This window comes from Lates calcarifer, linkage group LG12 (assembly GCF_001640805.2).
Source record: "Lates calcarifer isolate ASB-BC8 linkage group LG12, TLL_Latcal_v3, whole genome shotgun sequence".
Taxonomy (NCBI): domain Eukaryota; kingdom Metazoa; phylum Chordata; class Actinopteri; family Centropomidae; genus Lates; species Lates calcarifer.
The window spans coordinates 12,893,507-13,035,737 of record NC_066844.1 but is presented as its reverse complement, the minus strand read 5'-3'; the positions used below and the strand labels follow the sequence as shown (position 1 = coordinate 13,035,737).

Here is a 142,231-nt window from a genome sequence, read left to right as displayed (position 1 = left end):
AATATGCACATTAGTACTCACAAGTGGGCAGTAATACAAAGAGCAGAGATATTCTTTTATTTAAAAGTGTACTACTCATCCATAATCCAGCGTAATACATATTAGTAGGTGACAAAAAAAAATAGACCCTGAGCTTTTATTCCACATATAAAACTTATAAGCCTACTCAATTGTACAATTTGTGTTAAATATCCAAGGTCTTATTCCAGATCATGAACTAAAATGTGAGCAGCTTCCACTTTGCTAGAACAAAACGGATGCATGATAGATAAAGATGATGTCTGTTGTAACCTTTACATGATTACAGCACACATTACAAATTAGAGCTTGTTAACCTCTATAAGCCACATTTCTGCAAATTGTCCTTTTTCTAAATGCCATTTAGTCACAGTGTGTATGATGTGCATTGTGCAAGCTTTGAATGGAAACACTGTATGTTTATGTATTTAAGTTCAGTTAGGGAAGCACGAAGGCTCCACAAGCTTTGTGTTCAAGCACAAAGCTCTTAAAGAGATGTGATCTGACCTTATGGCTCAGGATTGATCTGCGGTGAAAGGATTTTTATAGTGATCTCAAATTTGACTGAGTCAGGCCTCACCACAGTCTGTATCATATTTTCAAAATGACATTGCTGTACTTCTTCACATTAATACATATTCTGTTGCTGCTTTATTTCATTATTTCAACATTATATTGACTGGCTGATATTTAAAGCTTGTGAGTGGCTCAGCCATCAGCATACGCCAAGATGGGACTCAATCACAGATTTCAGGGAGATATCAGGTTTGTCTTCAATCTTTTTCCTTCTCAATTCACCAATAATGTCGTCAATCTGTCTGTCTCAAGATGTCCCCTTCTCTGCAGTTTCTATTTGATACTCAGCTCCCAAAAGATGGAGTTAAATTAGCATGGATGATTCCTTGAATTTATTGAAATATTCTTTTAACCCTGCCAGAGTTCATTCATACTGTATCTGGTTTTGACAAACCCAAAGCGAGATTAAATATTCATGTGCAATATAAAGCCAGAAATACACTGTACCACTAGAGTATGTACGTGGGATGATGCTGCTCCTTTGCATCACACTGAGGCAGGTCTTCGAAGTATTTTATAACCATGCCAGGGGAATGTAGTACAACAATAATTCAAATGTGTTGGCCAGTAATTATTGCCTCTGCTCTCTCTCAGGGATCTGGGGATTTCACTCGTGAACTTCCTCTCACCAGGCTTTGGAGCACCAGCCCTTGTGTGTCTTGAAAGACAAGTGAGCAGAAAGCTGAATGTCAGTTTAATTGGTGTGTTTTGCAGTTCCCGTTGCACGCTCCTCGCCAGCTGCAAATTAGTTCCAGGGTGCAACTCAAGGACAAAGGGCTTGACACATTGATATGTGCACACAACCATGATCAGTTACTGTGTGAGCAACATCTGAAGAACCCTGAATGCTGCTGTGGAAGAGAACGGCTGTCTGATGATACACTGTTGGGATAATACACTTTTAATGATCCTGAGATACATGGTTTTGCATTTCATTGTGGGCCCTGTTGTACAGTATGTACACTCATGTACATTACGGAGTCTCTTTTGGCCTTTGTTTTAGTAATAATAGATAGTAATGATGCTAATGATGTTTGCATCAATAGTATATCATCAGACCCAGGCCAAAGGCATCATGGGAAGCTGATATTGCTCCAGAGCAATATCCCTGCTTCAGTGTAGCATGTACTAGTCTCATACCTCAGTCTCTTTGTTCACTGCAGTGCAGTGCAATGATGTAGGTGCACTTTCACGCTCCAGATTTTGCCTTTGACAGCCATAGCTGGAATACCTGGTTCAAACATTGATGTGTAGCATCAGGTCTCCAGGAGCCCCCATCTTTGTCTATTCTCTTTGTGTTTCATGGACCTGTGAAACACAGCAAGGTGGAAGAGGCTGCCAGACAGGGAGAGACTGTGAAACCAAGAGCGCACAACCTCTGGAAATATGAGAAATATCTTGTCCAACTGTGTTGAACTGGGTCTGATAACATATATTATACATTATACATTATACATATCTGTGATTATGCTACATAAAATGTCCCAGAAAAGCAATAAAATCCAAGCTAAGGTCAGTTCATCAATGTAGTGCCCCAGTATTGGCCATTGATTCAACACCTGATGGAGCGTTATCTTTCTATAATGAAGGTTTTTTCAACTACTGGAGACAGCTCTTGGCAAGTAAAGAAATTTTATGCAGAACATTTCTTGTAGACTGCTAATGTTGGCTATATAGCAATAGCAAAAACGTACATCTATCTTCTTCAAAGGAAGATCTTTAAAAGTCCTGTTATATAACATGGCAGGTTCCTACTTTAGATGGAAATGAGAATGATTGCGATGGTGTTTCTGGCCTGAAACTAAATCAATGATATATATATATATATATATATATATATACTATCAGTGACAACTTTCATATTACAGTTATTTCATTCATTGTCCATCCATCCATCCATCATCTATACCCCTTATCCTAGGGCCGTGGGTAAGAGGTAAGAGGTAGGGTACACACTGGATAGATATACAGCGATGATCCACAACATTAAAACCACTGATGGGTGAAGTTAATAACATTAATTATCTTGTTACAATACAATGTACTACTGGGAAACCTTGGGATGTGACATTCATCTGGATGTTACTTTGACACATACCACCCACCTCAACATTGTTGTAGACCAAGCACACACCCCTATGGCAACAGCACTCCCCAATGGCAGGGGCCTCCCTCAGCAGGACAGTGCCCCCACCACACCACAAAAACTGCTAAGAAATGTCTCAAGGAACATGACGAAGAGCCCAAGGTGTTGGCCTGGCCTCCAAACCCCTCAGATCTGGGGGGTCAGATCCATGGAAGCTCCACCCAACAATCCCACTGGATCTGCCAATGTCCTGGTGCCAGACACCACAGGACACCCCCAGAGATCCCATGTCCATGCCCCAAAGGGTCAGAGCTGTTTTGGCAATGAAATGGCATGAAAGGACTTATGCAATATTAGGCAGGGCCCACAGATACTGGATCTGGGTATATAGTATACCTATGAAAAAAGAGACAGACAAACAACCATTCACACTCACATTCATACCTACAGGCAATGTTTTGTTGGACATAACATAGTTGTTCATATTATTATACCAACTGGAGTTCATTGCTCTTATACACCTCTACATCACTGTTAGGATGTGGAGCTGTTTATGCAGAGGTGAGGAGGCTGAGGAGAACAGTTTGCGGTAACTGCCACACTGCCTCTGCATGTCGCCCTGCTCTGATAATTGCGCCTTGCATCGCAATCACTTTGGCCCCACATCCCATCCGCAAGTGACACAGGTTGTTTTTCAAGCTGCTTCTTGGGACAGAGCAGGGCTGCAAATAGTGTAATGTTTCTCTCTCTAGGGAGCGCTGAAGCATTGTTGTATTCACTCTTGCAATCTGGGAGCATCACAACACAATTTTTCACTCTGAAAAAAAAAAAGAATGTCTGGCTCTCGTTGTTTTACAGTACTTTTATCCCGCAACAGGTTATTCACTGGTGATGTGTCTTCTCCCAGGTAAAGCTGCATTAATTTGTTATGCTGCAGTTAAACTGAGGCTATGAGGTAGGCATGGCTGATCCCAACCCATTTTATTGAAGTCTGAAATAAATAAGTACCCAAGTGCTGTTTTCACCATCCTGTCTGCTGCTCTGGATATACCTTGCTCCATCGCAGCATTTAGGGGGGGTATTGAAATGTTATTGCTCTGTCAGTATTATCTCACATTACCTGAGCTGCCGGATGTCACCAGTTGTGCAGAGTCTCAACCCAGTTCTAAGCAAGTGGAGTCGGGCCAGTGCTGTACAGTGCAGTTCCTAATGTCTATTTTGTTCAGTCACATTCACTTTTCTTTGAGGCTTGTCTCAATCTGCACTGCATCACTGGCGAAGATACTGCCACATTACCTACTTTAAATACATTCTGACATATTAAATAAAAGTCTACAAGTCAAAATCAGGGGATGTCTTGACAGGGAAATCTGAAGTGAAAATTTCATTGATAGACACAAATGCTTACATAGCTTTAAAGCTGCAAATTTTTTTCCAAGGAACATTTTAAAACTAACATTGGAAATTAAAGACACCAGTATGGCATAAGTTCTCTGACTATGAGCTCCAGCCTGCAGGCTGTGGGAGGATAATTAATGTCAAAACAGTGCAGTGGTACAAACAGACTTTGGCTCTGCTCTCGGCCTGACATGGCTACAACGCACCACCAGGCTTCAGAGCCCTTCCAGTGTTTCAGTGGAGACACATTCCAGCAGACTGCACTGCAACAAGCAGCCTCTGACTAGACCTCTAATGAGGTTGGGGACTGTCAACAGCCATCCTCGGTGCTTCTCCAGCCAGCCAGGGTGCTTGCTCCCTATCCATTGCCCTTCTCCCTCTGGGCCTGCCACACACTTTACACTGGCTGCACCGATTAATCAAATAAGGCCTTATGCTGCTCACTTTTGCATTTTTTCTAAAGACTGTAGCCCTTGAGAAGTGGTCTTGACGGTTGTAATAATTGGGAACTCTGCTGGGCTTGTTAGCAAGGCTGAAGTATGGTGGCGAATGTGATTCCATGCTGTAATTAAATATTTGCAGTAGCAGCAGTGTTTGTCCACGTGCAGATTATGGACACACGTTATTATATCAAGACACATTTTTTTACAAGTCTGACTGAGCCGTCTGTCACGACAGACCACATGCTGGAGGTCATAGGTGTGCGTATGCTAAGCACTCAGAGCCAAGCAACTGCATTTTTATTAAATTCCAGTATATTTGTTCCAGGATAAAGAGAGGCCCCAGAAGTTCATACTGCATGCTTAAGGAGTGGTTTGAATTCAAAACATATCTCTATAATAACCACCATTATGTAGCTATCTTTTGACAGAGAATGATCCATTTAGACTAAAGTGAAAAGCTTTCATGTTTTCTGTGAGGATTATCCACTGTGTAAAAGCACACTTTCTTCTGTCTCAGCCCTATAACACAAATTGATCAGCAACTAATTAAAAATTTCTAATGTTTTGAAGAATGTGGTTACAGCACAACAGCTACTTTAGCTGCCAGTCAGTACTGACTAGAGATTTTCCGAATTACCTTCCAGCCAACAAACTGCTCAATTCAGTTGTTCCAAACATAGAGGCGCTTTCACTCTCACATTGCTCTAGCTAGAATACTGTTCTAGCTAGAATACTGCACATGCCTACTTTGAGGATTCAGCCCAGTTCACGAAAAGTTTCTTATTTGTTTTTGTTTTTTTTAAACACCTGGTGTTTTTCCAAGGAGGGTTCCACTGGGACCATGAAATAATATTTTTCAATGTATCCCGCAGTAGAAACAGTGGTTTATCTTAATAAGCATCACCAACAGCATTTCAAACTGCACCAACAGAAAATCCAATGAGAAACACATGACTGAGCATCACAGTTGAAGTGCAAAGCAATATAGCTGCATAAAAGCAGCTCACCAAATATGCCACAAATTAACATGTCTCATGTAATAAATGGGGGTCTTACTGTTCTCCCCTTTGAGTGTATGCAATACATATAGCATACACAGTAAGGCATTCACTTGTTCCTATTTGGTCATGCTTGAATCTGTATGGAAGATCTAGAATGCCAAAACAAAAAGAAAATGAAAAATATGTTAAAACAACAATCATTTTGCTTTTAGTCATTAATAACTGAATGAACTGTTTTATCTTAATTGTGATATGAATTTTCCATGTCGCATTAAAATCAATTAACAATACAGTAAACAAAGTGAAGTGATTACTATACTTCAGATTTGTCCAGCAGAGGGCAAGGTTATAGGGAGCTTTTTCTTTGTTTCACTGGAGGCACGGTGTCAGAATGAAAAAAAATTGACCATTCAATCACTGCTTGGGGGTGGAACCATGGATGGGGTTTGGGGTGGCTGACACAAACTGATGGCAACCAACACAAGCTTCAAGACAGATATCAGATTAAACTGTAAAGCAAATAGCTGTAAAGTTTTTCCTTCATCAGCTTCAAAATTGAAATGTTGCTTATATTGTATATTAGTGCATGAATGACAGTAATCCTAGACTGTAATATACTGGTGTCAATTAAGCAACTAATCATCTCAGCTCTATATATAGAGAGAGAGAGAGAGAGAGTTAATCTACACACCAGTACAGGATACATGTTTCCACTCTTGTAATTTCTAAATGGAAGATGGTGGAATATAATATAAAATAACAATATTATAGGCACTTTTTTTACGTAATATTTACTGCTCTTCACTGTCAACTGATTTTTGCTTGAAATCAAATACAACACAATTGCATTTCCTTCTGTTGGTCATGAATGAATAACAGAAGGAAATGCAACCATGCGGCAAGAAACGGGACAGAAACAAAAATATGCAATGTGAATATTTTGAATATACACAGTGGAAAAATGTAATATGCTGTGGGAATTATCGTGGAATGTTTTTATTTATTGTGACACATTTTTTCAGAGCCACCTTTCAAGCGTACAGGCAGTGAGTGTTTCCATCCTCCTCTATATTCACTGCTGCTTAGATAGTGAGCGTCACTGACAATTATTTATAACGGTTTAGTGTGAAACATTTCATTGGTTTAAAACAATTCAATACTTACACATACACAAATAACTAAACTTGTTATAATCCACTGCTGCTGTTGCTTGGGTTAGAATGGCTTTTTATACAAAATACCAGTAAGTGTAAGTATCAACACTGAAAAATACAGTGTCAATAAATCCTCAAGAAAGTGCTGGATGGTTCATGAACACAGTGAGAGAGTGAGGACAGCACTGTCTGCTGGTCTGTTAAAACCACTTTGGCAACAAGGGGTGTAAAGAGCAACACAGTCTCTAGGGCTGATACTGGGGCTAGTGTTTTTCTTAAGTTTGAAGAGGCACAAACACAAATAGAGAAAAAAGAGCAACAGATCTGCAAGAGCAACCATTACAAACAATACAGTTTCTATCATGTATATTCTGAACAAGCACAAAATGGTTTATACAGGATTTACCACAATAACATGAAACTGTTTAAGTCATCATTTCATAAAAGGCATATACGCTTTAAATGTTTACCAATGTTGTTTGGTAAATTTTATTGTAAAAAAAGCTGTCTGTGTCTTGGCTGATAACCTGCATGCTCCAGTCAGCATCAGTCAAAGTGGTCAATATGTGCAGAGGCGTGAATTGGCATGTTTGGTCTCTCCCCACAGAGTGACGGATGCCAAATTGGGGGGCTGGCAGCAGATGGTGTGGGGTGTGAGATTAGACTGGCATTGACACATGGCAGGAGGCTATGCTGGTGTGAAGTTGCTGTGGGTGAGCGTGGAGTTCAGAGATCTCCTCCATGGGAATTAGCACCAGTGCTGAGGAGGAATGGATTTACATACGTGTCTGTATCGCCAGCTCGGCTTCAGACAGTGTTTTTACCAGCACCTCGGGGGAAGAATGTTAAATGCAACATTTTTTTTTCTCTCTTAAAAGAAACCAAACAGTCAGCACACAGTACTGTATGCTTTTTATGCTCCATTTCTCCCTCTGGACTGAACTGTGTGCCAGAAGTTTATATATAACAGGATGAATTACTAAGTAATCACTGACCGGCCCTACTTTGCATATGGCTGCGCTGGGAAAAACAGACTTCTTTATGTTATTGCTACCATAAAGTAGGATGATACTGCTGCTGGAGTTCATTAATAACAATCCCAGCACATAACTCTTATGAAATATGATGCATTTTATAAATACAGGAGCACATTGCAACAACTGTATTTTTACTGGGGCAATTAAGGACAAGAACCTTGCTCAAGGGCATGAATACGAGTGGCTCTTTGGATTCATCTCCCTGGTGTTAAATCACTAGGCTATTGACCCTGTGTAATGCCTCCTGCTGACACAGTAGAAAAGGGACTTTAATTATATATTCAAGTGAAAATGGTGGGGGAAATAATGGGATACCCCAGTGGCAAGGGGAGCTCAAAGTCAAGAGGAGCTTGAAAAGACTATTGAATTAAAAAACATACCTTTTTTTTTATGCTGAGAGTCCCCTCTATCCCTCTGTGGGCAGGTGTTCATAAATTATTATGCTTGATCATTTCCAGGCATTGGACCAGACAGACACAAAGTGATATAATTTTATATCAGGACATCTGGATGTTAAAAAAGAACTGCACAAACAGCCATTTCAACACTGTGAGTGCACATGAAAATAAATGGATGGGATTGAGGATGCTAGATTTACTCGAGGACTGGTTTCACCTGTGCAAGAACAAATACAGCCAGAAGGAGGGCGACTGAGACAACAAAAATGAAAGACATGTTTTTTTGCTTAGAAAAAGTAATTCTTGATTGTACCAACAGAGGGAAGCAGAGCACAACATTTACAAGCAGACACTTGGCTGGGGAAAAAGAGACTGCATTCTAAAATCTTTGATAGTTTCAGTGGATCTTAGTCCATGAATCAATTTATGGTAGTCAGTGACCACTGAAGAGACATCTGAGGTTATCTTTGCTCTACAAATCCCCTTCAAATTCACATTATCTTTTAAGGATTAAAATGATGTTTGACAAAATACCCCACTAAACATTAATCCTTTAGCACATGACTGATCTTAGCAGTGATCCAAGGTCACAGCTGTGACTGACACAAATTATTAGCACAGGGCAAATGTAAATCTACTTATCAAAGCTGGCCACTTGTTTGGACACCCTATCAACCATTCAATACATCAGAGCACATGTCAAAGTAGAAAAGAACAGAAAAGATTTAACAAGAGCAAGGGGAAGTCTTTTTCTCTGTTTGGAAGATGGCTCACAGCTCATAGCTTGTTGTCAGTCTTATTTATTTCTCCTTTTTCAAACACCTGTCTTTGTTTGATAATGACATCTTGGCCAGTGACACTTTTCATGTCTCTTTTCATGACTGTGTTTACTTTCAGTAAACATCTAATTTAGCCTGTTAGCTCCTCTCAGTTAGAACCAAACAACACCAAAGTAACTCTGAAGTCTCAAACAGCTAATGTTAGCTGCTGCTTTAAGTACACAATACACAGCATGGATGTCTGCAGTTAGTTGCACAGCTATTTTCATTCAGTTGAGTAGGCTTCATCTTTTAGGTCCAACATCCAGTTGTTGAGAGACATCAATGGTACGCAGACATGGTAACTAAAACCTTCCCTTTATTTAACTTAACAGCTAATAGGTGGTCAGCATCAATGCCGAGAAATAAGAACTGTGATGAAAACACTTTAACACAAATGGGAAGACTGTTTTCATCCTCTTTGCAGATACATTTTGCAAACCTGTCAGGTACCTGCAAAGCTCTCACATCTGAACCAGCCTCTTACCTGCAATTATCCCTAAAACAGTTCTGGACTCCTGACCTGGCCTGGATTGTTGACCAGCAGCTACTAAAATATGCTCTGAGCTGCATACATATATATATATATATATAATGCTTAAACATTGTTGCTCTAGAGCTAACTGCTAAATCTGGCTGAAGGATGAGGGGCAGATTGAATGACAAAATAACATTACAAAATAATGAGTTTCGTTTTGGTCATTTCTTACGTTAATTCACAAAATTGTTTTGTCTATATTTTACACAGTTTACACAGATATTTCATTATCACTTTATTTGTGCCCTTCGATGCTCAATACACTGAATCTTCACATTCAGAAAACTTGTACTTTTAGTCTGATAAACACATGTAGGCAACCTACATGTGTTTATCACGTGCTATTAATTAATTATTTAAAATTAATAAGCTTTCATTGGGGAAAAATTGTCTGCAGCCTGCATTACAATAGAGGGATTCTAACTATCAAGTTTTGCAATAAATATTCATCATGTGTACTGAAGTGGGAAATAAGTAGACACACAGTCAGGGGCTGGTATTCTATATGGAGAGGGGGAAGAGGTTTTGTGGAGGGGGGACTTCATCAGAGCTTCATGTGAACACAAAGAGGCGAGACAGAAACTCGATTACTGGGAAATGGAAGTCTCCTGTCGTGTGACAGTGACAGTGGGGGGGGGGGCAGTGACTCCAAGATGATACCATCAAAGTCCTCCTTTATTTTGCTTGATGAGGAAGAGATGCTGCATCCCGAGAGCTGCCCGAGGGCACACTGATGTCATCTGCCTGTCAGACACAATGTCAGGAAGCCTCGCTGCTGCTGGGAGCCACCCGTAAATGAATGAATGAATGGAATCTGCTGGTGGATTCATCAGGTCCTACAATGAAATTGGCCAAGGCGCTGATAATGGACAGAGACTGCATTAGCATTTTTCCAGATACTTGTAACCTGATATGTGCTATGATATATCCTGTGTTGATGATAAGCTCTGCACCGCCTTTGGTGAATCCATATCCCTTTTCATTAGTGCTGCTGTGATGTTGTTTGGAATTCACGTAGCAATATTGGGAGTTGCTCTTCGGTGCATCTGGGGGTTGGTTCATTGGTGGTGTTGCTCGCTGCTCATGCTCCACCCTTGATCCACAGAGACACAATAGAGCTACTAGACAGAAAAGCAAGAAACTTCTTCAGAGTATTTTCAGAGGCTCATGCAAATCATGCCAGGCTAAGGGTGTGGGTATAAGTGTGTGTGTCTGTGTGTCTGTGTGTGTCTTTTGAGGACTTTGTTGCAGAGACAGATTTATTAGCAGGGCCTTTTGTGACCGTCCCCAGCCTCCAGCACCTTTGGCTCCAGCACAGGCAGTGGAGACAAACACATGTGGTCTATCCAGATTATACCTCATTTGAGATCTACAATAGCTGCATTAGGGCATTTAAATGGAGCTCTGAGTCGTCAACCTTCACACTGGTGACAGGTCACAGATGCACCGATTGTTAACTGACCGCTGCTCATTGAAGCAAACCGCAGGATAAGACATCCATGAATGCTTATGAGAGCAATTTTCCCTGATAAAAATAAATCACAACCTCAACCACTCACCGCTACCAGACAACAGTTTAATGAGATTCAGTCAGATTGCTAATTGACTTCCTGAATTCCACGTAGCCTATATCTCCATGGCAACTAAACCAGCCATCTCTTTTTATACAGATTGGAAAGGAGAAAAGTTTTTTAAAGCTTCCATTCACTCTGGTCTCTTTTTGTCTCAGAATAATACATTGATGATTACAGTTTAACTCTGTCCTCATCCAAAACTATTAAAAGCTAATGTTATTAGAGGAATAATGAGGTTTAATCAATGCAACACACGATTATAACAGATTATATCTGCTAGGATCATGAGTGATAATGACTGAGATGTACAAAGCAGGACTGTGAAAAGAAGAGGCTGTGAGGTAAGGCCATTAAAAGAGAGATTGTAGTGGAAGGAGAGGGAGGAGGAACAGGGCTTGTCTGAGTGTCTGGCTCCCCGCTGACACCAACATGGCCCTCTCTGTTCTCTGTCAAAGTGACATGAAGCAGTCCTGAATCACTGCTGCTGGCCTCCTGGCGACGCCTCTGTGAATCCCTCTCCCCTCACTGACACACTGACCCCGCATACATCAGATCATGTGTCCACATCAGACGGGAAACAAGATCCAGTATGTCTCATCCTGCTAGACCTACACAGGAAATAAGCTTCATAGGAACATGTAAATTTGACAAGAACAAGCTGCAGACACCAGCTCCTCCAAACAAACTCTTGATTTGGTTTTGGTTTTGCTGATTTAGGCTGTTTATAACATAGACCTCATTTCCTCTGCTCATGCTAGATGTTACCATCAATGTGAACTTGTCTTTTGAAAAATGCATATTATATTTCATGCAGATATTCAGTTGAAAACTTCTCATCCCTGGTGTCTAGACACCATGTGGAGTCATGAGAGAAGCAGCTGGGGTTGTGGGAGACTTGACAGACTTGTATTTATATTTTCTATATTAAAGGGTCCTCTAGCAATTTAGCATTGCATTCTCATATTGTTGGTGAATAATAGTCATGGTAACAGAGGTAAAGATATGATGATTTTTGGGACTAAATTGGACTAAAACTGAATAGAAATTAACAGTTTCAAAACATAAACAGCAGAATGGACAGATTAAATAATTAAGAGAGAGCTCCCTCCATTCTCTTAAAATACAAAACATGTTATATGTTTAAATTCACATGAGAACACTTTAACTGCTGGTGTCACGGTTAAGAAAAGGCGGAGAAACACTGATATAATATCTTCTAATTACTAAAATAATTTTGCCACAGGCTGAAAATGTCACTTGTCACACTTTAAAATGTCATGACAGCACAGTGATCATTATGTCATGTGCAATATCTGATGCAAATGTCTGAACCTCATGCTGACAGCTGTTTGTGATTAAAGATGGAGGAAGGTGGCAATACTTGAGCAAATATTAAGTGCATCATGCCAACACATTTGGTATTTACTTTTTTTTTTTTTTTACTATCTTAACAGATAATGAGAGATTGTGTGAATTTTCACTCTGACTAATGCTCCAGATATTAAAGGGAAAGTGTGAAGACACCGAAACAAATGTGAAGGATTATTTCTATCGATTTCCATTGTTTCTTTTTAATTAGCCCCAGGGCTTAAATCTTGATTAGATGGAGTTGTGGATCTAAAGTTATTGATTAGTTGGTAGACACCTTTAAAGCCACTCTGCTGGCTATTACCAATCCCCCCTGCTCCCATGTGGGCAACGTTTGCCCCTGCTACCAAACATGTAGTCGCCCCCCTCTGATGGCTCCTGAAGACATTTAATTGAAACAGACAAAATAACACCCCTGTTATCCCGTGGGCCCAATTCTATTACCTTCTTATGCACCTCCCCTGAGAGCTGTGTGCAGCCGCAAACCAAGTGTAACACCAGTGCATCATTCACACCTTCAAATCTCATCTTGGACTGATCATACAGCCCGTAGGGCCAGCCAGAGCAATAATAAAGCCACTGTATGACATCTTCCTTATCAGAAAGCAGATGATGTTGTTTATCCGCAGCATCCATTCACGCAATAATGAATTATTATACAAACATCTCTGTGTGCAAATGAGAGCTCCCGCTTGTGTTCCTGGAGATCTGATATGGTCGTGCCTGTCAACCTATCTGCCAGAGTACAAGCGGAAAGGCAATTATTTGCATGATCACACAGTCATTGTGTTGCATCCAACCACAGAGAAATTTAATTATCTAATGGTAAATTCTTTCACAGGGGAAGAGTGGTGACTGTGGTGCATGTTTTCTTGCTGTAGTTGTTCATGTCTTTCACCGGTCAGCTGCATTTTCAAGTCTAGTGTATGACAATAAGGTGCTCCACATGTGAAAGTACAGGCTGGTCACTCAGCTCCTTGTTTGGTGGTTAAATGTTTGGTGCACAGCTGTGACGTGCACAGCTTCTCCTGTGCTGATTTGGCTTTGATTTTCAACAATAAAGGATGATAAAACTCATAGAAGATTAAAAATATGGGTTCTGCATTGCCTTCAATTGTTTCATCCCAGTGGTGGCACAATGCTAAGCTGCAACAGACAGCCCCTCTCACGCACACTCGTAAAAACCACACATGCTCGCATCTGATGATAACACTCCATCTTTATCAAGTGGTTCACCAGTTATATTACTATACGAAGAGAGGGAAAGCTTATTCCCCATTTCCTCTTTTGTTAAATGATTGACGGCCGTTTGGCACCAGTCTCCCACCTCAACTCAAATTTCATAGCTGCAATATTTGGATTGCTATGGAAACAGCTCTCATAATGTGAGCCCCCCCCCCCCCCCTTCTACTTTCATCCAGACACCACGGAATCTCCCAGCCTTTATTGGGTGAGAGGATGCTCCTTGTCGCTCTCATAAAGAGCAAATGATTCCACGAAGGCATATGATGAAGCTCTACGAGCAGAGCGATGTGTCCTCTGGGGAGAGCGCCTACGCACAGAGCAATCTGCCAGAGGAAACCGCCCTCTCCCTCTCACCAACCTGCTGCTGATATTAATTACGAATTGACAGCTACGACTGTGCCTCCAGCGCTTCCTGTGTGATGCTGGGAGGGGCTAAGAGGAGCTACGGGGAAGCTACAGATGTTGCTCGCACATTCTTATGGTAGACATTGGGCGAGGCTCTTACTTTATTCTGATCTCTTTGCTGCAGGTGTGCTGGTAAAAGCAGAGCCACTGGAAGACTGAGCAGAAAGCCTTCATGCAATAAATCACAGCTGCCCTCAGTGATCATGCAGCATGTGCTCAGCCAAAAATTCCTCTGTGCTGACTCCCATCATGTATCCCTGCAATACAGCCTACAGCACGCTGTAAATAAAAAATTTTGCCATGAAAGTTACAGTCTCTCTATTTTCTTTAGTGAAAATGAAGCTTCATTGGCTGTTTAAGACATATGCTTCATGTATGTCATGATTTTTTCATTATGTGTGTTTCCATTACACTTTGGATGTCTTTTGTTTTTATTACATACATACAACAACCTCAGCCCAGAATAATAACTTTTTTTGTCATATTCCACCTAAAAAGAGGCGGGTGGAAATGTAGCTTGTGATGACAAAACTTTGGGCAGCTGTGCAAAATCACTACACCCAGCTGTTGTCTACCAAGAAATGGTGCCACATTTCAGTACCAGTACAAGTAGAAACTTTTAAAGAACAAACACAATACAACTTTTGCTGTGTAGGTGTTATTAGGCTATTTTTTTGTGTGTTTGAAATGAGCCATGTTAGCCGATTCTCCCTGCTTCCAGTCTTTAAGTTAAGCTAGGCTAACTCTGCCCTGACTTCAGCTGTGTATTTCTCCAATGCTGAGCTACTCCTTTAGCTACTTGTTTTGACTTTTCGTATTATTAAAAGCACAGGTGCTACTAAGGACATTAACAATGACTCTGTTCTATTTAAGTATCCCAGTAAGTCATGACAGCATGTACAATACCAGGACCCTGAAACTGAAGCAGCAAAATGGAATTCATCCATCCATCTGTCTATTATCTATACCACTTATCCTTTTGAGGGCTGGAGCCAGTCCCAGCTGACATTAGGCAAAAGGTGGGAGACACCCTGGACAGGTTGCTAGTCTATCACAGAACTTACATATATAGATAAACAACCATTCACACTCATATTCACACAACAGGCAATTTAAGAGTCACCAGTTAACCTAACCAGCAAATTACCTGGAGGAAACGCATGCAGGGAGAACATGCAAACTCCACACAGAAAAGCCCCAGGCAAAACAGAGTTATTTTTATCTTACTTCTCCATATACTTTTCCAATAGTCATTAATTACTTTTTGTAGAAATTTTACCCAAGAAATTCAGAAACTTTAGTACCTAATTAACCTTTTAAAACCTTATTTACACGCAACTTGTTTTTGTATACTCATGTCAATGACCGAATAACATTTGCTGCATGTTCTAATCACTGCAGTATGCACAGTGTTTTAGTATTTGTGGACCAGCAGCTGTTGGTGAACGACTTGAAGCTCCGAGCACATACATTTGATAACACACTCTTGCAGAAGGAGATTTTCTTTCCAGTGGCTTCAGAGCTGACAAGCAGCACTTTAATCCACTCTGACAGCTTATTGTTTGTTTACATCTGTGGTTTGTGAGTTTCAGCCAGTTCCTCTGTTTTCATTTTTATGAAGAAAGCTGCAAATTTATTTTCTGTATGGAATTAGTCAGGCTAACAGAGCAGCTCATCTAATGTCATAACGATTTGCCTATTCATAAATATTTCAGATGTGGGATCTTGTGCAATGTTTACTGTGTATTTTCCTCTTTGCACGGAGAAACTGCTTGAGCAATGGCTTAAAAAGTGCCTGTGTGGTCCTGTATTACATATAATGAAGCCACCAACTAAGCTACAAGAGGCTGGGGGAGGAGCAGCTAGAGGAGCTGGTGATTTTCATCAGTGGACCACCACTGCTACACAAGGTTCAATACCCTTCCCTCCTCTATGATAAAAAAAAAAAAAAGCAAAATGATATGGCAAATGCAGTTCAACTTATTGGATCATCACCATCGTATTTACCTCAAATAAATATCAACAACAAGGATAAAAGCATATAAACGTAATGTACATGTTAAATCCTTTGAAATGGCCATTAGATAAATAAAACACTGTGCGGTATTGTTATGGGCTTTTGGCAACACAATCCATCTTAATTTTTGATGAAAGCCTATGGGCTGACTGGTATAGAGTGGCAAACAGCACACAGCCTGCATATTTACTTCCAGCTCATTTATTCTCATTATGCAGCCCTGCAGACGTCAATGAGGGGATTTCTGCCCCACAGTGATATTCCATGATACAGAAGGAGAGAGAGAGAAGTAGAGAGAGAGTGAGAGAGAGATGGGGGAGCTCATCAGGAAAAACAAGGCGGAAGCAAGGCAAATGGGGGGGTGGGGGGGGGTTGAATTCATTCATGCTCTGCCCGTGAACTTTGACACCTTTGACAGAGGTACCCTCTGTTTCCAGACTCTACGTTGACGGCACCACCTCATTCTTTTCCCCTCACTCAGTCTCCGTTGGAAATTTCACATTGGCTGTCACATAATGAGGGCCTGCCCCGTCTAGCTAGGGAGGTGCCATGATTTCATATCTTGAGATTTTCTTCCCTGCAGTTATTATGGTTTTTATGGCCAACAACATGTCACCTGAGAAATGATGCAGTTTGAACATATTTTACTTCTAAAGGAAGGAAAAAATCTGTGAGGTATTTGCTGGGTATTTTGTAACATACTCTATAACAAAGTGCAGGCATCCAACCCTGCACTTGGATGCATAAAGATTATATGCATAGACTGAAGATTGATTGCCATAATGGAAATAATTATTTTGCATGTACATTGTGTAATGGGATTTTTTCCCCTAAACAATATCACATACACTCACTAAGAAGTATTTATTTTTTCTTTTTATGTATCTTGCATTATAGTATAGGAGTATTTGACCACTTGTAGCACTATGGGGCAGTGTTTTATCTGTGGTTCCCAGTTTTGTATATATATCATTCTCCTACATATGCACAACGCCAAGCATGTGCAGGTTGGTATGCAAAACATATTTTGCCAATGGTTTCACACTATTCCACTGATCTGTAGGTGGTGGTAATGCTCCCCAAACTGCAGCAATGCACCACCAAAAGCAGGGAAGTAGAAGACTGCTAGCTTGTAAATGTGGATGTAAACAATGCAGGGTTCAAACTTTTGAGAAAAACATCTGTTTTTTTGAGGAAGGTAATACATTCATTCATTCGTCAGAACCTCAAAGATACACTGGATGTGAGCACAAACTTTGTTTGCCACATGGCACCTTTACGTTTGGAAAAAAAAAATCTGTTTATATCTTATTACTTATTGAGGTGTTAACACTTCCAAACCTCAGCTAATGAGACTATTTAGGACTATGTGTTTCAATCAGATTAGATTCAAAGTGACCACACAGCCCACCAACAGTCATTGGGAATCTATGTCAAAATTCCCAGTTCCTGATTGGTTGGGAAAAGGTGTTTTCTAGCACCAATCTCCATCCACTTTAAACTTGTGTGCACTCACAAAGATGGAAGAACAAAAATATAGAAATCTTTCATATGAAATAACCAAGAGTAACTTTGACAGAAAATTGCATGTTTATGTCATAATATGAAGCTCACTGAGAGAATTTTTAGGATGGTATATCATCTGTAAAATAGCAACAAAGTGAATCAGTTTACATATAATTCCAGCTTTTAACCTGGGCCTCTGCAAGGTCAGCTGAGAACTGGGCCTTAAGCTATACTTCATCACATTTACCACCTATAGATGAGCCAGTTCCTGCAGAAAAAAGGAAGCAGATGTCCCACCAAATTTAATTGGGTTTGATAAGAGCACTCACTGTAACACGGAGCACCTCACAAAGGTATCTTGTTACATTTATTGCTCAGTCAAGCCATTGTGTAATCCATTCAGTGTGATTATGATACCCTAAATCAGGTTATTTGGGCTCAAGTCAATCTGTTCATTTCCCCTCTTTGTGTAACAGAGAGGTCTTAGTCTTTCCTCTGTGGTGCCAGTTGGCTGAAGATGAATCCACTTTGGAAAAAGCCAGGGAGACAACCTGATTCAGAACTCTGTATTGTGTGACTTTATTACCTGTAGACCCAGTGTGACCCCTGCATGTTCAGGTGGCCTTCAAATGTGAACCATTTACCCTTGGGAGAGCACCTTCTCCTCTTGTAGTCAAAAAAAACTAATAGAAAAAAAAACTACAGACAAGTCAAGTCAATTTTATTTATATAGCACCAATTCACAACAGAAGTTATCTCGAGGTGCTGTACATATAGAGCAGGTCTAGACTGTACTCTTTATCTTATAAAATTCACAGAGAGAGACCCAACAGATCCCACCATGAGCAAGCACTAGGCAATTGTGGCAAGGAAAAACTTCCTTTTAAGAGGCAGAAACCTTGAGCAGAACTGGACTCAGGGTGGGCGGCCATCTGCTTTGACCGGTTGGGTTTAGCCAGAGAGAGGGGGGTGGGTGGATGGGGTAAGAGGATGACAACATTGCAAATATACAGACTAAGTCAAAATATAAATAGTAATTATTATTATTATTATTATTATTATTATTATTATAGCTAAAGGAATAATAATGACAGTGAAACATTAATAGCAACGCTTCAGAGGCAGAACCCTGCAGTAAGTGACAGCAGAAGAACCTGCTATTAATTGTAACAAAAGGAGGAGATGGGTGAAAGGAGGAGATGGGTGGGAGAGGCTGGACAAAATCTCTGGTGGAGATCCCTTGTGTACATTTGTTGTTATCTTTGAGTCATAACACCTGCAGTCTCTTTTATTAAATACAAACAACATTTATAACCTTAGTTAAGTCACTTTTGTATGAAACAAACAGATGTGTATCACAGACTGCAGTGAAATTCAAAATTACCTGGTGAGTCAGAAATGACAAAGTGAGCTTCTGAACATTACTGGCATTGGTGAGAGGCCCTTCCCACTTTGTCATTTCCAGGTTGGAAATCTACTCTATTTCTGTCTGTGGGCCTGAGGTTATTGGATAAATTGATTTCTGGACGACCTTTGTTGCCCGCTCCTCTGATGCAAAGAGTTCTTAATGATCTTGTGCTGTCAGAGGTGCTGAAATCACAGATCCCTACAGAGACCATTAGTCCACAACACATGGGCTGGCATTATGATGAAATGAGGGAGTGTTGATATACAGCAGGTTGACACAACAATATGAACACCTGTTAATGCAATGCAATCCTATACAACAGCCATGCAGTCAATGCTGCATTAGAGAAGCTTCAAATATTGAGTTTTGTAGAGATCTCAGAGGGGTCTTTTTTAAACTTTCTGGTGTCATAATAATGGAAAAATTTGTGGATTACATTGTGAGGCATTTTAAACCTATTTTAACAATGCAATCTAGCAACTAGCTATGGTCACAAATAGATCAAAAGATTAGTACACGGTTGAGGTCAATATTGTTGATTAAACATCATTTAATATTTATTAGTTCTTGGCAAAGTATTATTAATATTTTTTTAAAGGCTTATGGGCTACAGTATATGTTATTGTCATATTCTTATTTACACTTAGGCCACTGTTAATATTTACTAAATTTCCTTAATTTCCTTTGTTCAACTCTTAAACAACAAAAATCAATAGATTCTTATTAAAATGGAAAGGTGACCCTGAGACATGTTTTATGACATTTAAAAGCACTCTGTGTTGAATAATCACATATAGCTGGTTTGTTGTTTCAATTAAAAAGAATTCTCAAATATTGGTATTGGTATCAGCCTCCAGTATCCACTAGGCCAAGACTAAATCAAAAGCTCTGTCACATCTTTAAATTCGTATTTTTGTTGAGACCCTGTCTTTATAGCTTAATGACATCATAAAAAAAAATAGTGCTGTAGCTGTAGTCAAAGCCAAGTTTGAAAAAAAGGACTTGGAACTGGCTGAGGGAACACAGTGAGCAAAATGAATGAGAATTTGTCCCCCTTCTGTTATAACTACATGATTCATGTGCCCTTGAGCAAGGCATTTCACAGCTAACTATGAGTCATGCTTTGCTTTTTTTTTTTTTTTAAATAATTGAAACTAAAATATAACGTAGGGATAAATAATGTAAAAAGTAATTAAACCCAAGACCAATAAATAAATGAACAAATAACTACAGGCTCCAACTGGTATTTTACGCAGTATTAGGTAGCCTGACGCACCGTCGTCTAGAAGTATCTCAAGCTCACAACTCAGAATGGAAAAAAACACTTGCATATCACGTCAATAATCGACTGGACCTAGAGTAAATTTAAATGTTTTTTCTTCTCATCCATATTTTAACATCCTCAGCAGTGGAGTTTACTGCTCCCTTCCCCTTCTCCTCCTCCCATAAAAACCCGCTAACTCTAAAGCTTGGGAATAATGTCGCTGTCACTGTTTTGGGGGCTGGGGAGCGCTTTAACCCGGTCACTACGTAGGGAAGTTGCAGCACGGTTTTTCTACGTTGCCATGGGATTTTGTAAAACCTATTGACTGCGATAGGGTCCCTTTTTTTCTTTGAGTCTGTCTTTGTGGAGGAGGAGGAGGAAGAAACCGCTATTACTTTTTCTTACAGAAGCGGGAGGGGCGTTGGGTGGTGGGGGGGCCGTTAGTAGCATCCAAGGGAGGAGGAGAGGAGAGGAGGTACTCTGGTTCAGACCAACCGCGAAACAGAGCAGCGTCAAACCTCCCTCTCTGCCCCTCTTCCTCCAGCGGTGGAGAAAATTCAACTTTCTGAACGGCTGCCACGACATGAGTTGCACCTGAAGGTGAGTTTCCACAATTTCTGTCTTTTCATAACGCCCGAGAAATTCTTTTTAACACATTACACATCACATTTTCTCCCTGTCAAGTGTTGTTAGTTGTTCCACTTGTTACCAATTTTAGCTAGCTTTGAGTGCGGGGCTCACAGTTGGCACTATAATATGAGCAGGCACCTGCACGGGCTGTATGCTACTCTTCATGGCAGATGGTTAAAAATTTGAATTGAGAAACGGGGTGAAACAAGGTGTAGAGACGTTCAGTCACGACAGGTGTTGTAATACCTTCAGGTTTTTTTTTTTTCATGAGTGGAATAATAAGTAGACTTTCAGTGGGGGAGATGAACCAGTCCAGGGCTAAGCTAGCTTAATCACGTTTACCCACCTGCACAGGCAGAATGCTCTTTTTTTTTAAACATAAAATATTATCATGAAGGTTTCAGACCATTTTAAATTAACTAACTGCTGCAAGGATGCAACGGTATTAGAGCCGATAAGTATGAATTAATGTCATTCTGAGATGAAAGTTAATTTTAACTTGTTTATATGAGTGCCTTTGATGCCTGATTATAATCACTGACTGCAGAGCACACTCTGCTATCCCTCTTATTTATCACCACACTACCCATCACTCAGTAATGATCTCAGCCTGCTTATCACTGCCTCTCATGCTGAATACTGAGCCGCAGAACTGAATCATACCTTGTCATCCAATGTGGTGAATAGCATTATCTCATCCTGTATTGGGCATAACTGCATGTATTTTATTTCACATGGGTATGGCAAGAAAAAATGCATGAGTAGACATCTAAATAGAAGCCCTGATAATGGTTGAACTACACTAATATTTTGTGTGCAGATTGTAATGTAGAGCAGCACACACATGCCACTTCAGCAGATTTATTCTTGTACTGTGAAAAGCTAAGTGTTGTCATGTGGCACTGGAAACAGACACAAAAAAAGGTTGTCTGTAAAAGGTTGTTTTACCCTAGAGAATGAGGAAAGGAGAATTTTTGATTCCTTTTTTCAGACTGTGTCAATTTTAGCTGGCGCCTCTGACGAAGCAATTCACTTTAGAGAGAAAACTTCTAACCTAGGTTTCTTTAATCTCTTTCCACACTTAATGTAATTGCTCTTCATTACATACATTGCTGTTTGCATAAGTGTAAAGCATGCATGAGATTAGGATGACTGATGAGACATCAATGAATGTGATTAAAATCACATTATAGTGACATTTAAATCAGAAGATTGGTTTTGTGGTTGTCACCTATAGCTTTGGTAATTGATGGGGATGTGGATGGAGCAGCTGTTGCTTGAAGGCTTGATGTGTTGTTTTGTTGCATTTATAGATCAGATATATCTCACGTGGTTTAACACAGTGATTCCCTCAATATGAATATTAACATGGTATGCAAATTTATCACACACTGTTGTGGTAGTGCTGCGAATTCAAATGTTGGTTTTCTCAGTGTTGTTGTTGTGGAGTCTCATTACAGATGATGCCTTTGAGTTAATCCCAGGAAACAGAGAAGTGTTACATAGTTTACCCATAATTTGATATTTGTATTCCTTTTGATGCTCTTCCTTTATTGTTCTCAACACACTCTGCTTGCCCTATATTGTCTGTAACACAGTTTGTGATACATTTTCCAAAATGAATAAATATGGTTCTGTTGTAGTAAAAAAACACTCCTGCTATTTCTCCTGCTTTTATCAGTGCTAGTGGTGCTGTTACTCCTGATACAGATCCTGCTGCTGCTTAACGTTAAACACAAAGACCTTCTGAAGGTCAGACTGCCATTAGCGAATATAATCATCTCAAGCTGCTCTTCAAGAGGAGTAGATCCTATTTATGTTGTCCCCTGCTCATCCCAGCAGGCCGTGCCATAGGCACATAGGTTTCCTAGTGTTCGTAGCCAGAATTATCAGGCATCAGGTAAGTTGCCTGAATTTAATTTCTAGGCCAAAGACAAGAGCCTCTAATGGCACTTGTCATCACATGTGGTCCCCAGCCTCTCTGTATTCAGGGCAGTGGTGCTTTGTGTCCAGAAGTAGGTCGAATGCTTCTCACCAAACAATTTGAACGAGAGCCAGTAATTGGACAAGCAAAGTGTCGACCATCTCTCAGCCGGTCCATGTCAGCCAGCCCCTCTTGCCACTTAATATGCAGCTCTAACCTGACGCATTTCATGGACTTTTTTCATCCTTTTAATCATTTAGATTTACAAAATGCAGGAAACAGAACATCCTTTGTAGCTGCAGGCAGACTCATTCTTCATATGTTAGTGGTTGGCCACGAACAAATGTCTGCTCATATGTAGAGAAACATAGAGTTATGGTAGCTGTTGGGATCAAACTTCCACCTGCACATCAATGAGGTTTCACACAGTGTGGTATCTGGCTGTCTTTGGCACACACGGATTGGAACTCAGTCATATAGTCGCGTTATAAAAACGCTCGAGCTTACATCTTGCTGTGTTGTTTTCATCTTTTGAACAATCATCACAAACTGGTTGTGAGGCAGGAAGCGCATTGAAAATGTGAAAGATAGAGACAGGCTGCTCTTTACCTCTCTCATACAGGTGTGTTTTTGCAGTGCTGCAGACATGTTTGTGCTGACAGTATGTGTGTGCACTCAGTGTATTGTCCTGTGAACATGAGAGAGGTAGGGGGAGAGAGTGAAAAGGAGAAAGGGAGAGACACAGAGAGCCCTTTCTTTACAGCCAGGCTGTATACACCTGGTCTTTAAGAGATGAAAGATTTCAAGATTCAGTGTAGCCTCAATAATATGTGGCTATAAGCTTAGCTCCAAAACTGGAACCTGAACTTGCCATATTGGATTTAGAGGGTTTAGTATCTGATAAATTCTGTCCATAAATTTGTGAATTTAAACCACTCCAAATGTTCCTGCGTGTCTTATCTCTGCACAGTCGGTTGTAGATGCAGCTCTTATCAGCATCAGTGGTGTAATTTCAGGCTATAATTCAGTCTGTTGGACGGAATCTGGAGTATCAGATAGCTATTAGAGATTAGAGAAAGCAGCCTGACAACAGTGAGAAGTAGTGAATTGCTGTATCAGGCTAATCGTCCATTTAAGCCCTATCTAGAATGTGTTGCTGGTGGTGATGCAAAAAAGTGATCTCTAGGAAGAGTGTGTGTGAACAGGTACGTTGGTTGGTTTATGGATACGGTAGTGTAAAGCTATAGCTGTGATAATGACAAACATTGCAGTGATACCTGGTGGTGTTGAGATGTTGGAGTGTGTGTCCTGGAGTGGCTGGTAGATGTGGCAGGAAGGTGTGGAGCCTAGCAAGTACCTAGGCCCTAATTGAGGTTCAGCTCAGGCTCCAGCACTACAAGCAATTACAGTGACGACTCGCACTCCCTGTGCTGCAGGCAGAGTTGAGAGTGCTGCAGCGCCGTCGTTACCTGAGCCCCCCTCTTTCATGTTTGTCACCGCTGACAACCGGAAAGGCACACTCTAGCCAGTATGCTCTGGAAATATGTTTGGTTACATGAAATATTCATTTCTGTGCCTGCTCTCTGGCAATGTGCATATTTATTTACCAGATTTTTTTTATGATACCTGCAGCCAGTTCATAGGAGAGCTAGAGGGGGTGTTGGTAATGGTTCCCTCCTTGTAGCTGCTGATGGGGATGGAGGAGGATGCAGAGATAAGGTGCTGATCATCAGAATCAAGGTTTATTTCTTATTTAACAGGCCACTGCATCACAGGGGCCACTGGGTGAACATGATCAATGGTTTCTCGTGCTACACAGACAATTAATCAGTAAAGTTAATACTGAAGGACAAACCCGCAGAGAGGTTAATGTTATCTGTGTTCAGTGCTTCTTTTCCCAGCAGGAGGGGAATAAGAGTTCAGTAGCCAACGCTGGCAGTGTGCTACATATACATCCCTGCCTTAAGGTAGAGTCTAGCCTGTCATTGTCCTTTCTCTACTCATAATACAGAATATGTAACTCAGGCATATTTGTATTTGCTGCCAGCTGCAGGGCTTGCATGCTTTTCATGTCTTTCATAATATCTTGTGTTTACATGTCATCATTCAGAAAAAATAAGAATGTGTCTTTATGGTTATGTCCAAGCAATGACATTAACACACATCTTCACTTGTTGTGTTATTATCCTTACCTCCAGGCTCTTTGTGAATGTGTCTTTCATGGGAATTTTCCATCCTCTATTAGATTCAGTGCAAAGACAGTGATATGAATTGTTATTCTGCCTCATAAGGCTTTAGAATTGTAATTTTTATGTTTAATTAATCGATTTAGATTGTGCTCACATGAAAACCATAACCAGTAAAGAGAACTGATAAGGGGATGTTTTATGAGAGGAATTCTAATTCCTCTGTGCATTGCTGTCAGCTTCAAACTCATTTTCCAATCATATTGTCCTGATTCTTGCATGTCTGTGCAGATTTATAACGCCACTGTTGAATCACGGGGTTCGTGTCTTTTAAATTCAGTGCTTATGTTAAAAACCCCTGGTGAAAAGGGCAACACAACCATAAGATTCTCCAAGGGACAACAAACATGACAGCTATGCCTCAAAGAGTAAGAAGTTATTGCCTTAAAGTAATCGGGATACAGGGATAATTTCCATTTCAATTGCGGGCTCAATTTGGGATAACTCATGCATACAGAGGTAAAACGAACAAAGAGCAGCAGAATAAAAGTGATAAATGTAGAGAATGGAACAGAGGAACCTGGTATCTTTGGCTTTGTGTCCCATGAAGGGTATTGTGTGTGGCTGCATGGATAAGGTTACAAGGAGACCCTTGGGACATGGAAGTGAAGGGCACCAAGGATGAGGGAGGACACATGTGACAGGCAGGGGACACAGAGGACGTACTGAGACAGAAGTGAAATGTCTCATACTATAATGCTGTGAGGCTGGTACTGTTTGCCTGTTAATTTGATACAATTACTCATTACAAATTCCCATACCTCAGAATGCTTGTTTTTGTCCAGCCAACAGTCCAAAACCCCCAACCCCATTGAATTTACAGTCAGAGCAGCAGGTCCTTGTACTCGGGAGGTTGCAACCTACAGATATTTTTCATTTTGATTCATTTTGGTGCCATTTTGGTCTATCAACTGAAATGTATAAGAAATTCTCAATTATTGAAAGTCAGCATCAAACTCTTGGTCTAATTCATGCACTCATTCAAACCTTTCTCTTTGTCCACTGAGCAAACATAGTCAAAATATATGTTTGCTTTTCAGAACCAAAATGGCAGGAGTGTCCAATCCAGACCAAAAGCCAAACATCTGACAATGAAATAACTTGCATAACAAATAATTATGCATAATTTCCCTGAGAGGATGAGTCATAAAATACTACCTACCAAACTGACAGCATGCCAATGTCACACCCTTCTAACAAAGATGCCACACATGTAGATGATGACAACATGTGCTTGCAAAATTGCAATGTGAAACCAAAACTCATCAGAACAAATGCATACAGTGTAACAAAAACATGAAGCCTTGGTTTGCACTTTGGACTTTGAGGTGTGAAAATGCCCATAGATAGCATTTTTTTTTACTTTTAAGACAAAATGCCAGGACAGTCTATTCAGTAGTTTCTGAGATATTTGAGTCTGGACCAAAGCTGTGGACAACAGAACAACATTCATGCCTGAGAAATATATGTAAAATAGAGACTAGTTATGGTCAGACATCTCTCTCTGCTGTCTAAAACCTCATCACACTTTTAAAACCTCAGAATATCAGTTGCAAATATAGAAAATTAGTATAGTAAATTGTATACACAGCACGCGATTGTCTTTGCATATTCCAAAAAAAAGTGGTACCATACAAATCAATATGTGATCACTTGTATGAGATAATGTGTCTCCTATGTGCTCTAGCAGTCTGTCTGGAAGTCGGTGAGTATTACGTGTCTGTGGGACAGGGTCTGCCTTGAGGGCAGCAGTGCTGCATGTCCAGAGGCTTCCCCCGGGACCTCATTACACCATGTTGGGCTCCGTTGGGTACTGTAAGTGGACTGTTGGGAACCCCAAGCCAGTGCAGCTACATGTATGTCGATTTGGTGTGAACATGTGAGCCCAGTGTCTGCTCTGCATAGTAAGAGGCTGTTTACTGGCCCAGTGAGGCCTGAAGTCAAGCACTGCACTATCTTCCAAATGGAAGATTAGAGAGCAGATCAAGCATGATTAGAATCATGAAACAAAGAGGCTGAGCTGCTGAGTGGTCAATTTGCTAAGTGGGCCAACACATGAGCAAGAAGTATAATCCTTTTTTGTTTTCTGTTGTAGCAGTTGTATTGGTTCATTCATCCCAAATAGTCATTTAGGTTCAGTCATACAGAATGTGCAGACAACAAATGACCTAAACTGGGAACACAAGATTTTATAGACCTTTAGTCACAGTTAAAAACTTTGAATAGAGAAAGCCTGGTACTACTAGCATTGTTCTGTTATCGACACCATAGCAGTATTTTGCTGCAAGTACACAGCAGTCTTTTTATGTGTCAGAACTGAACTAGTTTCCTCATAACTAACATTCTCCACAGTTTCTGAATGTTGTGATAGTTTGTGAAAGTCTTTGCAGTTGTCCTTTAGGGTCTCCCACAAAGAGTCACAACTCAGCATGCCTGTTTCCTAATGTACTCAGCCTCAGACTAAGCAAATGTGGAGTGAAAGAATCTTGCCAAGCTGGTACGTATCCAAATTAATTCATCAGCTTGGGGGAGCTCCACTCTCCGCTTTTACAAGTGTGACCTGCAGACCAGCAGTTATGAACTACAGACCTTGTTGACCTCATTATTTTTACAGCTCCAGATTTCTTGGGTAGAAACCAAGACTTCTTGCAGAACACATTTTTATGGCCTCATATTGGGTTGCAAGTCTCACCTTGTAACATTTTCTGTGGTTTACAGTGGAATTCTAATGACTATCGGGGGATGGTTTTGCCCGCAAAATGAGACCAGTCACACGGGCTCATTCTGGTGTGGTTGAGCTATTATGATGTTGAGGCTTAAAGAAAATGGCTTGGTAGTAAATTGCCAAACATTTTAGTCACAAATTGACTCATTGGACTACACACGAGGGAAGTGGTAGGGGTAAATACTGTTTAATTGCATTAGCTAATCAGTGTAATGCAGACTTACGTGCACACAACTGCTACAGTAAGGGTAATTCTGAGTGTAGTGCTCATTATGAAATGCCAACCAGTTTAGTGTCTGCTATAATTGGAATTATTTTCCTTTTAAAAAATAATGTGCAAACACTGTAATGTAGCACCTTGGAACTCTTGGAAGACAGTAGAATAGGTAGACTGCAGTATGGATTTACTTGGATAGTTTTTGCAAATGTCTCCTTTTCAATATACTAGAAAATATAAGTAAATAGATCACAATTTCCACAGTAGACTCACCCAAATTCTTCCTACAACACTTGAAAGGTTTTTTTCTCAAAATAGCATCCATGCTTTACTCCTTTACAGAAATCCAGCTGCAGGGTCCTTCTCTTGGCCATGATCCCAAGAGTTAGGAAACAGTGTATTTTTGTGCAGTGTTGTGTGAACGTAGTGTTTCTTCAGCACAGAGAGAAAAATACTGAATAAACTAATACAGTAAGCTTAACAAATTGCACAGCCTAAAAAGGAAAAAAAAGATGACATTGTTCTGTCACAGAGGCAATACATGATCAACAGCCGAATGCTAATTTACTATGTTGGAGAGTTGGAGATATATGGAAAGAAACAGATGTTTGTTTCAGATTAATCCTGTTGATATTAAGAGGAACAAATGCTTTATAGATAAAAAAATAGTGCTCTGCAGCTCCGGTAATTAGTTCTTTTGGCTTGTCTGTGCTTATTCATCAATGTCAAATCCTCTTATCTGTTGCACTTGTGTTACTCTACCTAACAAATTGTTTTAGGTAGACTTTACCCATACTTTATGCTGAAATGACATTGATAAAGAGCTTGATTAAAATGTCTAAACAACATATTAGAATAGGACAGAGCAATGCTTTTTCCTCAGCAGAGGAAATGAAATTACATCTGGTTCCTGTGCAACAGCAAACATCTGTGGGCTGTGGCAAAAATCTGGGTTGAATCTGGCTTGGGTTCCAAGTGAGCCAGTGGAGAAGGAATTTTTCAGCTCAATCAAAATTCTTAAGTCTGTGTATGAGAAAACCCAGCACCATTTCTGTGTGAGTGCTTTGCCAATTTGAAATGGCTTAAAGGCTTGAAGCATTGGCTTTGAGAAACAAAAACAGATCAATAGAGGTGATCCTAAAGAAATCCTACTTTGATATCCTGGGCTTCAGCCTGGAAATGCTCCCATCAGTCTTCACATGACATGCCAACACAGGCTTGTTTTTTGTCTGGATGGATGCTGACTTTGTGTGTTTTCCACTGACCCTTCCAGCTCCCTGTGGTGTGTCACAGGCCAGAGGCGGTGTGTCATCCTTCCCAGTAAGGATGTCGAGGCAGTCTTCGGTTGTATGATTCACCTTCATCACCACAACTCCTTGAGATATAGTACTGTAGGCAGTTTGTTGTCTTTAACATTGACATTTGCATTTAAATTGACTTCATGCTGCCGTGATTTATTTTCTTGAGAGAGTGACAGAGTTTTGTCGACGGCTTTGCCTCTAATTCTCTTGCATCTGCCACAAGTATGATAAGAGAAGCAGGATTATTATTCAGTGAAATCGTGGACTAACTTTGTTTGATAGTGTACTATAACCACACACCAGCCACTGACAGACCACTTGTGTTTCACAAATTCTTTTTAAAACTGCAGATTAAATTCTAGTCAGTCATGTGTGATGGCTTTTCTCATGAATTAACGAAAAGTAAAGAAAAAAAAATTCACATTGGAAAGAAAATTGAAGTCAGGATGTTTCTAAGAATTTAGTCAGTTCAGTCTTTTTTGAGCATTTTACTTGTTTCTAGAAGTGAGGTAAAGACCACACTTCTGGAAACACAGCTGTGGGACTCTTTTAACATTACATTACAGATTGTAATGCAGACTGACGTGTGCTCCAGTGTCACTAAAAGGGGAACAACGCCTGTTTAGCATATGTTTTCACTTAAAAAATAGATTTATTAATCTTGAAGCTCTTTGAAGTCACGTTGATGTCACCTCTGTGATTTATCCACCTTGTAAAAATAGTCAAACAAGAGAGTGCCAGCTCTGCAGGGGTCATGATAATTTCGGAGGCCGTGGTGGGATGGGATGGGATGGGATCATGGGATGACAGTTTGACGCAGGATGTTTGCAGAGATCACCTCAGAAAGTGACTATAATTGACACCATTAGCCTTGAGGTCTGTCAGTTTTCTGACAGCCAGTGAATTCACGTATGCCTTCCCCTCCACTTTAGATAACAAATTGATACCTCCTGTTTTTAAACCATTTTACACCTCAGTAGTTCCTTTCTAACAGCCCCTTGCTCCAGCTGAGCCACAGTTTGCACCCTGTGTCATGGATTTGTGAGTATGCTTTTCAGACTGTGAACTGGGTGAAGCAGTGGCCAACATGCCCTCATGAAACTCTGTCCACAGGTCTGATTCCCCCCAGGGTGCTTGTCTTCTTGTTGAACTGGTGCTGTATAGGCCCCTTGGCTCTGCTGTGAGGTGTAACTCACCTGCCGTTGGAACATTTGGATCATATCCCTGAGCGCTAAGCAGTCCCTGGTTCCCTATTTACAGCCAAACCATCGTTACAGATGGCTTTGCTTCTTCCTGTGGTTTACTAGTGGAAGAGGTGTGGAGAGTTTGAAGGTTACGAGCAGGTCTTCCTCTGTTGCTCCGTGCTGAATGTCATTACCAACACACAGAGGCCTCTTTAATACTTGAGCCCTTCTTTTTCTTCACCACCTGCAGTGTGATGGGATTTTAGCTGGGGTCAAACGTGTGCCAGAAGCACCACTATTAACCCTATGCATTGTGCTTTTCTATGAAGGGCAGTCCACTGGCAGACTCTTCTTCTGTTCATATTAGAACAGACTGCATTCTTTTCAGTAAGCACCGACATAGTTAGTTGGCTCTCAAAGAACCTTCATGCAGATTTTCGAACAGTGGACGCTCTTTTCTTCCCATTTACACAAGCCTCATTTTTCAACCCTGTTTAGACCAAAGCTGCTTCTCTTTGGGTTTTCTTCAGCTATCTCACTCATGAAGTAAACAACATCCTTCCTCTCGCTCACTACACGACCAGAGTGTAAAGACTTATTCAAACAGAGAGGAAAACAATAAGTCTTCTCCAGTGTGTGTGGGAGTGTGTCTTAACTTAACAAAGACAGACTGATGCTCTATTTGGAAGTTGACAGAGAAATGTTAGCATCACAGTGAAGAGAGGAGGTTCCTCCAGCAGTCACAGCAGTGTTTTTTTTTTCATATGTTCGAACAAAAAGATGTAAATCACTACAGGGACGTTATTCACCCCTTATGTGTGATTTCACTGTTGGTAGTGTTACACAAAATATTAAATCAGTGCAGATCGAATTTCTCAATATCTTGAAGCTTTTTATGAGGTTATTTAATGACTTATTTCACAATATTGGTCTGTAAATTGTACACATTGATGCTGCCTAGGGTTGTGACTGTAATCTAAATTCTCTGCATGGTTTTCTAACACAGATGGTCGAACAGCTGTGATTGAAAGAATTAGTTAAAAAAAAGGGAAAAAAGGAGAAAAAAAAACCCATAAACTAATCTAGCAGGCCTGGACAATCCTACATCGTTTTGTGACTGCATGCTTACTACCCTGGAGAGATGGAAACACGCTTAACATGTGGTGTGAGTAATGGATATTCATCTACTGTATGGAGACTGCCTGAGTGGTGATTCATATTGTGTGTAGCTGGAGGAGCACAATGTTGCTGAGTGTGTGTGTACTGCCAGTGGAGTCACATCTATCTGTCTATTTTTCTGTGTATTGTGAAATGGGGGCCAGTACTGATCAAGTCAAGCGTAAGCATAGCTCTAGGTTGAGGGGAACATTACAATACACAGCCTGAAAAGACCCTACACTGGCCCGACAGGAACCAGAGGGGGATTTGTTTGGCTCTGTAAGTGTTGAAAATGGTATCAAAATGCCACACACACACACGCACTGGCTAATTTATAAACCTGTGTGTCTACCATTTTCTGGTGCTGTTTTAAAGCAGGAGGTGGGGCCATTAAACATAGCATGGCTTTCATTCTATGTCACTGTCAGTAAAGAGCACCCAGGTAGAGATTTGTTTATTTGTAGATGCTTTTGCTTTGGCCCTAAACAACAGTGTAAAGCATTTACAAGAAAAAGAGAGAAACAGAATAAAAAAGAGTTTGGTGTATGTGCACTGTATCAAAGAGATGTTGTTCTGAGTCATTTGATTGCTGTCTTGACCCAGTAAATTTAACAAGGCTACTTTCTACACAAGAGCATGTTGGAGGATTCTCTCCCAGTCTGACCAGAGCCAGAAGATCCAGTGCCCAGAATGCAGAGCACAGCAAGTCCACAGCCATCATCATTAGAGCTGCACCGCTGTGGACACTAATGGCTGTCCCCGTTGTGCTGCCTCTGCACATTCAGGAGGCTCATCTGAGACTTGAGGGTGTGAACACATGAATTAATTCAAGAGAGATGAATTCACTGGTACTGTTCCCACTAAAGGAAGATGCAGGACGTGAAAACCCTTGTAGCGAGGAGCCACCACGAGAACATTTATTGTGACGTCCCCTTTGAACCACCTCTGAATCTTCAAATAATGCTAATTAAGGAGTTTGTCCTTGTTTATCTTCATTTAAAGGCTGGAAAAGATGGTGCCTGTTGACTCTTTTGAATATTGAGAAGGGGGGAAGCAGGAAGAGAGACAAACAGTAGTGGCAGTGTTAAACGTGGGGGGATGGGGCTAGTAAAATTGATGGGCTATGGATGTGCTGTCCCTGGACTCTTCTTAATTGTGTTTTAAGATTTCAAATAGCCATGTAAGGATCATCAGATGGAAAAACACCCAACATCAGAAGGTGTTGTGGTAAATGTCTGTGTGCATATTTCAGTGCAATGAAGATTTATCACCTCTATTTCTCAAGATAGTGTTAAATGCAATATTTGAAAATCAATACAGGGTCATGACAAGGCACATTCATCAAGTTATTTTATTTCTTTAGTCATGGTGAAAAGCTTTACATGGCCATCCTTCTCCAATTACATCCAAAGGCAGACATAGTCTAACCCTGTTTCTGCAGTTTTTGTAGTGGCAGTATAGATTTTCAGCAATCCAAATGAACTCTCTTTACTGGAGAGCCTGCAGTCATTTTGCATGGCCTTTCCCTAGTTTTAGGCACAATCATTCCCTACTCCAAATGTACACTTCACAAATCAATAAGCTTTCACAGTAATTCAACTCTGTATGCCCCTGAGAGCTTGCGGTAAATTCACTGTATATCATAGAATTAAATCAGTGTGGTTCCCTGTTGTCCTTTCTGCTGAAAAGACTGGTTAATTGATGTCATGGTCAAGAATGTGTGCTATATTATGGACTCATATATTTTATTCCATGCAAGCCACTTAAAAGGTTAACCAAATAGGATGTAGAAAAATAGCACTTGGTTTTCTGCTTGGTTTGGCTGGATTTATCAGGATTTCATACGGGATAGTGCTTGATTTATGTTTTGACTTTGGAATCCAGTGTGATTCTGGCAAGTAGGACATCATTGATAATGATTAGCTCAGTGGCTGTGCTCTCTCCCTACCTGATGCCGATCAATTCTCATATTGCGGATAGATCAATCCCCCATATGGACCAGGGGATGGGATCACCAGTGCTCTTTTTGGTTGGAGCCTCACCAAAACTGGACTTCTAGGGCCAATGTTTATAATGATTTTCAGGAGCAAAATAATCTATGTTATTTGATATTTCATTAGTTTTACTCCAGTCAAAGAGTACTGATTAAGACAGTATTAAAACTGCGCATCTCACAGCTGAGATACAAACTTATTCTTTATATTCTTATCTATAATATGCCTCTCTGCCAACTCACATGTACTCTGATACATCTGTCTTTGTTAAGCCAATTTCCACCAATAATATCAACTCTCTAATATGTCAGCCTGGCTCAAATTTTTGGTTCTAATCATATTACTTTTGATTCCTGACCATTGAGGGCAATCTCGTTAGTGTTGGGAAAACCAACAGTACATAATTAGGCTGGCAGAAGGCGACAGTCACTTGTCCAAGGTTGTGTGATTGTATAAATCCTGTACTCTACAATTTAAAAGTCTCTAAATGTCCTCTGACAAACTTGTCCTTTAATTCTTGCCAAGATATGTGCTTTTACACATGCTCACATTTGGTATCAGTGCATTGAAATACAAGCATACAGTATTTTCTTTGTCTTAAACTAGAGACTTAAACTACTCCTTTCTATCACCTCTATATAATGAAGCACAAGTATCAATGTTTAAAATATCACAAATGTATTGCAAACATAACAAACAATTTCAGAAACGTAATGTGTTGACATGGTTTTACAATTGCCTATTGGCGAGGTATACTGTATCTAGTTCACTTGCATTTTGATCAATTCTGTTTTTCAATAACCTCATTCTGGATTAGCAGCGGAGTGCTCTGGCACTGCAGACAATTGGTGATGGAGAATCAAAGCCATCTACTGACAAGTGTAGGCACGTTGCTAAGATGCAGTGTACCAACCATTGTTCATCATTAGGCACAGCTGAGGAATATGCATTATGGATGATGTAGTCATTCCACATGTAACACATTAACTGTTACAGGTTTGGAGATGAAAGCAAGGATGTCAGACAGCGAAGAGCCTGCCTCACACTGACCGCAGATCCTGCTGTGACCACAGCATGAGACAGAATGGGAGATCAATCAAAACCTTTGTTAATGGAGCCAACAGTGGCGAGGAATACTGCTTGGTTTTCCTCAAAAGCCTTGTTGCTTCCTCAAAAGCAACAGTACCTTAAAGGAAAATATATTTTCTTTGGGTTGTGTGTTCGATTTTTTCCTCTGTCACAGCCAGAAAAGGTCATTGAAGCACACTCTGCTCTAAGTGACTTGTTTTATTTGATCTAAATCCGCTTCAGTTACACAGTAACCTTCTAGTAGGGCAAACAATATTTAACATACCGCACAGTGTTTGTATTCCCTGTTTCAAACAAACAGGGCCTGGCAGGAAAAACATTTCAAAAAAATTGTTAGGTGTTTAAAAGACAGGAAAAGGGTGAAAACTCTTTTTGTTTTTAAGTTTGTGACATTTTTCTCTGTCTACACAAAAGTACTTAGCACTAGAAATTAATAAAGTGCATAATTACTGAGTAAAAACAAAACGTTTTAAAGGAAAATCTACTGTCAAATGTTCTCTCCATGCTGTCCCAACTTCAATATGTCCAAAACAGAGCAATTCCTAAACCCTTTAATAGAGTCTTTCAGGGAAGCACAGGAAGAGGAACAAATGGCTCTATTCAGTGGCTTCCAAAATGCTAATGCCTCCGGCTCTTAACACATTTATAAGGGTTCCCATGTCACGACATGGCATAGTCTACCCCTAATGGTGGCTATGGCTGTGGACCGCATGAAAAAGTCAGACACATTACAGAACATGAGAACTATGACAACAAGACTGCTGGTTTCCTGGGGAACTGGGTATCTGAAATCCTATTTTCTTTCCGAAAGATTCACGCAAGTGTGTTATGTCACACTGAACATTGAGATTTCTTTCTTCACAATGACCTCGGTCACTGAAACCTCTCTTTGGAGCAGTGCATCAGCCCATGACATTTAAAATATCTATAAAAAGTTCCTGGCATTATGTGGTTTTGTTACTATAAACCCCCCACACAAGTGTAGTCATGGATTTTTTTGGACTGGTTAAAAGGGAAAACGAAGCAATAAAGTGGCATTGGAGCTGTTGGCCAATACAGTGGGTCATATTGAATTCCAGTAACTATGTGCTCCCATATGTAAATGATGGCAATACGAGGTTATGTATTGCCGAACTTTCTGCAAGCAAATAAATGCAGGGCAGGCAGGGTTTAGTGATTGCTTGGGAAAGTAATTACTCCTTATCTGTATGGGTGCTAGAAGGCAGTCTGCAGAGCGAGGCTCCAGCCTCCAGGCCCCTTTCGGATTGATATTATGTCAACCTCTCAAAAGGTATTTCTAGAGTGACATTTTGGCCAACCTGTGGAACAGGTTCAATGTTGTATTGATCAGTTTGAATGATTAGACAACAGAATACATCAAACTTTTCTCTTAACTCTTAATTCCATTTTCAATATGTTATTTCATGATCCAAAGCACATAGCTGTTTCAAACAGGCGTTTGTTGACAAGACAGACACTGGATTGACATTATTGAACTACTCTGGATGAGGCGGAATCTCACAAGACTACACTCCTAATAGCTCTATTGATGTTTTGATAGGAAGTACACAGTAAACATTACTGCAAATGGACTATGCTAGGACAACAGAGTGATAAGCTGCCATCAATGTCACTTTTTAACAGGAATTAGTTACTGTGTACAAGGGCCTTCCCCATGTCTTTCCCCTGAGCAGTATCACTGTTGGATCTTTGCATACTGGCTTGCATAGGTATGTTTCTACTATGAGTCACATTGATTTAGTCACAGCTGGCTGTCCACTTACAACAGCAATCACCTTGCTCCATGTTATCTTAAGTCAAGGACATACATTACAGCTAGCTGGTTATGAATATAATTTGGATTTGTTGACTGATAGGAGTGAGTTCTGAGATCTTAGATGATGTTCAGTCACAGTGGCAGTCAGCAGGTAAAATCATATAGTGTGTGATATATAAAGTTTTTAATCATAAGTCTTCAGATCCAGTTACTTCTGGTTGTTCTCAAAATGATTTTTTGAACATAAACATAAACAAGAAAAAGAAGAATGGCTATCAGAAAGGTTTGTGATGTGCACTGGATAATGCAGAATAATCAACAGTTCAAGCTGCTGGTTGCCAACCATGTTTGTTTTGGTACCAGAACATATGACAGTTGGCATTCTCTGCAGATCTGGAGGGTCATCTACTGCCAGAACTCCAGACGATACAACCAGTCGTCCAGTGTCTTGTTCAGTGTCTTGTACAATGTGTTTATTCAGCCATAATTGAAATCAGCCAATGGCACATCCTTTTTGATGAACCACCGTTGTTGTCATTGTTCCACAGTTCTTATCTGCAGTTCTTTCCTGTGTTACTGATTGTGCACTCCATCTTCACCATTATATCATTGACATAGCTTTTAATTTGTTGACATGTGCATCGAAAGAAATAATGAGGTTGAAGTTGCTGATACCTTTTAGTCACATTTGTGTTGTTTGTCTGTGAGCTACATGCCTAGATCACAATCGGCAAACCTGATGCTGGGATGTATTACAAACCACAACACAAATCTATATTGCCCCAGTGTTTGAAGTGGTGTGCATGATTACAATACACCTATCTATAGATAGAGATAGCATGCCACCATTAACGATTTTTATTTCCATTTCCTTCCCTCACCCTGCCTTGTTGTAAGTTTGATTTTGTGATCAAGCAAATTAGATTTTATTCCACTCAGTGCAGATGCTAGACTGCAGCTTAACAGCTAAATGCTGTTGCTGCATCAGTACTTGAACATACTCAGAACCTGAGGACACCAGTCTCCTTTAGCTCCAACCACTTGATACCTCTTGAGACCTGAATTATGTCTCTCTTTGCTCATTTGAAATGTAGAGCTTTTTACTGCTACTACCTCTCAACCTCCCACAGTTTAACCCTTTACACAGCATGTAGCAATGAAAACTAAATGCATGTTTTGCTTTGCTTTACTGGCACTTTATACCTTGAACTTAAGTTTGATAAACTGGAAACATGAAAACTGCAGCTAAGGTAAGCACTCTTGTCCCATAATTTGGACACACATTGTATTTTTTGGCCCACAGATTGTGCTATAATCATCACCAAAGCTGAGGTGACCTATTCCTGCAGAATGTTGGCAGAGTGGAATGAATAGGGGAAAAAAACCTGTTACTCTGACTTGGGAGTGTAGTCACATCAGATAAATAGCCTTGATTGATGTTTTTTGTAGTTTGTTACTTGAAACCAGGTTAGTGAAACCAGACACAAAGTGTTTACACTGTCTATCTTCTGTAAAACTGTCATATGTGATTGTGGTGCATTTGCAGCCATTCTTCCCACAGGTTGCTGATTTGTCCTTGTCCTTGGCTCTTCCCATCAAGTAGGAGATCTTGTTTTCCTGCTTGTAATTATGGTTTAAACAGTATGACATGAAGCAGTGTAGATATCCTGTTTGCTAATAAGACACTATGTCACTATGTCAGTTTTCTCTATATTGTGGAAAAAAGTTCTAAAATTTTCTAATAAGAATGTCTGAGGCATTTCTTTTTACCACATCTTCTCATCTAAGATGTGTAAAATTGGATAAAGGGTATTTTTTAATCTGTGTACTTACTTAAAACTAAAAAAAACTAAACATGTTTTTAATTTTTTTCTCTCATTGTGTGACGTGACCTTGCCACAATAGGACCTTGACTACCATAAAACTATGGACAGTATCGTCTTGTCTCAGAAAACCTTTGGATGTCTAGGGACATCATCTGAATGAAAATCAGTTTAAAACAATCTTTACACTGTAATACTGGTTGGAAGAACCAGATTTTATAAAGTAGTTATCAAGCTAAGTCACAAATTAACATAATAATAGATGCCACTATGTGGGAAAAATACTGCAGTTAGTTCTCCTCTATGTGACTTTTAGTACAACAAACAACAGACCTCCACCCACATACAGAAAACACAAAGATATATTCTGTCTTCAGGCAGAGCTTTTGATGTTAGCCTGACAAAGGCACCAACTCCAAAAAGCCCCTTTCACTGGATTTTTTTTAATGGTCCATGTGTCCTTTCAAGTTGTGAAAAGATAACTTTCTGGGTGTGCCTTGTGTTTCAGTTTGAAGCAGGCATTTGTTTCATTTGTTTGAGCATCCTTTGAAGTGGCACCAGCTCTTAGAAACACTGCAAGGTTTAAGCTCTCGATTTGGTGACACACTCTACGTCTGTCATAATGGTTCGATGCTGGGTAGATATTTCAGCGATCCTACATTGTCTTGTGGTTACATTTACTGTTTTAAGGTTTGTTTCACATTCTGCTTTATTGGTGGTGCACATAAACAGTGAAACGGTGATGGAAGACGGCCATTTTTGTGATTGGCTGTTCAGTATTAGACCTAATGAGGAATCTGTATCTGTTTTGCCCCAAGTCAGCAAGTGCTGCTTTATGCTCATCCATAAATTTCAACGGTACCCCCATAATTTATTAAGCTGTCCGTGTCATGCATGAGGTTGTAGGCAAATGTCAGGTTCTTGCACTTCCTCAGCAAGCCCCTCCAGACACACTGAATTATTTATGATTGATTGATTTTAAGTTTTATAAGCCACTTCTGCCCTGAGTTCCAAGTATCCTGTCCTGTACATGATATGCATATGAACATATGTAGCATAAAAATATAACTAGACACTGATAGGCACAATCCATCAAGTGAAGCCAGAAGGGATATTTGCATGGAAGTATGCTTCCTGGTGTACTTAATAGAATTGTGCCTGTGGGCTACCATACCTGACATGGGCTAATTGGCTATCAAGAGAGGCTCTGAGAATAATAGGGCTACAAGATTCCCACCAATGTATGTTGCCTTTGTCAAAAGTAAAGACAACTAAGAAATATGAGGCACTGTTGCATGGTACCTTTTTTTTAAGGATACATTTTAAGTTAAATGCTGGAGAAAGAGGGATTTCCCATTGTTGCTAAGGCAAAGTAACATCGAGACAATATTGTCAGGCCACCCACACACTGAAGTAGATGGTCCAGTGTTCTTTTTATGTACTCAGTGAATGGCCATGAGGACGAAGTTTGAAAAGTTTTGCAGCCGGCCTATTGACGAGCATGTCTGTGCAAAAACACACACACAGACCTTGCCCTCAACACCCACAGCCTCCACACACACACACACACACAGACACTCACACATCTTTAATTCGTCTCAAATATTGCCTCCTCATCTCTTGCTGTGTGTCCATGTGAGACGGATCCCACCGACATTTTCCACTGCAGGATTAACTGTGCAGCGCGACGGGCTGCTCTGCCTCAGTGCTCCTAAAGGGCTGACCCCAAGATGTGTGTGTAAAAAGGTTACCAGCAGGACACTCCTTAAAAGGCTATTAGATCCTTACTGCTTATTATGAGTGGGCGTGCAACTAAATTATCTGCCCTTCTTTCCCTTGTCATAGGACTATAGGCGGAAAAAAAGTTGTTTTCCGGAAATAATTAATCCTACTTGTTGGCATAATAATATTGAAGAGAGCACACTGGTAATGCCTTGAGTGTTTCCAGCTGAACCTTTTCTCTGACAGGTGGACTGCTACTGATGGAGATGATCATCTTCTCATTTAGCTTCCTGCCTGCAGGACTTTTCCATTAAATTACAACTGAGCCACCCTCTCTGGAGAAGGGGATTTGATTCAGGCTAGTGTGTGCACTTGCTGAGCAGGTTTGTGCATATGAGGGTGTGTGTATGTTTGCACACACTGCCAATGTGTGTATGCTGATCCCTCCAACCATTTGGAAGGCTGTGTGTCCAGGGTGTATCTCAAAGCAGAGCCAAGCCTGGTTACCATGCCTACACATTTTACTGAGAGACACTGCGTTTATCTTAATGAATTCATTATTCAAGCTTATATTTGCCTCTGTATTCTCTGTCAGCTGTGTACACACTCTAAATAGTTGTGGAGTAGAAGCCTTTCCCATTGCTAAAAGTGACCTGGGGGAAATAGCTTATTGATTCTTTGGGGGAAACATGATTAAATTGAGTTCTAAGTGGACACTTCATCTGAACTTGTCTACAGGAGAGAAGATAAGAAACCATAGGAGCCAGTCTGCTTTTGTCCAGACTGTCCATGTATGTTAACTTGGACAGCATTTTAAACTTGAATCATGTCAAATTATAAGGACATGATTTCACATACATGCAAATAATATTTTTAATCAAATAAAGAATATTTCACGTGATGATTTGTGCTGCCTTGTAAAAGACATGTTTGCTTTCGATGAAATCAAACTACTCTAGGTGTGTGCAGCCAGAGATGGAACAGACGTTGTTGTGCACATTGTGTTCAGTAGGTGTGCTAATCAGGAGTAGAGATCCCCTGATCACTGCCATGATCGCTGAGAGCACCATCTGTGATACTCTGATGGCCGGCAGTCTGGCTGAGAGAGCTTGATAACAGTCTGGTGCAGTCTCTCTCCTGTCCTCCCAGGGCTGCAGTCAGCTCTGCCTTCACACTGTAGGAGCAAACTGATTTTCTGGACTTGGAAGACTTGGAACCACTTCACACTTAAATGCAGACACCTCTTAATCTACACCACTATTACAATATTAAACATTTTGAATAATTCAGATAAACCACAGAACGTGTGCAACCTTTTGTAGTGTGCTGCACTGAGTAAATCATCTGTCAACACGGATCTGGAAATAATTGAGGGGGCTATTAAAGTGCCACGGATAATGGAGAAATGCACATAAATGTGGGCAATTTCATTGCTGGAATTTTGTCTGTTTTTCATTTGCAGTCACAGGTCATAAACTGTACAAGTCACAATAATAATGGCTGTAATATGCAGGTTCTTGCTGAGTTCAAATAGAGCTGTATTTGTTTGTAATTCCCAAACTGACCTGAAATAAAGGTATAAATACATCATCATGTAGCATGCTGCAGTAAATGGCTCCACAGTGCATCAACCCAAGAAAACTTCATCAGTGCCTAAGTGAACAGTAGAAGATAGGGGCACTTGTTACCATGGCAACTTATTATACAGCCATACATAGAAATGCATGGGTGTTCATATTGATTCTGAGTGCAGAGAATAAAGCATGTGGTATCAGCCAAAGACAGGTTTCCTTCCTGGTATCTGTGAGTGCCAGGTTAGAGGCTTATTGACCGTTGTTGACAGACTGAGTAACAGACGACTTTTTGGTGAAATGGGCCATGTGCCCAAAGTTCAATTAAAAGCCTCACACTGTGTGTAACCAGCATGTTTGCCAAATGGTGAGAAAAGTGTAAATCAGTCTTCGTGCTTTCTCAGCAATCTGGTTGTCCTTGAGGAATATTGATGGCTCTACCTTAACTCATTTTTTAAAATTCCCTTTAATACTTCAACATTTGTCTTAACCTGAGAGGTTGAAGGAGGTTTTTTGGTATCACAGGAAACACACAGCTGCATTTTGAGGTTTTAGTGAGGCCATGAACTGTGGGTGCAACCACCCCCATTTTTCATTCTCCCTCAAAGCAGTCAGTGGGGGAGTGACATGGCTTTAGTTTTGAATGGACATGGTGCTGCTTTTGTTTTCCTATCATTCGATCCGACCTCTCTGCAGGGAGCAGTGGGTCAAGAGAGCGTTATTTTAATTTCAGTGACACGATGCGGTTGCAGGCCTCCATCTTGTAGTGGTCAGATAATACTTAGTGATTGCTGCTTGAGGGAGATACGAGATATGTCATAAATTAAAGATTTTTTGTGAGGGCGCAGAGGATTATCTAATTTAAAATTGATTTTCTGAATTAGTCCCATCTAAGTTGAGTCAGAGTGTATGCTCAAAACTGTACTAGACTGGGAAATGTGACTAATGACACATCAGATGTCAGTGAAGCACGGTGACAGTAGAAAATAAGCCAGTTGGATTTATGAGAGTTTATTGAGTTACACGATCCGCTTACACTTTCTCCTTGACTTCCTTTTTAACAGTTGGTTCAAAGTGTGAATAAATGTTTGCCTTCTTGCCTCTGTAAGTGATGTCCAAATCAGTGAATCAACTGGGGTGGAAGTGTGAATGAGCCCGAGTAGCAGAGAGAAAGGGGAAGAGGCTTTCCCCGGGGCAGTGCCCAGGACAATGTCAGGTTTGTCTGGCCAGAGTGCATGAACACTAAGCTTTTCGGAACTGGCAGCCCGCCCCTGTACCTACCCATCTCCCCCGGCTTCCAGAGCTGTCCAGCCCCGGAGCACTAAGCATTTGTGCAAAGTTCATAAGGCTTCCCTCTGTTTGTGTGGCCATAATGGCAGCTCCATCCTGTTGTAGCTCAAAGAGTGCTTATGGGCTCTGAGGGCCTGGCGCTGGCGCTGCAGAGGCGTGTGAGTGTTCTCAGTTACTGACTTTGGCTGACTGCGCTCATTATGAAAAGACCAGTATCCTCCCCACATCCCCCCACAGTTCCAAATCTAAGCCTCCTATATCAGCATTTCCCTCATCATGTTCTCTGTCTACCTTCTAATTTGCTAGATGAAAACCTCAAGCTACATAAAAAAGCCACTTCAGTCCATTTATTTAAGCAACGAAGCTACATCAAGTTAAATCAAGATACTTTATATTCAGTGTAACAGAAAAAAAATAAAATAAAATGAATATCTGTCCCATCCTATAAAGGTACAATCTCACCTATACCATTTACCAACTGTCAGCATTTGTGAGGCCTGGGTGATAATAACCTTGTTATTTGCAGCTGCCAGTTCCGTAGAAGCAGCCATGCCTTTGGTTGGTTTTTTTCACCACAGTTACGACCCACATCAGCATAATTCAAGCATGACCCTCCTCCCCCTTTCATTTTCTGCCTTTCTCCCCGTTAAAACCCAAGTCTCAGACTAGGGTCCACACCATACATCATCCAGACTGGGGGCGCTTCCTCCCTTCCCCCTCATGTGTCATGGGAGAGAGACTGCATTTTTTTTGTCGGGCTGGTGGAAGGCTCGATAGGCTCGACACTCTCAGCACTCTCAGCTCACTGAGCTTTCCCCCTGACATGTCACCCAGCCTCCACTCAAGTCTATCTGTATAGTCATGGAGTTGGATCCCTGCTCACTGGGGTGGAACAATCACGTCCACTTGAATCCAGATGCATACTAAAACATTTTTTTATAAGCATTAGTTTTTCAGACAAATGTTGTTTTCCATAAGAAAAAATGTTTCAAAAGCTCCAACAATACTGGACTAATGCTGTGCAACAGTCTTCAGCAGTATTAGCAATTAAGGAGATTGTCACCGGCTGACAGAAGAAGATTGCGGCAGGAGCAAAACTCAACAGATTTTCGCACAGCGGGTGATCCATGCTCCCACCCAGTACAATGTTCTTTTTTTTTTTTTCTTCAATTGATCATTGCAAATAAACACATTTTTATTGAGCCTTCAGGTGCAGCAAACATCTTTCATGACGCTGAACGGGGGGCGAGATGGAACTTGCATTCCACCACTCTCCTTTGTACGCAGCCGGTGAATGGCCTTTAGATTGGGCTTTGTGGGAATGATTGTCAGTGGCTTAATGAGCGTCTTTGCCAAGCTAGAGGCTTTGGCAACATATGTGACTACAGTGGCTCAGTTCCTGTCCTGTCTCCAGTGTGTATGACACAACACACAACGGGCTCAACACTCTCCATTTTTGCAGAAATCAGATTTTACCTAACTCACGGTCTGGATGTTATTACCTAGAAAGTAATGGTCTCTCCTCTCATGTGGACCAGAGCAGAGAATGAATCAAAATCTTGTAAGTATTCTATTGTATCTGATGATGTATGTAAAGCTGTTGCAGCACATTTGGGTTAAGCACATTTTGGTTTTTCCACATGGAAGGGATGCTCTGGAGAACATTCTGGAAATTTTCTTCTAAAGCACAAAGCAAAACCATAGCTGAAATAGCTGAAATGTTGTTTTTTGCATACTTCTCTGTATATATATTTTTTTTATTAAAAAAAACATTCTTATTTTTTTACAAGTGAAAATATCAGCATTGCATTATCAGACAAAAGCCAATCAGGGTCACTTTAAGAGTGTTTCCAACAACTGCAGCCAAACTAGCTCTATGACTAAACAAAGTTCTCTTCAGCAACTCCAAATAATTGTCACAGAAAAATCAACAGTTTATAGGAATGAAAATGTTTACTTCATGAGGCACTGTTGTCATAGTTTTGAGGAGGAAGTTAATGCTTGAATTAGGAACATTCAAGCATTAACTTCCTCAGTTCAAGAACAAATGTTTCATTGGAAATGCATGACAAGTCCCAGCAACACCTGTAGTATCTGAAACTGTAGAGGTAGAATTTTGCTGTTTTTTAAGATATATTTGTAAAAGGACTGTTAAAATAATTCTTAATAATAGAATTATTTTATAGATTAGGGTAATGAGATTAGAGATGAAATGATAAAGGTTAATGGACAAAGGTTAATCAGCAGCTATTTGGATAATTGATTGATTGTGAGATACGTTAAATGCATTAATTAGTTTCAGCTTCACCAATATACAGATTTGCTGGGTTTCTTATTCTTTTATGATAGTAAATAGTAAAATGTCTTTTTGGAGCTTTGATCAGACAAAAAAAGGCTTCTGGAAATATCATATTGGGGTTTTGGTAAATTATGATTAGAATTTTTAAACTATTTTATAACAGTTCATGAGTAAAAAACATTTGAACGATTAATCCAGAAAATAAGCGTGAAATTAAACAATAATGAAAAACAGTCATCAGTTGCAGCTCTGAGTGAGATGAGTCATACACCAGTTGCTGAAGTTCAGTGATCAAGACCAAAGCTCATTCTTTCGCTCCACAGGATAAATCGAGGTTTAATTATATTCTGTATAATCTGGGGGATTCTGTAGTCATAATTTCAGGTCTCGGTTCGTTAATTCAACTAAGAAGCTTCACTGGACTAAAACCCAGCTAACTAACTGAAAGTGTACTGTGCAACAGACAACAATACGTTTGAATAATTTCCACAGCACTCACTAAACAAATACGGACTGTATTCACATTCACTTAAATTCAGTCTTATTCTTGCCATAGCAGATTTATATGAAACTGAACAGTAACAGTGATGACTTTCAAACTGACTCCTTTATACTTCCAATTAGTTTTATTTAATAAGGCATTTACTATGGATCGAATACTTAAAGTATAAAATAGCGTGTTTCAGATTTGTGGAGTCATTATGTGTTAAAAATAATGCAAGAATACAGTATTGTATTGTAGCAACTGTATCTGTTAGTGTAACCAAGCCAGTTAGTGTCATTTGAACATAGTGTCTTAGAAGCATCTTGCTTTGAATGTTCTGTTGTCATAAAAGAATCTTGATCTGTATTTTTGTTTTAGGGAGGAAAGTCAATGAAGCAGAAACTGAAAATACTTCCCTTTTCTCCCTTGAATATCAAACCCAGAGTGGAATTTATTTTTATTTAAAATATAGAAGTTTCTAACTATGTGGATGCAACTTTGCTCAGCATCTTATCATTATCAAATTATTGCTTGATATTGAAAGTTGGATGTCCTGTTTTTTTGTCTGTAGACCTTGAAAATGTAGTGTAGATACTGAGAGTCTGCCCTGTCACATTTTTAAAATCTTCAATCTTGAGCGTCTGGTCTTGAGTTCATTCCATTTGATTGGTCTCAACACAGCCTCAGCTCGACCCTATTAAGTGTAAGAGAGGCACAGGATCTGGGCCACATATCCGACAGCTGTGTCAAACAGCTTACCCAGAGTAACACTGTCCAGATGCTACGTTCTAGCACGGAACAGGAAATTTAGATGCTGAATTATAGTTAGCGCGGAACCTCTCATTTCACAGGCTGAAATTAGGATTCTTACTGTATGTATATTAGGCACCTGAAGGGATTAAAAATGGATGAAGCAGCAGAGGTATTTCTATAAAAAAGTGGTTCTGCTGCAGCTCTGCGTGTGCTGTGGGGACATCAGAAATTCTTGGTTGTTGGCAGAAATAAATTGCTTCGGGGTCTGATGGAGGTAAGGATTTGGGATATAAGAGCCATCGATCATGTCTTGCTGTGGCACAGTTTCATCTGGGGAAATTGCCAGCATCAGTCAGACGAAGTGAATGAATGTGGAGAGGAGCATGCTGTGTTAGTTCACACAAAATAATATTCCAGTCCCTGCACTCCAACTCGTGAATTCATCTCTCTGCCGGCTACTCAGCGAGGATCACACACTAATGTGATTATTGTCCTGGGCAAGGGGCACTCCTGCAGGACTTCAAAGAGAGCAGATCAGAGGGAAAATGAAAAAAAAAGCTGTAAGCTGTGATACAGACAGGTGCAGTGCACCTTCTGAAACCTTTTCTTTTGCTTTAAACATATTAACAGGTTCAAAGTGAGGACTACATGCCACATACAGTCTACAGTTTATAATTCATTGTCACGTGACATGCTCTGATGATCAGTGTTAGTGTTTTCATTCTGCACATAAATTATGCAACAGATGAGTATTAAAAGTCATAATCTGAAGCAAAAATAATGGTTAGCTCTGATATGGAGGGACTACTGTAGGTTTTTATATTCAATAGAGTTTTCAGACACACAAAAGAACAACTAATTACAGGCTGGAAAATGCCTTCATACTCTTTTGTTCATGAAAACATGAAAAGCTTTTGGATAAATGCACATTACTGACAAGATAAAAAACCTCTTGTAGCTGAAAACCTATTCAGTTTATTTCTGTCTTTATTCAAATGAAGTACATCATACCTACACATGTTCCAGGGTGTGCAGTGCCAGCTGGTGACATTATCATCTTTTACTATAGTATTGTGTGTAGTAACATGAGGCTGCATGATATCCCACTCTCTCTCTCGAGCAATGAAAGTTCATGTGGGGTTATAAAGGTCATTCTTCATTAGTTCATATAGAACACAGGGGTCAGACACTGAACAGTTCATCAGTGCAGCCGCTCTATATCTGCAGCAGAGCCCCATTCCTCCACAGCTGAGAACCTCTCCTCTGCCAGGCGTTTGCCCAGCTCCAGACACTGTCCCCTCAACATGCTATATCTACAGACCTCTGAAATATTAATGATATGATAATTGAACTGTCATGCTCTCTGAAGTGCAGTAAAATCGAGACAAATCTCAATTAGACAAGCATATTATCTAATATTGCTCCCAGTTCCTAATCTCATTTAGCGTCTTGTTTCTGTGTTTTATCCTGCCACTAATATTTTAATAATAGATGAATTGCATGGCTGAGCATTTAGTAGAATACTTAAAAAGCTTATCATTCCCAAAGGTCAGAATGGAATCTAGTTCTAATGTGGAAGAGTGTGGAGGAAAAACAAAATCTCTAAAAAAAAGAGGAAAATTAAATTCTACATAAAAAAAAAGTTTTACCACTTACGCATGCTTTGTTTTTCACTGAGATCCAGACAGTGTGTCAAATTTGCAAGCTAAATGAGCAATTGATTGGACAAAAAGAACAAAACGACAACCAAAAAAACTGTGCACTCATTATGCACATCAGAAGCAATGCAAGTCAATTGCCGCTTAGTGTTAATCAGCTCTGTCGTTGTTTTAATTGTTCTTGAGTGATCAAATGGGAATCAGTGTGGAAGCATTATCAGGACCGTGAGAGGGGAGTGTGGAGCTGCTGTCTTCATGTTGCATGTCTTTAGTGTAGAGAATATTTTAATCCAGCCTGACAAGACGAGGATCTGTTTAATCCTATTACAGGCTTGCACATTAAACTACAGTAGGCACACACTTGTCTGCCTGTTGTCTTTGTGTGAGAAAGGAGCAGATGGTGCCAGCTCAAGAGCCTACTGTAGTGAACTTTGAATGGTTGAGCCTGGACCCCACCCCGTTACTAAACAACATATCCACAAGTATAGAGAATGTTCTAGGAAACAACTTGTTGGTGTGATCGTTTTCTGTGAAACCCTACTCATATGATCCTTACAGTGTGTGATGCATTTTGTATATCTGTAAATTTGTTAATGGGTCACAGTTAAGGTGTAATATAGGGTCAAGTATAAGGGCCAAGAAACAGACAAACCTTGCCAGTTGTATAGTAGTGTGCCAGAATTGTGTCCCTTTGAAAAAAGTCAGTAAAAGCTGCACAGTAATTGAACAGTAATACAGTATTCAGTTAAGTAAAGAAAAGCTGAAAGACTCTTGGACACATGAACAAAAGAACAGAGGCTAGGTCTGTGCAATATACAGTCCAAATCAAATTGTGATGCTTTTTTTCTGTTTTACATAATTATAAACTGAATGTCTATTTTGAGTATTGGTTCTATTGGTTACGAAAAACAAGAAATCTGAAGATGCTATTGTGGGCTTTGAGAAATTGAATTGGGCATTGTTTTTCATAATAGTTTTATATTTTGTACTTTAAATTATTAATAGAGAATATAATCAACAGATTTATTTAATGGGTTATGAAAGTAATCAGCAGTTACACCCTTACATTACATTTTTGCGTGAGACATGATGGAAATGACAAACCAATGGTCCTTTTTTTGATAATCGACTAATTGATCAGTTGACTGATTGATAGATACTTTTGAAAATGAGGGATTGTAGCTGATACAAAACAGACCCAAGATGCAGATGCTAGCTCTCTGAGATTTCTCACTGCAGGATTAGGGATTCAGACAGACAATTAGAATAACTTATTTAAAGTTACTACCTGGGAATTTTAAGCTTAAGAGAATCTTCAAGCTCAACATAGTGATTCGATTTATATTGTGACACAGTGTATGATACCATTATTGACTAAAAACTTTATTGTGGTACCATTTTTTTCCACTTCATCCATGTCTAAGGTAGAGCTTTTAACTCAAAATGTAGCTGATGGCAGAATTTGGGAATGCTGGCGGTTTGAAAACTCTCTGGGTAGCTTTTTACTGTGGCAAGCACATTAACGATGATGGGTAAAATTAGGTTACAATGCCTTTGTGTCAAATTGGTCTACATTCGAAAGTGATTTAGTCTTGTTGACAAGGAAGAAGTTTCTCAGAGTGCTCTACATCTGTCACTCAGAAAGAGCTTTAAAATATGGAGGCAGATTTTACTTGGCCCACATCGCTTCATTTCCCTCACCATGCCCCCTCCAAGGCAGAGCTTCTGTCCCCTCTGAGCCTTGGCTAAGTAAGGTTAGGGTTCATATTGGCCTTCCCACAGTGAGCAGCTTTTAACCTCCTGCCAGCTTCATCAATCTCAGGCTGGTGTGATCGCTGCTGAAAGGGGCGGGGATTAAGAACAGCCCGTGGCCTGTAAATCAGGCTAGCTGAAGGGGGCCCCTCTCATGTGCATCATATAGGTCCAATAGGAACCATACCCTCTGACTTCAGTGTAGACATTGTCACTCGCAGCAGATAAACTCCGAGCGAACCTCCCTCAGCCAGATGGTCGAGTTGGTTCTCAATGAATGTTTAACGAGGGGAGAACAAATTAAATCAAAAGGCAAATGATCAAGCACAGTTTGAACAAAGTGTAATCCATCTAAGGTGTTGTGAGGTTGGTAAAGGATTTTGGCCAGCACAATAGGACAATGAGAACACATAGTCTTGGGGGAATTGCAACCCCCCTCCCTTTCCACTTAACCAGGCCAATTTTACCAACAAAGCACAAGCCAATTAGCACAAAGCCCTTACCTTTTGATTTTAATCTGTGTGTGGCAACATAAATCACCATGTCTGGGAAAGACTGAAACAAAGAAAAGCCTAAGGCGCTTTTGTAGATAACTTATGACTCTTAAGACACCAATAAGCCTGAATTGTGATTGAGTGGGGTGGATTTATATTAAATATACAGCACACCCAGAGTCTCTAGCCTTGCTGGTGATGCTGTAGGTGGGTGGGGCAAGGGTCAGTAGTTGATTCAAAAAGGTCAGTATCGAGTCACAGACAGAGTTAATACCATTACCATGAGGCATAGTTGAAAAGTTCAGAGTGCATTTCATCGTTCAGCGAATGAATGAAATCGACTCTTTTGTTCTCTGGTCCATTATTCAATTACATCTCTTGAACAGGAGTTTGACCTTAGTGTTTCCTGTTGAGTTTGTTAAGGCAGTAAGATTAGGAAATAGCAAGAGTTGGTTTTAAGCCTTATTGCGAAAAAGCAAGGTCTTTCCTAGACATTGCATAGCTGGTTGAGCATGCACTAGATACTGTATGGCTCATATCTTGGTTACAACTACTTGACAACCTACACATGCCCTCTTTGACATTAATTGGTTAACCTATCAATACTAATAGAGTAATTGCAATATTCTCTAGGAGTCCCCACAGATGATGATTATGATTTTACATTTCTCTAAAATGGTAATTTTTTGTTATCATCTATTATTCTCTTTTGGTTATTATGGTATATGTTGTGTGTTCAGCTAATTAGTACAGCATGACCTAGTGAGCTGGGTCACATCCAACACAACGAAGACTAATGAACTGACACCCCAGAGGGTTTACAGATCACAGACACATAAAATTCCCATACATCGCTCTCTTCCGTCCTCCTCCCTGCTCCAGTTCTGCACTCTGGACTGATCATGTGCTCATTATAGTCCAGACTTTGGTCTGTTAGCTGGAAAATGATGCAGAGCTCTGTACTCTGCAGCCTGTTGGTGTGTGTATCTGAGTGCATACAGCTTACTCAGTCTAACTGTTAACTATGTATGTGGTTTATTGCTCACACCCCTTAGGCAGCAACATTTACTGCAATAATAGATAAATGTGTAGCTGCATTGCTAATCTCTTTGAGTCATTGTTATCAGAATCATGCAGACGCTGATCAAAACAGCAGAATGATTAAAATCGGCTGTCTTAACTCTTATGGTAATTTTGATTCCAATCTTGGCTTTTGGAATAAATGCCTTTTCCTTCAGTAATGTTGAACATCTGCTATGCATTAATAAATCCACAGGCTCCTTCATTTGTTTATTTATTTATTTTCATTGTCACAGGAAAACACACTTTCTGCTACACACTTCCAGACATCAAACTACAAAACAATTTGAGTCCCAGGGGAAGGGGATGATAGGAGGCTTTAATGTGAATTTTTCTTTGTCGCAGCAAAATATGAACCAGTGCAGAAGAGAGTCCCTGTTGATGCAAATGAAAATGTGCCTGGTTATGCCTGGCTGAGCAGAGAGCAGTCGGGCTCCCAGTCACGGGGGATTTGTTGTGTTTGGGGTTTGCCTCTCTGTCTGCCAGCGCGTGGGTGGATTCATGGGGCCTCCGTCTGTGCTGCTCTCACAGGTACGGCATCTTCAGCACGCCAGAGAAATGAACTGAGGACGCAGAGGTGAACACTTGTTTCTTCAGGACGTCCAAGATTTACAGTGAAGCCATGAGGTTGCAGAGGAGCGCGGGAGTGGTCGCTGTGCTGGGCTTGATCACCTGTATTTGTGCCTTTCACATGTCTACTGCCACTGACATCCCACTCGAGGGTGAGTGCTGACTTGTACTATAGCACATTATTAATTAACACATGTTCACAAAGGATGCAGGAGGGTACATGCTTGTTTCAATGACTGCTGTAGTTTAAGGGGCATTTTACTCAAATAACACAACAAAAATATTTTTCTATTACACTAACACACTGTTAACAGTTTTTCCTAGGCACTAATTTATTTAAGATGTTATCACGCAAGCAAAAATCCATTCACTTCCATTATGGATATACAATGGATATTTTAAATAATTAGGTAAAAATAGGCCACGGTTTTACAGTGCAACAGTTCACAATGAATCACATAAATGTTATAATAAACACTCTACAATAAAGACACATAGAAAACTCGAAGAAAGTCATTTATGAAGCATTCAAGTAGAATACGTAAAAAAAGAAGGGTTATGCGTAAGGAATCTTAAAATTCTTTATGCTCATCTACAAAGAACTTATCCTGGGTCTCACTTGAAGTGCTTTTATCAGAAAAAAAGTGTTGAATAATTTAGAGGCAAATAAATAACACCACAAAGAGCTATTGGAATTGGAATCATCAAGCAGTCTGTGCAAGGAATATATTTACAGCTATTATCTTGTTTGCATCAGGTTTTTGGTGTCTTTTGTGTTGGATCGGAGTGTATCCCAGATTTCACTTTTGCTAAATTATTCTCACTATCTCTGAAGGGCTTGATAGAGATCAGTTCAAGCAGGTTTTCTGAAAAGGCAAGAGCATTTTTGGCTCAGTGATGTCAGAATAGCTTTTTAATTCAGTCTTCTGTTTTGTGTTACCAATGTGTGCGTTTACAAGCGTTTGTGTATAGAGAATACTTGTGACAAGACTGTTTTTGTTTTGTTTATTTTCCCCCTGCTGCCATGGATTTTATAGTTTTAGGTCTTGTAAACAGTAAGTTCACTCTGCCATACTGTAGCTGGTATTAGTGACGTCCTCAGATTTCTGTCAGTTAATCTCCTGGCTCGCTGCACAGCAGCAGCTTTACTCATAGCCATATGTGTTGGATCTGATTCTCATGTGTCATCAGTCATGATTCCATAATACTGGTATTTTAGCTTCTAGTACCCAAGACATTTGCTTTTCTTTTGCACTTAATACACACACTGTAATCATTTGTACTGTGTTGAGTGTTTTCCATCCTTACCCCATGTCACAACTCTGTCATAAGATCATATCAGACCAAATGAAGAGTTTTATGCCAAAATAAAAACAATCTAAGAAAATGATTGAATCATTTAAATAACAAACATTCAACTTTGTTGACAAAATTATATACTTAAATTATTTTGAGTAAAGTTATTTTTTAATAGCATGTTTTGGGATAGAACTCTGCATGTAGCAACATACAGTAATCCACATCTTAGTACAGGGGTTTCCAACCTGGGATCAAAGGGTCCCAACTGAGTAGTAGCTTTTTTCTTATGAAGCATTGGACATTTGTACAAGTTCAGACTTGTTAAAGATCCTTCAGCAATCTTAAACAATCTGAGAAGTAAAGTTACTCTTCAGTTGACCTGCTCACAGGTATGTCCTCACTGAGTATGTTTACATGTACACTAGTATCTCAGTTATGATCAGGTTTTTAGAGTATCCTGGTTGTGTTTTCCGCATTGAAACATCCTATCCCCATTTAAGAAATCTGGACAAGACTGGTGAAGACCAGCATACTGTACCCTATAGAGAAATCTAGACAAACCTGATCGTTCATGATCAGAAACCTGGATACAGTTACAATCATGCAACAGAGATATGAATAGCCATTTTTTTCATGTTTCTTGTAAATGCCATATCTTGAATAAATTTAATAATAAGATAAGGCTCAAAACTATGATATTAATGCATATGTAAACACACTCAGACCTTATGATGAGGGGTCACAACAAGGCATTGCTTTGTTTTAATGAATCACAAGCCAAAAAGATTGGGAACCACTGCTGTAGTATCACGTTTAATACAATGTACCTTGAATTGAGTTCTGTATTGAGGCCTGTGTTGTATTTCTCACATTTCCATGCTTGTTTGTTTGTTGCCCAGTTGAGCAGCTGCCCACCATCACAGCTCAGTCGCCTAGCTCTCTCATCGCCTTCCCTTTTGATGAGAGCTTCCCCATGACGTGTGAAGCCAAAGGGAATCCCGAGCCAGAGTGAGTACTGAGCCTTGCATCACTTCAGATGGGAGGAGGAGAGGATGGAGAGCTTGTTAGCAGCCAAACAGACACCAGTAACAAACAACAACAACAGTTGGCCATTGACATGATGTACTGTATTTTGTTGCTCTGATTTTGTGCACCAACTCTGGAAAATGAGCAGGCTGCAGTTCCAGCTGTAGGAGTTGACATTTCAATAACGGCTTCTTTATGTAGATTCAGATGGACAAAGAATGGCCAGGAATTCGACCCCTTTCTAGACCCCCGGCTGATGAAAGAGGAAAATTCTGGGACCTTTGTGATACCCAATGATGGGAACCTTACAGAGTACCAGGGAACCTATCGCTGTTACGCCTCAAACAAACTGGGGACCGCCATATCGAAGGAGATTGAGTTCATTGTGCCCCGTGAGTAACATATGTCTGTGTGTGTACGTGTGTGCGCATGGGGTGCTCTGTTACAGTGCTTTCAAAGTAATTCAGGACCAGCAGTCCTGTGTAATGACTGCACCTCTCCATTGTGAGCTTTTCATTGTATTGGACATGGCAGAAAGTCATTGAGGCTCCCAAGATCTCCACCCCTCGCAGCATCTCATCTAGAGCTCTGTACTGGAGAAAGCATCGAATGTGATCCAGCCTCTCCATCATTTCCTTTGCTGCATTTTTCATTTTTTTCCCGAGCACAGTATATACATTCCCAAAGAAAATCCACTCTGCGGGGGACTTTGACTAAATTTGGCTGGGCTTCAGCCACTCAGCAGTGGTGACAAGTCACACACAATAGTCATAGTTATGTCTGTTTTGTTTCTGCTGGCCAAGAACTGAAAAAAAAAGGCCCACAAAATTCAATCTGTGAAAGATACAGAGCTCAGGAAACACATGTTCACCACAGAATTGAAGAATGATATTACTGCCATCTGCTGGGGAAGAAGATTTAATATAATTTGACAATTTGATTTATTCATTCATTTCTGACTTCAGCTGCTCACTGTAGGTTTTGTCTTTAATCCAGATGTTCCAAAGTTTCCTAAAGAAACACTTGATCCTCTTGTGGTGGAGGAAGGCCAGCCTTTTACTTTACAGTGTAACCCACCAAAAGGAATACCACCTCTGCAGATCTACTGGATGACTATCAGTAAGTGATACTTTTTATGATAGATCAATGATGCAGTTTACTTCAAAATGCAAACATATTCCAGTGAAACACCTGTATTCTCACCCATGGTATGCTGTATTTAGGTAGACAGCAAAGTACTTCAAGTTTTTAAACAATTCTTCTCCTCACCTCCTGAGCTTATTAAGCCCTTAAAGACAAGCAAGCACAGATCTTAATTTTAGATTTGCCTGGCAATCCCAAAGTTCCCACAGCTACTAAATATGTAATTCTGTGGAAATGTGTATAAATTCATGATGAAGTCCTGGTTTTGAATATTTCCCTCTTTCACATCATATAGTTTCAGTGAAGAGCTGGAACAAGCTGCATTTGTGATGCCGCCAAGCAGTGTAGAGTAAGATGATTTTTCCAGGCACATACCAGCAGTGGTGTAAGAAACCTTACTTAAGTAAGAGTATTATACAACAAGGTAAAAATACTGCTGCAGTAAAATATCATCTATGACTACATTGTTATATCAAACGTTATATACAGTTTGATAGTTTAGTAAAAAGTACAAGATTTGCCTCTGAAATGTAGTGAAAGTATAACACAATAAAATACTCAAGTACATCAAAATAGTACTTAATTACAGTATTTGAGCAACTGACCAGCACAAAAAAGTGTATATTAGGGTGTTCAAATAGAGGGAATTTATATTAGACTTTTTCTGTGGCTGTTAAATGCTCTGGTTTTAGGACAATGACCAAAATCACAAGTTAAGACCTATCTAATATCAACCTGTCTCTGTACCCAGATCTCCAGCACATAGAACAGGATGAGAGGGTGTCAATGGGCTTGAATGGAGACCTTTACTTCTCTCACGCGGTTGAGAAGGACAGCAGGAGAGACTACTGCTGCTTCGCTGCCTTCCCAAGAATACGAACCATTGTTCAGAAGACTGCCATGTCTGTTATTGTAAAGACAAGTAGGTGTCACTTAAGCTTCTTTATCTTCACTCCTGCACTGTTTTCCTCTCAAACCAGCATGATGCAAACTTTGATTTGCTTTCAAAGCATTGATCATTTCCAACATGTTCATTGATATCCACATTCATGGCAACACTTCAAAAGCCATCCAAGTGTCGTGCTGTCTTGTTTTGTGAACCTCTGGTTTTATGTTGTGATTTTGATCTTAGTGATGTTTGTCATGTTCCATGTTGTCCTCATGCTCATTGTATTTTTGCTTCATCCACCTCCATTTCAGAGAAAACTGATACAAGTTCTGAAACTGGTAAGTTAAACACCCCTGTGGTGTGCTTCATCTATAAAGTGTGCACAGCGCAGGTGTGTTTATATTAATTTATACAATATATTTAAGTGTAACTGCATTACACCTCTGATTTGTATTATTGTCCACAATAATTCCTTAGCTAATGCAATCCTGGAGAGAAGACCTACACTTTTGACGCCCTCTGGTGTCAAATCAGAGATACAGCTGGTCAAAGGAGAAGACTTGAAATTGGAGTGCATTGCTGAAGGATTGTAAGTATTACTATATTTTTCACTAACTTCATCCATCCATTTTACTCCAAAAACAAACTAGAAAAATATTTTTTGAACAGATTTTAAATAACTGTAAGCCATTTGCTTTCAATGTTTCAGATTTTAGATTTTCTGCATTCATTTTAAGACTGGCTTGTCACATGTTTGAATGCCATTTCCTCTCATGTGTAGGCAGTGCCTAACTATTTCTGATTCACCTTGTGTCCCATTTCCGTTAGTCCAACTCCAAAGGTTGAGTGGGTGAAGATGGGTCATCACCTTCCTGATAAAGCAAAACCGGAGAGTCATGGGAAATTGTTGATTGTATCAGCAGTTGAACAGGAAGACAGCGGGAAGTATATGTGCAAGGCAAAGAACACATTAGGAGAAGTTGTCCATTACTTCACAGTGACAGTAGAAGGTAATTTCTACCTGCAGTGAAGTTATAGTGTTGCTAGTTGCTATCACATCAAACTTATTTGAAATCATTTAATATTCGCCACTTGAATAATGGACTGATTCTTCACTTTTTAAAAAAGTGTTGTGAACAGAATCTGTGTAGGAGCTCTAATAATACAATTTCTAATGGTACCAATGGTAGCATATTTAAGTGGTGAAAAGAAGTACTCTACTTAATTAAAAGTATGAATACAACAATGTTAAGAAAAATACTCCATTACAAGTCCCGAATTTCAAAATTTCATTAAGTAGACGAACAGAAGTATTGTGAACAAAATATATATACTCAAATTGGACTTCTTTGGGCCTTAAACAGCAAATTAAAATAAAATCCATCTGAGAAGTGCAAGGAGGAATGTCTTTTTGACAGCTCATTGACATGTGGAACCTAACTAGACACTTTAACACAGCATTGTATTTTATAAGTCTGTCGTATGTTTTGTATGCAACATCCTAAACAACTTTAGCAGATAAACTATTTTAGTGGAGTAAAACATTTATCCCTGAAATGTAGAGCAGAGTTAACATAAAATGAAAATACTCAAGTAAAGTATGTAAATTATACTTAGGTGCAGTACTTGAGCAGCTTAACTGAAAAAACTATAATATAGTTTTAAAATATAGGTCATTTATATCGGACTTTCTCTGGGCTGTTAAAAATCACAGGCTAAGATAAATGTACTTCACTACGTTTCATCACTGATTATGTTTAGAGTACATTGTACATGGCCTGTAGCTGTACATGAAGATGTCCTGTAAATAAAGACCTTGGAGGTACTGTGGTCATAGGCAGGTCTCTATGATCATTTGGTGAAAAATAATACCTTTAACACACCAACCCGATGAATAAGCTAGGTGTGAAATAGTCTCCTGAGTAAACCAGAGGTCATTATGCAGGTGTTAGCTTTTCATCAGACATCCTGTAAATAAACACAATATCTACTCTCTTGAATTATTTCCATGGATCCCGGTGTCCAAATGTAGGTGTATGTATAAATATCATACACTCTTGTTAACAGAATAAAGTGATAAAAACATGCACACAATACCAATAATAGGCCAACAATGATTCTAGTGAGACCATAGACAGCACCTCTTTGTGTCTCTATGTGTCTTTCATGGGTAGGCCTGTAAATGTGGCTTTTATAGTAAAGGGGCTCTAATATTGAATAACATACATTGCACAGATACTCCTGTGATTATGTCCTCTCTAAGTGTCTTTCTTAACAGACATTCATCAGTTTGATAATATCATGCCGACTATATGTTCTCAGAGCCTCCAGAGTGGGTGTCTGAACCTGAGAGTCAGCTCAGCATGATCGGCTCAGAGGTGCACATCCAATGCTCCGCCAGTGGGACTCCTCAGCCAACTGTAACATGGAAGGTGAACGGTGTACCTCTTAACGGTCAGTCTCACTTAACCCTTAACAACCTTTTTATGTAGTGTCAGTCCTAATAGCTGTTTAGTGTTGAAGTTACATTGTTTGTAGTGTTTGTCTTTCTTATTACATCATATTACATTAGGTATAACATCACGGAGGGGGGTTTAAGAGTGTTGTAGGGCCACAAATACCTAGAGAATACATAATTGCTCTTTACCAAATTATAAAGATAAATTAGATTTATTTTGTCACTCTTTGGTAAAATGTCACAATCATTGAAACCAATAATGCTGCAAATAGATGTCTTAAAGGATCACAAGTGAAAAATAGATTGGACCACTTTGGGTGTGAGAGGTTCTGTGCTCAAATCCTGAACTGAATGTAGGGAAAAAAGGTATTTCTTGTGTCATGTGTAATTAAACCTAGTGAATGGAGTATTAATGTTCAGCAAGAAGATTAAAAACTCTGATGTCATTGTGATTATGACTTTGAGCAAAGATAAAAAATACTGAGTTTAATATTCACATCCAGTAACAAATACTCTTCTCTTTATAGACAGTTCAGATTGCCCTGGAAAAAAAAGGTCAATCAACAATTTCTACAGAATTAGTCAATAAAAGAGAGAATACCCCCTGTATTGTACAGTCATGTGTGTGTAGGGGACATATGCAGGATTGGGCAAACTATGAGAAGAGAAGAGGGGACTTTTTATATATTTATATATTTCTATTATATTTATATTATTCCACTACAAGGGCATCAGGAGAAAAATCAGTTTGTGGAAATACAATGACAGATTTGTTAAAGCAAAGGGAGGGTCAAAATGTATGGAGGATAAGATAGTGAGTAATGCGTGTGAATTTAGAAAATTTTAAGTTGCAGATTTAAGTCCAGTTGTCTGTTGATATTTTTTTGACCTGCATTTAATATAAAAACAGTGTTGCAACATAAATGTTATCTTTAAAACTGGTGTTTTATCTTTGGTTGATTTCAGAAGTCCCAGCAGCCAACAGGAAGATGTTTGATAACACCATAGTTTTGTATAATGCCAAAGCATCTGACAGCGCTGTCTATCAGTGTGAGGCCTCCAACAGGCATGGAAACCTTCTGTCCAATGCAAACATCATGATTATGAGTAAGTGTGATAGCTTTTAGTTCTGTGAGCAACAGTTTTCATCAGTCCTGTTTCACTACCATGTTTTTATCAAGTACATATAAACAAAATCGAAAGACGTGCCATAAAAAGTATTTGTCTCACAGTGTTTCTGAGTAAGTGCAGCGAGTCACTTGGAGGCTGCTGACTGATGTGTCAAGCTGGAGAGCTGGTGCTGATGTTGGCATATGCCCATAAAACAGTGAGGAGCCCAGGGAAGGAGAGCTGTCTACAAGCTGCACTCCTTCATTCAGACTAGTGACTCTCCCTGTGGAGCAACAAGCACCGTTCTCTGACATTTATATGCTAACAAGTTTCCCCTCAATTCCATACTGATTTCAGTGCCATAAGACAAACATGTGCTGCTTTGCAAGTGCAGATAAAAAACAAAAACACAGAATGTTGCTTTCCATTGCTCTGCAGAAATGTGGGGAGTTTGTTCTTGGTGACACAGGAGTTAATAAAGCTGGACAGCCTCTGAATGCTAAGTCCCAGCTGCTGCCTTTGTAAACAATTAGGGGAGACAGACCATTTTAATGGGAGGCTTTGGCTACAACTGATAAGGTGCATGCGCTCGGCTAACTCATTATTCCATTGTTTTCTTCTTTGATTTCATTTTCACGTTTACACATTTCTGACAACTTGACAGCTGAATCATTTTTTTACACAAAGGAGCATACAATTAACACAAAATAAACGCAACAGTGTTGCCTCACCTCATTTAACCCATGATTATCTGCCTCATTCCATTGCTGTTTTATCTGGTTTGAAAACTGCTAAACTGTAAACTTGATCTTGCTCAGTGTTGTTATTGTTTCCTAAAAGCCCTGAAAGTACAGAAGTAATGGGCCACACCTTGTTCCATCAATGATGTAAAATCCACATCAGTACATCCTCTGCTTCCCTAACAACCTTTGATTGATGACTATACCCTGCTGCTTGTCTTTACAGATCTGCCCCCCATGATTTTGACCAATGAGGGGGAGGATTACTCTGCTGTAGAGGGTAAGGGAGTGATGATGCACTGCAAGGTCTTCAGCTCTCCTCCTTCCACTATCACCTGGTAAGCGTGCAATTTTTCCGTGTCTCCTATACACCAGCAGAGAGCAGTAGATCTCAACTACTCGATGCATTCAGTCCTTCTGTACACTGTTTCTGTATCAATGTCCTACTGTTTCTTTAAAACAGCCTGTCAGTCAGCGCTGATGTTGTTTTCAGCAACTTTTATTTTGTCTTTGCTGCCAGCGTGTAGTGTTTATCTATTCAGACTGTTGTTATGCTCCCATTTAATTTTACTTAAGAAAACTTTGAGACTATAATTGATGTTTTTTCCTGAATGTTTTCCAGGAGCAAAGATGATTCCTCTGAATCCGTGGAGGGGCCAAGGTTTACCATTCACGAGAATGGATCCCTGGAGATCTACAGTGTAGAAAGAGAGGACACAGGACAGTACACGTGTTTAGTTAAAAACACAGAGGGATCATCTGCCATTGACGCCATGCTCTATGTGAAAGGTAAACAGATTTACATGTAACAGCGTTTGCAGCAGCTCACACTCCTTGAGATGTAACTAATATGATCCTGCCTGTGGAAGATCCCACTAGAATAGTTGTGGCCCCGGAGGACCAGCAGATCTTAATAGGTACCACAGCCCAGCTCTCATGCCTGGCAGAGTATGACAAGTCCTTCAGCAATGACTTTGAGCTCCTATGGGAAAAAGATGATATGGAGATAGCCCTCAACTACACTGAGAATTCAAGGTAGAAGTCTGGATTTTCTTTTTTTTTTTTTCTTTTATAGTATTGCAGACTTGATACTAGCTGGAAAGTTGTTTTCCTTTTCAGTTTCATCAGTCAATATTGTGTCTCCATCTTTCTGTCAACAGATACTTAGTGGAGGATGGTATTCTTCAGATCATCAATGTAAGCCATGGGGACCAGGGTGTGTACACATGTGTGGCAAGAACTCCAGTGGACCGAGACATGGCTTCAGCACTGCTCTTGGTGTTAGGTGAGCTAACATAGGAACAATATTTCTGTTCCAGGGCCAGAGGATCAGAGACCCCCTCGTGCTACATTAATGTATGAAACAGTCATGCTCGGATCAGTATGTCAGGAAGGCAAAGTGGAGAATGAACATGCAGACCATAGCTTTATTAGTGCAGTGCTGTGTCTGACAAGTGCCCTTTTGAGATACTGTTGACATCTTAAAGTCTAAAAGAAATAGTGGCAGCCCATGCAGCAATGCAGCTTGCACACACCCAGACTCTCAGTATGATTTGACTGAACATTTGTACCATTTGGCCTTTTTTTTCTCACTGGACAGATTGATGTGTCTGTGATTTTCCAAAGTCATGTTGTTGTGTTGGTTTTCAGACGTCCCTGATGCGCCTGAGAACTTGGTACTGTCTGAACACAAGAGCAAAAGTGTGAAACTGAAATGGATCCCTGGGGACGATCACAACAGCTCAACCACAGGTAACAGGGAACATCTGTGTGTGCAGGTGTCATATACAGTACATACTGAATGAGTGCATCTTGTGGTGAATGATATTAGTATGACATTTTTTGCCATCATTCTGCATGTAAATGGATTTGTTTGATTCTATCATGTACAATGTGAACCTATTATTGATTCATCCATGCATGAATTACAATTAGTCTCCCTGAGGAATACACAAACCCAGATCAGGGTTTGAGTTTTCTGCACAGCTGGTGGTTAGATAAGCAGTCCTTTGGCAAGAACCATAGCAGCGAGGTAAGACTCTGATTGTCCTTCTACCTGTCAACAGATTTTATTATTGAGTATGAGGAAAGCCAGTGGGAGCCAGGAAACTGGAAGGAGCTGCACAGAGTGCCTGGGAACCACAACTCAGCCGTCCTCAAGCTCCACGGTCACGTTGACTATCGCTTCCGCGTGTCTGGAGTTAATAGTGTGGGGAGGGGTCCTCCCAGCGAGCCCACGGAGAGATACAAAACCCCCGCAGCAGGTCTGAGGCTTCCTCCTTTCATTGTTTATTATACTTTTTGATAAGGTCCTCCAGGCCACTTGAGCTGCCAACAATGCTGCTCTGTGAACTTTAAAACACTCAGACCTGCTACATAATTGATTCCACTCTTGTTGAAAATCAGCTCTCTTGCGTGCCTATTTCACTGGAGATTTCTTCCACTATTCCGACAAAATCTATATTCCTTCTTTTCTACAGCCCCTGACAAGAACCCTGAAAATATCAAAATCGAAGGTCATTTGCCACATGAAATGGATATCAACTGGGAGGTAAAGAATAGAGCTTGCTCTTTTATAATCCTCTTACTGCAAATTCTGTAATGTGGGTTACCTTTGAATTATTCACATTTATTACAGTTTTTGGGAGTTAAAGAATTTCTCTAAGAGAACAGAGATGACATTTTATCAATGTTTCATAGGCAATTATCAATAGGAATTTAAGAAATAGAATTGGCCCACTTTTGATATTTCATTCTGTGGTTCAGATCTTTAGAGAAGCCATTTCCTAGGATCACTGTGAAAGATTTTCCATTGAAAGCAGATCCCTTTCTTTGATTAGAAAGAGAAAGGAGGGCTATGAAAAAGGAAAATTTCTTTTAATGCGTACAGTAATACATTCAGCGTTAATGTTAGAAAGATGAATCTCTCCTTCACTTATTATCTGGTTGCCCTGTCATGGTAACAACCCCCGAATCCTGGATTCATGAGCTCTCCCACTGTTAATGATTTGCTTTTGTGGAAAGTGGTATCTCATTCTATTTCTCATGGTCTGACTTCTGTGAGGAGATAAATCTTTTCATCTATGATGTTATATGAAGCTGTATATCAAAGAAAAGCCTTGCTGCAAGACCAGGTCAATTGTTCCATTGTTTTATTAGATAGTGGGATAAAACACTGCCAGTGTTCCAAGCACAGTTCACTAGCTTGTCATTTTAATCCCAGGGAGGCAGTGACATTGAGAGTTAAAATACAAGAAGTGTCTTATGCAACTGTGAAAGTCTGTATGAAACCCTTCATACCATTGTTCTTCCTTTTTATTTTTGCATTCTTTTGTCTCTGTCATTCAGCCCTTGTTGCCCATTGAGCACAATGGCCCTGGTCTGGAATATAAGGTGAGTTATAGAAGACAGGACATACTGGAGGACTGGAGGGAACACATGGTGAAGAGACACTCGTTTGTGGTGAAGAACACTCCCACCTTTGTTCCCTATGAGATCAAGATCCAAGCCAAAAACAATCAGGGCTGGGGCCCGGAGCCCAAGATAGTGACTGGCTATTCAGGAGAAGACTGTAAGTAGCTGACATATAATTTTATGTATAGATGCACTAGTTCATACTTTTTGTATCAACAGTGGATCAGATGACTGTCATGTTAAAGGTGTCCCTGCAATCACCCAACTCTGCAGTTCCCCTTTGCTCTAAGGATGTTTTGTGTCTTTTAACACATTGTTTTGGTTGTGCCATCTTCAGTTCTGCTCTTATCAGTGCAGAAGTTCTAATAAACCCACTGCATGCCATCTGTACAGCACCAAATAGAACAAAAAGTTAGCAGGTAGCCGGTGAACATGTTGAGCATTGAGCAGCCAAGGAGGTATTTCCCTCAGGAGCTGGTTGAGCATTAGACAGAGCTAAAAAGAGAGTGAATATTGGATTTACATTCATCAAGTACCAAGAAATACAACTCAAAATGAATATTAAAGCAAGACTGTTTAACTTTTGAAAGAATAAATAACAATTCTCCTCCTAAAATGAAAAGTTGATTTCACAAGCATAAAACATAAGCTCAGTGCATTTCAATACTGTCAACGGTTTGCTGCTACACCAGACCATTACCTAGTCTGGTGTGACCAGTAGCTGTAACCAGCACAGTAAATTGTTTGTGATCAGATTGTTTTGGTATTCCTCTCACCTCCAACTTCAATTAGTATCACTTATTGCATCTTTTTAAAAAATGTGATGTTTCTCTTTGGACAGAGATTAAAAGAAAATTGACAATAAGATGCACTAAACAACGCCTGAAGTTTTTCTTTCTGGTGATAAAGCTAAGCCCTGCATAACTCTGAAATTTTCAGTTGCAGTATTCAGGTAGACTTTGTGAAATTATTTATTTATACGCTTTGTAATTTTGAAACATTTGAGAGGGAATGAAATGTTTAAAACTGAGTTTGACTTAGACTTAGAGTGTCAAGGTTGTATATAGTAGCAGCAATAGCAATAGCAGACATTTCTCAAGAGTCTGTATAGATGTTTATTGTATTTCTACTACTGTATTATTTTTACTGTTTAGCTCTCTTCTGGACTTGCCCCCAGGAGGTCATCTCAGGTCATGACACTAATCACTGTTGTGTTCTTTCTCAAATGTGGTGTTAGAAATTGCTCCCTTAGCTTGGTGGTTAGCTTTCTTGACTGTAGACAGAGTTGTTCAGTGACTAATTATTGATTGATTGGTTGATCATTCCCTGATAGGTGTCAACGTAAATAGGTGATATCTAATTGTGTCTAGTTAAGTATTTTTCATGTTTTTGTTCATTTGTTCATGAGTTATTGCTGATCTTTCGTCACTGTTCTGTTTTTCCTTGACTTTCATCTTACTGTAGATTCTATTGTGTATTTGCAGTTCCCTCTGCTGCACCTGATGATGTAGCTGTAGAGGTGATGAACAGCTCAGTGGTCAAGGTTAGCTGGGCGCGTGTACACAAGGACAAGCTACATGGACATCTGGGAGGCTACAGGGTAATACCTCAAAAACAGACCTTTGCTTTTAGACACAGTTTAAAAGGAATGACCCTGACCTTGCTCTAAACGTTTGCTTCTCTCACCTCACTCTGTCTCGTTTTTACTTGGCCAGCTCAATGTTCACACCACCAGAAAAAAAAGAAACAAGAAAAAACAACGAAAATGTATTCTCAGACATGCATATGATACACAAAGTTTGATCTCTGCTGAGGATGGCTCTGCGCATCTCTCTCTTGATGCAGGTACACTGGTGGCGTCTGCGCAGTTTGGTGGACTCAAAGAAAAGTCATGGAGACAAACAGACACTGACGTTCCCGGGGGACAGGAACCACGCTACTGTACCAGGACTAACTCCCTTCTCCGAGTACAGCCTCATTGTCATGACCTTCAACAGGCGGGGTAACGGCCCCGGCAGCCATCCCGTCAACTTCAAAACCCCAGAGGGAGGTAGGATTGTGGAAAAACAGCATGAAGTGTATTGATTCACAACTACTGAAGGGAAAATCTAATAATAGCCACGGAAACTGGGTTGGAGAATTCAGATGCTTACTGTGTGTATTACCTTCTTTGCACCCACAGTCCCGGAGAAAAATCCTATTTTCAGGGTCACAGATGTACAGAAGCACACTGTCTCTCTGGCCTGGTCCCAGCCATTGGAGCCTAATGGGATTCTCACCGGGTACCTCCTGGAGTATCAGCTTAGTACGTATCCCTAAGCCTCATGCCTCTACTAAACTAACTAATGTCCCCGTCTTGCTACAAAGAGAACTTGTTTCTTCCTTTGTGTTTAATAGTGTTTATATTACAGAACTCTGTTTCTTTCCAGCTTGTACCATCATAAGGAAAGAAAAATTTGTATACAAAAACACACAGACTGTATATTTTAATCTGGCAACACCTGAATATGAAGGAAAAATCGTTGTGCTGCTCTAATAGGGCTGGGTCATTGTGAGGTCAGAGTATGTGTATAGGAAACATGTCAGGGTGATGTCTGCTGGCCTGCGTGTCACAATCATGGCTCAGCTAGTGCTGACCAAGGCCACTGTGTCACAGTCTGTTAAGGTCCAGCCTTACTGACCCCATACTGTCTACAGGGGACTTTTTCACCATAGCTCACAGTCCCAGGGGGTACCATCACTGAACACAAGGTGTTCATCCCACGTGTGCACACACTTTGCTGCCCTTAAACAAAAGTCATAATGAAGCTAATGACAAACTTCCAACAACATCTTAGTGCTGTATTTCCCGGCTAATTGAGTTTGATTTGGCGGCTGCACAAGAGGGCCAAGTGTCATACAGTATTTCAGGAGAGGACGTTTTCATTGTGCCACAGTAATAAAGCTGATGGAGTCTTTGAAGTGTGACTTTTTTGAAGTCCCCTCAGAGGAAGTCATGTGTGAAATGTTGAGGAGTATCAGTGTATCATCAGTGACACAAGTGGAATATCAAGCTGCAGCGCAGCTGTTTGAGAGCTACGCCCATCTTCACAGCAGCTTTTAATAGCTTCACATTTCACAGGTTTCACTATCATTACATTGTTTAACACACTGAGCATCAAGTAATACCAGGGTGTTTAGACAGCTTTAACTTAATTGCTTTTGAATGGCACATTGTCTGTGTGAAACCTTTTGATCATTGTGTCAGGTTGACACTGAAGAAGATCAGTGATTTGTTTTTAAAATATTAGCAGTTTACTGAACTTATACAGGTGTTTTTGTCAGTATTTTTCTTTTCAAATCTCAAAATAAATTGCTTAATGTAAATGGTGAATGTGTCCTGAAATTCCCCTCACCATCAAGTGGTATGGTCACACTGCCTTAAAGAGCTGCTAACCCACTCCAGAGCCTGAGGCAGAGTAGGCTGCTATATACAGTACTTAACACCTACTTGTCTGCATCCCAGCAAGTTAGTCATAGCACTTGACAAGGAAAGGATAAGTGTGTCACAAAATTGCAAATGAGGATCCACGCATACAGTCCATTCTCTCATCTTGAAATATTTTACCAGTTTGATCAGAGCAATTTACACCTTATTTTTTGTGGTGTGGCATAGAAGATACAGTTTTCACTTATATTGCAAGTGTATTTCAAAATTAATCTGAAGAATTTATGTGAGGATTCTTTCATTTCATCTGACATTGCATATTCAAGCAGATTGACCTTTATGAACACTTAAGATCATTTTACAGTATATTAGACTGTACCACCAAGAGTAGAGCAGGAGTAGAGGTAGTAGAGTTTGCACTGCACACTGATATGAAACATCTTCACAAGTGGGAGTTCAAAATTACCTTGACTTCAGTTCACTCTGTTTTTTTTTTTTTTTTTTTTTTTACTATTTGGGCTAAACTCACACTAGCTGTTGGGTCATTGTCAGAATTCAGTGTCGGTGAGTCTCTACACAAGGCCAACCGTATTTAGCCCAGTAGACTGGAGTATTTGGAAATATTGTTGTCTGAAGTCAGTGAAAGAGCCACTGTCTGTAGCCTTCAGTCAGTTCATGTACAATCATGTGCACCAGCCATCAGGCCTCAAGTGTTTGTGGATAAGTGAGAAAATACCCATCCACAGGGTAGAAATATGATGTTTGTGGCCTCTCCTCTGTACCAGCCTCGATTGCCTAATTTCCAAAAAAAGGATCATTTTGTCCTTAGAAACAAAACAAAAAATCTGTTATGTCTGATAACAGTGGGTGGTGTCCAGGCAAAAAGAGAACCAGACCAATACGTTCTTGTCATTGTTTGCTACCAGAGAGACCTAGCATCTCTTTCACAGCAAAGGTCGCCTCAACACCTGCTGTGTTTGTTTTTGTTACAAAGATCAGAATTGCCACCTCCCTACCTACTGGCCTGCTTTACGTGGTGAAAAATAAGGTCCCATCACAATATAGACAGAGTGCAGACAACAATAACACAAAGAAATTCTAGATATAAATGTTCAGGACAAAATATGTTTGTTTGTTAAGCAAAAAAAAGTCAAAATAAGAAGTGACATTTGGGCATTGCTGAAACTCTTGTGATTATCAGTAGGACATATTATGAAAGGCCTGTGGTTGAAGAGTTGTTTACTCTGAAGTGCAAGCTGAAAGTTAAACATAACAGTGTGTGCCAAAGTATAGGAATCACTCTGTCATAAGTAAAATCTCTCTGATTTTTACTGGATACTCATTCCAACATAGATATGTACATATGAAGATATGGGTTTAAGAACTTTATGGTGTAATTTATTTTAAAATGTAATATCTTTGAAAACATAATGGGATGATAAGTAGAAATTAATATTATATCAAAATAGTAGGACAACACTGGAACTCTGTTTCCAAAATAATGACAATATACTGGGAGAAATAATGCGGCTTTTGAATCCAACAATCCAAACTGAGAAGGTCCTTTATTACACTGGAAGGGTATGTGGACTGTAAAATAAAGCAGTCATTTAACCCCATTTTCACAGTACAGTACTTAGGCAAGGCTGGGTATGGCTGTTTTAGTGTTTAGTATATTTGAACAACAGGGTAATTTAGTGTTAAGACATAAAAGGCATCAAGACAAAATGTAAAAGCAATTTAAGACAGTATAAAAAAAACTAAAAATAGCTAAAAATTAGTAAAGTGCAAAATAAAAAGAAACATGAATAGAATAAAAATAAATAAGTACAAATACAAGAGTGAAAGTTGCAGTGCAATGTAAGAAATTAGAGATTATTAACAACTTGATTGAAAGGACTGCAGTTTTGTTTTGTTTTCTGCAGTTTGTTTTGTGGAACATAAAAACAAAACTCTGCTTCTCCATGTTTATTTTTGATTCTGGAAACATAAAGCCGACCTGTTTTAAGTGGTTGGGATGGTTGAATGTATGTTGGCCCCTAAATCATTCAGTGCTTTATAAACCAGCAGCAGGAACAATTCTCTGACAGACAGGAGGCCAGTGTTAAGATCTTACAATCTAGTTACAGAGTATGTGCTAGTTTACAAGTCAATGGATGTTATGCATAGGTGACAGTAGGATTTGATTTCATCAGGACAGAATATTAAAAATGTTGGAGAAGACATCCTTATTACAATGTATGCAGTCACTTGTTCACCCTGTAATTACAATACAGTGTAGTCACAGGTATCCAAGCTATCAAAATAGTTTTATATGTTTAATAATTTGCTCAGCAGATTGTGTAATAAAATAATTTGCTAACTTGTACTCATTGAGGACAAGGAGCTGAAAACACAGGAGAAAGTTGCCTTATTACAATGTTTGTATGGGATGTGCAGTGTGTAAAGCAAAACTATAACAGTGATGACAGTATAATATCATTAGGGACAAAGAATTGAAAATTAACAAGACAGTTTGCTCATTATAGTGTATACAGAATATAAGTACTGTAAAATGTTTCTTGTTTTCCCCTTTTTGTTTTATTTTTCCTTTACCCGCTGGTGGGTTCGTAGTACGAAGACGCATCCCGACTGTAATCTAAATCTCTAATCTCTTGTGATTTTTACATCTAGTCAACGACACGGAGGATGTGGGGCCGCTACAGACGGTAGACATTAGCAACCCTGACACCACCAAGTGGATCCTACGTGACTTGGAGCCTGTGAGCAAATACAAGTTCTACTTGCGCTCCTGCACCACTGTGGGCTGCGGGCCTGTTGTGAGCGAGGAATGCACCACCACCCTAGAAACAAGTGAGTGATGGAGGTTCCAGAAAGCAACTGACTGGATTGGCTTGTGGGTGTGTATGGATGGGTGGGTGAGTGTGTTGCTTCCTGGGGTAGACAATGAGAACGTAGACAAGCTCTGAGGTGCAGAATTGGCTCGGCAGAATTCAGGCTAAGTGAACAAGGTGACAAAGCCATTTCACTATTTCAAAATGGCATTGAACTAGCAGAATATGATATATGCCCGGGCAGCCAAGCTTTTCATATCTCCATGTAAGTAATTTTTGTGGATAAACAATTTCATATGGGTGTAGTAGAGGTTTTCATTTGTCACTGTCATGAGAGAGCAAGTGCTTATTGATTGCATGGAGAGCGTGAGCAATGAAACAATCAGCCAAGAAAGAACATTGCTTTTAGCAGGAGGGAAACTGAAGGTTTTGATACTGAATTGTGTAATCATGAAAGAGATGGTGGGTAAGTAATCATAATGAGCCAGCTTGTAGCATGTAATCTTTTCTTTTCAATTACATAGCATTTGTTGAGGGCCGCACGCCATACTTCAGCTGGCTCCAACTCAAGCCAAGCTTCTGTGAGATTGTGGGTGTTGGTATGAATGATTGGATGGGAAATGAAACAGGAAACTGTATGTGGATTCACCTGTGTGTCAGTAAAATGAACCACAGTTACAGATACTGTCAGCATAAATAAGTGGGTGGCACCCCAGAGATATTTAGTATGTCATTCAAGTTGTGTTATGTACAAACAAAATGCTCAACTTAGTGTTAGTGAAACTGCAGGTGCTGAATATGCAAGCGATTATTTAGTGTTGTTGAAGAATCACAGAAAGAAACTTAATTGGCTCTTAGGGGTTGTTTATTTGCATGCTGAAAAGCCAACAAAAATGATTACAGTGAGAATGACTCATATTTTATGTATTGAAATGCAATTTTGTTGGGCTGCACATGTGTGTGGGGGAGACTTTTAAGATTTGATCATTGAAGTTTTTCCCATCTACTATTACCATCACTCTCATGCCACTAAAAAGTGCACAGTTTTCAGCATTACCTTTGATCATACAGTGTGCATTGTAAATGTGTGTGAATGTGTAAACGTCTGCTTAGCAATGCAATGCTTGTCCCTTCTGTCTTTTTCTTTCTTTCTTTCTTTTTTTCTTTTTTTCTTTTTTTCCCCTGCAGCTTCAACTTTGGCTTCCACTGCTGGCCTCAGTATGTAGATCTATGTTTATATAGAAACTGTGGCACGTCATACACATATAATCTCAAACTCCTCTGAATATACTCACTAACTCCTTCTTCCCGGAAGTATATATTTCTTAATTTATATGTTGGTATGACATGTTTAACAGTCAGTAGTATTCTTGGTAGTAAATGCATGGTTAGATTTAGAAATGTGGACAGGTGTGGATGCTATAAGTCTGACTAAATCATCAGGTTTTGAGTCCCAAACAGTCTAACACATTTTAATTTTCCTGTACAGAATTAAAAAGTGCTAAACAGTGTGCCCCTCTGCAGATAATTGACCTTGTCGGATGTTTGCCCTTGCCATCAGTAGAGAGCACTCTGACGCCTCCTTTCATTAGAAAAATGTCAACTTCTTCTTAGATAAAGTTTGTGGCTTCCCCTCTAATAGCGATGGTAATGAGTTACCTAATTATAAATTCATATTAATCTTGGCTCATTAGTGACTGTAAACGAATATTGACTTTTATCCTAGCAACAGCAGACTCGGTGCAACATGTCTAACTCAAGCTGAGGAAATAAATGACGCTTTAAGAGTCAAACCCAGGAAGGAGAACAGACATGCCACACATCCATCCTTCCCTTTAATGATGCGCAAAAAGAAAATTAATTTACCTTTAAAAGGCAACATCAAGTCAAATTAAAAATCCCAACATCACACCTTGTGTATACACAAATTTAAAAAATATATTTTTCTAGAATATGTTTCACTGTAGACATGTAGTCACTAATCTTAGAGTTTAGATGAAAATAGCATGTGTGCTAACAGAAGGATGTTGCGCCCCGCGGCTCTATCCCAATTGATAACCACAAGGTCTGTCTTTCTTTTCAGGCAAGTCAGCTTCCCCCTCACCTCCAAGCACTCCAAAGTCCCCAGTGACCAAACCCACTCGTTCCACCATAGGTAGAGCTGCAGCACATTCTGACACAACAAGCATCAAACCACAGAAACAAACAAAGGCTGTGAAATAAATATGAAAAAATAAAAACTAAATAGGTTTATGTTTTATCACAACATTTTTGCAGTAATGTGATAACCCCTGGAGTCCCTCACTGTTGGCTCAAAGTAAATTGATATCACATAAAAAAGACGCATAAAACTATCTATATAATGCAATGATTAGCTACTTGAGGTATTTTTGTGTGATAGTTAAAGGTGTTTCCAGTGGCAACAAGAGCTGGAATGTAAGGTAACAGCTACATTTTAGTGTTTGTTATAAGGCAAGTGGGTGCTAATGAAAAAGCTGGTTTTAATTTCTCTGCTGTACCACAGGAAAATCGAGGATATTAGATCTATATCCCGATCCGACAGTGTAGCTGCAGAGTGCAGTCACTTGAATGGAACAAATATGTCTAATTGTCAGTGATTGATTTGTTGGGCCCCAGTCCCCCTGTACACTGAAGTGTATTGACCCAACAGTCACCTGACATTTCCATGTAATCTTCAATTGGGTAAACAGCACCACAGCTCTGGGACATGAAGCAGTCCAGGGCAGCATCTAAGCTGAGAGAAAACAGTGAGGAGACACGTCCTTGGGAGGTGTGAACTCATACTGGGAGGGTGATATTTACAGGACACTGAGATAAGTGGATAAGTTGAGGCTGTTGAAAGCTCCTATATCAGAATATTTTCTGGCCTCTCCTTATGAAAAAGCTTCCTGACTTTGAAGGGGCGTCTTCCAGGGCATCAGCTCCCTGCTGGGTGAGCAGCTGCTATCTGCAGCATTTAATAGCAAGCTGAGGCGCGTGGTGACAAAACACTGCAGCCAGCCTCGAGATATTTTTAGTTCAGCTGCCTATGTCAGTTGAAGTTATCACACAGTTCCAATAATTGGAATTACCATAGTTGCAGACTAATCCATCAGCATTAGTCAGAGAGTGTCATATGCTGCTGGTTGGGATGGGCAGCACAGACACAGGTGTCCTTGTGTGTTGAATTATCACCTGAGCAAATAATGCACCTGAGCTGGAGACACAGCAGAAGATTTGCATGTTTGCCATGGGGAAATGAAGTGGCTTGTGCATTGTTGACTAGCTTAGACAGCTGCTGTCAAATCATGCTTTTCCCATACTAATGATGCACTAATCATTCACTACATGATTAGATTTTTTTTCTTCTGTAGAGCATCAGAAGGCTACATTACATTTCTAAGTTAGATGAAGCTTTGAATTTCTTTCAAAGTAAATACACGAAAATCTGATTATTAAAGCCCATTCATAATTAGATCCCTCATAGAAAAATATCTAGGACTCATTAATTCTTCATTGTTTTTGGTTTTTGTTTACTTGACATTGTTGCTTAAACAATCATTCAGTTATTCTATTGACAGAAACAGTTGTGATTAATTAATTGTTAATTCATCTTCTAATAATTAGTCATTTATCAAACGAAAATACCAAAAATTCTCTGGTTACCGCTTCTCAAATGTGAGGACTGTTGCTTTGACATTTTATAGACTAAATGATTAATCAATTAATCCAAAAAATAACAGATTATTTGACAAAGGAAATGACTATTAGTAATAGCCCAACTAATCATCTTTAAATTCTGTTGTTTTCAAGCAAAAAATATTAAACTTATTTGCTATTTCTTCACCAGAAATATAGCATGTGAATGTGGAGAGGGCACTTATATCAACAGGGAGATTAAAATTACAGGAAATATAATTGAACAATAAAATTCACACATAAATTGTCAAGTAAGAATTTTGTGGGGTACTTCTAAATCCTGGCTATAAAAAACTATTTCTTAACTAGTGCTGAACAGTGTAGTGTGTAAAATATAACAGTATAGTTATATAAGAACATGCTAGAATGATCGCATGGTTTTGATTGTAAACCTTGTTAAGATCATCTCTGTAGATGTTCATTTAGCTTTGCAGGTTCCACCTGTGAGTCCATTTCCATATCCACATCACTCTTGTCATGCATGCTGTTGAGAGATTCACCCGATGTCCCGCTCTGTCAGATGTAATTGATGCGTCTTTACAACAGTATTAGAAAACAGAAGAGCATGCTCTGCTCTTTCATTGAAGGTGAACAGCAGCATCCTTCATCGCATAATGACAACATTCCTAAATGCTCCATGATGGCTTTGACGTGCCTTGTCCTTCATTAATTCTCCCTCACTCCCATTTTATCTCCTTTTTTCATCTTCTCTCATTTCTCCATCAGTTCCGGCCCTGCTGAATGTTAGCTCAGCTGTTAGTGACAGCTTTGCAAATATCAGCTGGATATCTGAGGGAGAGCACACCAAGTTTTATATTGCGTACATGAACAACCGTAAGCTCATATCACCCTTTTATTTCTTGTTAGTTGCTGGACATTGTTGGAGTGATTAAAGATTCTGTATGTGAAACAGCTAATAGTGTGATAGCTGTGTTGTGTCTTCATGTCTTTTCATTCATATCTCCATTAGATTACTCTAGTTTTGTGTACTGATGAGTACTAACACAACCTGATCATTCACCCTCTGCACAGGTGAGGGTCACTGGAAGATTTCAGAGGCCTTGAACACCTCTAAGACTTTCCACATCATTGACGGACTTAAACCTGGGACTGAGTACACTGTGCGCCTTATTGCTAACAGCTGGGATAAAAATTCTAGTATATTTGAAGATGTTATCACAACCATGTCCACAGGTGAGGAAGGAAACTAAAATAGCTCAAATTAAAACAAAAACAAAAAAAAGAACGAAAGCGCAGCAGAACTAATTGACTTCTTGCTGAACAGAGTGCAGGTGCACCGGCGTGTCCTTGAGCAGTGACTCAGGCCGCTGCGTGTGGTCCTCTGTGGTGTCAGTAGGATTTAGGCTTGCACAGACTCGCCGAGAGGAATTACATTTGTACAGCATTCCTTACTTGATTAATTAGACAAGCAGGATTAGCTGTTTAATATTAATATTGGACCAGTTCCATCAGCAGTGCACCCTGCCACCCTCTGCCTTTGCGTCAGATAGGCTTTGTCGATGTAAACATTCAATCAAGTGTCCTGATGAAAAGGCCAAGGCGAGTCAAAGTCATCAGGTATTCTTCCCCTCAGGTCTTGCCAGCATCCACGGAGGTATATCCACCCAGGGCTGGTTTATCGGCCTGATGTGTGCCATCGCCCTCCTCACGCTCATTGTGTTGATTGCCTGTTTTGTCAACAGAAATAAAGGAGGGAAGTATTCTGGTAGGTTCTCACTCACAAGCATGCACACATCACCTTGCTTGAATACTAATTGCTGCTCAGAGCATCATTGCATTTCCATTTTGCCGTTTGTTGCTTTGAAAGAAATTATGAATACCCCTTGAAACCATTACAGGAATATGTAAGCTGATATGTTTTTATTTCCAGGCTTCAAAATTATTTTAATGCAAATTTATACATAAAATAGGCTTGTGTATTGATAGGAAAATGAGCATTTCTACTGTATGTCCAGCATTTGAATGTTGCATTATTTAGACACGCAGCTTTTTCCAGCAACAATCTAAACAAAGTGCAGCCCACAGCGAGACAAAATGCAAATTCTGCACACGGGGTGGCTGCGCATAGAGCAATGACATAAGCTCTGTGGTATCTCAATGTTATTCCTCCTGTTGGGGACATAAGAGTCCTTATCAGCTTTATTATTCACAGCTAATGGCCATCAGGTTGCCGTCTGGGCAGCGATCACTTCACTCGTCAGCAGAAAAAGAGCGAGCCGTGGCTCTGTCCTTTGTTTTCTCATTAAGTTCTCATTATCACCCGTAGCTCCAACAACCTTTTTTTATTTGCCTGAGCCAAGTGTTCTTTCTGTTACACCACATATAGGAGTATGCATTTTAATTCATACAGTTTTTCTTACATTTTTATAATGAAAGTAACATGTATATAAGAATTACATTTCTATAAAACATTGAACATAAAGCTAAGTTGTATATGGAATTAGACTTATATTTAGAAAATTATATTAAAAAATATGCTGTAAAATTAAAATTTAGCAATCTTTTCTAAGGCTTGCAGTCATCTTACATCTAGTGAAAAAGTGCAGGGAATAAGACTGAGAATCTAACTTATTCAAACAGCGTTACTAGTCAGGGGACACAGTGATCTTCATTGGCAGCGTCTCCTGAGGAAATCACTGATATCTTCTCTTCCATTTTGTGAGCAGTAAAAGAAAAAGAAGACCTTCACCCAGACGTGGAGTCCCAGGGTATGAATGACGACACATTTTGTGAGTACAGGTAAGCGAAACCCTCAGAGCACTATTTCACCACCTCACTGCAATTCACGTGCAACAGTGTATGAATTTTTCTTCTGCTAGAAGTCATTTCCATCTTCTTCTCCCAGTAATTTTCTCTGCATTTCTCCTCTCGCTGAGAAGACAACCCAGCATTCACGAGGTTCACGGGGAGCCTAACACTTCTTCTGTTCAAGACATTTGATGGACTGAGTAACTGGAATGTATGTGATAAACAGCAGTAGCATCCCTGAGCTGTTTACACATTAGTGTTGTCTGAGTGTTAGCTCCCCTTTATAGGACACTGTGATCTCAGATCCAGTGTTGTGTTCGTGTTTGTGATAGACGTTGCATCACAAAGGGAGCCACAGCGCCGCTCAGATGCTGCCATTTTTTGTCCTTATGGAGCTAAACGCAGGCTGCCCAGCACGCAGCGGGACGCTAAAACCAATCAGAGTAATTGAAAGCAGCTCATCTCCGGGGCAGTAATATCTGGGCATGTTTCATTAATCCTTTAGTGGTCCAATTCATAACAGTCTACTGCTGCAGTGTAATTCTCCAATCAGTGGGATCTGCACAGCACAACAAATGTTGATGTGATGAGGTGAAAAGTGGCTCAGTGTGGCAGGATTTATATTTTATCATGTTGCTGGTTGCACCAGCTATTCTTAAATTTGTCACTGAGTTTGTTGCAAAGTTCGTAATAACGACAAGCAATGTCCAAACTAGTGATTTACTAAATTGGGTCACACCATTAAAACATGAAATGATATTTAAGTGTCTCAGGTAGTAAAGACTTTAATGTTAATGTGTAAACCAGTTGCTTGGAAACATAAAAGTGTCCAATGAAAAGCAACAGCTGTAAAATATGAAGCCTAAACAGATACATCGCCATTTTGGACAACATTCTTATTTACATTCTTGCAGAGAGTTAGATGAGGAAATTGACATTGCTGTCACATCTGTCCCTTCAATGTAAGTCTACAGCCAGCAGCCTGATAGCCTGGAAACAGGATGTAACCGCTACTCTCTTGGCTCAAGTCTCCAGTGGTTGATTGTCAACCTCACAGAGATTATAAGACTGCAAGAAGTTACTGCTCCCAGCCAAGAAACAATCGTATATTAACGTCCTTTAAAACCACAACATTTTTTTTCCTTTTGGTTTTTCTAAGGATTAAAAAACATAATTTACTTGTTAATTAGTGAGTTTCATAGGTGCGTAGTCTTTATGCTAAACTAAGCTAACTGGCTGCATGCGGTAGCTTCATATTTACTTTTGCTCTTTAAATATATCATACGTTAGAAAACACGCAACTTGTTACACCCATCAGTGGGTGTAGATATTTAGTATCCACTAATTTCTTCATAAGAAGTAGTGTGTGTATGTGTGTGTCACACCCTGTTTAAATTTAGTGAAGTGTTCTCAGTAATCACTTTAGTTATAATTAGGCAAAGTTAGAATTAAAGAACAACTAGCACAACAGACTCCTGACTGAGTTCAAAGGCTGTACTGTCACCAAGAATTGAGAAAATTTGTTTCTTATGAACCTAATCAAATGGAAGTAGACACAATTTAATAGTCTCACAGTTAAAATGCATCACAGGATTACAGCATATGCAGCCTCACTATCAGCACCAGTTTAATATCCCCTTCAGTATCTAATTTTTCTTCCAGTTGTCACTTTGTCAGATGCATTGATGCATGTACAGTGTAGCGATTAATACTGTCTCAACATGTGCATCTGTGTGATTATTTCCCATTTGTCAGCTAGAGGTAAACTCTAATGCCAATCACACATGCTCATCGCAGAGGCAGTGATAGCTCAAGCCTGCACCCCCATCCTCTCCAATAAGCCATAGAGTGAAGCCAAGGGTGAAATGAGGTGATTGTAAATCCACTGTGCCGCTCTTGCAGTGACAACGATGAGAAGCCACTGAAGGGCAGCCAACACTCACTGAGCAGAGAGATCAAAGCGGGGGACAGCGGGGACAGTCTGGTGGACTACGGCGACGAGGATGCTCAATTCAACGAGGACGGCTCTTTTATCGGCGAGTATGCGGGGCGAAAGGAGAAGAGGGTGTCCACTGAGATCAAAGCCACCGTTCAGACCCCAGCATGAGGAGTGGAACTGCCATCCATCCTCCCCCGGACACCCTTTTCATTAAACCTGCTGGGAGGAACAAATGAAAGAGGAAACAGACATTATCCATACCGAGCACAAGTTTTGTGTCAAATGTAATGCGTCATTGCCAACTGCACACTGCCATCCTCATTTTATGAAGCTCTGTTTTGTCAGGTTGCAACAGAATGACCATTACTAAATACCGTGTATATATAGTGTATATTCTGTGTGGAGTGTCTTTTTTTATAATTGTTATTACATAAAACATTTAGAGGGCTTGGATTTTCTTTTTTCTTTTTCCATTACTTCAGCTGCAGTGCTGTTTGTACAAATGTTAGAAAAATTTCACTCCCCATTGCACATCGTTACATGCAGCTTTGCCTCTGATGTCATCTTGTAGCAGACCACAGCAGAGAGGGAATATCAAGTTGATAATTTTCAATTGGAGCAAATATTACTGACCTTTTATATTTGAAATGGATTCATTAAATATGATGTAAAATGTGTATAAAGGTTGCTTATTAACTTATTTTTTCCTGTGGTTTTATACCTGACAAAATAACAAGGAAATTTACATATCAACTCATATCATAAACATTGATTCTTGAACCATACATTTCCCTGTGATGTTAGAAGAAAAGATAATTTAGTTGTAATGCCTTGTTTATGAACATTTAGAACCATTGAACAGTAAATTACAAACCTCAGACTGTGCTTATTGCTGTACCAGATCTGGAAGAGATTTTCAAAAATGTAATCCATTACAGGTCACTATTTACCTGATTATACAGTAATAAGAACTAGTATAGTAGTGTAAATCAGTTATTCACATTTTTATAAAAAAATCACACTGGTTATTTTACAATACTACAACTGCCAATAATGACACAAGTGAAGTGTCTCTCAAATTTACCTCTTAAAAAGGTTTTATTTTTGTCACATAAGCTTTATAGGAATATTTTGACATTTTGAGAATACACACACACACATATTTGCTTTCTTGCCAAGAGTTACATATGAAGATTGATACCAGTCTCGTGTCTTTACAGTAACACTGTTGCCCATAAAATTGGAATAAAATATTTTTTACCTCTTCTCATGAAATTATTGTGACAATGTGATTTATTCTTGAAAAAGTGTATATCTTCTCAAAACAAAATTGGTAACGGGGACTCAGTATGTAATCATTGCACCTGGCCAAAGGTGATTACTGACTTGTATACATAGGAATAAAAAGAGGAATGTGTCTGAAAAAATTATTCCAACTTTATGGGCAACAGTGTATGATACCACACCCAGCAGTCAGTCCGCTTAGCTCAGCATAAATACTGGAAACAGCTAGTCGGGCTATGCATATTTAAAACTCAGATTAACATATAATTTATGTTGTGTTATGTTTGTTGAATTTGTATAAAGACTTAAGTATAAAAAACATCACCTCAGGGCTAAGAAATAGCCCATGTAAAACGGAATTGTCCGTACAGGGTGTACCCCGCCTCTCACCCAGTGACAGCTGGGATAGGCTCCAGCCCCCACACAACCCTTAACGGACAAGTGGTATAGATAATGGAAGGATGGATGGAAAATAGGGAATTGTCATTTTTACACTTCTGTTTTTTGTACAGGTTAAATAAATAAGATATATTGTGTTAATAAGTGTTCTTTAAAAGTGCTGGTAAAGGGATGTAGATACCTCTGGACAGAACCAGACCAGCTGTCTCCAGCTAAGCTAAACTAACCAGCTGCTAGCCGTTGTTTGATGTTTAGCATACAGACCTGACAGTGGCATCAATCTACTCATTGCAAGAAAGCACATGAGCATATTTCCCCCCAAAAAATGCAACTACTTTAAAGGGAATACTCCAGTGATTTCATATTGCACTTCAGAAATTTTGGAAGACTTGTGCATAGAAATACTTTAAAAAGAAAGGTCAAAATCATAGCAGCAGAAGTCAAGATATCATGACTCTTAGTCCACAGCATGGGACGGGCACCAAAAAACTGGACATTCCCATAATGCAGCTTGCCCACACCTTCACCGGAAATGTTTGGGTTCTTTCAAACTCCACGCCCTGTAAATTTGTAGTCTTCAAGTCCAAGTTGAGACAACCCAGGTGACATCACTATGACATCACTGCCGTTATTTCTCAGTGTTGACTCCAGAGCCACAGGGGACAAGAGGAAAGTGCATCATACCTGTAATGGATTATAGACTTTTTTTGTAATCAGATTACTTTGATCTAGTTGTATATTTGACATCCACCAACCCTGCTGATACAATATTTTGTAACAGTGTTATATCAGTCCTAACAAGCCTTACTGTTATATTCAATTTACTGCCATTCAAAACACAGTCCTTATGTTGTTCAGCATAACATTAGCACCGTGATCAGAAAAATCGCAGTGTTTTGTAAAAGAATTCAGCCATTGCATGGTAAGAATGTTAATTGGTGCTTTTTGATGTCATTAAATTGCTTTACTTTCCTACATTCTTCTAATGGTCTGACTGCCTGTTTGGTTGTTTGATACTGACAGTACTGTATAGAGTGCCCCCATAGATGAATACATGACAGAATCTGCCTTTTAGTCAGCAGTAAAATATGGAGAGAAAGCAGGACCTGATGAAATGTCCCCATTCACTCTGAATAAAATGGCAGATGTTTGACAAATTCCTCCCATTTGCAGTACAACTTTAACAAATGTCGCACCAGGGTCAAGTCTCTGTCTGAGTTGAACATCTTGTTTGATTACTTTGGCTGCAGGAGAGAATCATGAGAAATCAAAGGACTGGGCTCAGACAGGCGCTGGATCAAGGAGCGAGAGCTGTAATCATGTCTGATGGTTGATAGTGAGGAGTAGAGAGTGTCACTGTGAGGGTTCTCACTGCGTGGGTCACATCTGCCTCAGATACTCTCATCACTCAGCCAGGTTTGCTTTAGCTGCTGCAGTTAGGGGCTTCAGCTCTCACATATACAACCTTCAGGTGTTGAAATTGGACCCTCTGATAGCCATACTTAAGGTCCTCAGCTCTTTGGCAACAATGCGAACAGCTGGATGGGCCTCTGTGCATGCAATCACTGTTGGGGAAGCTACTTACACAGCATAATTCTGCAACTCTGAGAGGCTGAATGACATCACAGCTAGAGAGACACACAACTAAAGCCTCTCAGAGAAAATACTTAGCAAAAGACAATACGATGTTAAAAATCTAACAACAGAAAATTAGCACAAAGTTAAAGGATTTGTCAAGGATTTTCCACATCTCTTGCAGTAACATATTTACATGCCCATATGTCCATTAACATTAGAAGAGAAAAAAGACATAACAGTGGTTACTCTTTGTAAAAATGTTCATATGAAGCTAATATGAGGCTACAGCAGTCAGAACTAGCCAAATTAAGTTGCCATCTTACACAACAAGCCTTTCAACATTCATAAGTAAGTAAGTTCATGTTTTGTGACAGACTTGAAATAACATATTGTTATCATTAGGCATTTGAGGGGGCAGGCCAACCCCTTGTTAGCAAAATGATCAAAATGTAAATAAATCCAATAAATCCATGGCGCTGTCCTTCGTGATGAATTATTAAAGGGTTAGGATTAACCCTAACCCCCAAACCCTAGCTATCTCCACCTGTTAAAAAGTAACAAATCACCTGCTGACTATCAGCATTTTGATGATTAGAGCTGTGAGCAGACAGAACATGAAGGGAATTTTAATGTCTGGACAAAAAGTGCAAGTTGCAGAAAATTCTAGTGAGCACTGAATTCAGTCAGAAGCTTAAGCTAAACACAAACACACAGGTACACTGCCATTGTTTCGGTCAGTACGTCCATTGCTAGCTAAGTTACACAGCTAACATACAGTTGGTATATTGGCTGTTTGTAGAAAATACACAAATGGTCCAGTGGTCAAATTTGAGTCCATGTCAGAATGTTCTGATATGGACACCTGTAAGTAATGTCAGCTTCATCCTACATTTTTCAGCCAACTACAGTTTCAAGGGAAGACATTGCACCAAGCATTTGTGAATCATTTTAAATTAACATATAGCAATGAGGAATGTATGGTAGGTACATACATCTAGTGATGTACTTGGATACATCATCAGTGATGATCAGTGAGGGTCATCGGGGGTTTTGGATCAAGAATGTGCTGAAACTAGAACTCAGGTCTTCCTGGCTTAAAGTGACCAAAACAATCTTTTAGTACTGAGTATATGCCACCCTATAGGTGTCCTGTTAAATGTTGGAAGTTTGTGGCTACTTTAAATTCACATCAGTTACAGTACAACAGATTCTAGCAGGGACAAGTTTTCACAGAGGAGAAAAGAAACTAAATAACCATAAAAAGTTTCGGAGCTGCTCTTGCAGCATAATTCACCTCTCTACAGTCCATCTGTAGGCACAGCATGTTCCAGGCACTCATATATTCAACCATATATTGCTTCTCTTTATAGCATCAACTCATTTGATTGTACATACTTTTCTTTTTTCTCGTTTCTTTTTTCAATTTAATGTTAACGTGAAGCACATTGAGTTCTCTTGGTAAATGGACTGTACTTATATAGCGCTTTTCTAGCCTTTTTCGACCACTCAAAACGCTTCACAATACAGATCACATTCATCCCATTCACACACATTCATATAGCACTTGTTCTATACAATTGTGCTCTCTAGCTTTCTAGCACAGACACACACCGATGACACACATCAGTTCAGTATCTTGCCCAAGGATACTTTGGCATACTTCGGCATGCAGACTGGAGGAGCCGAGAATTGAACCACCGACCTTCTGATTGGTGGGTGACTGCTCTGCCTCCTGAGCCACAGCTGCCCCGCTCTCTTCTACATATCAGCTATATAAATTAAGTTTTCCCTTGTTTCCCAGCCATTAACACAAGCTTTTCAACCCTATGGAGGATGAGAATTAGGTAGATAAGACTGACTGACTTTGTTAATACAAACACTTGTGCATCTCAAGTCATAGCTTTCAATATTTATTGATATTATTTATTTATATTTATTTATTTATCTATTTATGTATTTTTATTTAGACAAGCAATGAGCCAGTTGTTAAAGTAAACCCATCTCAGCAGTGCAGATGCATGCAAACACTTTGATTAACATGGGAGCTCTAAATACATGAAGTAAAGCTGTTTGAGTCGAGCAGGCCTCTACCATTCTCACTTTGCTTCAGCATTAGCCGGAGTTAATAATCCATGAATTATTAAAAAAAAAAAACGTAACACATAACAGTAACAGCCTCAGTGCAATAATGAGTCTTTGATGCTCATAACTTTCCCTGCCCTTATTATCATAGCATTTAGCTTTATGTGTGCACCATCCCAATAGTTATGAGAAACGGTGCTATTACACTGCAGCTGCATGTTACATCAGGTGTTTTTCAACCAAGGTTTCTCCTCTTCTTTAAATTCCAGAATTCCTAAATAATTAATGTTGCAGAATGCATTAGGCAATACAGTATCTCTACGACAATATAGTAAAAATTCCCAGAATGAAGAAGGTATGTCTGTAGAACTAAATATTTACAGGGGGACTTTGGATATAAAAGATTTTTCACCACCTGTTAACTTCACTTGCATCTATATAATTACTGTTTGCACATGATCCTGGTTTTGCTGTTTTGTTGTCCTTATAATAATTGACAATGAGTAAATGAAGGTAGTCTATTCATACACAGTAGTTGTATTGGGAAAAGTGTCCACAAGAGACATGGTACACTCTCTTTTTTTTTTTTTTTTTTTTTAACTAATCAAAGAACTGAAACAAATTGATTCAACTTTGCATCAGCAATTGCTCCAACCTTAAAAACCAAAATTTTTTTTTTTTTTTTTTTTTTTGAGAAATGATGATTACAAATGACTACAAGTCAACATGACAACAATGCCAAGCTACAAGTTAGTTTGGGAGTAAAGTGGTTCAAATAAGCTAATTCATAAAGCCAACCTGATATATAATTTACACTGTAGAATAAACTGTAAATCTCCAGGAATACAAGTTAATGCATGAAATGTTGGGCTGTCTGCACTGACTGGCTGATAACAGAATAGATAACACAAGCAAAACCAATGACTACTTTTACAAAGTACTTGAGTAACAAGGTTATACTCCACTGTGAGAAGAGAGGTGGTATCTCTCTCTCTGAGACCCTTAAGACCTGATGATCACCTGCTGTTGGTCAGTAAGCTTTTTCTGCTGCCTGTTGCCATATATATCTAGTTTCTGATCTGCACTGACATATTCAGAATGGGACTGGGGTCAGTACATTTCACAGTTGAGACTAATAATTAATTTTAAAATCAACGCAGATCCACAGATGATGTATAACAACAATATCAAAAAATCAGGACTGCATTCTTCAGTGATATTTTCAACTGAGCTCTGAGAACATCTAATATAGTCTAATCTAATATCTAGCTATCATGGATTCACTATGTGTTTTGAGTCTGCTCACACTGATATAGGCAAATACTAATAAAGAAACATTAATTCAGTACAAAAATACAAATATTAAACAATAATAGGCTACGTGGACCTTTGACAGAAGGCGTGGGTGACCCCTTATGCATATTAACATGAGATTTCCCTTTTTCAGTCTCAGGATAGCACTTACATATTTTAAATGTATTTAAGGATTATTTGAAATTCATCTATTTGGTGATTTTACTGATCACATTATATCATATTATTACATAGTGAGACCCTGAGATTTACAGGGCTGACAATACGAAATTAAACAGTTCAGCAAAAATCTGTGAACCTCAAGAGGTGAGCAGTCTGTTCATGAACTCTGGTGGAAAAGGACTCTTTAAGTGACAGCATTTATAAAAATGGAAACAATGCCTTGACTTGACTTATTACCATCTATGGTGAGTGAGAAAGGGAGCGACATCAGATGTTTTTAATAGCTTCAGGTAAGATCAGGCTTTTGGAGTCTCAGTGAAAGATAACATTCATTGGTTAATGTAGCCAACGATCAAGGCCTTTTCAACACCAATAAAGCCAGAACCATAGCCACAACCACTGTATGGCAATAACGCAATCTTTTTCATAAAGATTAGATTAACTAAGTAAAACTATTAGTAATAGCAATGGATGTAGTTTTTGAAATACCTGTCATATGGTCAGTGGGTCACTGCCGTCTTACATCTTGAAGATCCTGTTGAAATAATGAATGATGAATGATAATGATTAATAATTATTATTATTACCATACAAGAAAATGACTGCTGCCTGTTAGTCTATTTCCATTATTACTATGTCCATCATATTTGTGTCATATAGTAACAATGAGTAACAAAAAGATGTTCAAAACAAATTCAGATAATCATAAATTGATGAAGAGCTATGCAAACAGTAAGACCTGTGACATTATTAGCAGTGACTCACATAACTTGTTCCTGGAAGGTAATACCTGAAATTATGTATGTAATAACCATTAATATGAATTCTATCAACTATGAACTTCTTTGTAACCATTATTTGTATATTTATTAGTTGAAGTACAAAGACTGGTGGTGTATTTATTGTCACTGAGAATGATAGTCACCCAAAATACATATTTATGAAGTTACAGTAAACTATTGACTAGACAAACTAATGTGCACATATTCCAGTGCACGTAGTCTAAAAAATCAGGGATAGACCGATTTTCGGCCCGGCCAAATCAGGAATTATGAGTATATTAATATAAGATAATGTCAGTTAGTAGGCAACATGGCACACTATCAGCCTCTTAATTGATAGTGCAGATAAAGAAAGCACTGTGTACAATGTTTTTCTTAAACTAGCTAAGAGTGATTAGAAAATTCTGTACTTTGTCTTGCCACACAGAGACATTATCTTTCTCAGCTGTTACGTAATACTTAACATTTGTGTCTGCAACTTTGAAATAAAAGCATCATATTCTTTTTAGATGTTCAAATGTTTTCAGCCTATGGAAGCTCATTTCCACCTGGTATAAGAAAAAAACTGCTCACAAGTCAAGTAAAGAAATAGCAAGTCATAATCATGAGATCACCAGACCAGATGTTTCCAGTTGCTGTTCAATGAAGATTGCCACTTCAGCCACATCATTTTTATTCTGTCTACACAAGAGCTGCTTCTCTTTTCAAGGGTGTGTTTGCTCCATATAATCCAGTGTGAATCAGCAAGCAAATTAAGTATTTCATCTGTTGTAAAGCCCTGTTTAAAATAGTCTTCAATGTGCTCACAATTCATTTCACTTTCAAGTTGAATAAGAGAACTCACACTGCTAGAACTGCTACTTTGAGTGTTGTGTATCTTATAATTTCGACATTATATCATAATTATGGCTTTTTATCTAATAATTTTAAATTATCATCTCATAATTTCAATTTATCTCATAATTATGACTTCTTATCTCACATTCTGACTTCTTATCTCATAATTCCATCTTATTATCTTGCAATTTCGACATTATCTCATAATTTCGACATTATCTCATAATTTCGACATTATCTCATTATATTTTTTTACAATTTCGACTCAACATCAGAATTTCGACATTATCTCATAATTGTGACTCCTTATCTCATAATTCCATTTTATTATTTCGTAATTTCGACATTATCTCATAATTTCGACATTATGTCATAATTGTGACTTCTTATCTCATAATTCATTTTTTATCTCGTAATTTCGACATTATCTCATAATTTCGACATTATCTCGTATTATTTTTTTATTTCCAATTTCGACATTATCTCAACATTTTGATTTATTATCTCAGAATTTCGACATTATCTCATTTTTATCTCGTAATGTGACATTATTCATAATTTCGACATTATCTCTGATTATTTTTTATCTCGTAATTTCGACATTATCTCATAATTTCGACATTATCTCGTATTATTTTTTTTATTTTCCAATTTCGACATTATCTCAACATTTTGATTTATTATCTCAGAATTTTGACATTATCTCATAATCTCAATTTACTATCTCGTAATTTTGATTTATTCGCAATTTCGACATTATCTCAACATTTTGATTTATTATCTCAGAATTTCGACATTATCTCATAATTTTGACTTTTTACCTCATGATTTTGACTTAACACAGGCATTTTTTTTCTTTTACTGGTGGAAATGGGCTTCCATATCAGCCTAAGGTGCTCTGCTATGGTGAGAAAGCTGCCAGTCAGAGGTAGTTTTAATAGTGCCTGTTGTCTTCCGATGTTCTGTGTAGAAAAGGTAACAGAAAGGTTTGTGTCATCAGAGTTTTTACCTCCTATCCTCTTGTCCTCCTCTGAAGAAACTCTGGGCCATGTCCTTCTTCGATAGGTCCTCCAGTGCTTTCAGTGCAGCTTGTACAGGCCTCTCATCCCTCAGATACTTTGGAGAAATATTTCTGGTAAGCTGAAAATGAAACATACAAGAGGCTTATAGTTAAAGAAGAAGAGACATGAACCCAGTGTGAAAATGGTGTGGTTTTGCAAGAGCTACAAGGTATGTGTGTATATATATATATACATATATATATATATATACACACATAGAGAGACAGAGAGAGAGAGAGAGATAGAGAGAGATAGATATAGATAGATATAGATATAGATATAGATAGACAGTAGAGAGAGACATGGGGGAAGGAGCAATCTCACTGCACCTGCAGTGAATTCTAATCACCTGGGAGGACACCTGCATTGCAACTGGCCAGTAACAATAACAGGATGGAATATTCTATTAAACTACTGTCATATGAAATTAGCTAAAAACGAATAACTATTGAACATGTAAATTGTCGCCATGTCTTTGCTGATCTAAGTTGCAATATTATCTTCTTCCATCATTGTTGCTGCAGGCAAAAGCCTCTTGCAGCATCTGGGGTTTGTTTTGAGCACTTTACTTTTGTGGAACTAATCTATGGATCTCTCCATACTGTTTGACTGACTATCTGACTATTACTTAGGTGATAAAAAAGGCTAATGGTGTACTATTCAAGAATAGTGTAATGTGATTATTGTATCACAACTGAAAATCAGATGGCCAAATAATGAGCCAGCATTATTACCTGTGTTTGGTATTTTTTGTATTCCGTGTGCCTGGACAAGCAATTAAAATAACGCCCCCTCAGGTGACGTAAGGGTGTCCTCATTCTGGTGAGTCAGCCACTCTGTCTGCAGGACATCAAAGACAAAAAAGTGAATCTACCTGATGTAACATTTGACCATCAAATACATTATTTTCACAATTTTGATGAAGAGCCACACTACAGTTAACATTGTTATAGACTAGCAAATAAGATTTTTGTTTGTTAAAAGATTGTGACAATGATCAATAGCTGTCTTAAATCAAATTCAGGAAATTTTCAACAAGGCCTAACAATTAGATTGGGAAGAGTAATTAATTGTACCTTACTTAAAACATTTACATTCACTTCAACTATTACAGTAACTGAACATTAGATGCAGAGAGAGCTGTAGCAGGTTTAAAACACCCTCCTGATGCTGGCACTCCTTTCACAACCCTGAATATTAGCATAGCTTTCAGCCTTCTGCCTGAGTCCAGCCCAATACATGTGAGTGGCAGGTAAATCAAGCAAATGTGTGTGTCAAGACAGTCTACTGCCTAAAAATGCTGTAATGGCATGCTAACAATATTGTTCAACACTCAGGAGTCTGGAAAGGTGCGTCCCTCCCTCACCTCTGAGTATGCATGAGATGATGAAATTATAAATACATTGAAGAGGAAAATATGCCTCTGATGACGTGAATTTAACAGCTGTTTCAATCTTAGCTTCACTGGAACAGAAAGAACTATAAAGAAATAAACTACAAATAAAACGGGTCTAGTTAACCAGAGGCCTATACTACGAAGGGAGTTTAACCTCCTCTGATTTAACTCGGGGTTATCAAGAAAAGTTGGGGTTGACAAACTCTGACTGCCTCGATCTGTGTTAAACGGTACTATGGTGGTTAAGATGTTAACTTAATGTTAATTTAGGGCGCATGCATGAAACGGGCATCCTCTCAGATGAAGAGCGCACATTAATTCTGTCGGTTTACGAGGAATTTTAGAGAGACTCTAGTGATACAATGTAAAACCACGGCTGTTCTCTGGGTTCTTAATCTGTAATATGAGATGTAAGGACACGGAAAATATGTGAACATTTTTCGGAAACTTGGATTATAGACAACACGTGGGTCACATGTCTGAAAATGAGCTGTTACTCACTGTTAATGATGTTCTGCCTGGAACACTCAGGCTGTATATGTATGAATGTAATGCTGTTATGTTCAGTATGAACTTCATGTTAACAGTATTACAGCCTCAGTGGAAACTGAACCTGGATGAAATAAAAACGTTCTATAAAGTGGTACACCTTCATATTTCCCATCATTAATACTACATGTTTTGGTTTGTAGTCTACAAGTACAACAGCCTGTCGCATTATATTGTCTTTCAGGACAATAATTCCCCCCACCCCCATTTAAATGATTATTGAAATCGATAATATGCAACACTAATGATGGTAAATTCTGCTGCTTGACTGTGAGAAAAAAAATGCAAATTAAAATAACTGAAATTGAAAATGGAAAGCATAAAAAACACAATTTATTGGTCCACATACCTGTACCATCCACTACATACTTTTTTGGGCGGGCTGGGACTAACCTTTGACCTTTTCACTTCAGTTAATAATTTCATCCTGTTAGACATTTGTGTGATAAATAGCACATCAGTTATATAGCACAAATGTGAAGAATTTTCCCCCACAGTGTTCCTGAGATAAAATATAATATAAAATAGATATTTAAAAATGTTAATGAATGATGTATTTACAGACATTGATGCATATTTTTATATACTTATGGCAAACAAAATTTTTATTCATTCGTTTTTTCCAAAGAATAAGACCGCTTTGAAAGGAAGTTACAGTGATCCGTAAGAAAACTGCACTAGGCATATCAGCAGGCTGTTTTCTGTTGGTTGCAATGCTCATGCTTGTGGGGACCAAGATTTGGATCCCACGGGGAAAACTGGACCCCACAGGGTGAATAGATTCTCAAGGTTAAAGTCACACCAGAATAGAAAAACAAACACACACACACTCAGCTGCACCACATAACTCCCGTAAGACAAAAGCTGCCAGTTTTAAGTTTGTGTTTATGTGCAGTTTTAAGATTTACAACATACTGATTAGTGAGCATTAGAAGTTCAGACAGAGCAAGGCTAGCTGTTTATGCTAAGCTAGGCTAACAACTAGCTCCGACTCTTTATTTTCTATAATTTGTAAAGTTTGCCTTGGTAGAGGTTTTCTATTAAATTTGCTGTGAAAATGTTACCTAATGCCACAAATCTTTTGGACCATTTCTGGAGGGGAAAAAACTCAGGAACCAAGAGCAAATTAAAAACTCTATATGAATCATTACAGCAGCATGCCAGTTGTTATCATGCGAGGTTTGTCTAAGCCAGGGGTGTCAAACTCAAATACACAGCTATAAAACAACATTAATTATGAAATAAATAAAAACAATAAATAAATAAAAATAAAAGAAATAAAACCAGTTTCATTAATTCTTATGGCTCTATCTGCAGTTTTCGGAGTAATTTCAAGTGAAAACATTTTCTACAGGCAAATAACAGCCAAAAGTAATTTACTTCAAAGAAAAATCAAATGTCCTGTAGTAGCAAGAGAAAAAAATGTAAAAATGAAACTGCATTAAAAACTGAAAATGCATCAAAAAACCGTTTGCTGCTCTGTGATGTTCACTAGTCTGAGTGCATTGTGGGATTTGAAGTATTATGGTGGTGCATGCGATATACCTGACGGGCCAGCTCTAATAGTAAAAGATTTTGTCATGCGGGCCAAAGATAATTCATTCACGGGCCAGATGTGACCCGCGGGCCTTGAGTTTGACACGTGGTCTAAGCGATTGAAGCAGTGATCATGTTTCTGACCACAAACAGTTGAATGAAAAGAGCTTATTAGAACAGCAGTGGGGTGTCTAAAACTGTACCTGTTCATTGTTTTGTATTTACAAGCCTTGCAGCACCAGAAGAACCTTGCGTATGATGACTTATGTGAATGTCACACACGCACACACACCCACACACACACACACACACACAGACCTATTGTATTGTGTGTATTGGGTCACCAGGGTCACATAATTAATGTGACAATGATGTATTCAGGTAAACTCTTATGTGACACCCCTGGAGCTGCACTTAGGATAGAGGTGAAAGGATTTGCCTATAATGTGAAACCCATATAGTACAGTCACATATATTTAACCAGCCTTTTATGCATCACCCTCATATCATTCCTTGACCTCAGTCCATTACAATGGCAATGTCAAAGACTTAAAAAATGTGCCATTGTGTGTCTGCACCTCTAATGGAACTCGCAGCAGGGAATAGAAGCAAGCCTTTCCACAGGCATCGCCATTTGTTCACGATGAATAGAGGAGAGGGAGGGTCAATGACTTGAAGCACAAGGTGGACTTTTAAGAGCTCCAGTGACGTGAGAGAGCCCTTTTTTCAGAGAAGGCGCTCCAACAGTGTTTCATCTAAATCAGAGTTATAAATAATACAAGACTCAAATGAACATCAGAACTGCCTTGAAGGTCTTGCACTGGAAAAAAAATAGCTGCATTAAGTAAAGAGGAAAAATGGACTCTTTCTCCTGCCATATAAATTTTTTCCCATGTTGCCCAAAAAATGCCGTAAGGCCGACATCACGAAAGCAAAGGAAACAGTGGAGCTAATTATCATTTCACAGTGCAGGAGTGATAAAACGTCTGCATGCTGTTGCCTCACGCCAGATGACTTCACATTCCTCGATAAAGCAGGCCATATTACAAGCTGTTTCTTCAATAGACAGAAATGTAAAGGCACTTACTGGCCCACTGTAGTCTACATCAGAATTTATAAGTGGAAATTAAAGCAGTGGATGTCGGATTCATAGAGTCAGGTAATGAGAAATCCTGCGTTACAGTGGCAGTAAGGGCTCTGCGCTCTAAAGCACTGATTCATTTGGAGCTCTGCAGAATTTCCAGTGCCAGCACAGGCCTGTGACTCTTTCAAAGTGCTCAGGCATCTGGGACATCTGAGGGACTGATCTCAACATATCGCACTTGCGCTGCAAATGAATTGCTCCCCTAGGTCTCCAGAGCTGTCAGCAACTCACTTTGTATGAGAGCTTCATTCATCAACACATTTTTCCCCGTGAGCAGCAACTTTTGAAAAAAAAATTGAAGAAAGAAATGTAGGGAAAGGTTTTTTTTAGGGCTTGTCCTTTTTTTTGGCTTGCTGAATATACATGTGGCATTGAGGACCATCTGTGGAACTGAATCATAGACTGGTGCCTGTCAGGCTGCTATATTTCTCAGGTGAGGTGTAATACCAGCACTCTCACCTCTAGGGATGTCAGTTTTCTCCTAAAATAAATGGCCAAAGAACTGTATATTATAGAATTTAAGTCCTGTGCTGTAAGTCCTGTACTTCATTTGGATTTATACTTACTGCATGGTTTTGTCAGTTTCATCATTTTATAGTTTTTGTCTGTGAAGTTTAAAAGGAAAGAGTGTGTGTAGTGTCTGAAAGTTCATATATGTTTTTATCCTCTGGGAAAGTCCAAAGCTTCACATGATTTCTATTTGTTGGGGTCATGTTTAAGTTAATGGTTGTGAACATAAAGATGTAAGTGTTAGGGAGAGGGGCTTTTTCTCCCCTCCTCTTTGTTTTTTGGAATAAGAGGTCATTGAATGAGGTCAGGATGTTTCGCTAGATTATAAAACATGTAAACAAGTATCCTATATATATGGATGTTTAGAGCTGTTAGTTAGAAAGATCCATATTGGCTCAGATCCTCTCACAGGCTACTGCAGTGCATGTTTTGATGCTGAACCTCTTTGTAATAAACTTTTATATACAAGAAAGACAGTGTCAGTTAGTACCAGACCATACAGTTCTTCCAGAAACTTCTTGGCAGAGAGAGAGTGGGACTCAGGGGTTAAACAATGTAGAGTAGTTCACCAAAGTATGGTGGCCAGGATGAGGCAGAAGTGCCACTGACAAGGGCCAGCCATTAGAAAAACTAGACAGGGGCCACTTATACAAAAAAGCGTTTTATTCATTTTCTTCATTATTTCAGCACTGTAACTGTCTCTCTCTCTCTCTCGCTCACTTTTTTGAGAAATGACTAGGCAGTGAATGCCACCCCGGTAAGAAAAATTACATTTGATTCTAGAAATGGTTGGAAACAAATTGAATGTATCATCACACAGAAAATTATTTTTTAATTTATTTATTTATTTATTTATTTTTAAGAAAATAAGACCATTAGGACTCAACAGTGCTCAAAACTGACTAGGTAAGATTTTGGTGGTGCATGATAAAAGTCTTACACAATAGCATAGAAATAGTTGATATTTAAGTCATCATTTTATCCTGTGGCAGACAAATCACACAATTGTAGGGCTCAAACATAGTCATTAAATTTCCCTAAATTCTATTAAAACAAATTTCATTATATGCTGTGTATTTCCTTGAGACACCATGATATAAAACTGGTTCTACACAGATCTTTTCAAGTCAATCTGCTTTTATGATGGCAGTTTCTCAGCTAAGCAGGCACTTAAATAAACACTTCTTCTGATGGGGAGCAGTTTGAACATTCAAGCATTTACATAGAATTTATTGTAGAGTACTTGAGCGCTGACTTCCTTGTGACCCTACTTGAGAGGCAGTTGCGAGGGTAATGATGATTACACAGCAATGTCAACTGTCTGGGCCCAACCCTTGATGTTGTGTAATCCAAACTCTCAGGCAACACAGCGCTTTCTTTCTGGGGAGGTGATAATTTACTGGAGAGGTGTGGGAAGCCTGGAGTGCAAGAATATCCTCTCAGTATTTGTGAGAGGGCCAGCACAGACGGACGTATCTAGCACAGACAGATGCCGAATGTGGGCTCGGCTGCCACCGATTTGGGAATGTAGGCTACTGGGGAACACATGGCGGGGCAAAGGTAGCAGGGGACCCAGGGGAAGACAGACAGATGGACCTATATTAGACAACTCAGATAGCTCCACTTCTCCCTGGATGCAGCCCAACACTGCCAGGTCAGAGAGTGAAGCATCAGCCTCTTCAGAACCAGGTGGCTCCATGTTTGACCTCACTTCTCCATTCATCTGCAGCCACATGCTCATGTCCCGTTCTGCGCTGCTTTGATGAACAAGAAGAGACCAGCTTTTTTTACTGAAACACCTAGTTCATACTTTTCAGTAACATATTGCTTAGGAGTTCAACTTCTTCTTTGCATTTTTGCATTGCATTTTTTTTTCTTTCAACAGTTACACACTCTCATTTTGAAATTGCATTGATTGATTCTGGGGGGAAATGGAATGAGCTAGAAACACAACACCAGCATATTATCAGGTCTTAAGAGTCGATGTGGTGATGTGTTAGCTAACAACAAATACTTATGTACTGCATAAATCCATCACATAGACAGCAACATTAGCATTAGCATTGTGCTTTTTGCCCCTTGATGAATCTTAGTCAAATATCCATTCTCCGTGTAGCTCTGTTTTAGGCCAAGCCAACTCCAGAGGGAAATATCTAATATCACTGTATTCATCAGCTTGCTGCCAATGTTGTCTGTCTGCTTTTTGGTGCTGGGTTAGTAGTGTACCCTAGGTTCATCAGAAACTAAAACTACGGGCTAAAAGAAGCTAAGTGGGCTCTGTAGCGCAGAGCTGCATAATTTTGGTGAAAATTCTCTGTGGCTTCATCATGAGCACTACCTTTCATTGTTAATATAAAAATACTGGTTGGTGCAGCTTTAAAATGATCATTTTTGACAGCAGTTTTGCCATTTCCTGTTTCTGAGTTTGCTGTTCTGAACAAATGGTGTCTGTTAAGCCTACAGGAAATAAAATAATTCTCTAAAGTGAAACACACAAAATCAAATGGCGTTGGACATCACCAAAAAACACAGGGCTAGGATGAGAATAGATTCAGTTCATAAGGAGGGCTCTCTTATTTCTCTGCCTGAAACCTAAAAAAGGTGCAAAAATTGCATCTGAGTATTATTTTGGAGCTTGATGAGATCTCTTTTGAAACTTATCAGAGGCTAATTTGAGATTTTGTGCATCTTTCTCTACTGGAAAAAAACTGAGACAGGTTACATACACAGTTTTAAGTATCACCATTTAAAGGACTAACCTGCCATGAAATGTGGTTCAGTTACATGAAATCATAAAAAAAGCACTTACTACATATAATGACTACATTAGTTGATAATTACAGAAAGTCAAAAGTTCAAATGATGATTAAATCCTATAAATACTCCCCATCTGTGTATTATGTGCACTAATACACAGGGTAAAAGGGTAACCCGGGAATTGCCCCAAGCTTGTATTCAATAACAATGCAATTTCAGAGCTGCTTGTATTATTTATTGAACTGCTGTTGAGGGCACTGAACAAATTTTCTTTATTGTCCAAATGGCTCCTTGCAAATCCTGGCTCACCATATTTGGGCTTGACAATTATTACCCGGGATACAACGTCCTCTGCAAAGGACAAATAGACTCCTCAATGTAAGTGTGCGGTGATACATATGTTAATATACTGAATCTGTTGTCATAAGCTTTTCAGGGCATTAGCTGTTCAATTTAAAGGCCATCTGGGGGAGTGTGATGCAGATAGCCTGATTAGAATATGTGGGCTTTTGATGCATACGTTAGCAACTCTCCTTCAAATAAAGTTTATATCAGTGCTGCAAGGAATACTGGAACAGCACATTGTATAAAGATATCTCACCTGTGCTGCTGGGATTTTATTTTCAAAGCTGCACAAGAAGAGGAGGGAAAAATCACTCACACTAAAACTCACAATGATGCATCAAATGTGCAGGCGAAGCAGGGTGAAATACTGATGTTCAAATAAATAGATCTAATTGTGTAGTCTTTGGCTTATTGAACTAGAGATCAATCCAACGTCTTCTCCAATGCACGTGGTCAGCATGCCTACTGAGTGGCCAATTTTGCCCCCATCAGATAAATATAGGTTATAGAATGGTCCTTTTAATTTCACTAATGTATGTTATTCTGCAAAAACTGCTGTAGTGTAATCAATCAGACAAAGCCTCTTTCTGACACTGTGCTTGCTTGGCATCAGGGAAGGTGTTTCCCATGGGCCCGCGGCCCTAGGTCAGGGTAAGACTAATGACTCTCTGGCTTGAGTAGGCTTAGCCTCGCTGTGGCTCTTCCCACTGGCTCCCAGCTGCTGCAGTGTCGATGAGAAGGCTCCTCTGCTCTGATACGCGTCTTTCAAAGATTTGGTCCACATTTTTTACACCAGTTACTGCAGGATAAGCTCTGAGTCGAGCTCCTAACATGGCACTTTGAAATACCCTCCTACTTTGAGAGGATCAGCTTCAGTGCACTACAGTCATAGCAATTTAGGCTATGATGCCTCTGACCTTCAGGAGGAAAAAAAGTGGATAAAGTAGCAAGAAATGAAATAATAAATGAGATTTTATTTTTGCTGAAACATACCCCAAACTAGCTATAATACAGTAAATCTGCAGAGAAATGAAGGGAGGCACTGATCAATAGCCAACAAACCCACTTTCTGTCCCTTACTGTCTCTGTTTGAGAGTAAAATGTCCTCAGGCAGTGGTACCTTTTCCATCTGACATTAACATGCCATACCAGCTTTATAGTTCATGTCTGGCATACATATTAAAATCCTATTTCTCTATTCCGCACCAAAAATTTGTCATGCATGGTATCTTCTCCTCAGCCAGAGCCAATAGCATGTCCGTCTTCACTAATATGTGTTGAGCATATAAGCATTGTCCAAACTCACATAACTTTATTAAAGATTCCAGACAAGTTGGTTCCAAATATGTCCTTCTGAACTATGCTTGAACGTGCATAAGATGTCCAATAAGACATGTAGGAAATTTTCATATGATGCAGTGAGGCATGTTGGATTTGAATTTTAATTCATTGTCACCATCATATCTTCACTTACATGCTGGAAGCTGCGCCAGTTTGGTATCTTAGTGACTGGCCCGTCTGTGTCTCAGTGGGAAGATCTGTTCCATCTGCAGCCTCCAACAGGAGTGATGTTGTCACTGTCAAGCCACAATTACACACGGCAAACCTGCGGGTTAAATTTACCAGCATCAGATTTTTGCAGAAAGACCACAGAAGCCTCAAAGCTCAGAGGCTCAGCCTCAGAGCTTATTTACATATCAACTTGTCATTTCAACTAATTATTCTACAGTTTCTACTGCAAATCAACAGGTGTCCAAAACAATCCAAAATACTAGGTAACCGTGGCAACAGCTATGGGTTCTGTCTTCTTTTTAAGAAGTCTGCCTAAAGTAACACGTGGAACTCTGCATTTTAATTGCAATACAGGTAGACATGTGGCTGAAATCACAAATTAAACTTCATGTGACCGAGACTGTTCAGGTTACATTTGCTGTGTTTGCACACCTAGTCTTATTTTTAAAATCCTTATATTTTGGTCATATCAGGATCATGTTGATGTCACAGTATGAAAATTGAAGCTTATTAGATTGTCTGTGAAACAGACAAATCAAGGCTGAATTAAATATTAACAGTAATTATGTTTATAGTGAATTCAAAAGTGTATTCAACTTGAAAGATACATCACCAGCTCTTTCTCAGTGTATCTAAGCCACTGTATTCACATCCAAACTCTGTACGTCCCATACAACAATAAGTTTTCTCTTCACAGGATTCCTGAACTGTCAGTGGGTAATGACAAGAAGTCCTGTTTTTAAAGGTGATGAAAGTACTGAAACACTCCCACCTATAATGTATAATAATGCATTCTTTCTGATCCCACCCTATTTCATACATCCTCCAGCACTTTATGATGCCCTGGCCCTAATGTTAGACAAACTTGTCATAAATCACTCAGTTTAGTGTGATGACTGCCACCTGTTGTGAGATTTCATCATTGGCATAATCAGCACCCTTAAAATAGTTGTACAAGGCCACCTGCTCCTCTCTGCTGTAGGCAAGTAAAGGAAGAATTTCAAACCACAAAGTTTTAATCCTGCTGCAAAAAAAAAAAAAAAAAAAAAAAATCAGCAGAGAGAAACATAAGAAATTTTGTTCTGACAGTATAGCAGTATCAGTATACCCCAAACATTTAGAAAATATTATTAGTAAAGCTGTCAACAAGCTGTCATCAGAGCAGTGCTGCACTGTGACAGAAGTAAAGAAGGGAAGGCTTAACATAAGATCTTTGAAAGTCATGGAGTTGACAGATGCTATCATAGCCTACATAGCCAACAGAAGGATGATACAGGACACTGAGGCAGCTTTCAGAGTGAGAGAATTGTCCAACTATCCTGTAATGTTTTTGTGCTGAAATCTTCCATATAAATAATAAACACATTCAAACACAATTTTCTCTCATTAGAGTATAAGTTAAAACTTAATTTAGCTTAACTCTAACCCTCACTTTTTGCATTGCTAATCAGTCTCCTCAAAAAATATTTTTAGAGAGTAGTCCTCAGGAAACTGATGATAGCGAGGTCTATGGATTATCCAGATTCATGGAGACAAAGTTTATGGAAAGTTTCAGTTAATTATTTTAAATGTAAGTTTTTCTTCTAATGCTGCGAGTGCCACAAAAAAAAAATTACCTACATCAAAATTCAGAGGAAACAAACATCTCAGGGACAGATATCTCATAATCTGGGCTAATAAACACTGCATGACTAGCAACCATTACAGGTTAGTACAAGATTTCTTTTTGGCTGGACCATAACAGTGAGGTCATCTTAGAAACACAAATGTCCATTACTGACTCACAGAGTGATGAAGTTACACCATTGGTTGGCCGGCTGACTGCTAGAGTTTCCCCATTGGCTCTTTCAAAATGAATTGGCACAAACACTTTCTATAATGTTATCAGGGGGTTTTCATTGGCAGCGCTGCTAACATAGTACTTTGGTCACTAGATTTACCAACTGTTCAGACCACTTTAGAGACTTTTTTCAAAAAAGCACACCATTTTTGGACAAACTGAGTAGCCAGTATTGTCCCATAAGCGCATAAGCATTGGGCTTTTCCTCAGGCACACGCATCTATGCAGGTCTTCCAATTGACCACACGCCAGCTGAGTGATCAACTATATAGCCAAAATTCGTTGTCTTTAACTCATTTGTACTGTGATTTTGTCAGACCAAGCTGTGGTTATAAAATCGGTATTTTAGCAGTGCCGAGCAGCAGCTTGGAAATGGCTTGGAGGTGACGGCTGGTTAGCATGTAGTCTTAATGGCGGCCCACGTTTTCAGCTCCACTTTTTTCATTACAATAACATACAGTGCCATATCATACATTTAGCACATTATGGGGTTGTTTTTTTTGTGTTTTTTTTTCTTTTTTTTTTTTTTTTTTGTTTTTTTTTTTTTTTTTTTTTTTTTTTTGTTGTTTTTTTTGTGTTTTTTTTACATTGCCTTTAAGCATTTCTGTACAATCCTCTCCTACAATCCAGAATGTGCTGATGCGGGAGCTCATAGTGATACTGTGTTGTATTTGCAGCTTGTCTGACTTTGCACTACAGTGGACATCCAAAAACTTGATAACACATGAAAAGGAGGCATAATACACCGGTGGTGCCATAGGAGAGATTATTTTCAGGAGTGATGACCTTGTTGACATTGATCTTCTCTACATGAGACGAGATGAAAGAAGCTAACAGGTGACGCTTATCTCATGTTGGAGCAGATTATCTGATTTCAATGTCTAACTGACCGGAATCCTGCAGCTACTCTTTTTCTTCTGCACAGCTCACATATCTTAACTTGATCTCAGTCCATAAATCAATCTCAGGCTTCGTGTTTATTTTTGTTTCTTGAGAATGTTCAAGCAAATGTAAAAGGTTAATCCATACAAGTGTAGTCCAAACTTCACCAGTTACAGGTGATGATTATAAGATTTAACAGCCTCATCAGGACAGGATTTTATTACTTACATATTGGGTATAACAATATTGGGAATATTAAAAATGAGTTGTATTTGGCAACCAAAAAAAGCATGCCACAAGACAAAATAATATTATAATGACTGTTTTGTTGTGAAAATCAAATAAAACACTTTCCTCCAAGAAAGATGAAGTTCCATCTCATTGATGAGGTAATGATGTATACCATGGGTCAGGCAGGGAGAGGAGATAATGATGATAGTCATTTAACATATTTACTGGCATACAATGGATTACCATCTGCAATTTTATGCTTGATTTAGAATCACTTTATCCTCTCCTTTATAGAGTATATTTCACAATCAAATGCGCATCAGCCATCCTTTTATCATCTCATCTTTGCTGAGCCAGCAAGACCATTTTATTGCCACAGAGTATTTCATTACATCCCAGTACAAATGCTTTTTATCTAAGTCTGTTTTCAGAGGGAGGCCTCCATGTGCTGCTGATTCCTTAACCACTTTTCACCATTACTGAGCCTTTGCCTCCACATTACACAGTCTTTACAAGAGTCACTGGTTTGAGAGATGATGGATTGAAAAATGAATACAGCCACCCCCACATCACCGCCTTTATTATTTCTCACAGTGTCTGTCTAAAGTGAATGTGTGTGAACTTGTGTTGTGATCAGCAGACTGTAACAGTCAAGGACAGTATGTGATTGGACCATAATACAGTAATGCACACTGTTTTAGGGGTGACAGAGGCTGGAGAATTTGGCCGAACTTAACTTTTCAATCCAAGCGGACAGGTATGGTCTTATTTTGAGCTGCTTTTACATACAGTGCATGTTTCTTTGAAAAAAAACAACAACAAAAAAACACCTGTATAAACATCATATTAACAATTTCGTTGTACTTAACTGTACAGTGACAATAAAGGCTATTCTATTCATATGTAAGCAAGAGTCTATGATTGTGTCTTAATTAACTTAAATCCATACTCACACTTACTATTTTGAATGCATAACTGTGTTCACACTGACATGTATATGGAAACATGCAATGTACTTTAAGTACCAGGACAGTGCGCTTGAAAAGGTGAAAAAGTTGAGGGTGGAACAGTGGACACTTCTCACCATCAAAGGTCATCGTCTTGGCTACATAGTGAAAAGGGAGGGGCCACCGTGTATTTTCAAGGATGGAGCCAGTGGCAGTGAAATTTGCATGTTGCGTGAAACAGGAGGCACAAACCAGAAAGGAAAATGTCAATTACAGTCACATGTTGTGATCATTATTTTTAATCTTTGAGATTAAGTTGGGATTTTTTTTTACATTTATTTTTTTAGCACATTAAAACTCTACTGTGCCCCAATTTGACATATTATTATAAATTTTCTTATGTAGTTATCTTTCATGTTGATTATCATTAATATCCAGCTGCTCCCATCTATGGAACATACTGTAGGGTATCACACAACGAAGAATCTGCCCTGCTGGCCTTGATGTTGCAGCACACTGCCAGCTTCACACCTTTCCCACCTGTCAAGTTGTAAGCATGGTGGTTGTCTTTGAAATTACCCCCCCCCACCCCCCCACCCCAAAGAAAGAAAGACAGAAAGAAAGAAAGAAGAGAAATCAGAGATGACAGATGGGCAGCAGGAACTGTGTTTACCCAGATGGCATTTGAATTGACAAAAGAGCAAAAGACTTAAACAGTGACTAATACTATGTTTGCCATGAGATAAAGAATTTGTACTTGAGGAAATTTGTGTTTTCTTTATCCCTGGGTTTACACAGGAGCATAATGCAGTCATTTAAAACAAAACATCATAATTAAGATGCCAAAGCGTATTAAAGGCTTACTAACATCTAAAAAGGTGATGCCAACGCAGCCGCAGCAACATGACAGCAACACATAATCAGTATACTCACAATATGACACTCTCTCTAACTCAGTGTGTACCTGCTGGGCTGTGCTGAATTCAGACACCTTTCTAGGATCCTAGTAAATTATTTTTTTTACTTTCGGCAGTTACTGAAAATTGAGTGTTGTATATAGGGGTGTTACTCTGGAAAATAAATGCAGACAACAAGCATTAGATTCTTCTTTGTGCAGAATTACTGCTTTTCCTCTAAGATTGATATCATTATGGCAAAGAAACTAAACATACAGGTGTACTACTGGTGTGTTTCTCTGATAAATTAAGCTGTTACATAAAACAATGCCGGTCCAGGAACAATAGAAATTCAAGTTCCACCCCATCAGTACCAGAATGGAGAAACTGCAGAGCAATAAAACTTTAATGTTAAGTTGTAATCCTTAAGAATTTAAACTTTGGTGGCAAATACACTCTGTTTACTGCACCTGCTTCACAACAAAAGCCACCCTGTGTGGTAGAGTAAAGAGAGTGAACATTAAACAATGAACCTACAATATAAATCAAAAGAGATTAAAACAATCACTGGAATCCATGCTGCATTATTTCCAGTGAACCCCTTACGTGTGTTAACTCCACCACTAACAACAACTCTACATAGAAAGGTGATTACATTACATAAATACATAATGATAAAATGGTTACTGCTGAAAAAAAAACAATGTTGGCCATCAACAGTATCCAACACAGGGTGTGATATCATGAAAATCTTAAGGATTGTAACTGTAGCATATACTGTACAAAGCCATGTAATTTGTACAGGATACTATCGAAGAAGAGAACAGGCTTACCGGTGTCTTGGAGATCTCCATCTGTAGTATTCTGAATTTTAGCCACAATATTTAATCATCAAAATGTTGCTGTCCCACCTTCACTGAGCTAACATTAGAGGAGTTGGCAAAAATGAGGAACGACTCAAAATCTAATGCGGAGGGTATAGAACAGCAGGATCCCCTGTTATAAAAACTTCATATGAGACTTGCAAGTAGTTTGCCCAGTAATAGCTACCAAGTCAGGAATGTGACAAAATATGATAATGAGGATAACAGTGCTGTTGAGAATTATGCTTTGGTCTGTTCTGGGTCTAAATTTCTGAGAGATATGTTTCCCACATTTCCATTTGCTTCTTTTTTTCTGATCCAGTTTTGTGTTAAAAACAAACTTGCTCTTTTTGCAAGTGGAAAAGCTTCTATGGATGACCTGAGAATTTCACAAGGATAAATAGGGTATATACCTTTTATCTTAAACAGGATAATTACTGTCAGTTATATGCACACCTGGGCCTGTTTTATGTTCGTTTATTCTCTCATCTTGGCATTATTATTTTTTTATGCATTGTTAATATGCATTGCAACATTCATTAGTGCCTCTGCCTACGTACTGTACCCTAACCACTGTATCACCAAATTCCCTTTTGTTATTATTAATGTATCCTGCCCTATTCTGTCCCACAGTGTCCCATCCTGTCCTGTCCCTCAGCAACTTTGTAGTCCTCTAAAGTGACAGGATGGGTGTAAAAGAATATGCACAAAACTTTATTGTTATTATTTATTTTGCATCCTAAAAATACAGTCATTTTAGGTGCTAATGCTGGTGGTCAAACTGCACGGAATATCAAAAAATAAAAGCTTTTGTGTCATCATTATGGTTTGGTTGTATGCTTTGTTCTTTTCTATTTGCATAGACTTTTTCTTGTGTACCCTGTAACCTTGTGATTACATGCATAGCCCTGTTGAACAGAAGAATGTTTGAATATTCCCAAAAAACAGTTAACATTGTTCTTGATAAAACACCTTGCTGGATCAAAGTATATGTTTTTAATAAAGCCCTACTCCTTTCTGTGTCAGCAGGAGACAGAGGCATTGAGATATTGCACACTTTGAACACTGCATGAAACCATCCCCATCCGCATCTTTCATCTGGTGTCATTTGGCTGACACCACCTGTACGCTGCACCTACTGTAGTCATCCCCATGAATTCATCAATAGCGTGATCTTGATGGGAAAATACAACTCAGGATTCACTTTTGCCCTAGATATTATCAATCTGTGATGTTCAGTGCATCCCTAGATTTATTCTTGTGGGTGTAGCCTCTCTCTCTAAACCTGCCTCACCATGCATCACACTAGACAAAGACAAAACCTACATGGCACAAGATGTTTGTAAACTGAATGCTACTATTATTATAATGTTTTGTGATGTTCAGTTGTATTTTCCCAGATACAGTTATGTCTGTAATTTTTGTGCTAATCAATATATGTTTATGAACAGTGATTACTGGGGCATCAACAGGCAGGGGATAGGCCGAGATCTCCAAACAGGTTCTATAGGCAAGGCTGCAGCTGATAATGTGTGAAGATGGACTAATATTTTTGTACTGACAATGTATCAGATAATTTTATACAATGCAAAGGGAGGTGCTCATATTCCCACCAAAAGAAGAGAATTATGGAGCTTTTTAGAACCTTCACCTTGTTGTTTTGGTTTTAAGCCTCACCATTTTGCAGTTCATTGTTCTCCTCAACCTTGTTTCCTCAAGAGTTGTCTTAAATCAAAACAGAGCTAAAACTGCCATATCAACTTTTCTGTTATATGTTGAATGTGTGCTTTTGAGCTTGTGGCATTTTACACATAAAAAAGCAGCTTTAAAATTCCCAACATAAAGAGAAACTATGCATAATAAGTTAAAACGCTTTGGCACACATGATAGTTTTTTATCATTTAGCTTATTAAATGAACTACTTTTGTTTAGTTGTTTTGCCTAATAATAGACTGTTTTTTTTGTTTGTTTTTTGCTTTTTTTGCATTTTTATTTAGTTTGCTTAAAAAAAAATGGTGCAATTGTTAAATCTTTAGCTTTAGTCCTCAAAACCTGCCTGTATTGAATACGATATAAGTCACATTAATGAAGGGCTTATCTATGGTTACTGAATGCAAGCCATGAATTATTATATTCCTCAGAATAACTAATAACAACATAAGGACAAGGGTCAAAAAATAAAATACATTTTGTAATCTTATGGCTGCATTGCATCATGGTCTATTAAGGATACTGTCTATCAAGGTCAAATGGCAAGTGAGACATACAGTGTGTTTTTTAAAAGAGCCCCAGGTTGATGAAACCTCCTAGCACTCTCTAACACAGTGTATATATGTGCCTATTGGTTGGCCAGTAGTCACTATAGCACCACTACTGTTCCCGCTGGTTTTGTTTCTCATGTTGCGACATGTTTTCTCAAACTTGTCAGTCAAACTTCAGCCTTGACTAAAACTCATATCAGTGTCATGTTAATTTGTTTAAATTATAATTTGAGGGAGAATCATTGCACCACAATTGTATGTCTGGTATATTTGAAGATAATGATATTGTTACAAATAACATAACTACATCTCATTTAAATGTTAATTTTGTGTGGTTGTGTATTTTTCTGAGCATACACAGAGCTGAAACAGGAATATGGGTCATTTGAAATAAGGCATTTAAATGACAAAGGATGCTCACGCTGGGACAACGCAACAGCTAAATTCAGTTTTGTCTAATTGAAGTCAGAAGTCTTTCATCAGCTTTCGATATGATGAATGAGAGAGCAGCTTGAGCTGTGTGCTCTACTGTATGCCGATGCGCCAATAGTGTGACAAATGGCTGTGGGCCTGGTGACTACAAAGCACAGTAAACAGAGCTGGAGCTGCTGCCGTTTCACACAGCCCAGCCTTCCACAGGGCTTCCTTTCACATCATTCATCTCCTTCATGGCTTGATGAAACTGTAGAGAACGCACAATAAGGATGGTGTAATAGTTCATACTGTACCCTGGAAGACACCCTTTTTTTTGTCTCCTCTCTGAAATATGACCCTTGTGCACAGCAGTCTCTTGCCTTAGATCAATATGGAGGGGTTCATATTATGTAATATTGTACGGTTTAAGCAAATGAACAGTTATGTGGAGTCATTACTTAAGATTAAATTAGCCAAAATATATCTTAGCTATTTTTAGCTTTTTGATGATTTTTGTGCCATTCTTGTTTTTATACAAATAAATAACTTAGAATTACATTTATTATAATTACAACTGCACTATGTAGCTTTAATCATAATTATATCTAAATGTTCCAGAGTCAGGGTGGGGGCTGTCAGTCAATACAATACAATGATCTATGTCTGACTATGACTGACTCACAGGCTAGCATGCTCCTTGATGATGCATGATTCCTGCATTAGCTGAGACAGTGGCCAGAGTGGTTTGCTTTAGAGTCCATTGCCAGCGCTAGTTCAATTACCAGAACCTGCATATTGTAGCTTTAAACTCAAGGTAAGATTTATGGTGCAATAGTCATTCAGGCTGACTCCCTTTAACCCTCCCACCAATGAGTGTCAGTTAACACACCACAGCTAATTAAGAAAAAGATTCTTAGAGCATGAATAAGACATGTTTATATTGAACCCAATGTTGCTTGTCATTTCATGTGAAGGTTTGGTTTGGATTTTCAGATTAAAAAACATGTCTCCACTTAATACTGTATAAGAATTCAACCTGTCTCTTTTTGTTTAACAAACCTGAACAGTTATATTTGTCTTATGCTTACATTGATTCATGACAGCTGCCCTGATATTTGTTGTTGCTGTTGCCGGTTAAAGTTTGTTGTAGAAGAGTGTGAGTAAGTTTGAGTTTATTATCTGTCTATAGATTTATAGATGAATGTGAATTTTTGTTTTGTTTGATGCTGTCTGAGATTTAATAATGTGAACAGTTTCACTAAGACAGTTCTGAAGACACTTCTTACCAGTGGTAGCCACACTATGTACTTGTTGGTTGGGGTGACTGACACTGAAGGAGTATTGCACCCTGAGGAAACATCTGTGTATTTTACTTCACTGTGCTTTGCTTTAATAATGTGGTATTAGAAGAACAATCTGACAATCTGGGGGTGTATTGTGTATTGCTACACATATGGTTGGTGCTGTCAATAGTGTTGTCCTATTTGAGAAGTTATATAGGTGAAAAGGGATGAATGGTTAATAAAATAAAATTACAGAATTGCAAACTGGCTCAGAAACACACTGTGATGCAGGGGATGCCACCATCTTTGCCCTCTAATATGTTCTCTCTTGTTTTTTTGTTTTTTTTCATGTTTGTTCTTGAAAGCTGTCTGACAAACTTTGACAAACACACTTAAACTCACTATAAATAAATTTGACTTGACCACAGAAACTGTTGCTAAGCAACAGATTTCTTCCAATGTTTGTCTCGCCCAAAAGAGACAGGAGAGACAGACAGAAGTTTGACTGAAGCAAACCATGTAATGCAAAAACAAACACAGAAATGTGGGGAAGTGTTGTGTTCCCTCTGCCACAGCTGCTCTCCAAATGAAACGCTTGCCAGGAGGCTTAAGTCAACTCAGCTGGTGACACAGATGCTGTCCATTCCCTTCAACACGGTCGCCAACGCAGGGAGCACCAAACCCTCTGTGAAGCCAATTTCAAAATGGAGAGCCATGATCCCAGCTCAGGCTCCTGCCCAACGGGTGAGATTCCCTGATTGTTGCTGTTCACACACTCAACAGAACCCATGTCTTAGAAACAAGGGTTTTACCTTTTAGGATTTGTAACTTTCATTTCATTTACTCTGTACTTCAAGAGTGGTCTCAGCTACATTGTGTCAAATCTAATGACATGTGGTGTATCTCTGTGAGAATAACACATAATTATTACCATAATTGCATCACTTCTCAAGATGAGGCATTAAACAAAAATAATACTTGTATAGAATGCCTATTAAACGGGTGTATTCACCAGATAATCACTGCCTGCAGGTTGAATGGAATAAGGTTAATTAGAAGGCCACTGGGGAATGGGAATAGAATAAAATAACTGAACCTGAGAGAAGTCATGATGTGCTGTTTGAGTTGGGGATAATACAAAGTTGACTAACTTTGGACAAGTACCGAGTTCATATTTTGTGTAAGGTTATGTCTTTTGTTAGACAGAGCTTCAAAAGGAATGACATCAAAATGTGAGGCATGGTTGAACAGTCAGAAAGTTAGCTGCCCATGCTGTTCAAAGCCTGTCTCTTGCTGCCTCTGAGTAGCTGTTCTTTCCCTTTCTTTCAACAAGTCCTCACACCTGAAGGACAAAGTCAGTTGTTTGTCCTCCTAAAGTGACTGATATGAGCATTCTTGCTAAGCTGGTGCCTCACCAGTGGGACAAAACAGGGTAACAGGGTTCAAACTTCACTCTCAAGCTCTTCTTAAAAATTCTTTAGACAACTGCTATGAATTAGAGCTGCAACAATTAGTCGATTACTCAATTAGTCAAGCAGACAAACAGATTATGAATTTAATGATAATTGATTAAGCTTTTTTTTGTTATTTTCTTTAAAAGAAGGAATGCCAGATTTATCTTGTTCCAGCCTCTCAAACATGTGTATTTCAGGTTTCAGGTTCTTAGTCCTATATTATACACACAAAACAAGACAGTCCTACATACCCCCTGGGGCTTTGGGAATTTGTGACAAGCATTTCCACCATTTTCTGACATTTTTTTGGACAAATAACTCATCACCTGATCAAGAAAATAATTGTCAGATTAATTGATAAGTCAGTACTTGAACTGGAACTGAAACTGGGTGTCTATCACATCTGACTCCCATGCAGGACATTTGCATCCTATCGCATGGATGTACATAAATGGTTGATGGTTATCCAATGTTAACAATCTTGTCTGGTGATACAAAAGCAATTAACACAAAAATTCAAGGCATCCTACTAGTATCATGTACTCCTGTCTCATGATTTACTTCAAACCATGATGATTCTCTCTTGCAGAACAGTTCATACCTCATCAGGGTTATTCAAAGTTGAAATGAGCAACAATGTAGCTAATGTGATAGCATCCTTCTTTGGATGGTTGGATTCCTCAGTTCTTAGTTCCCTCAAACATCAGCACTGTCAAGTATTTTGTGAGACATTTTAAATCTTTAACAGAAAGGCTTTTTAATATGTAAATAGAACATATAAGGAAGAGCAAAATTCACTGTGAGCAGCTTTGCAAGATATCGCCAAGAGTATAAAAGACACCATTCCTGAGGACAAAAAGTCAAAATAAACAATGCTTTGGAGAGAGCATGTCTACTTTTTTCAGAACAAGAGTGCCCCGCTTCCCCACAGCGTCATTTTTCATTTTTCTTATCTTCTGCACCTTGAAGGGTGCCATAGAGGAGAAGTCTGCAGCACAGCGCTCCAGGAAGGCTTCAGTGGTCTCCTGAGAAAAGGTCTTCGTTTAGTATTGAACAGTCCAGTAACCATGTCTTTCAGCTGTGTCTGAGGCCTTCTCTTCCTCTCTGAAATTTCCAATTGTGAGTCTTCAGCTGTGGGGAAACGTTAGAACATTTTCTCAGAATCTCTGTGGATATCAATGCTTTTCTCTCAACACAGTCTGGGCTTTAAATTACTCACCCACAAATGTCATAAAATTGAAATTCTCCAGGATCTGTTGACAGTCAACTTGTGTGTGTCCGTGTGTTTGGGTGGGTGGGTGGGGGGTTTCGTCAGGGCTGTTCACTGTTTTTATGCAACTGACACTGGGGAAATGGGGAATGCCTTATTTGCTGTGGGGTGGGATTTTGCTTTTGCTGACAATTTTCACAGTTTTGAGTTCTGCACATTTAAGTGTGCCTGAACCACTTCATAGAAGCAGAAAAAGCTATTGCCACTGTCATCTGCAAAATGGGATTTGTGATATATAGGCAGCTATTTCTTATCCATTGTCCCTTTACTTACAGTAAGTCTAACAACACAGCCCATGTCATCGCAGTATGAACTCCATATACCCACATGGTTTTATCCTGTGAAAGCTGTTAGTTTTCCCAGATCATCTCTGTCACTTTCTATCAAGAGTTTATGTATAATGCAGCTTTCATATTTCAGCTGTGTGTGCTGAAAAGCTCCAGTGGCTTTCTGCATTTGAACGTGTCATCTTTGACCCTCTTTCAGATGGCAGAGGGTAAAGGACAGAAGAAAGAGGATCAAAGACAGTTACCCTGAATACACGCTGAGTTCATTCTTTGTGTGCTCTTTCCAGCATGTAGAGGAAATGTATTTTTAACTTGTCTTTTATGAGAAAGGACACATAAAGAGTACAACTCATTGTCAGATCGTTTGATGAACCACTTTCTTTAAAGGAGAACAGCCAGCTAATGCACCCTCAGTTCAGGTAATCACATACTGTATATTTTATAAAAGACACTGAGAAACAACCTATTTTGTTATTTAGATATTAAGACTTGTTTTGCTATCTGTCCACTTCTATTTATTCCAAAAAGAATCTTTGTTCCTTCCACTGGAAACCCCTCTTCCTGTGGAACACAAGCCTTTTTTCCAGGAAAGATGTCAGATATGTGGAACCAGTACAAAAGCTTCAGTGAGAAATCACCACTGTGATGTATCATCCAGCTGTGAAAAGGAGCATAAAAAAGCCACAGCTAGACTAACCAAGCACTGCATGGCCCCTGGGCACACATCTCAGAACTTCCATTCAGTACTCACGAAACCCGAACATGACTGACCTTGACCCTGTTCTAAAAAATACTGCTTATTGCTCATGATGTCAGTCAGTATTGTTTCATGATGAAGTCCCTGGTGGTCTGTGGGGTCTCTGCTGCTGTGTCACTCACAGACATTCATTCACTTCTCAAATATCATGAACACAATCTTATAATCCCAGTAGTAGCAGTGCTGGTTGTCAAATTATTTTCAACTATATGAAATATGGATTTGCTTTTAAATAGTTGCTTAATGATGGACAGGGTTCTTCTCACTCCATAAACCTTTAGCTCATGGCTTTTAAAGCCGTACTGATCAATATTTTTCAAATGACTACACACAATGTGTGAAAGGGGGCACTCATAATGAAGAATCTTCATGTGAATTACCACCCAGTTTTGATAGAAGAAGCATAGAGAAACACAACTCCAACTCACTGCTAATGTTGTTCTGTGTTGTTGCTCTGCTAGATGTCTTAATAAGCATCTGTCTGCTAACATGTTTGACACAACCTTTATAAGCCGATATGTCATTGCTACATTTGTAGCTTGTTGTACTAATGCCAAGTGTCGAAAATATCACTTAATATAGGTTTAAAGACTATTTTGGCCCTTTGTCTTTATTAGGGAGGTGCAGCCATACTTGCATATTTGCAAATATTTGGTTTTTTTTTTCTTTTTCTTTTCTTTTTTCTTTTTAAGTTTCTAGGTGTTGACTCATCTGCCCCATCAGTACAGGATTTGTATGAAGTTGGGTTGGCATTTTCTCCAGAGAAGTTAGACTTTTAGATGCCTGATGTGGCCCCTAACCTCTCTAAATTGTGGCCTATGGCACAGAACCTCAGGCAAAGTGAAGAGTTTCTGGGATATTTTGAAAAAGTACTGAACACACAGACTCAATCCTCAGACTCCAGTTCCAAGTGTTGTCTGTCTGTAATCCAAGGATGTCATTTAAGTATTAAAATGTGTATTACTAGAGATTGTTTAATGCAGATATTTATCAGCACACAGATACACATCAGCTGCATTTGGCAGGTGCTGATTTTATCTGTTTCCAGAGCTGTAACCAGAGCCAGAGAGAAACACTGAGCTCAGGAGACATACTCACACATCAAGTGAGTGTCAGCAATGAGTAAACTATTACTTCCTCATCATTCTTTTTTCATAGTGCCTTAAATAACTTTGAAACTTTGGTGTAATTTCCATAAACAATTTATTAACTGAGATGACTGGCATATACCTCCAACTCATACCAGTCTCTTTATAAAATTACTGTAAATGATTGACCCCATTTACTTTTACCAGTAAAATTCTTTTTGCTTCTTTTTTTAGTTCCTCCTGACTTTTCAGCTATCCAAAAATGTATTTCAGATAAAAAGTTGGATTCATCTGTAGTATAATATGCATCATTGCAAGACTCCTAGAGATTCAAGGTCTCCAACACTAAATTAGCAAGTGTATGAGTCAAGAAATAAATGATATCTCTTATCTTGTTCATCAGTTGTTAACAAAATGTCAGCACATAACCCCAGTCCTGCGCTGTCAAAGTATACTGTTTACTGTCATATCATGTAAACTGAACTGAGGGCACCAGAAGAGATGTGTATGGAAATTCTGTGTTAATGGTTTTGAATGTATTTCCAGTGCATCTAGAAAAAGATGAAAATGTTTGAATGAGGTCTTACAAATACACAAGACACATCAGTGATGTGTTGTCAAAAATGACAGAGGTTTTGCTCAGATTGATGCTTCTGTTCTTTTATTCTGTTAGAAACCTTCAGGTTTTGAACTGTTGGTCAGCTCATACTGTGAAAAATAAAGGCAAAAGGGTGACACAAACCAGAACTGAGCTTGTCCTGTTGTAAAACTAATACTGTCATTGTGATGTTTATGCATAAATCTGGTTTATTATAACATATTCCTGTTTCGCTAGCTTGGCTATAACAACACTGTACTCATTGAAGTAATTGCTGAGATCTGGGAACACATCACAACAAGTCTGACCAGGCAACAAGCACAACGAGTTAGACAATAAGTTTTCAGCTAAAAGTTTATTTGAACCACTTTATTATTTTATGGAAGTAAATCCAAAAATCAGACCAGCACACCAGAAAATGTTGGTAATAATCCCCCATTTCTCAAAACGCTACACTAACAATTAATGCAATGCCACATTTAGATAATTCATAATTGCAAACAGCCCAGTGGGAAAATCTGCTCATAGCTGTAATTCGTCATACGTATTTGATCATATGTGTTATGAAGACAGAGGCAATTTCATGTCCTGTGGTTCACTGTGCAAAGCAGTTAACTGTCTTCCATCTTTGTCATGACAATGACAAATATTCTCATTTGAAAGTATTGTAATGTAATACAGAGTGAACAGAGCACTAAGTAGCAAGCATTTCAATAAACACATTTAAAGCATCATTAGCACCTTCATTACACAACATATAACGTGGTCAAGTCAGCAGCTCAGTCTAGTTTAATTAGTATGATGGACCTCGTCATGTCACTATAAGAATACAACCATAGTGCAGCAAGTGATGACTAAAAATCCACTGAATGTGCCACTGATTGAACAAATATACCAGTGAGCCTGCAGCTATTTAAAACAATCCTTATCATGGCCAAACAACGCTGCAGTTCCCTTCTATTTTGTTGCACTTCATCTATCAGGGAGTACAACAGTCTTCATTTATGGGGCTGCAAGAAGCCAACCCCAAGGTGAGTTCTCACAGCAGCCACCATTTTCCCTCCTCAACCCCTGCTTTGTTTAGAGGCCTTGGGTTTGGTGTGCACTGGCTGGAGAATCTTAGAAGGTGGTGACAGCAGGAGTGGTGCGCCAGTTGGCCATGACAGGAATTAATGAGACCCACGTTGGGAAATTAGATTACAAAGCTGTAAGGAGGGAAAGCCAGGAAGGAGGATGACCAGGTGAGGACACACCACCACAGCTTCACTTCTGCAGAACAGAGCGGGGACGCACCTGTGCTTCAACCTGACTGACATTCTCAACAACGCCAGCGCGGGATGGAAACATGACAGCTGTGCGATCTCATTTGTGGTGTCTGGGACTCCCACTACTCCCAGTGGCGTCAGGTTCATGGCAAGAAAAGACATCTGCCAGGCTGTCTCTTCATCTCCTGCGGAGGTTTCGCTGAAAAGATGAGTACAGTCTGCAGGAAAAAAAAAAAAAACAATATTGTTCCAGATAATCAATTACCAATAGAGATTTTGAGTCAAATTAGTTCATCTTTAGTACTGTGCATCTAAACTGTCATTCTGAATACTACCATCTGCTGAATATCTAAAATTTAAATTTGACACCAATATTATATATCACTTACATGGAGACACACTACATGATGGATGAGTGTGTGCAGAGACAATGGCCATGACCTTTACATATTGCATCATCGATGTATTAATAATGCATTCTGCAGCACTTTGCTCAGTGCTATTACTATGTTTCATATTGTGAGTTGAAAAACAACAACAGTTCATTCTCCTGCTCTTGCTTGCCAGCTTTGTCTGTCAACCAGACCTTAAGGGCCTGTTTAAAAATTAATGAGCAGTGCTTACACTGTAAATAACTGCTGGTAATGCACCGTGGGTTATTTGAAATGTAAAACCTACTGTCATGCTTTGATTATCTATGTATCTGCCCTGAGCACGGATCCGAGCGTGGAAGCAGTGTTCCATGCAGTCTGGTTGCTGGCTGACTTATTAAGGCACGCTGTCATTTGTGCACATGTCGAACGAGTTCCCTTGAGCTGAGAAGCAATGGGGTTATTGCCACAGCATTTTGAGGGCACTTCATGTATATACACAATGCTATGTAATTCTGAAGAGGTAATTATTTTTCGGACTCCAAGGATTTACTCAAGACACCCTACACTGCATAATGGGGTAGATTGTTTCCAAGGAAGCTCAAACATCCATTCTTCAGTTTCACAGAAAACATTATAACTATGGCTACATCCATTCATTCTTCTTGCATTGCTAATACTGAAAAAGCTTTATCCAGGCACATTTTCAGCAAAGAACTACACGCATAGGGCAGACAAATAGCTCCAGGACTCTGCGATCAATCAGAATGTCAGTCCTCATTAGTTTTCTTCTGGATGTACCCTCAAACAAGCCCAACCTTGTGTCTTTGTAATTGTGTCTAGATACTGATACCAGCATCCTGCCCGGTGAATAATTAATTTTGGTAAACTGTGCTGTTGTAATTTGGATTCCTACTGTACTAGTCTCTTGGTCACCTCTCTATATCGGACTGGAAGTCTATTTTCTGCCCCATATCAATTTTTCATATGCAGCCATTTGTCCTTAGGGGATGAATGTCATCTCAACACTGGATACTGAGTTTTCACCTGTCCCCGCGGCATTCCACTGACATTTCCTGGACACTGAATGACATGAGGGAAAAGTCTTGGTTGTACTTATTATTACTTAAAAACTTGTCCTACTTCCATCTGACACAGTCATGTAGCTTTGAACAATCGGGCCGCTTTAAGTTCACAAAAATATCTCGCACACGATGGGGTTTTCAGAGCACATCCACCCTGCATAACAATCATCTCAGAAGTCTTTTTTTTTTCATTACATTCCATTCCAGCTGATACATTTCACCAGGGGCCACAATTGACCCTACACAGAGCAACATGAATGAATTTCGGTGGCACCTGATTATCAGCCTTCTTGATGAGTCTGGGCTCTGCCTCCCACCCATACGCAGTTTAGAAAAAATGAGTGAGGCTTGCTCCAGATGGTCATGGCCTTTAGAAGTCTCTCTCTTCCCTGCAATGGAGCGAATTGGCTCTTACTCCCCAGACTGAGCACTGGGATCAGTCCAGGCGGCTGCTGTTAATGAGCCTGTGTGTTCCCTCCTCTGTCATGCTGAGGTTTCTGGCTCACCGTATACCTTGCCTCTGTTTTATCTGCCCGTGTTCCTACATGGGATCAGACGGAGGGGAACTGAGAAGCAGGTTGGCCTCATGAAAGCATCAGTGTCAGTCTGCCCCATGTGGACTATAGCAACGGCTGACATCCTAACCCAATTGTGTCTATACACAGCAGTATATTTGAGAGTTCATCTGAAGAGCAGCCAAACTGCAAATCATGTTTAAAATATACACCTACAAAATATTCATGCTGGCACATGTACTAGGGATAGACAGATATGTTTTTTTCAGGGCCGATACCGATACCGATTATAGTAGTCAAGGAGGCCAATAACGGATATTTGGAGCCGATATTCATTTGCAGTAAAAATGGCATAAAAATTTTGAATAATACAAACTCCGGCACTTAACTTTGTTTAAATGCCTTTAAAAAAAAATAAAGTTAAATTAAAACTTAAACAAATAAATATCTCCCTAAAGTTTTCTACAGCAAATAAAGTTTACCAAAATTTCAATATAACTGAAATGTTATTTTATCTTTCACTTATCTTTGTTTTAAGTCCAAACAAAAACAAAAAGTGCAGCTCCCAGGTCAGCAGCATCTCTTATAAAGTTAACTGAAATTTTAATTAAATAAATAAATAGCTTCCTGAAGTTTTATAAATGAAACAAAGTTAAATAAAATTTGCACTTGCATTTGCAGAAATGTGAATCTCAAATCAATTAGTAGTCCCAATTGAGCAGCACCAGATTGTGGTGCAAAAAGCAGAGTTGTTCTGTGTGTGAGCACTGTGCATGCACAGCTTTCACTGCTGATTGGCTGTTGCCATGGCTTTGTGTGTAACCAATCAGATGGTGCTGTGGGCGGGACAATGCTGGAGACAAAGTAGTGACTACAGACAGAGAGGCGCAGCTGCATCAGCGCCAAAATAACCGCGTTTTGATCTCTTATCGGCCGGCGGATTAAAAAAAACGGCCGATGCCGATATGCGTCAAAATGCCGAATATCGGCGCCGATAATCGGCCCGGCCGATAATCGGTCGATCCCTAACATGTACATTATATCATTAAAATGAAATTCATGAAATTTAATGGACAAAGACAGAAAATTGTTACTGTGGATTCCCTCCAAACTATTGTCTATTGTATGGTGGGTTAGTGGGTTTATCAGACCTTTTTTTTTCTTTTTTCTTTTTTTTTTTATTTCATTATTATTTTTTTTTTTTTTACCAAAAACAGCCACCTGCTGCTGCTGGAAACAAGACTGGGTGATAATTCTCTTTGGGTTCTTCACTGTGAGCGATCCCTTTCATATTACACATAGCGTGATCTATGGTTAATGTAAAAATATAGATTTTTGCAGCTTTAAAATATATATTGCTCAACACACTTACGTTAGCAACACTATCAATATTAAGCTTTAAGCTGTGGCCTTGCCTATAGAACCTGTAAGTATAATATTGGAGGTGCTGGGTTTCAAGGTATAGTGTAGTGAGGTCAGAGGAGTAGCCTTTATCACATTATGATTACTGATCATTCTGGGGTACTGGGTTAGGTGCCCCCCCCCCCCCAGGCTGGTGATGTATACTGAGGATCAAATCACCTTCGCTCTTGTGTGTATGGAGGATTACTACTTGTTTTCCATGGCCATCTGTTGTTGTTACATGTTGATGTCAGAGGGTCCTAGAATCTGACTTTGCACATTTCCTGGCACTGACTGAGCAAGAAAGTATATGCAAACTTCAGTGTGCTGTTCTGAAGTGGTGAATTAAAGCATGATCATAGTCAGTAATTCTTTTTCACAGCATAATAGGTAGATGCCAAAGTAAAATACTAGTCTATAACTGGTTATGATAATTATAAGTGGTTATGACATTGGCCTTAAGGAGAATTAATACTGGTAATTATGTTATGTTATGTTTCCCTTGGGATGAATCAGAACAAATTATTTCGGCTTAACTTTCCATTTAGCATGATAAACTAAGATGGTTAACATTTTAAACATTATATCTGCTTCAGTATGTTAATACTGTCATTGTGAGCAGATTAGCATGCTGATGTTAGCATTTACTTTCCTCATGAACAAGTACAAATCACAAAATGATCATAAACACAATAGACACAGTCTGAGCAAGGAGAAGTTACAGCAGTTAAAGATTATAAACAGCTTTTAAAGCCTTTGTATTTATAGATAGATGTTAATTTAATGTTTGACATCTCTTGTAAGAGCAAAAAAGATTGGCTTTGTACCTGAAAATTGCAAATATAAATATGAAAATTAAGAATTCAAATTTGTCTTATCTTTCAGGACACCACACAGTAAGTTTCCAAAGTAATATAGCCTTTTCATCAATATGGCTGTTACAGAAGTACAAAAGCTACAACAGAATGTGCAATTGATTATCAAAATCTTTTCTTTTTCTTTTTCTTATAGTCTCGCAGCTGGTATTGAAGCTGTATATTTGTTTAAACATGTCTAGCTTACATAGAGCATTATGATGGTAGTAAGTTCCTTCCCTAGATGAGTCCACAGAGCTTACTGGAAAGCTTTTAACTGTGCTCCATGTATGCTTTAATGAGTGACCTCTGGTTCCGTACTTTGCCCAATTTGGCATTAGACTTGTTCTCTGTATTATTATCATTGCAAAGAAAATTAACATATAAATAAATCTATTATGGGTTTAAAAGTCCACTTAACGGTTCTCAGGAATGATTGCTAAGGACACCCTCAGATGCAAACCAAAAGGACAATTAGTACTGCAAGTAACAGTCCACTCAGTAAAATTTTGAATCCATAAAAAAAAAAATATATATATATATATTATATATATATATATATATATGTATATAAATCAGCATAACAATTATTGGACATTTAGAGCAATGATATACTGTCATGTCAGTTCAAGGTTACATGAAATTATTTCAAGTTGCCGATTATTGTTTTTTCCCTGAGGCAGATTGTCTCAGGGCCCCATCACAGCAGCTCGGTCACCTGTTGTGTTTAATGGAGACACGGGGGAGGAGATCAGGAGGAAGACTTAAGGAAATTTCCCTCTCTCCGGTATGCTTTTTCACCTACCCAGAAATGCCTCACTGATACTCTGAGGGTGGCTAGTCAGATGAGATAACAGAGACACTGTCACAAGGATAACATTTCATGAAAAAAAAAAAAAAAAAAAGTTGCATTATCTGTCACCTCCAATCTGGAACAGCACATGCTGCACATTCCCACAAAGATGGGGACTGCATATCATGCCCTGCTTGACACTGCTTGGTTCACATAAAATATGAAGTGTATATAAATGTGTGTAAAACTAAAAAATGGAAATAAAAGCAAATATATTCTATAGAAATAAAGCAAACATATAAATTTATATAAATTCAAAAAACATTGTCCAAAATGTTCTAGTTCTAAACTGTTATGCTGATTTATTTATGCTTGAGCTATTTCGATTAATCCTCACTAATTTTCCCCAATAATCCTCAGTGAAAAATCAGATTTCAGAATATTTTTCATCTGCTAAATCACAAAGCTTGCTGGTCTGTTTGAACAGAGTAAATATTTGTGGATACTTTTAAATGATTTCAACATTATTGGTCCCAGATACTACAGCTACTCCAGAATATTGAGTTTGTACTGTTAGTCACCTTCCCTTCTGTGGTCAGATAAAAGTGGGTCAAAAACACATGTTTGCTCCCTTTCTTCACACCTGAAGACCCCTCTCCCTGAAGAGACAGTTAGTGGGAAAAATCTGTGTTGCCTCAGCAAGCAAATAAAATTTAGATATAATAAGACAGAAGTGTGACTTAAGGCAATAAGCCACCACAGCCTCATTACCAAGAGGTTTTCTGATTAAAGTTGCAACAGCCATAATAAAATGACAAATGGTGGTGGGATTTCATATAGTCAGAGTCATTATGTTCCTTTGCTGTTGAACATGTATTTATAGAAAAAAATAATTCATGTGATCATCTTTAAATGTAGCTTTTATATGTGGGGGTTGCTGGAGTAAAGGCTGGGAACAGCTTTAAGTTTAAGAATGAGATGGCTCTGTCTCCACGGGCTTCATCTACCAGAAAAAGAAAGGCTCTCCTCTGGTCCCCTGTGAAGCAATTTGTTGAGGCAGCACATAAATTACACAGCCATTCTTGGGTGTCACTTATTACAGACAAGTCAGATCCTGATTGAAAGGTCTGGATATAAAAAGCATCTCTGATTTGTCTCTCTCCTCTGAAATGTTACTCAACCTGAGTGGGAAGACATGCTATGACTCATCATTAAGTGCCACTGTGTACAGCTTGTAGGATTCTTTGGCTGTATGCACCTCATCATTGACTTAGAAAAGGATGTGTTAAATAATAGTGTGTCACAAAAATCTTATACACAGTCTGCAAAATCTAGAATAGTCACAGGCAAATACTTATTGACATAAGAAAGGCGGCTTTTAGTGCAGAGAAAAGATGCTACATTAACTTGGTGTGCAGGGATTCACTTTGTTACTGTATTTCAGTATTTCCTCCAGAAATTTTAATCAGTTACTTATTACCTGCACATTGAAAACTACCTACATTACTTACTTTTACTTCAGAAAAAAAATAATTGGTTATATTACTTGTTACATTATTTTAGGTTACTCAGTACAGCTCCATGAAAAGGTTCCTTCCTAGAACTCCATCTGTCAGCCTACTGCTGTATAGAGTTAATTACAAACCATCAACAGCTCAGCCTCAGTGAATACAAATGGAAATAAAAGCAAATTTCACATTTGTTTGTTTTTTTTAACATAAATAACAGTGTGACAAGAATGTTCCAATAAACTGAAATTTTATTCAAAGAATTACTTCTCACAACTTCAGTATAATTGGAATTAAGTTGCTTTGTTAATGGTATTGTTTCTATAGAATACCATTAACAAAGTTTATGAATGATTTCAACAATTTCTAGTCCCAGAAACTGGAGCTGATTACTTACAGAATTTGTTCTGTTAGTCACCATCTCTTCTGTGGTCAGATAAAAGTGGGTCAAAAACCCACGTTTGCTCTCTTTCTTCACCCATGAAGATCCCTCTCCCTGAAAGGACATTTAGAGGGAGAAACCTGTGTTGGCTCAGCAAGCAAATAAAATTTCAGTTATAATAAGACAGAAGTGTGACTTAAGGCAAAAACAGAGGCCACTGGGTTTTCTGATTAAAGCTGCAGCAGCCATAATAATATGACAAATGGTGGCGAGATTTCATATAGTCAGAGTCATTATGTTCCTTTGCTGTTGTTGCTACACATGTTTATAGAGAAAAATATTTCTGATCATCTTTACATGTGGCTTTTATATATGGAGGAGGTGGAGTAAATGATGGAAACAGGTTGAAGCAGACACGTAGCCAATAATGTAAAATGTAAAATGTATTTACTCAACGTGATGCATCAGTTTGAGTAAATACATTTTTTTAAATACATTTTTTTAGATTAAAACTCATATGAGAAAAGAAGTAAATCTAAAATTGACTTATTGTTATTAGTGTTTAATTTGCCATCTGATTAAAATAGAACTGCTGACCCTAATTGACCCTTTGCTAAGCTCTCCCTTAAATGGCCACTGTCCAATTCTACCTTAGCAACTGTAACTATGGTCAGCTAAGCTAGTGGACTTTTCCGCATAGCGTTGGGCTAGGAAATATGGCTAAACAAAGTTCTTTAATGCAGTTTTCTAAACGAGCAAGACTCAAGGAGGAAGACACACCACTGCTGCCTCCAACAACCATGCCCACTCAACCTGATTCTAAAACTCGGCCCTCAGTGGTACTTCTTCAGGGCAACAGTGAGTTGCTATTGGAAAGTGATGAGATGGGCTGTCATCCATCCTCACTATGAAATTTGTCAATTGAAAGACATACAGGGCAGCCAGTCTGACATCTGATCTTTTCTGACAGATGGGTCACCACGCATACGTATACAAGCAAAGGCAGTTAGCCTCCAATTTATTTCTTCTAAACTTATGAAAGGGTATAAAATGAGTGGGGGAGCTGGACCAAGTAAGAAGCCAAAAACCTATGACTTCCATACGGAATGGAAGGAGGATTTTTTTTCACAATGTCATATTTGACGTGTGTTTGCCTCATCTGCCAGTCTACCATTGCTATTCTGAAGAAGGGAAATGTGGAGCGTCATTTTCGGACTGTTCACAAAAACTATGACACTGACTTCCCTCCGAAAAGCGAGCTGAGAACTGATGATCATTTGGAAGTGTGTTTGAGGCTGGCTATCAGCAGCTACTGTCTGGGACTATGCATCCCTGACTGATTCCATTCAGTGCAAGTCATCAGAGTGAGATAATGACAAAAAATGTATAGAGTTATATTGTGCAATATAAATAAATACAAATATAAATAATGTTTTGCATTTTTATAGTAGGTAGATCATTTTGACTTGGTCATTTTATAAGTAGCTCGTGTGCTGAAAAAGTGTGTGCACCCCTGCTGTAGAGCAACAGCAAAACTTATAAGAGCAAAAGCAATTAGTAAGTTACTTTAGATTACTCAGAACATCTCTGCTAAAAGGGTCCTTCCAACACGTTATATCTTATATTCTCTACATGGAAATAAAAACCACATATTGTGGTTTAACAAGCAGCCTACAGACTTAACTACTAGTCGCTTAACTGAATATAGCTTACCAGTGGTTAGCTAGATAGCTAAAAAAACAAAGCTTGTAAATAAGAAAACTTGTTGTTATCAGGAGGCATATTCCTCTGTTGTTGGCAAAGACTAGCTAGGTCGTCCCAAAACTATTCTTGCCCACCTTTGTCTGGCTGGCTGTTGTATCTGTAATATTTAATTATTTTAATTCATTTTGTTTTTCTAACTATTATATTGACTGAAGTGGTGACATTTAATGCTTATCTATATGTTATTTAAATGTTTAAACCATATTTGGCCACTTGGGGGTAGCACAACAAATTGTAAAGACAACATTGATATGTTATCATGGTATAAACTTGTAATAGAGAAAGTGATAGCAACACATGCAGCTGACATAAAGCAACATTAACATTCATTTGGAATGTACTTTAATCCAGTTGATTAATGATTTGGTTACCAAACCCTGAAGGAAATATCTGGCTCCTTAATTAACCACAAAACCAGCTAGTTGCTAACTGTATCAGCTGTTTGGTGCTGGGTAGGTAATGTACAGTGGATACATCTGAGTTGTGTTTTCTCAGCTGCCTATTATAGCTAGTGACAATGCAGAAAGCAGAAAATCAAAACAGTTCAACTTTTTCAAAGAGACAACCTCTTCATAGGTAGTACAGTGACTGTGCATTTTCTTTAAATAGATAAAGTTAGATGCAATAAATCAGTAACAACACTTGCCTGATAGTTCCCTTTGATTATACTTGTATTTTTCTTTTTGTGTGGAATAAGTTGGGATCAGATAATCACAAGTACAACAGATGTTCAGTGAGAGACTACAAGCATGACACAAAGCACCAGGACTTTTATACTATACTGATAACTAAAACTAACTAATTATAAATCTGCACTGAGTGTACACAGTGAGTCTGCACTTCACAGATATTCTGTTTTCATCAAACAATAATCGAATAAATTACATGCTGCAGTGTGGTATGCTTCTTTGTAATGGAACAGTGAGAAAAATAAAATGGTGTAAACTCATATGGTGGCTCCTCGCCTTTCATGTTTTCAATTTAACCCTTGCTGAATGAATGTGATTATGTAAATGACAAAAGGACATCAAAAGGCAGCTGGCTCATTTTCTCTTTACAGTCGATCAATGAGATTTGGTTGATATTCAAGACTAAATCGCCCTTTATGTATTCAACAACAAAGCCAGGTCTTTGTCACATACAACTCAATGCATACCACACTGCACACATAAATACACAGCAAATTCTGGCCTTTTGAATAAACTCTGTGGGAGTTCAAATCAACTCAGTTTGAGTGTACACATGAGACCACTGAATACACTCTCAGGCAGAGTTAAAGTAACTCTTTTCTGGGAGTTGATCTTTGGATTGTGTTAATATGAGTTTGACTTTAAACCTGTAATTCAAGTACATAAAAATGTGCATAAAAGCAAGGGTTAGTACCATAGAGATTCCATTAAGCCAACAATACTGATAAATTAAATAATACAACACTCTGACACAACATAAACATATGAATCACAACCATAGGATATCAAGTTTAATGCTCAACTTAAAAAAAAAATTAAAAAAACACTTTATCGTTGTGCAAAATGATTATATTGCATGGTTATATTGCAGAACATGGGTATGTTTTCATGAGTGCCTGTGCAAACAAAGAGGCTAACACAATATTGAACTCCACAACACTTGACCCAGTTTGTAAGGTTGACAATGGCTTGTGAATCAATGTCAAGATATGCAGCTATATCTTCTATATATTCTAGTATTTCAAGAAAACACATTTTAACTGGACCAAATTCAACATGTTTTAAAAACAACCATTTCAAAAGATAAACAACTGCAAACTGGTGTTTCCTTGCAAGTGATACTGTCAAATTCTTGAAGTTCTTCACACAGTTCTTCACACAAAATGTATGTTTTGCTTCAAATCTCATAGTCAGCAGAGTTAGATTCTTCATTCAGGGTAGATTTCAACTGTTTTTTTTTTTTTTTTTTTTTTTTTTTTGTAGACGTGTCTCTCTGAGTGTTCTGGCTCTTGGATCACCTTGTCTTTAAACAGGTATTCCATTTTTCCAGAAGCAGTCTCTGCACCAAACATCAACAGGAAGTCTTGCCAAATCACAGCCATCCGTGCTGTCTCAGAAGTGAGAATCTGCTCCACTGTCTAAATAGAATTGATATAAAATAGGACATCATTTTATCCAAAACAACTATCGCAATCTATTGACCATACATGCTTTTTCAATTCCTTAACCCCAATTTGTTTAATACTGGTTCAGAAGTCAGAGTAAAGTGTAAAAATATGTAAATAAGTAAAATTACATTTTTTGCACATGTGCTGTCCATGACAGTTGTCATCCAGTATCACTTGACACATCCAGTGTCACTGCTTAGACTGCTTGAGATGGACAATGTGTCTGTTAGATTTAAGCCTCCTGCTGCAAGACGATGAAGTGTCTTCCTCCCCAAGCCTGAGGATCACAAATAACATCATGACATAACATCATATGTAGATATTTTATGATCATTCATTGGCTCATGACAAAATATTAGAACAAAAATAAAACAGAAATATTCATCATCATTACCATCATCAGCAGGTTTAACTTACTGATTACTGATGGAATCCGAGAAGCTGATTTCTTCCAGTATCACATATTTCTTTTTCCCTGATCACTGTAACAAAAGTGTTTGTGGTAGCTGTTAATGAGCTGTTGAATGTTTAGCGTGATATTAATCTATAAACGTTTTCAAGTATTGTGTTAGCCTGACTTTATTAACCAGATCAACTGCTTATTTGTTCGACAGAGTAGGTTTAGGAACTGGTCTCTGCCAATTACTTGAAATAGTCTCGCCAACATTGGAGACAATTTGAGAAAATTAAAGAGGCATTAGCTTGTCAGCATTTGTTTAATACATATACTGAGTCCATTACCATCCTAGCCATGCAGCCTGCCGTTAAATCTAAAGGAAACAAAACATGTTTGGTAAATATGTTGATAGAAGTCGAGATGCTGTATGCTAACATCAACTAACTTACAGTATACACAAAAACAATTGGCAGCATAACGTCAGTTTGCACGTTCAACAAGTTTGAGGCAGCAGCTAGCTAGCAAGTTTGTCCAAACAAAACATATTTTAAGCTAACAGAAAATCCCCTGTAACATATTTAGTTAGTAATATTTCAATCAGAAAGACTAAATGATGAGACCAATATAAGTTAAACATGAAAGGTGATTTTATTGAGACAAGCAGGCTATGGCGATTAGACCCCGGAAGGAAGAGGATCGCCTCGGACAGCTGGCGAGCCTGGCCGTGGCTTCCCACAGGCTGAGGACTTCCCCTGGAGCCTAGACCTGGTGGTGGTGGTGGAGGATAGAACCTGAAGAGGTCTTCGTGGAGGGAACTTCAATCGAGAGGTAGAAGAAGGTGCATGGTGTCTGCAGATGGGGTGGTGCAGGGGTGGAGGTGGGTCGCATGGTTTCATTGCTGAAAGACAGCTGAATGACAGCAGGGAGAGAGAACATTTTAAACTTTGACAGCTAACCAGTGATTGCTCGAGAGGCGAGTGTGTTTGGTTGTGATTGGCTGAGAGCAGGAGAGTGCGCTGATCAGTGAGGGAATGGAGCGTCAGATTTAAAGAGACATAGGGGAAATAGTCTTTCTGACTGAACTTCCGCTAAGCTTCATAGTAGTTTGAGAGGTAAAATGGCACTCTTACCTGTCTAATGACACACAATGTCCAAGTGAAGACTCACACACAGGTCGAATCATGCTCCTCAACACTCAGTGAATGAACACCGAAGTCTTACACCACAAAAGAGTATCTGTGAACACAAGGTGTAGTCTAAATCTAACACTTTTTTTTTTAATTTAACACTTTTTGTCCAATTCCAGATTATTTAACTCCAGAAATTTGCTGTGTACAGATATAAGCACGTTACAGTGCCAGCAGCAATACAACACTGCAGTTTCAGGGTAGATGACACTGGAGTTTCTGGAGTTTTGAGTGGCTCTATGGCACAAGTCAACAACAGTACGTTACATCTTTTTGCACATGCACAGTAAACATGTGAATGTGCTATCAAAGGAATGATCTTTTTCAAACTCTGTCTCCATCTGTCAATAATTAGATTTATGTAGGGTTAGTTGTCACACTGTTAATATTTTTAAAACCAGAGGGCGCTACTTAAAAATGAAATACTAGTTTTGTGCCTCTATGTGGTCTGATGTCATATCTTGTCTGAGAAAAGCAAAGCACATGGTTAACTAAGGTGAGCACCAATGTCCCATTTTTCACATTCAAAAGTAAAAAATACCAACTTGATATTTTTTGCAATAATCATCTTCTTCTTGTTAAAAATCTCAGTAATTGTGCATTTTGATTAGTTAGAGGAAGGCTTTAAGTTAACTTTAAGATATAGCTAACATTATTAGAAAACATGGCATTTTGGGGCAAGCTGTCACATGTGACTTGGGATTTGTTTGAATAATTCAATTCAATTCAATTCAATTTTATTTATATAGTGCCATATCACAACAAAAGTCATCTCAAGGCACTTTTCATATAGAGCAGGTCTAGACCATACTCTTTAAAATAAGTATTTACAGAGAGAGACCCAACAAATCCCACCATGAGCAAGCACTAGGTGACAGTGGCAAGGAAAAACTTCCTTTTAAGAGGCAGAAACCTCGAGCAGAACCGGACTCAGGGTGGCCGGCCATCTGCCTTGACCGGTTGGGTTAAGAAGGAGAGAGGGTGGGGTGGGGGGAGAGGATAGTGAGAGAAGAACATAGCATAACACGAGTTCCAATAAAATGTAAGGTGATGCCAGTAATACAGTAGTAGTAATGATAGTAGTGGTAATTAAAGTATTAACTGCTAACATAGCAATACAACTAATAGCAGTATAAGCAAGTGTTGAGTGGAGTTGTAGGAGCAGTAGGAGACTTGTCATCACAGATCAGACTCTACAGCTCCAGAGGCAGAAATACCTGCAGAAAGAGACAGAAGAGGAGAGAGAGACGGAAGAGCACAATACTACGGGAAAATTGACAGGTTTCATTTTGTTTGTTAAGTTTGTTTGGAATGATTTTCCACTTTCAGTTGTAACTGATTGTTTCATGGCCTCATTTCAGGATCGATTCAAGTAAAATGATTAATTGATATTTTTTCCCCGTGGTTGGACTTATTTCTGAATTTGAAGTTTAAACAAAGTAAAAGAGGATGAAGAAGGCCCTTAAGACTGAAAAGGAGTCACAAGGTAATTTTTTTTTTCCCAGAGAACCAAATCTAAAACAGTAAAGAAAGTTAATTTTGTTTAAAAGTAGTTCCTCTAGAAAGTCCAGATACCTTTGCACCAGATGAGAATGAGTACCTGTGCCTTGTCTTTGTTCAGTAGAGCTATTCCATTGAGAAATCCATTGAATCCAGTGCATGTTTTACATGTTTTATTTGTTTGAAAACTTGAGGAATTTATTAAAGTTCAGTGATTAATTGAATGTTTTCCGTAGCTGAATTTAATTTCGAAGTTAAAGTAAAAAACAAAAAACACTATAATATAAATTGTTTCTTGCTGTGTTGTAAAATCCAATGTGTCATCTTACCCCCACATAGTGTGACAACTTACCCACTGATGGGGCAATGTGTTACATGTTAACTCTCACTATTCATATGCCTATAATTCTATAATTAAACAAGATATGAAAATGAAGTGAATGCAAAATATGTACACGAGCCTTTATTATTTCATTTGGTATGCTGTTTTTATCAATACAATATATTGATTCCAAGATTTATAGAGGAGTGTGAAAAGTGTGATAACATGCCCCGGTCTCCCCTACTGCTACATGATATTACCTAACACATTTTGGAGTTCCCTGGTAATTTTAATTCATGAAGCATTATGTGCAATGCAGAGAACTCTGACACTGTATACCAGGGGTTCGTGTCCTGCGTGCTATGTGTTCATGTATGGTACATACACCTTATTCCTAGCCCCATGATATCTTGTGTAAATTTTGGGCTGAAATTCCAGCTATCCCTGTCACTGGACCGGTATCTGAGAGGTAGCTGTATGCTACAGGTGTCTTCCCCTTTCTTCGAGATTTGGGGGAAATAAATGATGTGGGAACACAACCTGTCACACCTTAAACACACTGCCAGCAAGGGGAGGGAGGACTGGTGTTGGGTGACATACAACTGTATATAGATGATGGTGTCTGATGGCAGCAGTTCTCATAAATATAAATCTTCAGTCATGTTCATATATGGTACCTTTCCCTTTATTTTTTCAGACCAACATAAAGTCAAAACCATATAGACTGTACCAAAGAAAGACAAATGTGTTATGTTATACAAAAAAAAAAAAAAAAACCCATCCAGGTATTTTTTACCACTTAAAATTCAAACCTGGCAGGTTGACGTGATCCCAGACCTCTTCCAATAAACAAGTTACTTCTGAGCTCATGAGATGTGTTCCCTGGTTTGCTATTATTTTGACCTGGTGAACAGAACACTTTCAACTATGATTTGGACCAAATTAAACCTTCTGTTTCTCTTGGAACTTCTTAAGAAAGCAAGCTGCACTTGCCTCCTTGGAAACAATACCTGATAGGCAGTGACTGACACTGACTTTGGACCCTGAGTCCAAAAGTCACTTTCTCACCCAAGTGATTGAATCTATCTAATATTACTAAGCTCTGCAACACTTGCCCAGGTTGTTCAATATCAGGAAGTTCATAATGTAACACTTGGTGTCCCACTGGATTAGGCAGTAATTACACGAAATGAATACTTTAATTATGTAGACGCTTCTGATAACTGCATATTTGCCCTTGGTGTAGTTTGTATTCCTGGATCCTGAGCACATTCTCCACAGATCATGAAACTGAGATCTACCCTTGCCACTTCCTTTCTATTTTGGGGGGGTGGAATTTCACAAGGGAGTTGACTATATTGATAATGATGTGCATACTGCAGGCGTACCTTCCTCTGGGATTTGTCCTTATATGAATGGCCCCTGGAGTTATTATCTGTAACGATAATGACTTCTCTCTCTTTCTCCTGCTTTAATGGCCAAGGTCCTCAAAATGAGGCCAGGAACCAAATTCTTCCCTTCTATTGTCTGGACAAAGAGAAAAGCCCCTGTAAAATGTGAAACAGTTCAGCCTTTTTTATCATTTTCTTCATCATGCTAGTAATAACATAATCTCCCTAATGTACTGTGAAGTCTAGAATTGGATAGGACTGCCACATTTTCATTAAGAATATAGACATGCTGAAATTTATTTGTACTGAGAGTATCCTGAACATGGAACTTACCAAACCAAGAAGTACTTTGTCACTAGACAATGGAAAAGCCAAACAAATTCAGAAACAATTATTTAAGCAAAGCAGTCCATTCTCTTCCAATCTCTTACACAAAGAGCTTTATCTTAGCAGTTATTTACAATTCAGAACTCATATTTTTAATTTTACCACAGGGTTTCAAGGGCATCTTCTTCTCTTTCAGTCCTTGTGCATTTTTAATTATCTTGATTGTTTTTAATTTACTTGGCTTTATCTTTGTTTCTAAATGAAGTTGGGTTTTTTTTGTTTGTCAGAAATTGTTTCCTTGCCCAGAACTAAATTAAAAAAATAGGTGAGGCTCAAAGTCATTACCTTGGTTAAATAAAGAAGAAATACAAATAAATCAAATTTGAGCAGAGAGCATGAAATTCTCAGAGTGGTGACACTAGAGGATGAGGTGCAGCACCCTAATTTTGGTTTTGGTCCAGAGTGGAAGGATTTTCAGACACACAATAAAATCAAAGATTTATTTGACAAAAAAACCCCAAAGGGATTGGAATACTTGTTTATTATTATTTGCAATTTTTTGGTGATAAAGCTATTTCAGCATTTCAGATATTTCTTTTGGATATCCACCCATTCAGCTTCTTTATTTACTGTTTATGCTTTAAGAAAATTGTGTCAGAAATGACCAGGGTGCACTTACCAATCTGTTACTTTGATAGGATACTACTGTTACTCTTAGTACTAATGTATACCTGTAAAATTTGTCTCATGAAATAGTTTCATGAAACATTACCCACTGTGATTGCAATCATGTGAAAGAATATTATAATGAATTTACTTGACTTTTTAAGTCACTACCATTAGCTTGCTAGCTAACATAACGAGTGAACTTTTGTGTGGTTGTGGCATTTTAAAAAAAAATAAAAATATTGTATCAAATAACATAAGTGTAACAATATGAGAGTGGTTACTTGTACTGATGAACCTACAGAGAATAATCACCTGAATCCACCGCTCCCTCAGCTTTATAGTGAGTTTGAGCTCCTTGTTCAGTCATCGGAACTACAGCTTTACTGTTTTACTTCAATCTCTCTGCGTTCACAGTGTTGTTTTTGGGAGCAGCACCAACTATTTTCAGCTGACGACTTCTAAAAAGCCACTTCACTTAGCATCAAACAGCAAACAGGCAATTAGTGACTAGCTGGTGCTCTGTGATTTCCTGTTGTGTAAATAAGCAGCTATTTGCCTACATGTTAATGATTGCAACATAAAATTTGGTGATATCGCAATGTTGTTGTTGTTTGATAAAAATGGCAAATTTACAATCCTTAAATATTGTTGTTGTGTTATGAGCAAAATTATGAAGACAGCACATGTTTGGGCTGTTACTAACAAAAACAAACTGTGATTTTATTGCTGATATTTTTTTAGACCCACGAATGGAGGAATGTGGGTCCCAATGATCTGCACCTAAAATGCATAAAATGTATGTAATAATTAATACCATCATCTGTTAGCATGTAGGTGTTGAAGTGATGTACACACTGCTGTCTGTTCAATGACTTGTAAAGAATCTCTGATCTACATTTTGGTGACAGTAGAACATTGCTGCCTCATAGCAAACAGGCCACCAGATATTACGCATGCATACACTGTGAAATGCATGTTGAATGAGATGTCACGGCGATGAGGAGGAAACTGTTGGAAATAGTTTGATATAAGGGGGAGTGGTCTGAATCACGCTGTCCTTTATTGGCGTGGAAAAAAAAGAACAGACTCACTTTGGAGTTCACTGCTGGGACGCCTAGCAGACCTTTCATCCACGTTGCAGATTGTGTGTAGCTCGGCGCTCTGCCCCGACAGCCTCTTCTCCGCTCTCCTTTGCTTCCTGTCGTGCCTACTCTCCTGAACAGGTAAGGCAATCTAAGTTATTGTGCCACGCAATAGTGTGCGATCTTTGTAGAGTTCAGTGTGTATCCCGCCTGCCTGCCTGCCAGCACGTTGCAGCCCTCAGATAATTTACCGCCTTTCCTTTGCCACGCGTTTGCACATGTATCGTGTAACCGTGAAAGACAATCGCCTTTGATGGTCCTTATACCTTCTTATATACCCCCGTTTTTAACCGTTTCAAAGAAAGTTGGGACTGAGCAACCAGCAGTGTCTGTTCCGTACAAGTGAAACATCGTGATCCTTTGCGCATTCCACCAGGCTGCAGCGCACAGTGAAAATAAAGAGGGACAACCCGTGTTGTGGAAAGGGGTTACCGTTAATGTGACCGTTTCAGCAAGAATTACTCAGTTTTCAAGATGCACATAAGGTACACCCATATTTGCAGAGGATGGTGGTTAAGGTACAGGTTTGTTTCTACATTCCATTATGTACATGATCAGATTGAAGTGCAAGAGACACCTGCAGCGAGTGAGAGACGTCAGAGACGGTGAACAGAGGTTTGCTCTAGGTGATTTTTCATGAACTGGTGTTTTTCTCACGTGTTATTTTGGAAAAGTACAGTGAGAAAAACATGGGAAAATTTTTCTGAAAAATATCCCCGAAGCACACTCATTATAACCCTAATATAGATTCAAATATTCTAAATACTAATTTAAAATGAGTTTATGATAGAGACCTTGATAACAGTTGCTTTGAAAACATCTATTGTGCCCACCTACAGTATTTCATCTAGTGACTGTGTGTGTGTGTGTGTGTGTGTGTGTCCTGGGTGTATTGCTTCTAGTTCTCTGGTGTTTATGTCACATTTTAAGTGCTGTAGCTGATAAATACCACACCTCTGTCTTCAGATGTCTCAAGCCGTTCATGTTATTTGTTTTTGTGCTGATATACAAGGATCATTAAAAGGGAAATTACCCCTGATTCACACGCTCACACCCACACACTCACTCACTCACCCCTTTCCCACCCAGGAAAGTACTACAGCATAATAAATATGCCATTAGCCATTTTCATTCAAATGCAATACCCCCCCCAAATTGTATTCAATGATCACACTCCTCTGTCACTTAGTCTAGTGGAATGATGATTAATATGCCACTTTGAGGCTTAATTTCTAAGCACTGACTTAATAAACCTGCCACGTTTATGTAGCCCTGTCGATTACTCTCAGGAGGGTCATCTAGAGAATACATATGGGCCCCTTCACATCCTCAGCTCCACATAATGACAGAGGCGAACAGACTTCGGCCACCAGGTTCCTTTTTCCTTTTTGCATTCTCTGTGTCTGCAAAATAAGCACATACACATTGTTTCCCAATTTGGCATCTAGGAATCTTTCAGGTGTTCTTCACTGTGATTCTAGGGAACCCAAGCAAAATGAGGACTCATTTAATCCGCCAGTCTTTTATTCAATAGAGAGGAACACAGTGATAAATTGTATAAAATTAATTTGAATGGCTTTAATGATGTAAATCCACACTAAAAGCTCAGGCCAGTAATTAAAACATGTTATTTAGAGTGTTGTACTGTATTTATTGTGGACGATGTGGAAAAGGCATTCTGCACATGTCAGTGCATTCCTTCATATTTCAGAGCAAAGAGCTTGTTTTTTTAATGTTATCACCTCATGTTGCTCAGGTTCTTGCTCAACAGTAGCAGTCTGAACAGGTAGGTAGTGCAGGCTGAAGGCTAATCTTCACAGGGGTGATAGAGATAACAGTGATGTATGGAGCGGATGGGGTGGTTTAACACCCAGAGCTGACTGTTGTCTAGCCGGGTCAGGTCTGTGATACCAGAGTACTGCTTCAGCCAGCTCCTCTCATGCCTGGGATTTGGCAGTCTTAATGGCTGCAGGTGGATACAAGCAGTGCTGGCCTCTGTATTCACAGCCCGCAGATGCCTTGATGAATGCTGTGTTGCTGCTCAGGCATCTGTCAGTTGCTTCTATTCTCCAAGTAAAATACTTCCTTGGCCAGCAGCCAGACAGATGGCCAGTTCCTACCATGACATGGTTATGTTGCATTTTACTGTGAAGTTTCACAGTAAAAGTGATGGCTGTGTTATTTCTAAAGGAGATGCTACACCTGGAAATTGCCTCAGTGGCACTACCACACCTCTACCTGGGTATTAAGTAATAACACAACCACCTTGAAAATCTAGAGTTTATGATCTTGCATAAAAAGCATCTGCACAGTTTGGCCACTGAAATTCACTACACACTTGGCCTGGGCAACATGGTTAAAGTGAATAGATGCATCAATCAACAATGTATCAAATAAATGTGTGTAATGCGGAAGGGGTCATTTGTAGTGATGTATCCACAGAGAATTATCACCAAGCTCTGCATTCTTCAGTTGTTTTGGTAATAGTTTTGGTCTGCTTGTGTGAAAGTTTGGTTCAGTCTCACTGCTTTCATCAACCTAGCAAAAACGCTCAGATAAATCCATTGTACTCTAACTGCACGGCACCAAACAACAAAAAGACGGTTAGTTCAGCTTGTGGGCATTTAGAACATGAACAATTAATTGCTAGTCAGATCGTTTTTTCTCAGACGTTGGTAGAGAGTGATGCTAACAGGAGAGTAAATATTGGACTTAACATTTCCTGGATGGCCAGAAGCACAACTCCAAATGAATGCTGATGAAAATCAGTAAACAATATCAAAAATACATCTAACTGATAACCAATTTTAAAATCTATTTTGTATATGATCTAATTATCTCTTGGTGCTGAATTAAATTTGGTTTCAGAAATCTTTAACTAATTATCAACCAGTTATCCTTTGTAACCAACCAACAAATTCTGTCATATTGGTAGTATTGCTTTGTGTGCTGGCTAATTTCTAATATTTTGAAATATCTGAATGGGTGGGTCCATTTTACCTCCTTGGTCTTGTTGTGTGTAGTAATATCAGATGGAGTGAAGGACTGGAGGGATATGGATCAAACTGACCTGATCACACATGTGAGCCCCCACAGGCTCTGGATTAAAAGTAATTTTTCTTTATTAAAAATAACCCTTTGGTCATGGAGGCTCCAGTTACTTAATGAAAAAATGCACACCAGAGACAGCATACATTATTTGATGCTGCCATTTAATTTGATTGTTGTCACTTTTAAATGAATTCAGTGAGGAACTGTGATTATTAAGGTGTGATTATTGATTGGCTGTTGTCTATCAACAGATAGAGTCAAATGTGTTGGCAAGTGCTCAACCAGCAAATTATTTTTTTTGGAATTTAGGAATTTAGTCATTTTGAAGGAATTTAATAACTTGGAGAAAAAATGTCACCAGAGAAACACCAGATGGGCCAGTCTATTAAGGATTCAACTGTTAAAAATGAAGTTTTACTTTCTTTTGTCCTTAAGGTCCTTAAAATGGTGCTCATCTGATAATTGATATTGTGAATTTGGTTTACACTCTCGTCAACCTTCACTGCTATGAAGAGATATAAATGTCAGTAAATCAGAATTTCACAGAGCCCTGGCTGTGTTGTTTTATCTCACTAATCCAGAAAACCTAAAGATCAATTTGCAATCATATAAAACAAAGAAAAGCAGCAATTTGAAACAAGAAAATATTTGGCATTTTTGTTTGGAAAGTGACTCAAACAATTAATTCATTATCAAAATAGTTCCACATTGATCTTCTGTTTAATGACCAACCTATTAACTGATCCTTTCCTTTCTGACCATAACTGTCTCAAACAGCCCGTTCAATCAGAACATGCTGGTCATTTTTACGGCAAAAACTTTTATTTAGAGTTCTTATGTATTTGTAATGCCTTTAAGAGCTATTGAACCTAAAACACACTGATTAGTCTGTAACTCAGTGGATAAACTTTTTGACCTGTATCTAAAATGTGTCTGAGTCTTTATGAATTTAATTCTGGATAAACATGAAATAATTGCAACTGTAAGCTACAAACATATTTAACAATCCTGCAAAATCCCAGGTATTGGTATCAGTATTGGCTCTTAGAAAGGCCAACGCTGCAGTTCTGTTATCATCATTAAACATCATTCTGTTATTAGTGACTGAGACGAAGGCCATGTTTGTGATCTTCAGCCACAGTAGTCAGGAGAGATTCAGAGGGAGGCTTAAGGTGCAGTGTGAGAACATGTGGTGGGGCTGCAGGAGGCTAGGTAAAGCAGGACAGAGTGGTGACCTTCACTTGCTGATAGGGACTGACAGAAGCTTGATGAAGACTTTGTAGCTAGAATCATTCCTGACATGGAGCTGCAAGACACCATAAAGCGAGTAGAGGAGCATTTTACACCATAGTATTGGAATTAATGAAAGAACCTGACCAACAGGACAGACAAAAAACCATTTGCTCAGTTCTTTTATACTAAAAGTCTGTTGGTCAAATGTTGAGTTCAGCAAATAAAGTAAACCTGTGCAGTGCAACATGTAAACTGTTCCCACCTTGGTTTGATTTGTTGTATTTGTAATATGCTTTTCTCAGCAGAACTTTTACCTTTGTGTGATCTGCCTTTGTCTAATGCTCCCTGGCAGAAGAAGCCCGGCTTATGAATAAATCAGAGCCCTCAGTTTTTCTGCTTTGAGCAACAGTGAATAGAATTACCATGTACTGTACCATACTGAACTGGGATCTACTTTCATCTTTTTTTTTGCTTGTGTGGTCCCCTCTCATGCTAAAAATAGTCCAACACAAGCAAAGTGCTGTCTATACATTCCATTGGTCAACTTATACACAATTCCATAAATAATTCCTGCCTCTGCTGTTGTTTTCCACAACAATACCTTTTACAATCAATTATTCATATGAACCTGGCTGTGAACCCGTCAGTTATTGTATCTGGATTTTGCACAAATCGACTTTAATTGCTTGTCTCTTATGTAAGATGGCCACCTTCATTCACTGGTCACCCATGATTTAAGCCTAATCTTTTTAGCCAAGAAACATATTTCTCTTTGGAAAGCAGCAAAGTAATTTTTTCTGTCATAAATTTTCAAATATATCATTTGTTTTTTTTTTATTAATGTTTGTCAGGAGGCTGTTTGCAACTGTAAGAGCCTTGGTGTTTTGTAGCACCTCTGTGCTTATGCTAATATTCCAGATTTAAATTTTTTTAGTTTATAGCTGCAGTCCAGGACAGGATTACCAAAGCAATATTGAAAGTAAACACCTGCACACTCTCAAAATAATTTTAGGGAAAGAAGTTTTATCCGCAGTCTAAATAAAGTAACAGATACTCAGTATCTGCACAAACCACCAATACACCACAGTGAAGTTTGGGAATTTACAAACAGGCTTTTCAGTCAGACTCTGAGGTGTGAGGGAAAGATGTCTGAGGATAATACCTCAGAAAGTAGATGGGAGCTGAGCTTAGTTTCCTCTAACAAATCCTCTGTTGCACCGGCATCACTAACACATTAGCGGTGGTGCACATTTTCAAAAACAGACTCCGCTTCAACTCGAGCAACACCTGCACCACACTGATAGAAAGCCTGTAATATGAACCTGTCACACAGACACTTACTGCAAAAATCCTAAATAGATGATATTCCTAACAGGTGGAGTATCAGCCCATCATTAGAATGGCAATCCAAAAAAATGTGTTTTCCAAGGGAATAATTTATGTCCTTCCAAGACTTTCAAAAGCATGCTTTATAAGTTGAGTGATGTGTGGATTTTTGGGAGGAAAGGGGCTAAAGTAAGATTGGCAGTCAGTCAGATAAAACCTAGACTTGCATGAAGTGTTAGTTTATCCCAGCTGAGGACATATTGGTGGGGAATGCTGTGTAGCCTTTAGAGCAGCTTTGTGCCTTAGAGCAATGTATGGATTTTACTATCTGGAATAGGAAGTTTCTGTCTTTGATGGGAATGCATATTTTATCCCTTGCCTTCACATCGTTTTTCTGCCAATATATACAACTAATAGTTACCCTTGCAGAATGTAAATCAAACTACATTTGCAGGAGCCATTTGATTTCAGAGCAGCCATGAACCATGGTTGGGGAAAAATAATAATAATATATATATAAGCAAGCAAGACAGGTTGGAGTTTTGATCAGTTCACATTTTCAAACAGTATGCTTCACCTTTAGTGTTACTTGGGAAAAGTCTTTGAGGATGAGGACTAGCTGATGTACACATCACTGCAGCAAAAAGCTGTCTCAGTTAATGAGTTTGACTCTACTAAAGAGCTGCACAGAGCTGCTAACATTAACCTATACTCACATATAGTACCATCCAGGACAGGTTTTCTCACAGTGGATGCACTGTTATGAGTGGGGCTATTTTAATCCTTAACACCCAAATTCTATTTAGTCCACATGTATGCAAGCATCATAGGTGTTTTCATCAGGATGGGGGACAGTTATTTCCTACTGAGTGCATCTTTCAACACCATGAACACAATGAACACAACACTTTAGTTGTCAGGTTCCTTACAATGGAATGAGTAAGCCTCTCAGAACTCTTTAGAGAAGATCAACTGTCTCTTTGGTATGACAGCTAACAGTTAGCATACTGACAGGTTCTGTAAGATAGAGCTGTCAGTGTCATAGTTTATTCGACTCATGGGCTAACAGCCTTGACAATGACACATTGATTTACACTTGTGCAGACCAGTGAGTGTTGAATTGTCGTGCATTGTTAATGTTTTTACATTTGGTTAGGTAATAATAACAAAGTTCATACAATGCTTCTGAATCAAGACACCCAGCTTGAGTCGTTCAAGGAAAAACTGGGATGTCTGGTCAAAGTTCCTTAGATGTATAGTGCTTAGTTAACATGCTAGATTGTAAGCTAGTTAGCCATACATGCTAACATTTGCAGCCTAGATTAATACTGTTCAATTCATTTCTTTACACTTTTGCTTTCTTGCCCTTATACAGTACAAACCAAATGTATTCTACAGTATGTCTGTGTAGCAACCTGTTCAGCTTGCCTTTGCCTGTTCTTATTCACAGCAGCTAGAATAAGTTAGTGGAAATTACTTTATCTCTGGCACCTCCATCCATCAAATTCTGTCTTTAGTCCTATCTGATGTTGACAAACAATGTGAGTGTGTGTGATGTTTCATGAATCCATATGCTCCGTGTTCAGCATAGCTATTTTTAATATACACATTTTCAGCACTCAGCTCCTGCTTCAATAGATGGGGTCAGTTATGATCAAGTGTGACACTCCCTAAATGACCGTAATTACTTTTGACTATCAGCAGCTTTCTTTGTGCATGTCTTGTAATGGAAAACTATTAATCTAATCAGTAACCGTACACTGAGGTAGGTGTATGTATGTGTGGGGTGCATTTAGCGAGTGTTGTGTGTGTATGAATTTGTGCTCTACTTTTACATCAGGGTTAATTCATATATCCCTTTTGTAATGCAATCTTACTCTGTGATGTCCTAACAGCACATTAGCACTGAATATAATGTCAGAACTCCACTCAGTGCAGCTCTGCCAGAAGAATGTAATTGAGAGAGAGCCCATGGGAGTTTGATGGGGAGATTGAGAATCTCATAATGATATCTATATCTACTGTACAGCAAGCTATTTCACAAATAGCCCAGTAATATACCTTTAAACTCTGCAATGCTTAGCTTGCAGACAAGGCAGAAACTCATATACTAGTCTCTGCTGATTCTGTGCACATACTATATCAGTCAGCTGCTCCCCTCTTTGAGCATGTATGTAACACCGCACGCAACACTGGAAAAATGAATGAATGCAGAGAGCATAATGAGAGCTTCCTTGCTATTAAGCAGAATTTCCAATACCCTTCGCTTGTAATCTACAGAGTAGCATAAATGGTGAACCTTGGCAGCCTGCAGCATGATTAATGCACTGCACACTAAATGGATTTGCAATGAACCAATCGTGTGATGAGCTGCTTACACTCGCAATAAACTGGTACCTCAACAGTAGCATAGCTCGTCCTGCTTTTTTATGTGAAAATTTGCATGGTAAATAGCCACAGTAGGCTTATTCATGTGGATATGTGTGACCAGAGTGAGTCATCCATCACAAATACAGGCCTTGGCTTTGTTGTGGCTGCTTTTAGACCGTGTGATGTACTCCTCGTTCTCTGGAGCAGGTCACCTGGTCAAAGGCCTGTTTGTCCTCTGCTGGGTGTTTGTCCCCCACAGCCTGGCTGTGTTGACTTTGTCTTCTGTGGCACTGTCAGTCACCTAGCCTTGCAACCTGTACCCCCCCCCCACCCGATTTTAGCCAGCCCTAGCCCACTTCTCTGCACAGTTCCTCAAAACCTCATATCCTTCATGTGGTGAAAAATAGCTCCAGATGTCTGTGATTATTCTAAACCTTTAAACTGTCTTTTCCTATTACACTTACTGAGTTGTGATAGATTAAGCTCCATCTTCATGGCCACATTGCACCTCCTTTTTCCTTGCACTGGATTGTTTATGTTTGTGCCTGTCCGCAAAAAGCCTCCCCTTGCAGGAATTCATCAATGTGCTTTGTCCTAATATCAAGGCAGTATAAAAACTGGTCTGCAAGGTCTGATAGATGAAGATCGCTGCCATCCTTCAACCCCACCACTGATTGTGCATGGTGATTTCATTACCCACAGGGATGCTCTTATACTTTTGTCTCAGAGCAAAATTGTGTTAAAGTTAAATAGCCATTTCCTCTTAATAGAAAACATGTCCTGAAGATACAACGGCACTGCGTATCTACTGTGCAGACATACCGTTATCAACAAATATAGATCGTTACCTGGCTAAACAATAACTGGACCTCGGCTGCAGCAATTTGCGGCAGAATTTAAGCCTCAAGTGAATGAGCACCCAAAATGGAAAAGTCATAATATTTCTCATAGCAGTACTGTTGTTGGATTTGACTGGTATGGCTCATGATTGGATTAGATGCAGGCTTCCTTGTCAGGTGCTTTTGTTGGGGGTGGCGGGGTGGGGGTGGGCTGTGCCTGTGATGAGTAAAACCACTGCCCCTGCGTGGTGCTGGAGGATGGATGGCCTTGGAGTACAAGGTCCAAGAGAAATGTGCCCACCGTGCCGTCAGGGGATAGGGAGGAGATGATTCATTTTCAGCATCACTTCACCCAGGATGATCTCATTACTTTGTGCGAGTGGACAGTCCCAGTGATGAGGACTCGACAGGGGTCTGCAGAGCCTCCACCCTGAGAGGCGTGTCATACAAAGCATTACACGTTAGTGTGTTGATTATAGAATATAATAGAAAGATAGGTGGAGCACAAATTTATTCATGGTGTCCTTTCAGATGATTTTATGCAGGTGTGTTGAGGGCTGTGTGTCTAAAAAGTGAGAGTAATAGTTTTCTCCTACTGACTCAGAAATATTGAAGAAGTTTTTATTTTATCTGCCTTATTTAAAGTCTGTTTTTTGTTTTGTTGATACTACTAATAACCAGATTCATAAATATAGAGTGGCTATTACTTACAATCTGCTTTTGATGCATCACTAGTACTCTAAAACAATCAGCCGCTGACACCTGTGTCTGTTCAGGAATCTCAATTGTAATGCAGACAGTTGGAACTGACAGTCTCTGTTTTCTCTCTATTATTCATTACTTCTTCTGTTTACATGCATATTTAGCATATACTGCATGTGCATAATACATTATCTTGAGTGTAACAGAAGGGTAATCGCTTGTTCAACCTCATCTTTTTTTCAGATTTCAAAATTGTTCCAGTGTGCAACAACATATGTTCTAATTAAGGTATAAATAGAAGATTAAGTAATAATCAGAAAATCTGGAGGTGTCTGTTCTCAAGGCTTTGTAAAACGTAAAATGTAAAACGAAGCTTATCATACCTCTGGGTGCACTAATTAAAAATGAGACAATTTCGTATCTGAGTCTTACAGTGGAGTGCCTCATGTTTTAACAGTGTGCAGTTAGCCGAGAGCACACAATCCCACCATGCCTTGTTAAGTGAAAACAGAGAGATTAAACACAGATATTACAGAGCATTTTAATGATCCATACCTACACTGTAGCCTATAGTGTATAACAGTCAGGAAAAGGAGGTTGCTAATCTTCACCTGTTAATTATGATGCTTGTTGTCCAAT

The 142,231-nt window shown here is 39.0% G+C and overlaps 1 protein-coding gene across 7 annotated transcripts; it reads left to right on the top strand.

Annotated features, from left to right (window-relative positions):
- Window positions 1-20,597: 20,597 nt before the first annotated feature.
- chl1b (cell adhesion molecule L1-like b) lies at window positions 20,598-81,405 on the top strand. Of its 7 annotated transcripts, none has more exons than XM_018698973.2 (29): window positions 20,598-20,854; window positions 51,957-52,147; window positions 53,033-53,050; window positions 54,194-54,302; window positions 54,522-54,712; window positions 55,317-55,439; window positions 56,215-56,385; window positions 56,664-56,690; window positions 56,830-56,941; window positions 57,181-57,362; window positions 58,675-58,806; window positions 59,777-59,917; window positions 60,887-60,998; window positions 61,283-61,449; window positions 61,530-61,695; window positions 61,821-61,945; window positions 62,311-62,412; window positions 62,727-62,924; window positions 63,141-63,211; window positions 64,009-64,231; window positions 65,559-65,674; window positions 65,920-66,124; window positions 66,257-66,379; window positions 70,175-70,354; window positions 71,524-71,553; window positions 72,419-72,490; window positions 75,629-75,760; window positions 76,722-76,794; window positions 78,706-81,405. In XM_018698973.2, exons 2-29 carry the CDS (start codon window positions 52,048-52,050, stop codon window positions 78,908-78,910), a joined length of 3,606 nt encoding a protein of 1,201 aa, XP_018554489.1. In that variant the 5' UTR covers window positions 20,598-20,854; window positions 51,957-52,047; the 3' UTR covers window positions 78,911-81,405. The 7 variants fall into 7 exon arrangements, with proteins under 7 accessions (XP_018554489.1, XP_018554492.1, XP_018554493.1 ...); XM_018698974.2 differs by lacking the exon at window positions 20,598-20,854 and adding an exon at window positions 44,306-44,466; XM_018698976.2 differs by lacking the exon at window positions 53,033-53,050.
- The last annotated feature ends 60,826 nt before the right edge of the window (window positions 81,406-142,231 follow it).

Coding starts and splice junctions, on each gene's coding strand:
- chl1b (XM_018698973.2), top strand. CDS start 52,048: ATGAGGTTGCAGAGGAGCGCGGGAGTGGTCGCTGTGCTGGGCTTGATC. Junction 58,807..59,776: donor GAACGGTGTACCTCTTAACG/GTCAGTCTCACT, acceptor GGTTGATTTCAG/AAGTCCCAGCAGCCAACAGG. Junction 66,125..66,256: donor CTTCAAAACCCCAGAGGGAG/GTAGGATTGTGG, acceptor TTGCACCCACAG/TCCCGGAGAAAAATCCTATT.